This window comes from Pipistrellus kuhlii, unplaced genomic scaffold (genome assembly GCF_014108245.1).
Source record: "Pipistrellus kuhlii isolate mPipKuh1 unplaced genomic scaffold, mPipKuh1.p scaffold_m20_p_16, whole genome shotgun sequence".
Lineage (NCBI taxonomy): Eukaryota > Metazoa > Chordata > Mammalia > Chiroptera > Vespertilionidae > Pipistrellus > Pipistrellus kuhlii.
The window spans coordinates 20,814,469-20,958,647 of NW_023425471.1; the positions used below are offsets into that span (position 1 = coordinate 20,814,469).

Consider the following 144,179-nt stretch of genomic DNA (forward strand, 5'->3'; position numbering starts at 1 on the left):
CAGCAGACCAGGATTAAAGCCATTACCATGAGTTTCTGCTCTATATTTGGACAGCACAGTTCAGCAACTGGCTATATTAGTTTATGTTACCAGATGTAGCCTATTGCATGGGGTCCACTTGGCCATGGGACATATCCCTTCTAGGACCACATGGCTATGGAGGGAACATGGATGAGTGCAAGGTAGCAGAGGCAAAGCCAAAGGAACAAGAGAGAGATAATTTCTTTGGGGATTTTAATGTTCCAGGATTTGCATGCTTGTAGTGGCTCTACCCCTTTTAGGCAATCTATGGGTCCCCAGGCTAGATTGACATGTTTGCATCTTCCTAATTTCACCCTGGCCTTACTGGGCATGTGCCCATTTTCCTCTTTGTCCTGTCCCTTTCCCTTCATCTGCAGGGGATGGACATGGGCAGTTGGTTCCCTGGGGAGTGTAAAATTGCAGCTTTCCAGTGAAGCTGCCCAGATGACAATGCTTAAATGCCTGGCCTTCCCTTTGCTTTTTTCCTATTACTAACTAGATAATTATAATTGTAACAGAAAATCATATACTTTACAAAGTGTTCCCTCTGATATTTCCAATACAAACATGCACTATACATAATTATTACAAGAATATTGATTATATTTCCTGTACTTTAACATCACTATGACTATTCTATAACTACCAATCTGTATCTCTCAATTCCTTTATCTTTTCATGCAGTCCTTTTTCCTCTAAGTACTGCTTAGATGCATGACTCATTTTAATACATTTTTTTATTATTATACAGCTAAAATATTTTACAATTTTTCTAATATTTTTTTCTTTGATTCATGTATTATTTATGAGCAGATTGTATATTTTTAAAAATATATATTTTATTGATATTTCACAGAGAGGAGGAATGGAGAGAGATAGAGAGCTAGAAACATCGATGAGAGAGAAACATCGACCAGCTGCCTCTTGCACACCCCCTACCGGGGATGTGCCCACAACCAGTGTACATGCCCTTGACCGGAATCGAACCTGGGACCTTTCAGTCCACAGGCCGAGGCTCTACCACTGAGCCAAACCGGCTTCTGCCAGATTGTATATTTTTAAAAAATATTTGAATATTTTATGGATATTATTCTTATTGATTTCTTATTTAATTCCATTGTTTCACTTTGACTTCTATTTGTGTTTTTCTCCTAATTTCTCCTGTTCCTTTATTTTCAATTATTTATTTTCAAAAATAAATAATTTTTCTTTTTTAAAAATTGTTTAAAATAAATTTTTCTCTTTTTAAAATTGTTTAAAGTATTACATGTTTCCTTTCCCCCCATCAACCCCTCCCCAACCACTCCCACCCCTCAGAAAAAGCCTCTACCACCCAAGTATTCATGTCAATTTGTTATGCTAATATGCATTCATACAAGTCCTTTGGTTGCTCTCTTACACACCCCCATAATCTCTGCCCTCTCTTGCCTTCCTTCAGAGGTTTGACAGACCTTTTGGTGTTTCTCTGTCTCTGGATCTATTTTTGTTCATCAGTTTATATTGTTCATTATATTCCACAAATGAGTGAGATTATGTGATATTTATCTTTCTCTGAATGGCTTATTTCACTTACCATAATTCTCTCCAGGTACATCCAGGCTGTTGCAAATGGTAAAAGTCCCTTTTTTGTTTTGTTTTGTTTTTTTACAGCAGAGTAGTATTCCATTGTACTGTAGATGCACCAGTTTTTTAATTTGCTCATATGCTGATGGGCACTTAAGCTGTTTCCAAATCTTAGCTATTATAAATAGTGCTGCTATGAACATAGGGGTGCATATGTCCTTTCTGACTGGTATTCCTGATTTCTTGGGATATATTCCTAGAAGTGGGATTCTTGAGTCAAATGGAAGTTCCATTTTTAACTTTTTGAGGAAACTCCATACTGTTTTCCACAGTGGTTGCAGCAGTCTGCATTCCCACCAGCAGTGTAGGAGAGTTCCTTTTTCTTTACATCCTCACCAGCACTTGTCTTTGTTGATGATAGTCATTCTGACAGGTGTGAGATGGTACTTCATTGTTGTTTTGATTTCAATCTCTCAGATGAATAGTGACTTTGAACATAGTTTCATATGTCTTTCAGCCTTCTATATGTCCTCTTTTGAAAAGTATTTATTTAGGTCCTTTGTCCATTTTCTGAATGGATTGTTTATTTTCCTTGTGTTAAATTGTATGAGTTCCCTGTAAATTTTGGCTGGTGGGTGTAGCAGAGTGGTGGTTAATTTGCATATTACTCTTTTATTAGATAGGATGCTTTAAGGACCATGGCTGCTATGTATGCCTGAAGCAACTGAAATGCAAATTTGGAGAAACTGCTATCTCAATGCTTGACTGAATTAAGCATTTAATTAGAATGGTTTGACAATGGGTTAGAGTAAGCAGTTGGTACTTTGTTCTGGGAAGTCATATGGCTCATTTCAAAGTATCCTAAAGAAACTCAATATTAATTTATATCTGACTTAGTCCAAGAGTTCAGTTTCAGATTATCAGCCCTGTAACAGAATGGAGCCCCAGTAACCCAGGAGAAACTATAATAACATATTTTGATTTTGTTGGATTGTTGGATGGGTAGCCAAAGAAGGATGAACTCAATAAAACGAAGGACAGAGGTCAGGTCAATGCAACCCCTTTAGGATGACCTTTCTTTCTTTGAGAAGCTCCCAAGCAGGGAGTTTTCCTTATCAAACCTATCTCTAGGAGAGCCTCAACTGAAGACACCACTGGCATATAAGGAAGCACTACAGAAAATAAGTGCTCTTGAAAACAAACTTGTTGCTCTCAGAGCTCTCAGATTGCCAAAATATTGACCCTGCAAGAATAGACAAAATCTCGCTGTGGTAGATATATCTTTAATTTTTTAAATTAAATTTATTGGGGTGACATTGGTTAATCAGATCATAGGTTTCATCCTAGCTGGGTACTCATTTGGAGCATGGTCCCCATACACCAAGTTTTTTGGTTTAATCTGGGATCAGAACACATACAAGAATCAACCAATAAATGCATTCCTTTAAACATTAAACATTAAATTAACATTTATTTCTCTTTCTGTCTCTCTAAAATCAATAAATACATGAAAAAAACTGATAGATTTTAAGTTCAATGCAGTTGATTTAGATTCTACCACATGTCTTACTATAGTGCCACCCTGTCTTGCAATCTCCATTTCCACAGCATTCTACCAAAGTATATCAGCCATTGATCTGATCAGAGAGCCAAGAGAGAAAAACTGGGCTGGAAAGGCTATTTATTTATTTTTTATTTATTGAAAACTAGAGGCCTGGTGCACAAAATTCCTGTATGGGGGTGGAGGGGTGTCCCTCAGCCCAGCCTGCACCCTCTCTAATCTGGGACCCCTTGAGGGCAATCCCTCTCACAATCCAGGATTGCTGGCTCCCAACTGCTTGCCTGCCTGCCTTCCTGATTGCCCCTAAACTAAGGTGACCAGATCATCCAGGTTTTGGTAGGACAGTGCTGATTTCTAAAAATTTTTCCCCACATCATGCAGCATTTTTAAAAAGTCCTGATTTTTGGAAAAATTAAAATGCCTGTCAGCCTGAACACCCCCTAACCACTCCCATGGCAGCCTGATTGATGTCTAACTGCTCCCCTGCCAGCCCGTTTGCCCCCAACTTTCCTCTTCTGCTGGCCTGGTCACACCTAACTGCCCTCCCCTGCAGGGTTGATGACTCCCAACTGCCCTTCCTTTCAGGCCTGGCTCCTCTCAACTGCTCTCCCTTACAAGCATGGTGCCTCCCAACTGCCCTCCTCTACTTGCCTAATCACCCACATCTGCCCTCCCTTGAAGGCCTGGTACCTCTCAACTGCCTTCCCCTGCTGGCCATCTTGTGGTGGCCATCTTGTGTCCACATAGGGGCAGGATCTTTGACCACAAGGGGGCAGCCATATTATATGTTGGAGTGATGGATAATCTGCATATTACTCTTTTATTAGATAGGATAGAGGCCTGCTGCACAGGTGGGGGGGCCAGCTGGTTTTCCCTGAAGGTTGTCCCAGATGAGGGTGGGAGTTCCCTTGGGGCATGGGGAGGCCTGAGCGAGGGGCCTGTGGTGGTTTGTAGGATGGCCATGCCCCCCTGGCGACCCAAATGGAAGCCCTGGTATCTGGAATTTGTTTACCTCTACAATTGAAACTTTGTAGCCTGGAGCGGAGCCAAGCCTTCTTCTTACTCTGTGGCAGCAGCCATTTCTGTTTGGTTTTGTTTACCTTCTATAATTGAAACTTTGTAGCCTTGAGTGGTGGCTTAGGCCTGCTTGGGCAGGCAGAAAGCTTGGCTTCTTCTGTTGCCAGCAAAACTCAAACCTCCCTCCTGTTCTCTGTGGCTGCAGCCATCTTGGTTGGGGTTAATTTGCATACTTGCTCTGATTGGCTGGTGGGTGTGGCTTGTGGAGGGGAGTGATGGTTAATTTGCATATTACCCTTTTATTAGGTAGGATTTTTCTTATGTCCCTTACAGGGGTGGGGAATATCATTTGGTCTGGCCCTGCCAAATCATTACAGGTGAGTTAATTAAATGACCAAATATAGCAGGCTAATTTTTAAGTTGATAATTTTGTATGGCCTGCAAATCATATTATGAGTATTCAAATGGTTGTTGGCAGAAAAAGGTTCATCAGCCCTGGTTTAAAAGACCATAAATATTTAATATTTCATTTTATTTTTGTTATTGGTTAAATTTATTTTTATTGTTAAAAGTATTACAGATGCCCTTTTTTCTCCCTATTGACCCCCTCAACCCTGCACACCTCCCATCCCAAGCATTTATATTACTATTGTCTATGTCCATTGGTTGTGCATGTATTCATATTAGAATAGCCCAAAGAAACCATATGTTAAATATGCTAGAGATCCTTAAAGGTATGGACAATGTAAAACTTCAGTCAGTAAAAAAATCAGAACATTCACTGGCCAGTTGCTCAATGGTTAGAGCGTAGATCCAAGAACTGAAGGGTCACGGGTTCACTCCCTGGCTGGGTAGGGTGCTTATAAGAGGAAACCAATCCATGTGTGTGTGTCTCTCTCTGCTCCCCTCTTTCTTCCATTATCTCTCTCTCTAAAAAATGTTTAAACAATATATAAAGCCCAAGCCTGTGGACGCTGCTGGCACTACTGCTATCATAGAAGAGGCTCTGAAAAATAAATTTGCTTACAAGTGTTGAAGTGATAACCAAGGTGAGGCTGAAAAAGAATTCCAAAGTCTGCATCAGAGGTCACTTCAGAAACTGTTGTTTGGGCTACACATGCTGAAGTCCACGGGGAAAAATAAAACTTTAATTGAAAATGTTTCAAATTCCTAATATACAAGAAGCTGAGAAAAACTATCCTGGTTCAGTTGTTGGTTTGTTAGGAATGTTTGACTAGTAGAAATCACACTATTTATCAAATACTTGAATTTAGTATTCATTAGTATCCTTTTAATTCTCTTTAGTGGATTAAGCAATAGCAAAAGCTCTCTAAGTTTGTGTTTGCATTTTTGAGAAGGTCAATTCTGAAGTTTTCCAGAACTCACATGTATTCTGACATACCATGTTTATTTAAAAACAAACATATCTTTATTGATTTCAGAGAAAAAGGGAGAGATAAAAATATCAATGATGAAAGAGAATCATTGATTGGCCACCTCCTGCACATCCCCTACTAGGGATTAAGTCTGCAACCCTGACAAGTGTCCTAACAGGGAATCAAACTGCATTCAATCTCCTGGTTCATAGGTTGATGCTCCAACACTGAGCTAGGATGACATACCATGTTTTTTAATGTGTAGTCAGGATGTTTAGGTTTCCCGTCTTGAAAATAATTATATACATTTCAGAATGAGGAAAGGACATTTGTAGAATTTTTGCTAACACTAATTCATCTGTATAAATGTTCTCTGCAATATATTTAGATATAAAGCAGCCTATGTAAATTACATAATGAGGTACTGTTATCATTTGTTTTCACTCCTCATTTACTAGTCAATGATGGAAGAGATGGCATAACAGTTTTTTTTGGAGTGAATTGAGATTGGAGTCTTCACACCTTGAATAGAACTTTTAGATTGTCTCTCACATTTTCTTTGAGATGGGGTTTGAGAAGGAACTGAAAAATGCTCACTGCTAAGACTCCATAATCCTTTCCTTTTAAAAGGACAGTCAATGATCATGAAAGCTGCTTTCACCTCAGAGCCATCTAGTACTGAGGAAGAAAATGTAGTTTGCAAACAGAGAGGACTCAAATGATAGATTAAAATCTATTTTAAGTGAAAACCAGAATGTACAATGTAGGTTTCCTTTCAATTTAATAAATGGCATTATAAAAATGACATGTTGATAAGTTAATATTTCTAGAAATTGTTGGCATAATGAAGTTTAATTTTTTTAATACTGGACAAATTACTAGCTTTACAATGGAACACTGAGTAGGCAAAATAACTTGTAAGTTGTTCATCATTGGTCAGAATGCTGTTCTATTGAATTACATCATACAGCATAAACCTTAGGTGTTCTTAGAAAGTGGAGAACTGCTCTTCTCATCTAGGGATTATAATGAATTGCTATAAGTGATCATTTTTAAATATGTAAGAAATCTTCATGATTTTTAAAATTTCTGGTAAACATAGTTACAGTTAGTTCCAAATTTCCTACTATGAGTAAATAGTTATATTTATTATTTAAATTGGTTTTAAAAAGTTGATGGGGTAAGAGATCAAAAGAGTTAATAATCAATTTTAAGGTATCAAAATATATGCAATGTTCTAGATGTTAGAAAGTAGTGTTGGCTTATTTCACTCAGCATGATGTTCTCCAATTCCATCCAGGTTGCTGCAAATGATGAGAATTCCTTCTTTTTTATGGCAGCATAATAAGCCAATCAATGAAAGAGAAATACCACATGACCTCACTCATTTGTGGATAATAAAGAGCATTATAAACTGATGAACCAAAAGATAGATATAGAGACAGTATATCAACAAGTAGACTGTCAAATTACAGCGGGGAGGGGAGGAAGATCTGGGGGAGATAATAGATCAACCGAAGGACTTTTATACATGCATATAAGTACAACCAATGGACACAAAACTCTGGGGAGGGAGGGGATGTGTGGGAGGGAGGGAGGGAGGGGGGCAAAAAAAATCAATAAAATATATTTAAAAAAATAAAAAATAAATAAAATAAATAAATAAATAAATAAATAAATAAATAAATAAATAAAAGAAAGTAGTGTTGGGGTAATTTTATATGGTTTGGTTATTCAGCTTAATTCTGAACTTTGGTTTATTTTACATATACTGTTGGTGTATATTTTTTCTAATTGTTTTATATGGTTTAAGCATTCTGCCTGGTTATTCCTGGATTATTAACACTTCAATTTAGATACATAATCATAATTTAAAATATGTAGATCTACAAACCACCTGATAACTGGAAAATAATTGTACTTACTCATATTCAGTTCCCATTTCCTTTCTGGATAAACATGAAGACTATTCTCCCTTACCACTTTCTCATTAATGGGTGAAACATGACTGGTTGTATTCAATGAAATGTGAGTGTATGTTTCTTCTTGGCTAAGGAATTTGAAAGCCACTATGCTGCTCCCCACTCTCTCTTCTCCTGTCTAAGTGGTCTTGGAGGTCACATTTTAGGATATTGGTGACACAGGATGTAGAGAACTCAAATCTCTAAGTCACAATATGAAGGAAAGTCCATTTCTATCTTTAACCCATGCTAACACCCCTCTTCCCCCCACACACAACCTGAATCAGACTTTACATGAGTGATAAACATTTGCTCTGCTAAGTCAGTAAAATTTTGAGGTCTCTTTATTGGCACAGCCTTGTTTCAGCCTATTTTGATGACTGCAAATATTGTTACAACTTCATCCTCCAGTGGCTGATGAACCAGATTCTGCAAATTCCTTGGGCATACTATCAATACCTTTCTTTGTCCAGAACATTTTTATGTTGCTGGGTAATAAATTAAAAGCCTCCAGAGGAAATAATAATATGTGAATCATGAGCTTTGCTAATTAATGCTTGTGTCTCATTCTCTATTTTTCCACAGTCACATCAAGATAATGAATCTCTTTCAGGAAGGGGATTATGATATTCATGTATCATGTTAATGTGCTTTGGATTCATAATAGCTGTGTGGTTTAAGACAAGTCACTTCACCTTATTTTTCCAGTTGTCTCATTGTTGGTTTCACATACTACAATACAAAACCTGTTTAAAAGAATATATTGTAGAAATTCTAAAATTGTACATTTACTTGAAAAGTTGCTTTCATCAAGAAGTTTTTTCAACATTTTATCTTAAATATTTTTTATAATGGGATAAGTACAAATAAAAATTTAAAAGTAAAAGTACAACCCAAACCATTTTTTTTTTAAATTTAAAAATGTTTATTGTAGTATGTATATCCTTAACATTTTCTACAGGATTAATATAAGATTAACAGAAAAGCATGTATTGCTACCTAAAAGGTAAATACAGAATTTGCTATGGATATCAAACATTTTTGTGTTTCCATGTGTTAATATTGTAGAACATTTTCTCAGTTTTATTGTACTTCAAAATTGTTTTTTTAAAAACTTGTTAAAATTAATGGTAGGTGTTGGCAGAGTTCACAGAAATGTTTGAGGGGAATATTATTTTCTATACAAGTGAGACTCTGACATTTTACAGTAGAGGTCACAGGTAATGTCCATATGATAAATATTCACTATTTTATTGTATAGCTTTTGTATATGAAATTACTGTAATATTTCACTGGTAATAAGTCCAAGATGTTAACTAATACCAAATTTAAATGTATGTTCTGGAAGATGGTACTGTAAAAGAGTAAGTTTGTGAAATTTTTAATATATTGTGATCACCATAACAAATTATGCCAATGAGTTTTTCATGTATTTTTTTTTTACCTTGTCAACACAATAAAAGCTTCCCATTAATATATGTAAAGTATTATTTATTTATTTGGGGGTATTGTTTGAATAAGAGAATGATGTTTTACTGAAAATCAGACTATATTTTAAGCTTTAGAAGTTCTCTTTATATTAGTTGTGGTCCAGATAATAGAGTACCTTTATTTGAAATAGAAAACATTTTTTAATTTCTCAGCCTCTTAACTTAAAAATTAATAATGCTTTTAAAGCCTTTCATATTTTGCCTATTTCCTTTAAACATCTTAAAGTAATGAGGCTAAATCTAGATGAGCAGATTTCCAAGTATATTACCAGCTATAACACCACACAATCTTAACACCTACTTGTAATTCATGTTTAAAAGTTGATTTGGTTTCGAAAATGAGAGCAATCATAACTACATATTAAAACGATGCAAGAATTTTTATGTTTGATTACTAATTGAAGGAAAGAATATGTTTCTTCCTCCTGTCTTATTTTTACTTCATTTCTTAAAATTATCCAGTTTTTATCCATTTGATGAGATAGCTTTATGGTAGCTTCACCACCACAACGCATGCACCAGCTCTTCCAATGTTAACAGGAACTTCCTAACACAGGAAACAAAAGCAGGAAAAGAACTGATGTTTAAGTGAATTCTGTATTTAGCATAGTATAGCATATTAGAGTTGATAAAGTCCTTAGCCATTCTGGTCTCACCTTCACCTTGCATAAAGGCAAAGGAAAATGTAGCCCAGATAACAATTCAGTGTGGGAGAAAAAAAAATAGTGTTTAAAAAGATGTACATATGAGATTGAGGAGCAGGAGATATTGAGTAAATTTCACCTCTCTGGTAATTTTCTCACTTAAAAAATTACAGCAAATAATGCTTATCCTTCAAGGTTTTTGCTAGAGTTAAGTGAGATAATGAATGAAAATAATTTGTCATATAGAAGTTATAACTCCACTATTTGTTCTCTTTCATTCTTTCTGACATCACACAATGAAAGAGTGAAAATCCAGGAACAGAATCTAAGCATCTTAGGTTCTGACATACAATTTTCAGAAAAGTAAATTCCATCACTTTAGACCCATGGTCAGCAAACTGTGCCGCGCAAGCCAAATAGGGCTCTTTGACCACTTGAGTGTGGCTCTTCCACAAAATACCATGGCCTGGGTGAGTCTATTTTGAGGAAGTGGTGCTAGAGTAAGTTTAAGTTTATTTATTTTTATTTTTTAAAAAATATATATTTTATTGATTTTTTACAGAGAGGAAGGGAGAGAGATAGAGAGTTAGAAACATCGATGAGAGAGAGTCATCGATCAGCTGCCTCTTGCACACCCCCTACTGGGGATATGCCTGCAACCAAGGTACATGCCCTTAACCGGAATCGAACCCGGGACCTTTCAGTCCCCAAGCCGACGCTCTATCCATTGAGCCAAACCGGTTTCGGCAGAATAAGTTTAAGTTTAAAAAAAATTGGCTCTCAAAAGAAATTTCAATCGTATTGTTGATATTTGGCTCTGTTGACTAATGAGTTTGCTGACCACTGCCTTAGACAATAATTTTGATTATTGTATTTGACCTAACTTGTTTGCTAAAATGTTTTTTTTTCCCATTTCTAGTTTATCTTAAGCATTGATACAAATAACATGGAATGATTTGAATATTTTCAAGGGTCTTAATGAATCAAGTTGTTGAAGGAGCGAGATAGAGACCCATTATCACATATCATTACATTAACATATATTTAGAACAGTAACCAACACACTATATAGAGTACAGAGCAGTAGGAAATCAGTATAAAGAAAGGTGAAGTTAGATACCAAATACAAGGTTTGTATGTTTGTGGCAATAGTGAAGAGTTAATCATATTTCATTTTTATTAACCAGTTATTTAATTAACAAACCATTATATATTTTGGAATAAATCTAGAACCATCCCTAGAAAAACTGTCACAAGCATCATGTTTTCCTTGAGCATCCTCGAGATGCTCAATTTCAGTGCCCCAGCTTATATACTGTCCTCATAATTTCTTTTGTTAGATGCCCAGAACTTCTGAGAGGATTTAATTCCAGTCTTTTACTATGCACTAAATTTATTGAATGACTGATTAAAAGTTACGACTATTACAGTTTATAAATTTCTATAAAAAGGGGATTTAAATATTTTCCTTCTGGGGCACCAGTGATAAGAAGAGGAAGATATTAATGGATTATGATGTTGCTCTTTGGTTCTCAAGTCATAATATACATAGGAATTTGGCCAAAGAGTAAAACTTTTGAATTCTGTATTTAGCATAATATAGCATATTAGAGTTGATAAAATCCTTAGCTATTCTGGTCTAACCTTCACCTTGCATAAAGACAAAGGAAAATGTAGCCTAGGTAACAGTCCAGTCTGTTTCACTATAATGTGAAATAAATGATTACATAATATCAAGTGACTGACTTCCACATAAATACTGATGGATCCTGCTAATGATCAATTAGATCATCTAGTTGTTTCCTATAGCTTAGATAAAGCATGTTTTACAAATTTTATGAAATGAATCTGGTAAAACCCTAAAGATGAAGAGAATGAAACTAATTTCAACATGTTTAAAAATACATTTTATTAAAGCCTGAAATATACCAATTTGAATACTTTTAATAAAAGTACCTGTTTCCATTCATCTTTCTGTGTATCATATGACTCAACGGTATTCAAATAAGAATGTCCATCATATCCTCCAACCACAAAGACTCTGTCTCCGAGAGTACACACAGCGACAGCATCTCGAGGAACACTCAGAGGCGCCACAGTTGACCATGAATCATGTTTTGGATCATACCTTAAGAAGTTTAGGAATACATTAGAGAAGGAAAATCCAATATAGTATTAAAATAAAAAACAATAGGCTTTAATAAAACATATACTTATCTAATATAAAAAATTAACATACCTTATAAATATCAAGTGTGGTCTAACTAGTAAATGTGAAAGATAAGTACATGACAAAACTCACTTCAGCCACCAGAGGACACTCAAAGCATATAAAAATGTATTTTCTTTCCAAAAAGATCATGCATTTTTTTGGTTTGGTACTTAGGTTTTCTATGAGGAAATTTCACTTATTCGTGCCTTAACATGTGAAAAATGTTCCCTCTCTCATTTATCATGCTGGTCTCATTTTTTCTTCTTATTCTTTGTATATCAAATTTACAAATGAAATGCCTGATCCTGCTTATATGGGAGTTCACATTTTAAGTAAATCTGAATATAATTGTTTATTTAATTTAAATATATTTTATTGATTTTATAAAGGAGAGGGAGAGATAAAAACATCAATGATGATAATCATTGGTTGGCAGCCTCCTAAATGCCCCCTACTGGGGATCAAACCAGCATCCCCGGGCATGTGCCCTGACCTGGAATCAAACTCATGACCTACTGGTTCATAGGTTGATGCTCAACCACTGCGTCACACTGGAAGGACTGAAGATAATTGTTTTTTAGTTTCATAGAATGCTGTACCATGATTTTAATTCTATTTTTGGCTAGAGTGGTCATAGCTTTATTCTATATTTTTCCTCTTTGAGAATTCCTGTTTATCTTTTCAGGAGCCTAGAATTATTTCCATTTTAATTTAAAGTTCACTTTTTATCCCAAACCTTCCTCTAAGCAAAATAAAAGATAATTTAGTAAGTAATATCAATTAAAATCTTCTAAATTCCCTTCTAAAACTTGAAGTTTTTATTTAAAAAATACATAATGCAAAAATGTAAAAGAAGTGAACAGTGAAAGAAAACTTCTATAATTGTACATAAAAATATCTTTTGATTTTATATTGGCTTATTCATAAAATTTAATGATAAAGATGTCTTTTACAAAGAGACATTACTTAATTAGCCACTACTAATTTCCTTATATTTCTACTACCCCTCTTATTTATTTTTTTAATCTATTTAATCATATTCTAAATCATCTTATTCCATCTTTTATTTGATCTGACCTTATGCCCAATAATATTTTTAATACTTAAGATCACCTCAATGTCCAGAGCATAATTTTTTTTTGGTATCATGTAGCATATCACCTTAAATTCTGATGTTATAAACCCAGAACCAAATAATCCATAGCTGTGCACTTCAGCTAAGCTGCATCCTCTACACAATTGCTGTTGTTATACTCTGAAGCTGCAGTCAGCATAAGAGTACACATATCTATGAATGGTGAACCAGGGTCATAAAAAGATTTCCTTAGAGATTTGTAACCAAAACCCAAGAGTGTCATGCATATGAATGATAATTAATACTAAAATTATGGCTAATGTTAATATTATCTGGATACTTCTTGATTAAATAGACAAATTTGGGAATGTTGAACCTTTTGAAGAAAAAAAATTGTAATATGGTTACTATCTGTAAAGACACACAGGAGATATTATTAAACACTAGAGGCAGGGTGCATGAAATTCATGTACTTGGGGGGGAGGTATCTCTCAGCCCAGCCTTCACCCTCTTGCAGTCTAGGAGCCCTCGGGGGCTCTGACTGACGACTTAGGCCTGCTCCCCACATCCTTAGTGCTGCCAAGGAAGCAGGAGAAGCTCCTGCCACCACCGCTGCACTCATCAGCCATGAGCCAGGATTCTGTTTGAGTGATGCTCCCCCTATAGGAGTGTACTGACCACCAGGAGGCAGTACCTGCATTGGTGTCTGCCCCCTGGTGGTCAGTGTGCATCATAGAAACCGGTCCTTTTGCCATTTGGTAGATTTTCATATTAGCCTTTTATTATATAGGATAAAGTTAGTCACTACATTTCTTTCAAATTAAAATAGCATAATGTCTTTCCCTTTGCTTTTCCTTCTCTCCTTATAGTGAAACTAAAATGGATTCTGAAGTGAAGAGAAATAGTTGTAAACTTATTCCTGCACTAAGAGAGATGATGTTGGGAAGGTGGACAGATACATGCAAAAAATGAAACTAGACCATGAACTTATACCATATACAAGCATAAGCTCAAATTTTATAAAAGAGTTAAATGTAAGATGTGAAACCATAAAAATTTTAGAAGAAACTACAGGCAGCAAAATCTCAGACATCTCTCATAGCAATATGTTTGGGAGTATATCTAGGGCAAAGAAAATGAAGGAGAAAATAAACAAATAGGATTATATCAAAGTAAAAAAGCTTTTGCACAGCAAAATAAAACTTCAACAAAACAACAAGAAAGCACACTGCATGGGAGAACATATTTTCCAATGATATATCTGCTAAGGGGTTAATTTCCAAAATACATAAGAAACCCATACAACTTAACAAAAGGAAGACAAATAATCCAATTTAAAAATAGGCTAAGAACCTAAAAAGACACTTCTCCAAAGTGGACATACAGATGGCCAAGAGGAATATGAAAAAATTGTTCAAAGTCACTAATTATCAGAGAGATGCAAATTAAAACAACACCTCACACCTGTCAGAATGGCTATATCAATACATCAACAAATGACATGTGCTGGTGAGTATGTAGAGCAGTGGTTCTCAACCTTTCTAATGCTGCAACCCTTTAATACAGTTCCTCATGTTGTGGTGACCCCCAACCATAAAATTATTTTTGTTGCTACTTCATAACTGTAATTTTGCTTCTGTTATGAATCATAATGTAAATATCTGTGTTTTCCAGTGGGGAGGGACTGTAGGAGGTTGGCTGGATGCCAGTGGGAGAGACCAGAGGAGGCTAGCTGGTCATCGGGAGGGACTGCAGGAGGTTGACTGTGAGAGTGCACTGACCACCAGGGGGCAGCTCCTGTGTTGAGCATCTGCTCCCTGGTGGTCAGTGCGCATCATAGGGACTGGTTGACGGGTCACTCCGGTTGTTTGGTCATTTAGGCTTTTGTATATATAGATAGGCTTTAAAATGAAAACTGTTACAAGAGAAAAGAAACACATATAATGATAAAAAGGCCAATTGATAAAGAATTATAACAATTACAGACATAAGAACACAAAGCAGTACATCTCCTAAATATATGAAGCAAACACTGACAGAATTGGAGGGAGAATGTGCTATAGTAACAATGAAAGTGCTTGATTCTCCACCTTTAATAATGGATAGAATAAGCAGACATATCAATAAGTACATGGGAGACTTATAATAACATTATAGACCAATTGAACCTAAAATATAGATATTAAATATTCTACTCTCAAAAAACATAATACACATTTTTTCTCAAGTGAACAAGGAAAATTATCCAGGAGAGATTACATGCTGGGCCACAAAACAAGTATTAATAAATTTAAGAGTTTGAAAACATGCAACGTGAATTTAAACTAAAATCAACAGCACAGGAACAGAGAATATATGTAAAGGATATAACACATATTTAAACAGCCAATAGTTTTGGTTGTATTTTTCCCTATACTTGCAATCCCATCCATTCTTTTGTATGCTTACAAACTATAAATTCTAATTACTTCGTGAATTGCTTTTGAGGATGCCATCCCATACTGATCTCTCTCTTGTGAATTATGATAATTTTAGTGACTAAATTTTTCATTTGGTCTTATGTTAATACTAGAGGCCCAATGCATGAAATTTGTGCAAGGGTAGGCCTTCCATCCCTCTGCTGCCGGCACTGGCTTCCCTCTGGCTCCTGGGACATGGGCTTCCCTCACAATTCTGGCTTCCTCTGGAAGGTTGTCCTGAAGGACATTCCATCTAATTAGCATATTAAGCTCTTATTATTATACATTATTTTACAATACTATGTTTGCATATACATATTCTGTCTTTAGGGGGAATGTAAATGATATAACTATAGTTATGTGACTGATTTTAACAAACATATATTTTATTCATTTAAATAAATGTCTCCCAAAGAAGTTACCTTTGGGAAGCTAAATACTTAAATACTCATTGTTCAGAACATTATTAACAACTCCATTAAGAAATTCTGTATGCTATATGGTGTTAAGTCTTTCTCTTTTGATGATTGATTTTTTAAACAGTAAAGTTATTTTGATTTGAGCTGGTGAATAGTTTGAGTGATATAGCTTGGTGTAAAATTAATTTATTATTACATCCCCTTTGTCTCACTATTTTATAGGGTGACTATCAAACAATAAAGCAGCATATTATCTTTATATATTTGTTGATGGGTCTAAAACACATAATAAGGAGGATTTCTTCAAAATATTTTAAGCCTAAGAGTATGTATGCAATTTTAAAATGGACTGATCCTCTGAAATGATTAACACTTATTTGGAAAACTATATTCTCAAATAAATACATATATAAATAAATATAAATATTTTACCGTTCCACACAGTCAGAAAGCCTAGAGCAATGGTTAGAAGCAGGAGCATCATGACCCCCAACAGCATATAAGAATCCATTGTATGTTGTAACTCCCACACCTCCACGTCTTTTGGACATTGGAGCACACGGACTCCACTTGTTAGTGTGTGGGTCAAAGTATTCCACTGATCTCAGGCAGGAACTTCCATCACGTCCACCAATAGCATACAGCCTAGAAAGAAAAGAAAAAAAAAACACAGAAATGTTTGTTTTTCCAATTTATGCATAGAATGAAAGTGAAAGAACCTTGCACAAAACATATTAAGTTTCTGCCTATACAGGGTAGGTAAAGGTAGGTGTACAGTTGTTCATATGGAAAATTACAATAATAAATAACAATACAAGTATAAACTCTGTTTTGCATACTCACAACTGTAAACCTACTTTTTCCTCATTTTGTGTATTCTGCTATCCCAAGATTTTCTAGCAGACAGTCTGAGTTTTTGAATGGAAGTCTACCACTCTAAACTTTGTGGAAGTTACTTTGAAATAATAGATCTACCCTACTCCAAACTTGTGAAAGTTGCTTAGATATATTAAAAGATCCCATGGGATAATTACATACAGAGAAAGATGGGAGATAGCGAAAACATTCTTAATATTTGTCAATTATACCTCATTAAAAACAACCTTACAATTTTACCTAGGTTCAATTGCCTAGCATTAGAATCCCTATTGTTTTTATTAACTGCTTTATATAATAAAATAAATATAATTGTCACTAGGAATATGTTAGCTTGATAAATGACTAAGTGAATAGAATAGAACCAAAAAAAACCTTTTTATCCCCATAAAGATATAGTGGCTATAACATTTCTGCCATAAACTTTACTAAGCAGTAAGTCTATAACTGCCATTATGATGTGTGGTAATAGGTAGGAGATTGTTACTGAGTCATCTGATAATCATTCAGGTCAGGCCAGCCAGGATAAACAGATTTCAGAGTATTTTAAGCTCTAAGACACCCTGGCTAGGTCTCCCCTTAACTATAGACATTCCACACCTTTTCTTGCATAAGGTGCTAAAATCCATCTACTGAGCCCATTTATGGGAGGTACTGGCTTGATGCAAAGTCAGTACAAACATACAAGTTGTCTCCTGCCACTTGTTCCATCCTGATGTCTAAATTTCTCTTCAGTCACGTCCCTCATATATGCTGGTCATTCTCTCCAAAGGTCCCTTGTCAGAAAGCACATATGGTTAATTGAAATAAATAATAAACTCAAGCTCTTAGCAACCTGTAGCATCATTGGGTTTTAATAATATATTAGCTTGTTCTTATAGGCAAGTAATCAAGAAGTAGGAAATACTTAGAAAGATGGAACCAGATGTAATTCTAGAGTTGGGAACTCTAAATACTCAAGACGGTATATGGTAAAGAACAAAATATAAAACTTGCCCTATTCCAAAGACAGCCAAAGTCTTGATAAGTCAAGAGTAAGTTATTATGTAATAAATGGAGGCCTCTTGAAGGTAAAGCTGGGATTTGTTTGAATTTAGAAGTGCTTCTCAAATTTAATGACCACACAGAGTCACTTGATGATCTTGTTAAAATGCCTATTATGATTTGAAAGGTCCAGAGTGGGATTAGGATTCAGCATTTCTAAATCGATCTTAGGTGATGCTGACATGCCTAGTTCCAGGACCACATTTGAGTAGCAAGGGATTACAGAATATTTAATTAAATTTTTGTTTTTGACAAGTATTTCCATCATAATGAAGGCAGAATTCCAACAAAGGCCTGTTATTATTCTTTTTCTCTTTGTTGTTGAAAGTATTACAGATGTCCTGTTAGTTTATTTGTTTGTTTTTCCCATTGATCCACCCCACACCCGCCCCTCCCAGGCCTTCACTACTCTATTGTCTGTGTCCATATATGCATATAAGTTCCCTGATTAATCACTCCTGACCCATCTCCTACCCTCACTTTCCCTCTGAAATCCATCAGTCTGTTCAATTCTTCTATGCCTGTGGATCTATTTTGTTAATCAGCTCATTAGATTCCACATAAGAGTGAGATTATGTGATGCTTGTCTTTCTCTGATGGGCTTATTTCATTTAGCATAATACTCTTCTGGTCCAACCAAGCTGTTGCCAATGGTAAAAATTATATATATTTTTTATAGCTTCAGAGTATTCTATTGTGTAAATATACCATAGATTTATCCACTTATCTACTGATGGGCACTTGGGCTATTTCAAAATATTAGCTATTGTAAATTGTGCTGCTATGGACATAGGGGTGCATTTATCCTTTCTGATTGGAGTTTCTAGTTTCTTAGGATATATTCCTAGAAGTGGGATTACTGGGTCAAATGGGAGTTCCACTTTTTATTTTTTTTGAGAAAACTCCATACAGTTTTCCACAGTGGCTGCACCAGTCTGCCTTCCCATCAGCAGTGTACCAGAGTTCTCTTTTCTCCATATCTTTGCCAGTACTTGTCATTTGTTGTTTATTGATTGTAGCCATTCTGACAGGTGTGAGGTGATACCTCATTGCCACCTCACCTGAGGATATTTTTTCCATTGATTTTTAGAGAGTGGAAGGGAGAGGGAAAGACAGAGAGAAACACTGATATAAGAGAGACACCTCAATTAGTTGCCTTCTGTATGCCCCAACTAAGGCCAGGAGCCTACAACCGAGATACATGCCCTCAACCAGAATCGAACCTAGTACCCTTCAGTCTATAGGCTGATGCTCTATCCACTGAGCCAAACCATCTAGGGCCTGGGAATGTTTTTGATTGATGTATCACATCTATGAAGTGCTGTAGCACATGACCTAGGAGCAAAAACCATGCACGTTTTGGGTTACTCACTTGTTGTTTAATGCAGCGACAGCAACTGTGCTTCTAGGAATTGACATACTAGCTACGTAATTCCACTGACGTCCCTCAGGATCCCATCTTTCTACAGTGTTTAGATAACTCCATCCATCATGACCACCAACAGCATACATTGGTCCTTCAAGTGTGGCTACTCCTAAGTAATAAAAACAGCATGAGGGCTCACCTATAATGGCTATTATAGACAAGCAACAAACTGCTTAAAATTTTGTTTTTGTTTCTTAAATGTTTTTGTGTACACATGAATAATTTACTGATCTTGATATGAAACTAAACATGGTATTTTAACCCAAGAAAATTTTCAGGCATAGTTACCATTATCATGGAAACGTATTGTTGTTGTCATACTGAAGCCAAAGGAGGTAGTGGGAACACATCCTTTCTGAGGATGTGACAGATAAGGGAAATCGATTTTCCTGGCATAATTTCAATGCCACTTTTAAAGTAAGAGATAGATGAGATATGACTGAATCTTAGATAAATCTTAGAAATGTAGGCCAACTGATGTCTTTCTTATGCCTGTTCTTGATTATAGGGATAAAAAAAGGTTCTCATCAGATAACTAAATAGGGTTTTTTTTATGTGTTATATTAGATACTATAAATACCCCCTTTCTAACTGCTCTTCAACTGTTCTGGGAATACACGAGTTCCTCCACCCCCACCTTCTTTACCATCTCAATGAACTCTCAGGTATAGCCGCATCACCTATCCTATCTCTTTAGTAACATCAATGTATTTTAAAACTTGCTCTGATTTCTCTATAACATATATTTTCTAAGCTATGTTTTTGAATCACTAACACAACTAAGCTGAATATAATTAATATAATCGAACATTTGAAATAGACTATCAGATAATTTTGGGGCATATGATACCAGACCTGGACCTGCCACTTTTTAGCTGTGTAAAACTAGATCAGGAACACACGTGTCAAACACAAGGCCCGCGGGCCAAATCCCTCCCGCCAGGCCTTGCAATGTGGCCCGCACAGCGCTGTCATCACTGCACTCCGCTGCGTTTCCATCACAATGACAGTTTATGACTGTTCAGTAAACCATTCGGCCCGCAATTTAGGCTGGATTTTAGATTTTGGCCCCTTCTCTGATTGAGTTCGACACCCCTAATCTGGAAGGTAGGGGAGGATGGGAGTAAGGGGGAGAGATCTATCAAAGGACTTGTATGCATGTATATAAGCATAACCAATGGACATGGACACCAGGGGGAGATAGCATGAGCTGGGGGAGGGGGGAAGGAGGGTAAGGACACATATGTAATATCATAATCAATAAAAAAGTAACAAGGAAATTATTATGTCTATTTTTTTCAAAAGACTTTATGATATTGAAAATGTATGAAAACTAGTATGAACAAAGATGTATCCTAACAGCTATTTAGGAGAATCAAAGTTCTCCACTGTTCTAGATGTTTCCACTGCATCTTTCCTAAATTTTTTTATAAACTCTGAATTACATATAAATTAGAGCTGCTCTCAACTGAAGTGGATTTTTCCTGCCTTGGATCTGCATCATTGGCTTTTTGCTGAAATGTAGATTTGTCGATTATAGAAAGGATCACGATTCATCTAACTAGAAACACATCTCTCCATTATTAAGTGCTCTTTCCTCTAAATTGAGTCTGGAATAAAACTCTATTGTAGGTTTGTTTTACTCAATAATGTAATCCTTCTCAAAGTTTTTATCCATTGTAATAAGTATGACACCTGAAATAAGAAAAAATTTTTAAAGGTTTTGACTATTTGCTTAAGCTTTTCAGCATTTTTAGACATTTTGACTAAGGGATTTGTTATCCAATAATATGCAGCTGAAATTAATTTTTAAATAGTTCTGTGAACTATACATTTTTTATAAATCATATAACATTAAATTCTTACCTAAGCCATGCCTATGTGTTGACATGGGAGGCATCACACTCCAGACTTTGCCAACTGGATTAAAACATTCCACAGTATTCAAAGTCTTTAAACCATCTCTTCCTCCCACAATATAGAGCTTATTATCAATAACTGAAACTCCAAACTGAAGCCTACGGCCATTCATGGTGCCAATATGTAACCAGGTATTGGTCCTGAGGTCATATCTTTCTATTGTAGTGGTACCTGTTAGAGGGATATTGAACAATGGTTAAAACCAATTATATAGACACTTATCCTCTTCAAATTACTCCAAAAAATTCAAGAACAGGGAAGAAGCTCTTTTTACAAGACCAAATTTATCCTAATACCAAAACAAGATAAAGAAAGAGCTATACACCAGTATTCCTGATGGACATAGATGCTAAAACTCTCAACAAAATATTAGCAAATCAAATCCAGCAATACATTTTAAAAAATCAAATACCATGATCAAGTAGAATTTATTCTGAGGTTCAAGTTTGGCACAGTATTTGCAAATCAATAGATGTGATATATTACATAAATGAAATGAAAGATAAAAATCACATGACCATATCAATAAATGCAGAAAAATCATTCAATAAAATGCAGCACCAATTTATGAGAAAAATCTCAACAAAGTGGGAATAAAAGGATCATACCTCAACATAATAAAGGCCATATGTGAAAAACAGCCTACATTATACTCAGTGGGCAAAAATTAAAATGTTGCCTTAAGATCAGGAAAGGGTGTCTGCTTTCACAACTCTTATTCATTCAACATAGTACTGGAAGTTCTAGTCTTAGTGATCAGGCAAGAAGAAAAAGTACAATAAAAGTCATCCAAATCAGAAAGGAGGAAGTAAAACTGGCATTATTTGCACATGACATGATATTGTATATAGAAAACTACTAGATCTAATAAATGAATTCCACAAAGATACAGGATACAAAATCAACATTCAAATATTGATGGCATTTTTATACACTGATAATGGATTATCAGAAAGATAAACTAAAAAATCAACCAAATTTACTATTGCAATAAAAAATAGGGTACCTAGAAATAAATTTATCCAAGGAAGTAAAAGACCTATACTGTGAAAATTATATGACATTGAAGAAATACATTTAGGAATATTATGCTGAGTGAAGTAAGCCAGTCAGAGAAAGACGAATATCACATGATCTCAATTAAATTGGAATCCAATAAACATAATAAACTAAGAAACAAAATAGGTCCAGAGGCATGGAAGTTTGGAACAGATTGACATATCTCAGAGGGGAGAGAGACAGATGGGAAGTGCTTAACCAAAGAACTTATATACAGATATGAATAACCAATGGACATAGACAATAGTGTCTTAAAGGCCTGGAGTAGGATGGGGGCTAGGAGGGGGGGATTAAAGTGGGCAAGGAAATTGGGGAATATCTATAATACTGTCAACAACAATCGATAATAATAATAAAATATATAGACATGCATTATTCACAATGAAAAAAATTAAGAAATATACAAATAAGTGGAAGGATATCCAAGTTCATGGAGTGGAAGAAATAACATCATTCCCAGAGTCATAAAAGCATGAACAGACTGTTGAACCTCAGAGGGAAGTCAGGGGAGAGTGGATGGGAAGAGATCAACCACTTAACCTGTATGTATATATGCATAATCCGACAGATAATAGGGTAGTAAGGGCCTGGGTTGAGGAGGCACAAGATGGAAGTGGGCTGGAAGGGGTTAATGGAAGGAAAAGGAAGACCCATGTATTATTTTCAACAATAAATATTTTAAAAAAGGAAAAAAATGGATTAATCTCATTAAAATGTCCATACTACCCAAAGCAATCCATAGATTCAAAGCAATTCCTATTAAAATACCAAGGACATATTTCACAGATAAAGAAAAATATTCCAAAAATTTATATGGAACCAAAATAGACCCAAATAGTCTGTGCATTCTTGAGAGAGAAGAACAAAGTTAGAGGTATTACAATGCCAAATATCAAACTCTACAAGGCCATTGTAATGAAAATAGCCTAGTTCTTACATAAGAACAAGAATATAAACAGTGAAACACAAGAGAGAGCCCAGAAATCAACCCATATCTTTACAGTCAATAAATTCCAACAAAGGAGGAAATAGCATACATTGGAGTAAAAGCAGTCTCTTCAATAAATGGTGCTGTGAAAATTGAACAGATATATGCAAAAAGATACACACACACACACACACAAAAAAAAACAAACAAACACACAAACTGACATCATACACAAGAATAAAACGAAAATGGATAAAATATTTAAGTGTAAGTTGTGAAGCCACAAAAATTCTAAAAGAAAATATAACAGCAAAATCTCAGACATCTCTGGCAGCAATATTTTTGCTGAAATATCTCAGAGGGCAAGGGAAACTCAGGAAAAGATAAATAATTGGACGTACATAAAGATAAAAAGCTTCTGACCAGCAAAGGAAACCATTAACAAATGAAAAGAGAATGAACTATATGGGAGAACATATTCATCAATGATACATCTGGAAGGGGTTAATTTCCAAAATATATAAAGAAGTTACACAACTCAATACCAGGAAGACAAACAATCCAATTTAAAAATCAGCAAAGGACCTGAATAGATACTTCTCCAAAGAGGACATACAGATACCCAATAGACAAATGAAAAATTTATCAAGGTCACCGATCATTATAGAGATGCAAATAATTAAAAGAACAATGATGTATCACCTCACACCTGTCAGAATTGCTATCCAACAAATCAACAAATGATAAGTGCTGGCTGGCAAAGATGTGGAGAAAAAGGAACCCTCTTGCACTACTGGTAGGAATGCAAGCTGGTGCAGTCACTGTGAAATACAGTATGGAGTTTCCATGCAAAAAAATTAAAAATGGAATTCCCATTAAACTTAATGATTCCACTTATAAAAATATATCATAAGAAACCCAAAACTGCAATTACAAAGCACATATGCAGCTCTGTGTTCATAGCAGCACAATTTACAATAGCTAATATTTGGAAACAGTGCAAATGTCTATGAGCAGATGAGTGGATAAGAAATATGTGGTGCACTTGCATAATGGAATATTACACAGCTGTAAAAAAGAAGGAACTCTTACCATTGGCAACAGCATGGATGGACCTGGAATGTATTATGCTAAGTGAAATAAGCCAGTCAGAGAAAGACAGGTATCAGATGACCTCACTCATATGTAGAATCTAATGAACAAAATAAACCCATAGACATAGAAGCATGGGATACACTGAAGAATTTCAGAAAGAAGGTGAAGGTGGGTGGGTGAAGAGAGATTAACCAGGGAACTTACATGCATATATGCATAGCCCATGGATACAGGTAATAGTGTGGTGAAGATGTGGAAGGGATAGTTGCTGAGTGGAACAGTTCAATGGGAAAATAAAATCAAAGGGGATATCTATAATTCTTTCAATAATAAAGGTAAATTAAAAAATAAACAAGATGCCTGCATCTTCTGGAGGTGCTTGCAGCCTTGTAGGAGAGGAGACCTACTTATATCAGTTAGTAAGCAGTAGAATCTTTTCATCTACTGAGATAATTAAGAGAAGGGAAGTTTTACATGTAGATGGAGAAATCCAAGGACTTCAGAGAAATTGCATTAAAAAAATATATATTTTATTGATTTTTTTACAGAGAGGAAGGGAGAGAGCTAGAGAGCTAGAAACATTGATGAGAGAGAAACATCGATCAGCTGCCTCCTGCACACCCCCCACTGGGGATGTGCCTGCAACCAACGTATGTGCCCTTGACCAGAATCGAATCCGGGAATCTTCAGTCCACAGGCTGACACTCTACCCACTGAGCCAAACTGGTTTCAGCAGAAGTTAAATTTTGAACAATGCTTTGAAGAATACTTTATCCTGGTCTGCTGTTGAGTGTCAACCTAATGAACCAGTAGGTCATGGCACAATTTCTGGTCAGGGCACATACCCAGGTTGCAGGTGTGATCTCTGGTGTGGGGTGTGCAGGAGGCAGCCCAACAATGATTCTTTCTGATCATTGATGTTTCTATCTCTCTGAAATCAATAAAAATATATTAAAAAATAATACTTTAGACTTAAAAAAATGGACTAGTTGTAAATTTAGAGTGAGGACAGTGAGGACATTACAGTAAGAGAAAATGGCAGTCATGGTAATTAGTAATTATATTTTCATATCAATGAGGTTATGGTAATTAACATTTAATTTATTAATACATATCTAAGCAACATGGTATACTTGCCAAATTTAATATAAATTTTATTTTTCTCTTATCTCCTGGTCCATGACATTTCAGAATAAAATTTTATGTTAAAAAATTAACTTAGTCTATTATTGATGGTCTACACATCCATTATGATTTTAATTATCTATGGTCATTCAGTATATTAATTTATGCCCTTTTATTCAGTTTGGTGTGTATGTTTCTGTATGCTGATTCAAAGTAGAAATGCCTAAAAAAACAAGAAGAAAAAATTCTTTTAAATGTTTTTTTGTTGTTCATTCACACAATTTTCATGGTGTTATTAATAACACAAAGGATTTTAAGGATATTACTATTACTATTATTATTTATTATAATTAAATATAATTCTGATGTACTATGTCCTTAATGCATAAATATATGTACTATCTCCTTAATAAATTCATTTTCTACTCAATTATTGGAATATCAAAATTACTACCTTAGTATACAGTTACTACTATGATAATCAACTGTCACTATATTATAATAAAGTGTCATTTTTGTGAGCAATGTTTTTTACCAGTCATTCACAATAGCTGCTGCTGTTTTTTTAGTAAAAGTTGATGTTACACAACAGGGAAGTTTTTGACTAAAAACCAAGATGCTAAATAAAATAATTATTATTTAGATATGTGGTATACCTGTTATAAGACAGCTTATAACAGGCTTTGGAGATTTCATACCAGTTTTACAGAGTCAACCATAAAAGTAAATACAAAAACAAACACATTCAGTTTTGTTCTTCTAATGAGAGATTTGTGGAGAAAATAAAATGAATTAGTTACACTGAAATTATAGTTAGCAAATGAAGCATTCAGTGGCCAATTTTAAATCAACTAGAGGGCCAATGCATGAATTCGTGCATAGGTGCAGTCCCTTGGCCTGGCTGGCAATTGGGGCTGATCATGGCTGGCTTGCTGTGGGGAGGGAACATGAGAGGTTGGCCAGCCTCAGGAGGATGGCTCCTACATTGAGCATCTTCCCCATGGTGGTCAGTGTGCATCATAGCAACTGGTCAACCTATCATTCTGCCATTTGGTCGCTTAGGCTATTATATATATAGATGGTATGAGTTCATATCATGTCAAAATGTAAGCAGAGTTTTTCTGTGTATATTGCATTCCTGGAAACAGTATTTGTTTGTTTTCTCTAATTTTAAATATTTTCTGGTGAATAGTACATGGTAAGCATTTCTATCTGAAGAGTATATATATATATATATATATATATATATATATATATATATATATATAATTTCAGAGAGGAAGGAAGAGGGAGAGGGAGATAGAAACATCAATAAGGAGAGAGGGTCATTGATAGGCTGCCTCCTGCATGCCCCTTACTGGGGATCAAGCCTGCAACCTGGGCATGTGCCCCTGACTGAAATCAAACCTGGGACACTTCAGTCTACAGGCTGATGTTCTATCCACTGAGCCAAACCAGCCTGAGCTATTTAAAGAATTTTAATTTTTATAATAAAAGCTTATGAATATATGGGTACTGATTTACTCTTTCACTTTAATCCCCACATCTTTTACTGAAAATAGACTATTTGGCCAAATGTTGATTTACAAATCAGAAATTGCTCTACTGACTATACAGAATGCTGAGAACTCAAATAACATCACCTAGCAGACTATCATTTTATGCTAAATATCACTGGATTATACTGTTAACATGGGAATATCTACAAACTCACAACTACTTTCACTCTATCAACTAATTTTCTCTGAATATTTTTATCTTTCCACTTCCTCATTCCAATTTTCCTAAATCTGTCTTCCTATCCTCTTCTTCCTATTTGAGCTTTTTATTTTAAACTTCATCATTGGAATTTACTAAAGAGCCAATTAAAATTATAAAATGAAGGCCAGGCTGCACTAATTGTTAATATTACATATACTAGAGGCTCAGTGCATGACATTCATGCAGGGAAGGGAGTTTCCTCAGCCCAGCCTGCACCCTTTCCAATTGGGGGATGTTCCCTCTGCTCAGCCTGCACCCTCTCCTATTGGGGGATCAGGCCTAAACCTGCAGTTGGACATCCCTCTCAAAATCTGGGACCACTGCCTAATAACTGCTCATCTGCCTGCCTGCCTGATTGCCTGTAACTGCCTCTGTCTACCAGCCTGATCACCCCTAACAGCCCTCTGCTCCTGGCCTGGTTGCCCCCAACTGCCCTCCTCTGCTGACCTGATTTCGCCCCCCAATGGCCCTCCTATACCAGCCTGATCTTACTGCAACTGCCCTCCTCTGCTGACCAATGTGGTTCTGATTGATTAGTTTCTATGCCAGTCAGTATCAAAAGCTCCTCCTGCTTGATAGCCATTGGATCCCCACAGCACCCAGATTTGGTTCTGATTGGTCAGTATCTATGCCAGTCGGCATCAGAAGCTCTACCTCTTAGGCAGCCATTGGTTCTTCACATCACCCAGATTTTGTTCTGATTGGTCGGTTCCTATGCCAGTCAGCATCTCTGAGCCTATCAATGGGGCCTGATCAGAGCAGCAGGGCTTATCAGCAGCCCTGGTGGAGGCCTGGAGAGAAATGAAGGCATGGCTGCTGGCTAGACTGGGAGAAAAAAACAGAGGCAAGTGCTGATCAAAAGCTGTCACAGAGGCAATGGATCAGTCCCTGCTTCTCTCCTCAGGCCTCTCTCTGATCCTGATACTTAGCCCCTTCAGCAGTCAGTGCAACCCAGAGCTGACTGCAGGACTGACTTACGAGCCTCGGTTGTTACTGGTCATTACAACCCAGGGTTTTTATATATTAGGATGGTAATAATAGTGAAGTAATTAGTCAGGACATTGCACAAGCTACATTAATCAGCTATATATAGAATATTTAAATTGAAAGGTATAGAAAAATCTGCTTTATGCCATGGTAATCTTTTTGGCATTATATTAAACATAGCAGATATATTTATCCCACATCTCTTATTTGCATTTGCAAACATATGTGACTATTAATTCTGTATTTTGAATTCTGAAGATTCTTCAGCCTATTTCCCCACCTCCACGATTCCTCCAACTAATCAAAATATAAGTCCTCTAGCTAGTTTAGTATGGCAGGTCTATATTTAATGGAAACACTAAGATTTTTTTTACTGATCTCTCTCTTAAGGAAGCACTTCATAATTTTTCTGTGTAAATTAAGCTTCTATCCTAAAACATTACAAGTTTTATTTCTCAATTCATTTCTAAGCTCCTAGTCAACCCTCATTATGATTCATTCAAGAGGGAACAAACCAATCAAAAATTGTAGTATTGTTGGGAACTGGATAGTTCCTGTAGTTGTGAATATATCCCATTTAGTAATTTCCTCCATCTATTTTTAAAACAATCTAAAAATGAATACAGTAGACTTTAATGTGTGCCCTGTTATACTCTGAGAATTCATTGTTTTAATAAACAAAGTATTACTGAATACCTTGTATGTACAAAAGCCCAAAGTTTACCGTTTGACAATTTTTAAATATATATTCTCTTATTATACAACTTCCTGATGATTCTTTTGATATACAAGGTAGGAGTTATAGTTAACCTGAGCCACTTGTGTAATATTTATTTTTAACAACTAATTTCAAGTCAATTGTAGGAATCAGAGGGGAAATTAAAGACTGAGGAAGTACTGTATTTCCTAAACATCAAAAGGTGAAAGTTCAAAGAGCTGCTTTAAAAAAAATAAATGAAGCAAGACATTGTAAGGGAGAAAAAACATAATATAAAATTTATTTTTATAGTTATATAAAATAATGTGAGCAGGTACATTTTCTAGATGTAATGCTGATTTACATAAATAAATGTTACCTCTTAATGTTTTTGCTATACTTAGTTTTTTTTTCTTCTTTTCTTTAATTTTCCCCCTTAAGTGCTCACCCCGGTTTTCCAATAGATTCTAAGACCTTCAAAGAGAGGGGTCAATTTTGTTGTCATTCCTCTTTCTTCTAAAATAGTGGCAGTATGGCAAATAGGGACATACTAATAAAACTTGAGTAAAATTCCATTTCCAATATACCTAAATTCTTGTCCTTGAGTTGTCTGTTTAACCTTAAAGAGCCTTAGTTTGATCATCTGCAAAACTGGGATAATAAAATCTATCTTGTAGCATTGTTGTGAGGATTACAAATGATGTTTACAAAATCTTAATCAAGAATCAGGTACTCAAAATAATAGTTTTTACTATAATTATGGTTGTCTGCTACTTACCATACATAAAGCCTATTCATATACTATTGATAGATACTTAGAGAATCTCAAAATGATGATCTTACTTCCTTCCATGTGAAAACATGTTAATGGAGTCATGGGATTATAGACATACATTTTACTCATTTAATTTTTTTATTTTTTTAGTTTATTGATTTGAGAGAGAAATCTCTATTTGTTGTTCCACTTATTTATGCATTCATTGGTTGATTCTTGTATGTGCCCTGATTGAACTAATGGGACTCTTAACCAACTGAATTGCCCAGCCAGGGCCTCTCCATAATTCTTATAAAAACAGTTTTATTGAGATAGAATTCATACACCATACAATTCACCTATTTAAAATGTGAATGTCAATGGTGTTTAATACATTTACAGATAAGAGCAACAATTACTAACGTCAATTTAGAACACTTCATTGCTTTGGAAAAATCCCCTGTATCTTTTAGCTATCACTCCCTATGAACTCCCACCCCATCAGAGCTAAGAAACCACTAATCTATTTTCTGTCTCAATGTACTACCCTGTTTTGGACATTTAATATGTGGCCTTTTGGACTGACATTTTAAATTTTATTTTAGAGAGAAAGAGAAAGAGAGAGATAGAAACATTTATTTGCTGTACCACTTATTTATGCAATTATTGATTGATTATATTATGTGCTCTGATCGAGAATGGAACCTGAAAACTTGGTGTATTGGAAGGATGCTCTAAACAACTGAGCTACCTGGTCAGGGCCAATTTCACTCATTTTTAAGAACTAAGAAGAATTTAGAGATATTACTATTTATTTTTTAAATTTTAGTATAGTTTGTATATAATATTATATTGGTTATATTAGTTTCAGGTGCACAATATAATGATTTGATATTTTTATACCTTAAAGTGTGAGCATCCACTAATTCTAGTTATCTGTCACCCTGTAAATTTATCACAATATTATTGACTATTTCGCCCTTCACCTTCTTTACCTATCACCCCACTCCCTCCTTTCTATTTTTGTTTTGTTTTGTTTGCTAATTTTAGATTCCACATGTAGGTGAAACCATGTATTATTTGTCATTCTCTGTCTGATTTATTATCATTTTTTATAACACATTCACTTATGAAATGTTAAACAGAAGCCTAAAGGAGTAAATAAAATAGAAAGTAAACAAATAAATAAACCCCAAATTTTCCATTTCTCACTTTGTAGTTTTTGTTTTTTTAACCAGAAACTAAGGACAATTATGCTTGTATTTTATATTTAGTACCCTTTTAATTTAAACATGAAACAAGACACATTTTAATTCTATTCAACAAAATGCAATAAAATATCAAGTTGTCAGACTTGAAATTAAATATAGGATCTCATTGTATTTGTATTCTTTTCGGAAGAACATTCTTTCTGTAAAGTTATTGTACTACTTTAAAAATAATTGCAAGCTCTTGTTTTATAATTAACTGTTATATTTCCTATAGAGCCTTCCAATTTCCAGTTGTGAGCATGATTATATATATATATATATGATCTGTTTCAGTAACATAAAACTTTGATTCTTGCATCATTTCCTATAGGCATCAAAAATATATGTGTGTGATTTGGCAAGTTTTAAGTGGATTGGTTTTATTTTCCACACAATCATCTTTTAATTACAAAAGCCTTGCCTCATTGTTTTGGTAACACGGGGCTACTACAGACTGAAAAATCAAGTGCAAAAAGTTAGGACTATAGAAAAATTGGTTCTAAGAAGGGTTTATGATGGATATGTTGGTTTCAGAAACTGTTCCGTATTCTATTTGATAAAATTCTGACATAAAACCATTCCTTTAGTCCAGGTTTGAATTTCTGATCTTGCTATCATTACATAAAGGTTCTTTAACTTATCTTTGAGTATATAACAAGAAATTGACAGCAAAGAGTTAGGGACCAATCTATTTCTTTCAGAAAACAAATTTGGAGTAACTCAACCCTTTTATAATACACTTTAAACAAGTTTTCCCTGACAATGTCTTATATTGCAAAGTGAGTACTTAAATTAAAGAAATTTCTGCCGCCCTAACTGGTTTGGCTCAGTAGATAGAGTGTTGGCCTGTGGACTGAAGGGTCCCGGGTTCGATTCCAGTCAAGGGTGGTGGGAGGTGTGCAGGAGGCAGCTGATCGATGTTTCTATCCCATTGATGTTTCTAACTCTATGTCCCTCTCCCTTTCTCTCTGTAAAAGATCAATAAAATATATTTAAAACAATTTCTGCCGTCAAAGTTTCTATTAAGAATTTAGCCAACACTAATTACAGGGTTTTATCCCATAACGTAAGAAAATATAGTTATAAAATTACATAAAGTACTCTAATTATGAAAATTAGCTTTAGATGCATACATTTAAATATGACTTTAATACTACCCTCATAATTTGGAGGGTGTTGCAAATATATCTGTGTGTTTTTTTAATGATACTTCCTAAATTAATTAATTTATTTCTGTTACCTTTCATAGCATCCATGCCTCCCACAGCATAAAGTGCCCCCACAGTTGATTTTCTAGGCTTTGTCCGAGGGCTTTGCATCATAGGTCTTCTTTCAGGTAAGAGATGATACTTCATAGCTTCTATCAGAAGTTTCTGACATTCAAGGTCACCATTAAGTATGGAACTATTTTCAAGATCTGCCAGTAACTGAAAAGTAATGATACATGGTATATGAGGTGAAGAGGCCACCATTAGAAAGGACATATTTTTGTTTATATAACTTTGGAGAAAACTGAAGCTAAATCAAATGTTATTATTATTTAACATTTTAACTTATTTTGTACCATATTTTATGTTCACTTATTTAAAGTGATTTAAAGCCTCATGGTATTAGCTAATAATCAATGAAGATTTATTTGACATATTCATCTTTTAAGTATATATGCATATAATCTCAAGGAGTGAAAGAGCACTCATAAAATATGTTATTGAAAAGCAATCAAAGAGTAAGGGTTTGTATGCACAAAGCAAGCATCTCTCAGTCTATGGCATGTAGCTAGAGAAGCAGTCATGTTTTTGGTGGATTTAGGAGAGGTGGTACAGACATGCTCAGTTAAAATAAAATAATATTATCCATAGGAGGTTGCATCTTTATCATTAAATCACTTTTGTAAAGTATTCTGAAAGTAGGTCTTTTAAAAATTATTTACATGTATATGTATAACATCAATAAGGTACTTGTATTAGTAATGTCAACAGCTAATACATTAGCACTATTAAGTGAGTAATACTTCTAAACAATACTCCCTGGCAGTCAATAGAACACTTATTGAATGGGATAAGAGCTAAGTAAATTATTTTTCTTGAAATGAGTTGAGAAATTAAGCTTTGTTTCAGAATTTTGCCAAGGGTTATTTAGATTAATTTCTTTGCGTTTTGGGACCACAGTGTCATAGGGAGGAATAACAAGCAGATTGTTGGAGTGGAAGTGTTAACCTCAATCCATAAAACTTCACAGAAGTTTCCTGTTCTGTACTGGTTAACCCTAGCTCTGTTCTTGCTCCACCTGTCATCTCTGATGGATCTCTGTTTTGACTTAGCGAGTGAGATCCCAGGCATTTCCTCAATTCATACACTTCTGAAAATAGGTTTGCAAACTGGGCTATATAGTTGTTGATTTTTTCAAAAATATTCTTTGGAGATTTATGAACATTTATAAGTATATTTAATTTTTAGGGTACTTGTTTAAGGACACTTTTAAACTTGCTTTGGAAGTTATATTCTGTATGCTATTGCCCACCACTACCACCATCAAAAAATGTTTTCAACGTCCACATTTTAGGCATAAGGCCCACTCTGGGGCGGGAGGCCAAGGCACCGCTGGTTTTGTGTTTGGGCTGGAAATTTTCCCACTCCCATAAAGTAAGGAAAGTTCAAACTAAGAATCTTTCTGAAAGAATATCATATAGGCTTACAGCATTGTACAGTTAAAGGGTTCTGGTCCTTTATACCACTGCATCTTAAATTTTTGCATGTTTTAAAATCATATGGAGAACATATTAACAGATTCCTTGGAATCACCCCCCAGAAATTATTTTGGTAGGCCTGTTGTAGTGGACCTGAGCTACTGAGTTTCTGACAAGCTCCCGGACAAGGCTATGTTTCTGGTTCAGGGACATTTTGAGCAGTACTGCTTTAAAGAATATCATAAGTCAAATAGACCATATCATGAGAATAACACACACACAAGTTATATACATTCACAAGAACACATAATTTCTATAGTTTCTGAACGTTGGGTCTAACATGACATATATATTTTAATGTTTCTCTTTTTGATGTTACTATTGCCTTGCCCTTTGGATAATGTTGCTATACTCAGGAGGGTAGTCAATGTTCTTTCATTAAATATAGACAGATTCTGAAGAATAAATATGTAGTTCCATGGTATTTAATTAACAACTATAAGTTAACAAGCTAGAGAAACCATAAGTTCAATATTGACATTTAATTAGTAATTTTTTGAAAATAAATTACTTTTAATGTTTATGAACCTACTGCCTCACTTAGTACAGATAAGGTCCCTCCTTTCAAAGTGGATGATATTTGAAAACTTTAGTCACAGTCTATACAGTATATGAAGTATATATATGTGTCACATATTAATGAATATATAGTATGTAAATGATACATACTATTGGCCAATTTGCTACACAGAAATAATTGTGGTTATCAGTAATGGTGGAATTATATAGAGAGAACTGCACTCTAACATCATTAGATTTCACATACTAAAATTCAGTATGAGGTGGGTCAATCCTGAATCTTATTCAAGGGTGTTTGTTTTTAGAATAATTTCTACTATAATTTCTACATCTCCACATGAGCTTTCAGCATGCATGTGGAGATGTCATTATTATAATATTATTTTAGTGCATCTGATACTACTATATAGTACTCTTTCGATCCTTGTAGCTAATTATCCATGTTAGTAGAATATAATTCCTTTCTACAGTCCTCTCTGGTATGATCTTGTACTGATTATTATCACCTTGCCTGGAAGGTAAGCATGGAAAGAAAAAGTTAGCCTAGTCATTTTTCCTGCTTGTTTTAAGTTCTGTTTGGTGAGAGGAAATTGAAACTGACGAGGATGCTCATTAGATAATGTGGATTATCTATAGTTTTTAAAAATCTTTGTTTCCTCTCTCTTCAACATTAATATTACTGATTGAAGACTGGGCATGTCCTTCTGCCAAACAAATCCTGTGCTTTCCAATTAACCAAATTCCTCTGAATATAATACAAGGGACAAATCAGGAATGGATTAATGCCAAGTGGTAGTTTAAAGTATAATTATATTACTGGTAAATGTTCATACATGTGGTGGAAGTAATGGCAGTCTGATGTAATAAAGGAGCCTGGACAGTTCTTGTTGCCTACTCTGCACATCATGCCCCACCCAGTCCATCAGAGCATGGAAAATGGTTTCTTCATCAGGCACGTTAATATCATCACTGCACAGAAGTTTGGAGATTTCATTAGCTGGAAGCAGGAGGAATTCTTGGTTCTTTATCACATCGATGAAGTGTTCCTAGAAAAGAGAGGTCATCTACTGAAACTTTGTTCTTTAGAAACTTTTAAAAATATATATATATATTTAAAAATTATTGATTTCAGAAAGGAAGACAGAGGGAGAGACAGAAACATCAATGATGAGAAAGAATCATTGGTCAGTTGTGTCCTGCATGCCCTCTACTGGGGATTGAGCCTGCAACTTGGGCATGTGCCCTTGGCTGGAATAGAACCTGGGATCCTTTGGTTTGCAGGACAATGCTCTATCCATTAGCAAAACCAGCTAGGGCTCTTTAGAAACTTAACAAAATAAGCATATCAAAGAATTTCACTTTGAGAAACTTCACAAAAAGAATGGGTACTGAGAGAGGGAGAGGGAGAGGGAAGCAAATGCTTCTTCTTGAAATTATTTAAGTACCCAGGAATGGCCCTAAGCACTTCAGAGCTCATATGGATAGTGTCCAAGTGGATAAGAGTGCCTTTATCTTTCAGCTTTTGTAGGTCACAACAGCTTATAACTCCAGAAATGACTGGCCTGTTGGTCTTTAGCTGGAAGAATTTGTTTTAATAAGTTCTCCATATGATTTTAAAAAACATTAAGAGAAAGGCTGAAAATTTTCAAGCTGGAGGCATTTTTGGGTGCTTGGGAGAAGTAAGTCTGGCTGTCAACACAGAAAACAACACACTGAATTTCTTTGAGAAGAAACAAAATATTGATGAAAAAACATTTTCTACTATGGAAAAACATTGTCATATATTTACCAAGGCAAAGGTATCTTTTAGAATGAATAACAATCTGCAGTTCCCAAAAAATATAAAAGGGTCTCCCATGTTTGTTTGTTTTTGAGGGGGTGGGTTATCTTTCAATTTTTATATATTATACCTTAATGTTCTCTTCTGTCAGTGTGTTGTCTTGTATTTTGTCAAGCATCAAATTTTAGGCAGCTGTGTTTCAATTTTCTTTTATTGAAACACCACTATATATTTTTGATGATTCATAATGTTATATGTTTTTATTTGACAACATAAAGATTGTTTCCAACATTTTATAGTAAAGATCTCAATTTTTAAATGCAATGAAAAATGCTTCTGAAATGAAGATAAACATGTCTAGTTGGTAATTTACATTTTACAATAAATAGATACTATTCTGGAAGCAGTTTAAGAGAGCTTATGAGTAGCTGGGGGAACTGGATAAATCATATCACTTCCTCAGCTCCACTCTGAGTTTAATCATTGTGGAACTGAGTTAGTCTAATAGCAAACTTATCCATACAACAACCATCACGTTTGACAGACCCATCAAGAAGCTCTGATACCATAAATGCGAGTTAACTCCCTATTTAGACAAACTTCCCTCTTGTGACTAAGGCAAACAATTCAGAGACTGGGGTCCTTATATGTAGCTGATGACCCTGTCTGAAAAGTCTTTAACCTGTAGCAAAATAATGGAGCTATTACACATGTATAACACTTCAAACTTAATGGATTTCTTTAAAAAATATGGTCATTACCAATGTGGTCTTGTGGGAAGTGGAATTATTTATATAGAAAACAGGCTGTGTGAATTGTTTGGTCTCCTGTGCAATAAATGTCAAAGTATAGGCATATCTTGGAGATATTGCAGGTTCAATTACAGACCAGAAAGAACTTAATATCACAATAAAGTGAGTTATAAAAACCTTTTGGTTTCCCAGTGCATATAAAAGTTATATTAAACCACACTGTAGTCTATTAAGCATGCAATAGCATTATGTCTATAAAAACAATGTATATACCTTAATTAAAAATACTTCATTGCTAAAAGATGCTAACCATCATCTGGGCCTTCCTTGAGAAATAATATGTTTGCTGGTACAGGGTCTTGCCTTGATGTTGAAGGCTTCTGACTGATCAGGCTGGTAACTGCTAAAGGCTAAGTGGTTACCAAAATTCCTTAAAATAAGAAAACACTGAAGTTTAATGCATTAATTGACTTCTTTTTACAAATGGTTTTTCTGTAGCCGTGCAATACTATTTGATAGCAGTTTACCCACAGACCTTCCTTCAAAATTACAATCATTTCTCTCAATCCCTGCTGCTGCTTCATCCACTAAGTTTATGTACTATTCTAAATCATTTGTTGTCACTTTAACATTCTTCAGTCTTCACAGAATCTTCACCAGGAGTAGATTCCATCTCACAAAACCACTTTATTTTTCCTCACTCATAAGAAGCGATTCCTCATTCGTTAAAGTCTTGTCATAAGACTGCAGCAATGCAGTCACATCTTCAGGCTCCACTTCTAATTCTAGTTCTCTTGCTTTTTCACCACTTCCCCAGCTACTTCCTCCAATGAGGTCTTGAACCCCTCAAAGTTATTCCATGAGGGTTGGAATCAACTTCTTCCAAACACTTAATTTGATAATTTGACTTCTTCCCATGAATTTGCTCATTGTGTAAAACCCACTCAATGGTTAATGGGGTCATATTCAGTCAATAAACTTGAATTATGCCTCTGAGAAAGTTAAGAAATCATTAAAATGGTTTATATGATGGTCATATTTAAATATATCTGGAAATTAGATTTTTTGTTAGAATTTGTTATGGCTTCAGAGTGGCTGCCTGATGTGATTACTGAAAATAGCCTAGTGATATAGGTAATTAGTGTAAATAAAAATAAATTTACTGGTTTGAATTACCTAGATGTAGCATTGGAATATACAGTACTATAGAGAACATATAGTTAAGCTTACATATTAATTTTATATTTTTTTATTCTGGAATTATTTGCTCCTAATTTCAAGGTAAAACTTTTCTTCCATGCTCATTCTTAAGAATATTTTTGTACCTTTGGTTTGATATTCATTTTTTAAATCTACATTTACATTGTAAAACTTATTAAATAAATTTAGCATACTTGCTTAATGTTTCATTAATGTAGATTACTGTTTATATGATTATAGTGGTTATGCATCAACTTGACTGAACCAGGGAATGTCTAGACTTTTGGCTAAACATTCTGGATGTGTCTATGATGGTGTTTCTGAGTTGGGCCCATACACATTAGGGAGATTAATCTGTTTTATGTAGTCTGTGATCAAACAATTGTAATCAAATTGTTAAAATAATTTGTGTTTTTATACTCTTAATACAGCATTATAAAAACATTATTATAACAAGAGCTTTACCTATTTTACTCCACTAATAATATATACTAAAATAGCTAAAGAAGAGGAATTAAAGAAGACAACAATATTGTTTTTATGCACATCCTGCTTTAAAAATCACATAATAGGAAAAGGAAGAGAAGGTGGTTTTGAGCAACAAAAATAATTCAAGCTGTTTATCGGCATGTGTTTTGTCTGCAAAAGTAAGATACCAGCCAGGAAGCTGCTAATACTTAATTCAAGAATTTAAGTAATTTAACAGGAAGTTTTCCATGTTTGGTTTTTAAGGTAGGATTAACCTTTAAACTACATAATTGCTGTTCTTATAAATTATATTGTATCTATATCTGGGATATAGTAATATAAATATCATAACTAAATGACATATGTTAAAACACCAATCCATTATAATATAATTATCCACATAATGCTTCAGGAATATGTTTGAAACTTCATATTTTCAAAATTGACCAGAGATGGAAAGATGAGGGGAAAATTTTTACAATAATTTTTAGAGAATTAAAATATTAGAACTTTGGACATTTTAAAACTATAGAAAATAATTTTTATTTATATACATCTTAATCCTCTCAATCCTAAATTTTAATATTAATGTTATTTTTTTTCTTATTCTTAGGAATAATTTTCTCTACTGTTCACTTTTATGTATGTCTTTTAATATTGAATCTTTGAGTGTGTGTTTTTTTTTACTGTAGCAATTTTCTTAGCCTGAAATATTTATCTTTTGATTGTCACAGAAAGATCTCTTCTGTTGTTTCCTGCTTCAGAGGTTAAAAAGTTCATTTTCTTCTTTACATTAGGCAATTTGTATCCTGATAATGGTAAAAGTATGTTTACCATATGTCTACTGTTCTTTTGCCTCTCTAACAGATGAATCTTTCATGTCATGGTCACTTGTCTGAGTAAACATAGTCTTATGCCATGCAGCTTTCAAAGAATTAGCATATAAGAATGTGTTTACTCAATTTATTATGATTAGTAATAGAATTGAGAGGTGGTTTAAATTAATTAAGTTAAGGGATTGGACCACAAATTGCTTTTAACCAAAATATGTTTTCATTAAGACAAAAAATCCATACAATAGAATTGTCTGAGTTACTATTGAATAATTTTCTAGTTCTTAAGCATTTTAATCTGTATTAATCTATCAATTTTTATTTATTGAATATTTTCATTATAAATCATAATTTGCACAAAGTTAAAAATTAAAGTTCTAAGAGTGCAAAATATTTGGAAAATTATGTTTTCTTAATAATGTGGATTTGAATTGAAATATGCTTGTAGAATTTAATTTGGGGCAATATTTTCATTTCTTCAGGCTTTGATATTCCAATAAACCTTTTTTAGTTTCAAGAATGAGAAACTTGATTGAGTACAACTCAACCAGACACATATTTTAATCTAATGTCTATTATTTGAAAGTCAGGGTTAGCGAGGGACAGCCAAAGGACTGAACAAACAGGCTGTGTGGGGCAACCAGACCAGCAAGGGGGCCAGTTGGGGACAGCTGGCCAGCAAAGGGGAGCAGTTAGGGGCGACCAGCCAGACAGGCAGGTGAGTGATTAGGAGCCAGTGGTCCTGGATTAGAAAGGGTGCAGGTTGGGCTGAGGGGGACCCACCCACACACACACCATGCACAGATTTTGTGCACTTAGCCTCTAGTGTATATATATTTATGTACACATATACATAAACATATCAGCAAAAACAATCAGTAACTTAGATACTGTGTTAATACATTACTATAAATTAATTTGAATCAGTTGATTTTACCATTGTGTATTTATGTGCCACAGTCAGGAGCTCTGTACAACCCTGGGCATCTCCAAATGACCGAATCCCTAAGCAGTTTGAAGGATGGAGTTGCTTTATGAGAAAATTGGAGCAGACGTCAATAACTTGAGTCAGTTGCAGGAGACAAGCTGCAGCCAGCAAACTTTCGATAGTATCTTCTTTCAGTTGCAGGACACCTAGATGGTTTGAAAAAGTAAAGAATGATTACTTGTCTCATAAAGTAGGACACAAATAAGCTAGTTAGTTGAAATTTTCACTTTCTCTCATTAGTGAGATTATATTTTCAAGAGTACAGTAACCACCATCTCAAGCCAACATATACTATAATAGTACAAGAGAATTTGTATAAATGCTAATAAAATGACTGACGGAGGCCGAACTACAATAAATTATCCAAAAACACTGTAGCAAATGAACATTGAATACTATCATTGCAAAGAAGAGCAACTTATTTCTTTATCTTAGTCCTGCAACTAAATCTTATATATAAAAAAACGCTTCATATTATGACTTAAGTAACATAATGCAATCTTGTATAAGGGTAATACAATTGGCCAAACAGATATCAGTCATTTGTGTGGAAAAAATCGTGGTACATAAGAACATTGAGCTTCTGTGCCAGTTTTTTAATCTGTATTTATTAGCTAAGAAGGATATCTTGGCCCAAATATTAATTCTGGAATTGATACTTGATACTGTCTTAAAAAAAGAAAAAAAAGAAAATGTTGCCAACAGTCCTTGAAATAAGAATTGCTTATATTATATTATAAATTAAACTGTTTTATTTATATTGGTATATCTATTATTTTGAAGCAAATATTATATGAATTATTATAAATGTTATGTTATTTTGATAAGTTAAATTGCCAATTTTTTTGTTTAAACCAAGCTATTGGTAAGTTATAAATAATGATATTTCATATGAATTTTATATAAACTGGCCTTGTAAAATACCTTAATATTGTTTCTATATGTTGCAAAACTATAAAGAATAATACATACTATGAGATGCTTTATATTTGGTTTACCCTCTAAAATATGTTATAAAGGGGTCCAGTCCAACAGTAGACTTTCTCGTGTTGTTTCTTGTCCTGGATTTTGAAGGAAGAGCCCTGCCTATATTTCATGAGACCCAGAGAAGTATTAACTATTCTCAGTTTCAGACCTAAAGATTCACCTGCTATAGACATTGAAATCTGGCCTGGATATCAGGATATTGATTTCTAAATAAGTGAAACTCTTAGGAGAAAGCATAACAAAAAAGCTCCTTGACAGTGGTTTTGACAATAATTTATTAGATAAGACACCAAAGCATAAGCAAGAAAAGCTAAAATAAACAAGAGGAACTACATAGCAAAGAAAACAAAAAATAAACTGAAAAAGCAACTGATAGAATGAGGTAAACTATTTGCAAAACATATACATGAGAAGGGGTTAATGTACAAAATATGTAAAGGATTTATACATTTCTATAACACAAAATCAATCTAATTAAAAACGGGCAAAAGGAATGAATTGACATTTTTTTTAAAGAAGATATACACCTTGCCAATAGGAACATGAAAAAGTGCTGGACATCACTAGTCATCAGGAAAATGCATATCAAAACTACAATGAGATTTCACCTCATACCTGTTAGGATGGTTAATAGTAAAAACAGAAGGGATACCAACATTAATGAGGCTTTGGATAAAAGGAAACTGCTGTGTATTGTTTCTGGGAATTTCAATTGATATACCCATTATTGCAAACAGTAAGAAGGTTTCTAAAATATTTTAAAAAATAGAACTATGTATGATCCAGAAACCTCATTCTGGGGTAAATACCTAAAGGAAAGGTATTTATGTATCTACACTCTGATGTTCATTGCAACATTATTAACAGGAGCCAAGATATGAAAACAACCCATCTTTTGACAGATGAGTTGATAAAGAAAATGTGTATTTATATAGATAGGTATATATATATATATATATATATATATATATATATATATATATATATATATATATATAAAATTGAATATTACTTACCTATGAGAAAGATGGAAATATTGCCATTTGTGACAACATGGATGAACTGGAGGACATTATGTTAAGTGAAGTTAGCCAGACACAAAAAGTATAGTATCACTTGTATGTGGAATAAAAAAAAAATGATTTCATAGAAAAAGTAAATAAATTGGTTGGTGCCAAGGGGTGAGAGTTGCACAAGGTAAATGTAGGTTAAATGATACACTTTCTGTTATAAAAGTTCTGGGGATCTAGTGCACAGTATGGTGACTGTAGTTTATACTGAGAGTGAATCTTAGGTGTCCTTATCACATACAAAAAGAGTTAACTATTTGAGATGATATATGCATTAAATATCTTGATCTTCATAATCATATATACCACAAATCATCACACTGTAAATTGACAAATTTAAATACGTACAATTTGTCAATTATTCTTCAATAAATTTAGAATTAATGAATGAATGACTACATACTTAGATGAACACACATACATACTATTTGGTCCCAAAACACATTCTGTTATATCTGTTTATTTTAAAATTTGAATATACATAACTACATATTTCAAATAAAGAGACTGTACAAATTTCAAATGTAGAGTTAAAATATCTGGCTTGTAGTCTCATTTTTATAAATGACAGTATACCCATATTATGAAAGAGAAGAGGGAGAGAGAAGAGAGAAGAGAGAAGAGAGGAGAGAGGAGGGAGGGAGGGAGAGAGAGAGAGAGAGAGAGAGAGAGAGGAAGGTCTATTCTCTTATGGTCATATTTTTTAAATATCATAGTTCTTACTTCTTGCCTTCTTGTTCTTTTACAGTATACTAATGGTGTGGTGCATGAAATCTGTGCACTTGTGTGTGTGGGGGGGGGGGGGGGGTGCGGGGGAAATCTCCCAGCCTGGCTTGTACCCTCTCATAGTGTGGAAGCCCTGTTTTCCATCTGGGGCTAGAGCCGGGGAAAACCTACAGACCCCAGGTTGGGCCATGACAGAGGCCTGTGGACCCTCAGAGGCATGTCTGCAGTGGAGGCCTCCCTCTGCGCATGCCTGCCTAACTCCTGGCACAGGTGTGTGGAGACAGAGGCTTCCTTCTGCGTGTGCCTGCCTAAGTCCCAGTGTAGACACATGGAGATGGAGGCCTCTGCCACTTCCTGGCCACTGGGTCAGGCTTGCGGCAGAGGCCTCCTTCTATGCATGTCCAACTCACCCCTGCGGCAGCCCTGCCTTGTCCCCAGATGCTACAAGGCCCCACCCATCCATGCCTGCTGTGAATGCCACCTGCTGAGTGGTTATGACATTATGGTGTCCCAGACAATTTGCATATTCTTTTATCATTATTATATAGAATTGAATTTAAATCCTGATTCTGCACCTTATTACTTTTTAAAAAGTTACTTAACTAGTCTATTCTTAATTTTTAACTTGTTGAATAGGAATAATAATAATGAGGGTTATATAATATAGTATTATTGTAAGGATTAATTGAGTTAGTATACGCCAAGCACTTACCTGTGTAAGCATACTGCACCAAGGAATTAAGAGCAATAGGATCAATTCCTTCCATCTTGACCTCTTGTTGTTTGGCTTCAAGCAAATCATTAGTAAACATTGCAGCAAAATAATCAGACATGGCACTGAGAACCAACCTGGAAATAAGAAGTTTTCATAGTAAAACTAGTGAAATTAGAAAGGCAAATAGTAACTTGATATTCTTTTAAAGGATTTGTGATGTATTTCTTAATCATTTTTTCAAGTTTGTATCTTCTAAATATACCATAGGAAATTGAATAATATACAGTAAAGCTTTTGGAAAAAAATGTTTCTTTATTGTAAAAGCATTGTATATGTACCCCTTTGCCCAATTGAGCCCCTTCACCTAGCACCTGCATCCCAGGCCTTCAATACACTATTGTCTGTATCTATGATCTATGCATAAATGCATATTAAGTTCCCCAGTTAATCTCTCCCTACCCACACCCACCTGTACCTTCCCTCTGAAATTCATCAATCTGTTCCATGTTCTGTCTTTGGATCTATATTTTTCATCAGTTAGGTTTGTGCATTAGATTCTGCATATGAGTGAGATCATGTGACACTTGTCTTTCTCTGGCTGGTTTATTTCACTTAGCATAATATTCTCCAGATCCCTTCATGCTGTCTCAAAGAGTAAGGGATCCTTGTTTGGACAGCTGCATGCTATTCCATGATATACATGTACCACAGAATTTTTATCCACTCATATACTGATGGGCACTTGGGCTGTTTCCAAATCTTAGCTATTGTAAATTGTGCTGTTATGAACATAGGGGTGCATATATTATTTCTCATTGGTGTTTTGTGTTTCTTAGGATATATTCCTAGAAGTGGGATCACTAGGTCAAATATTAGTTTCTTTTTTAACTTTAAAAAAAAATATTTCAGAGAGGATGGGAGAGGGAGATAGAAACATCAATGATGAGAGAGAATCATTGATCAGCTGTCTCCTGCATGCCCCCTATTGGGGATCAAGCCTATAACGGGGGCATGTGCCCTTGACTGGAATCAATCCTGGGACACTTCACTTTACTCTATCCACTGAGCCAAATCAGCTAGGGCCCTTTTTTTTTTTTTTTTTTTTTTTAAACTTTTTGATGAAACTCCATACTGTTTTCCATAATTGCTACACCAGTCTTCAATCCCAAAAGCAACCCTTTCATTCAATATAGTACTGGAAGTCTTAGTCATAGTGATCAGACAAGAAGAAAAACTAAAAAGCATCCAAATTTGAAAGGTGGAAGTAAAGCTGTCATTATTGGCAGATGAGATGATATTGTACATTGAAAGTCCTAAAGAGTCCACCAAAAAACTACTAAGTTTAATAAATGAGTTTGGCAATGTAGGCAGATACGATGCAAAATTAGCAGAATACAATATTAATACCCATAAATTTGTCATTTTTATTCACCAATAATGAACTCTCAGAAAGAGAAACTACAAAAAGCAACCCCATTTACCATTGCAACAAAAAAAATTAAGACATTTAGGAATAAAATTAACCAAGGAGATAAAAGACCCGCACTTGGAAATCTATAGGGCAGTACAAAAAGACAGAAAGGAAAATATAAACCAGTGGTCATGGATTGCTAGAATCAACATCATCAAAAACTTCATACTACACAAGCAATCTATAGGTTCAGTGCAATCCCCATTAAAATACCAATGTCATATTTTACACATCTAGAACATACACTCCAAAAATCTATATGGAACCCAAAAAGATGCTAAATAGTCTCAGCAATCCTGAGAAAGAACATAGTTGGAGGGATGACAATACCAGATATCAATTTATACTACAGTGCCACTGCAATCAAAACAGCCTGATATTGGCACAGGAACAGGCATGTAGATCAATGGAATAGAACAAAGACCCCATAAATCAACCCAAACCATTATGCTCAATTAATATTTGACAAAGGAGGCAAGGACATACAATGGAGTAAAGATAGTCTATTCAATAAATTGTGTTGAAGAAATTGGAGAGATACATGGAAAAAATCAAACTAAGCCACCAATTTACACAATACATATGAATAAATTCAAAATTGATAAAATGACTTAAATGTAATTCATGAAACCAAAAAATCTTAGAAGAAACCATAGGCAGCAAAATTTCAAACATCTCTTATAGTAATATGTTTGCTGATACATCTCTTAGGGCAAGAGAAACTAAGGAGAAAATAAACAAATGGGAATAAATCAAAATAAAAAGCTTCTGCACAGTAAAGGAACAACCAACAAAATAAAAAGTGAGTCCCCTGTATGGGACAACATGTTTTTCAACAATATATCTGATAAGGGGTTAATTTCCAAAACACTGAAGCAACTCAAGTGTTCCAATTTATAATCAATGGACTGATTATTTTTCATTCATGCTTGTTCATTCATACTCTAATCACCAAACATTCTGTCTGCATAAGGATACTTACCTATGAGCTGGGATTCGGAGGTGTCCAACAATGAGGAACACATCACAGAGTTGTTTCTCTTTCAGGTAGTTCTGCATTTTATGGAGAGTTTTCTCTGCATGATTTACAGCATGGAACTCCTCCTCAGGTATACTGAGATTCATTTCTTCAGGATGTTCAGTATGTAATCTGAAAGGGGGATAAGAGTAAGAATATGGTTTATTCTCCTAGTGAATGTGCTAATATACAGTGGAAATTTAGGCACATCAACTTTTAAAAGAAATGTTTTGGAGTACAGATTAGTTGCCTAATCTTCCATTAAAGTAAAGTGTGATGATTAGTGTTTATATCAGGAACTGAACCATACTATGTATGGTGCAGCTGCAGGGCTAGTATTAATTGTCATATACACAAACATGAACTTCAAAATGCTATCATATATCTTTAATTTTTCTTGGTATTACAATAATGACATTAGGCATGATATTGTAGGCAGGATTCACAATTATGTTTCAGATTTGTTTATGGCTTGAAGCTTCTTCATGGTGTACTCATTAAACATTATAAGTATTTATTGAATAATCTTAAGTTTTAGAGTTGCATAACATTTTTTATAATATATCAAACCTATCAAGAAAATATACATATTTCCATCTTTCATATTTGTTTACCAGCTTTACTGATATATAATTAATATAAAAAGTGTGCAAGTTTATTTTACTTTTTGTATACCCTTTTTTAATATTCATGTGAGGACATGCTTAGAGAGAGGCAGGGAGAGAAGAAAGAGAGAGAGAGAGAAAGAGATGGAGAGAGAAAGAGAGGTGAGGAGAGAGAGAGAGACAGAAACAGACAGAGACAGAGACTGATGTGATAAAAATATTGATTGGTTGTCTTCTATAGATGCCCCAACTGGGAATCAAATCCAAAAGTCAGGTATGTGCCCTGACCAGAAATCATCTAACCAGCAACCTTTTGGTGCACAAGATTCCAGTCAGCCAACTCAGCCACTCTGTCTGGGCAACATTGTGTAAGTTTAAGGTATACAATATGGCGATTTCATATGCCTAGATAGTGTGAAATGATTACCACAATGAGATTAAAATATCCACAATCTTGCATAGTTACCATATTGTGCACACATGGTAAGAACATTTAAATTTCACTCTTATAGCAATTTTCAAGTATATAATACAGTACTGTTAACTAGTTACAATTCTGTACATTGGATTCCCCCAAGTTAAGTTATTCATCTTGTAACTGGAACTTTGTGCCCTTTGACTCTTTAGAACAATATGACAACTATTGATTTTATAACACTGAACTATGTCGATGTGTCTTTTCAACATCACAAAATGGCAGATTTAAATACTAATGCAAGCACATAGAAATTTACAATCAGTGGAATCTGAAAAATTTGATGGTTGGGTGAGCATGCTTACATACTTTGCTTGTCACCTTTTCTGCTTCTATGCATCACTTTCCAACCACCAGATAGGATTAGTTTTACGTTCCTTCTACCAACAACTTGGACTTTGTTGTTAGTTGTTTTTTGTTGTTGTTGTTTTTTGTTTTGTTTTATGTTTGTTTGTTTTTTAAGACAATTGGTCCAGGGTGGTATTATCCTTTTTGTCTTTTTAATTCAAATAAAATATTCAGCATTGAATCTTTTTAACCTTTAAAGAATCTGAGATATTCAGCCAAAATATTGTTTGGCTAATAAGGATAGGATGATATATGTTTATTTTATATGCCTCTCTTTTTGTGCTATCTATCCCTTATTGTTCTCCAAATGCCCTATGGCTTCACATTGCTCCATGGTGACCCAAGATTCCCTACTTTGACCTTCTTCATCAAATAAGAAGGGACCTGGACTTCCCTATGAACTAAAATTTGTCCTGCTCTGTCTCCTTCTCATCATAATACTCAGCCATCAAATGGTTCCATGGATCTGGAAGTACACTGGAGAGGCTAAGAACTTACAACAGCATGAATTAGTTACCTCTTCCAAGAAGTTCAGTATGTTATCAAATAATAACTAAATCCAAAAGTTTGTCCTCTAATGGTGGTAGATTTGTCAGGCACACCAGAAAGCTAGGAGTATGATTTTCCCTTTTATAGCTAAATAACTTAAATCAACAAAGGAGAAGTGTTGGTGAGGATGTGGAGAAAAAGGAACCCTCGTGCACTGGTGGTGGGAATGCAGACTGGTGCAACCACTGTGGAGAACAGTATGGAGTTTCCTCAAAACACTAAAAATGAAACTGTCATTTGACCTAGTAATCCCACTTCTAGGAATATATCCCAAGAAACTAGAAACACCAATCAGAAAGGATATATGCATCCCTATGTTCATAGCAGCACAATTTACAATAGCTAATATTTGGAAGCAACCTAAGTATCCATCAGCAGATGAGTGGATTAGAAAACTGGTACATCTACAATATGAAATACTACACTGCAGTACAAATTCTTACCATCTGCAACATCATAAATGGACATAGAGAGCATTATGCTAAGTGAAATAAGCCAGTCAGAGAAAGAGAAATATCACATGTTCTCACTCATTTGTGGAATATAATGAACAACATAAACTGATGAACAAAAACAGATCCAGAGACAGAGAAGCATTGATCAGTCTGTCAAATCTCAGAGGGAAGGTAGGGAAGGGTGGAGGTAAGGGGGAGAGATCAACCAAAAGAATTGAATGCATGCATATAAGCCTAACCAATGGGCACAGACACCAGAGAGGTGAGGGCATGAGTGGGGAGTAGGGGGCAATGGGAAGATAAAGACACATAAACAATACCTTAATCAGTAAAGAAGAAAAAATAAAAGTCCAAAAGACTGCAAAAAATATATATAAAACATAAAAAAATATGAAGCAAAATAACAAAATAAAAATGAGTCCCATTGAAGGCTCTGCTGCTAGTTGACTATGTGATTTTGTACAAGTCATTTATTTTCTATGAGCATAGGTTTTCCTTTCTTAAAACCTAACTGGATTCTAGAACTTACAGACCAAGTGCTCATCAGTAGATGAGTGTATAAAAAGCTGTGGTACATTTATACAATGGAATACTATGCAGCTGTTCAAAAGAAGGATCTCTTACCCTTTGAGACAGTATGGAGAGACCTGAAGAGCATTATGCTAAGTGAAATAAGCCAGTCAAGGAAAGATAAGTATCACATGATTTCACTCATATGTGAAATCTAATGAACAAAACAAACTGCTGAACAAAATAGATCTAGAGACATAGTGGTAGAAGCATGGAAAAGACTGATGAATCTCAAAAAGAAGGGGGAAGTGGGTGGGAAGAGATTAAGCAAAGAACTTGTATTTATGCATATATGCATAGCCTATACACACAAACAATAGTGCAGTTCTCCGAAGGCTTATGGGGGGTGCAGGTGTGGGCTGGAGAGGGTCAATGGGGGAAAAAGAAGACACCTGCAATATTTCAACAATAAAGATGAATTTTAAAAAAAGAATAAAAACAAAGTGGATTACATTCTTAAATGTAAGACCCAAAACCATATATACATAGAAGAAATCATAGGCAGTAAACTCTCTGACATAACTTTTAGTAATTTTTTTGACAAATATCCTTGAGCAAGGGAAACGAAAGAATAAATAAATAAATGGGACATCAAACTAAAAATTTCTTGCACAGCAAAGGAAAACATCAAGAAAATGTAAAGAGCATACTTAATAGGAGAACGTATTTGCTAATGAAATATCTGATAATGGGTGAATATCCAAAATTTATAAAGAGCTCATACAACTCAATACCAAACAAACAAACAAACAAACCCTAAAATCCAACTTAAAAATTGAGTAGACGCTTTCCCAAAGAGGACATACAGATGGCTAAAAGACATATAGAAAATGCTCAATGTCAATAATCATCAGAGAAGTGCAAACTAAAACCACAATTAAATATCACTTCACACCTGTCAGAATGGCTACTATCAATAAATCAACAAACATCATGTTACAGAGGATGTGGAGAAAAGTAAGCCCACCTGCACTGTTGGTAGGATTACAAATTGGTCCAGCTACTATGGAAAACAGTATGGAGGTTATGAGAAAAATTAATTATAGAACCACCTTATGACCCAGCAATTCCACTCTGGGTATATATCCAAATAAATCCAAAAAGAGTATGAGGTTTTATTTTTTTATTTTGTTTGTTTTTTGGTTTTCCCCTTGGAGGGAGTCATTTTTTTTAAAATTTTATTTTATTGTTTAAAGTATTACAAATAGTAGGACACATGTCTCCTTTTCTTTTCCCCATTGACTTTCCCCGGCCTCTCCTACCCCCTGGCACATGCCCTCCCCACCCCAGTGTCTTGGGTCCATTGGTTATGCTTATATACATGCATACAAGTCCTTCATTGATCTCTTACCCTCTCCTCCAACCCGCCCCAGCCTTCCCACTGTAGTTTGACGCTGCTCTGCCTCTGTACCAATTTTTATTCATCAGTTTATGTTGTTCATTATATTCCATAAATGAGTGAGATCATGTGCTATTTTTCTTTCACTGGCTGGCTTATTTCACTTAGCATAATGTTCTCCAGTTACATCCATGCTGTTGCAAATGGTAAGAATTCCTTCTTTTTTATAGCAGTGTAGTATTCTATTGTGTACATGTACCACAGTTTTCTAATCCACTCATCTGCTGATGGGCACTTAGGCTGTTTCCAAATCATAGCTATTGTAAATTGTGCTGCTGTGAACAGAGGAATGCAAATATCTGTTCTAATTGGGCAAAGGACCCCTAAATAGACACTTTTCAAAAGAGGATATTCAGAAAGCCAAAAGATATATGAAAACATGCTGAAAGTCACTAATCATCTGAGAGATGCAAATCAAAACAACAATGAGGTACTATCTCACACCTGTCAGAATGGTTATCATCAACAAATAACAATGTTGGTGAGGATGCGGAGAAAAAGGAACCCTCCTGCACTGATGGTGGGAATGTAGACTGGTGCAGCCACTGTGGAGAACAGTATGGTGTTTCCTCAAAAAAAAATTTAAAAATGGAATTGCCATTTGACCCAGTAATATCACTTCTTGGAATATATCCCAAGAAAACAGAAGTATGAGTATTATATTAAAAAATAGGTTCAAGCCATAGCTCTATTAGCACTAGATGTCCAACCATTAGGAAGTTAATTGAATCTTTAATCCCTTATCTATTAAACTGAAAATAATAGCAATTACTTTGCAGTTGTTATGAATGCTAAATGTGTTTATATAAAAGTGTATGGCAATGAAAAATATTTTTTACTCTATTTTTTCCATGTGTTGCCCTGAGCCTGGTTCAGGCTCCTATTTCTTTCCATAGTTTCTAACTGATATTCATGATTCTGAATTCCAATTCTCTAAACCAATCTATAATAAAATTTTAGATTAGTGTTAGTGAAAGTCAGTTCCAAGTATATCATACATCTTCTCAAAATTATTCAATGTGTCCCCAATGTATATCAAGTTAAGTTCAAACTTTTCATCTTGACATTGCAATATGTCCAGTTTCTGGATATTTATATTGTTTCTTTTGAAAGAGTGATATTTCCATGTTTCTTTGTATGCTTTGTAATTTTTGTTAAAATTGGGCAGTTGGGAAGACAGCCACCTTTCCTATTTTTTGAATAATGGCTCTGTATGGGAAAAGTCTTTGAAAAAAAGCTCAGCATAAAGATTTGAGGTATTCTCAGGCCTTTTCTGGATATGGATCTTCTGTGCTTTACCCTCCTATCTCTTATATACATGGCTGGAGACTATATATATATATATATATATATATATATATATATATATATATATATATCTTAATTTATTTAAATCTCACTTCTATTTCTTCTGTGGACCCTAGATATTCTACTGTATTCCTTTACCCATACTATCTTGTCTCCAGTTGTTCACAAGTCTGTATTCCCATTGCAATTTTCATGTGTTTGGTGCCTGCCATTGGATTCTGTGACTTACAATCTGAGATACAAGCTATATTATTGTTCTCATCTGAGCTCTAAGTTAGGTAAATCAACTGTGCCCCTCCCTTATATCAGGGGATATATTCCAACATCCCCAGTGGATGCCAGAAACTGGATAGTAGCAAAATCTATGCATACTATTTTTCCTATACGTACATATCTATGATAAATTTAATTTTTAAACTAGCACAGTAAGAGATAAACAACAAAAATTAATAGTAAATTATAACAAACTTTAATAAAAGTTATATGAATATGGATTTTGTGTCCCAAAATATCTTATTGTACTGCACTCATACTTCTTGTGCTGATATGAGATGGCAAAATGCCAAACTTATTCATGAATCCACATAACCTTTCCTTACAGTAAATGGCTTGATATCTTTTGTTTTAAGGGATCCCCTGCTGAATTCTTTGCATAGGATCAATGCTTCCTGCCATCATAGGTTGCTGTCAGTCACAGCACATTTTCTGTTCATGACTTCCATACACACATTTAACTTTTGTAGTTTGAAGTATAATAGCAAACTAGCATATCCTTATTTTTCTTTTTTAACAATTTCATTGATAGAAGATTTGTTCTTATCATAGATCTTAGTAACCTCATTATACCATTTGTCCTTTCCTCAGTAAGTTGAGAATTTTCACTTAAAGAAAAGGTCAACCAAAGGACTTGTTGCATGCATATAAGCATAACCAATGGATGCAAGACACTGGGAAGGGGGGTGAGGGCAGGTACAGGGTGGGTAGGGGAGGCTGGGGGAAGGTCAATGGGGGAAAAGGGAGATATATGTACTACTATTTGTAACACTTAAAACAATAAAATTAAATTAAACAAACAAAAAAATACTATGTGGCTTCTCTTTAGCACATCTAAACTACCAGCATCATTACTCTTACTCTTTGTGGCCATTATTAAGTAAAATAAGAGTACCTTGATCACAAGCACTGCAATACCACAACAGTCAATTTGATATCTGAACAGGCTACTAAGTCACTAATGGGTAGGCAGTGTATACAGTGTGGATTCATTAGACAAAGGAACAATTCAAGTTCTGGAGTGGAATGACATGAGATTACAAAACACTACTCAGAATAGCATGCAATTTAAAACTACTTAACTGTTTATCTTGGAAATTTCCCCATTTAGTATTTTTGGACTGTAGTTGACTATGGGTAACTGAAACCACAGAAAGCAAACCTATGGATAAGGAAGGCTACTGTACTGAAATCAGTTTCTTGACTAACCCATAGTGAGACCAGAAAATGTTTTAAACAAGCTCCACTCTTTTCCTTGTATCCTGAAGAGAAACTAAAAAGTAAGCTGCCTTCCACCAAATATCCCATGCCACCCTTGGAAGGGGATGATATAAGAGCAAGGGTAAATGCTATGAAATTTCCTCCCAATTTGAATGTGGCTTTTTCTTGGTTGGTCATTTGCTTGGTTGTTGTATATGTTTTCAGAATTCTCAGAAAATTAATCAGTCTGTAGTTGTTTACTTGTGTTCCCATGGAGGAATGAGGGTCTGGAGCTTCTTAATCTGCTCTTGTGCTGACATACAGAAGCTACTGTTGTCTGGATTTATTTAATTTTAAATAAAATATTTGAGGTTCCTGTGTTTTTCTGAGTAGTAGTTTTGTGGCAAAACTATTTTGTAACAATTTTACTTTGAGAAAGAATATAGTGCATTATATTAATAAATTGGTGAAATTGTTAATTTAATAGCCTCTTTGGAAGGCTATTTGGCAATATAAGTTAAAATATGCATACTCTGGGTTATGCATACATGCGCATGAATTCTTTAGTTAATTTCTCCCCCTTCCCTCTGAGATTCCTCAGTTTGTTGCATGCTTCCATGCCTCTAGGAGTGGGAAGGAGGAAGTCAATGGGGAAAAATAAAAGGAGTATATCTGGAATACTTTCAACAAAAACATAAAAAAAACAAAATAAATAAATAAATTTTACAATAAAAATATATACATACTCTATATTCGTGGAGATCCTCAGAAATGCTTTCAAGTTTGAAGTTGAAAATCTGAAAACAGTTATATTAGAGAGCATGCCTTTGAACAAAGTTCAAATGTAAAGGCCTAGAGCAGATGTTGATAATATAGAGTGCATAAATTTATATATTTTTGGCACTTATGTTTTCAAGTATCGATAGCTTCATTATATTTTTCTGGTTTTCTGTGTCAGCCATTTGTTCCATCTTTCAAGTGATCCATGAAAGATGAAATAGAAACTAAAACTTATTTTAATGGTGTTGTCTAAGTTTCCAAAACTCATTATAGCAAAGATTACATTCTTATTGAGGGAATGTAAAGCTACACCCTAAAATTAATTTCTATATTTTTTGCTTGACTATATAAATATTGCTTTCTGAAATCTAGGGGAGAACTTTATTGCTTAAATACAATTTTTATACTTGACTCTCTTTTGGAGGATTGTTTAAGATTAATTTATATACTTTTCCTGACAAAGAGAAGGCTCAGTAAATGTCCGATATGAATGTATTAGTTTATATAAATGTCCAATGTGAATGTATTCTTTTATGCACATAATTTAATACTATTTCAGTTTAAGCTTTACTACATTTGGAGTCATGGAAACGGATGACTTAAATCTCAAAAACAGATCACAAACTTAAAGTTTTCTCTCTATGATAGCTATATGTATTACATATTGAAAAATTTGATTTCATGTAGATAATATTTTTATTCTGAGTGACATAATTTAAGACATTTTTCTAAACCTTTCTAAACTTACAATAAATAGATAATTTTCTACAAAGAAATGATGCATCCCTTTCTGTTAAATAAGTATTATAATATATCAGATGTGATTCTATTTTAAGATGCGATTTTAAAATATTTAAATTGTTATTTGAAAGTAAATATACTGGTATAAAAATAGTATGAAGTACGATCATACAATGTTTTCATTGAATTCAAAGCATATGGGCATCCATACAATTATATCTGTTATTAATATTTAGAATAATATGCTTTAAGTGCCATGAGAGAGAGGAGTGCCAGTGTGAGAGATCCTCTTGTTCTCTCCCCTTGAAGTTTCAACAGTTTGAACAGCTATCATTTAACAAATTATTTCCTGTTCAGCACACAAACACATCTGAGAGACTCACATTGTAAAATATCTAAACCTGGGCAAGTGGGAGTGAACCGGGAGGTGAGAAGGGAGAAGAGTTCAAAGAAGCCATGGATTTGGCCCAGAAGCCCATAGCTCTCTGCAGAGCTCAGCCCTAAGAGGGGAGAAATCAGGTTATGAATGGCAATACCTTCAGACAGGAGAAGCAAAGAGATTTAGTGAACATTCATGCAGGAATGAGCAGTATGAGCTACAGCTGAGTCCAGTGACCTGGCCAGGGATGAAGAACAGAGGTGCGGCCATGGTTCTGGCAATCAGTATTCCAGACAGAGAAATGAATCCACAGAGCCTGACTGCCTCCCTTAATCTACCAGAACTAGCCTCCCCCCATCCTTATTGTCAGTTTGCAAAGCACATTATCTGCAAACTTGAGAACTAGTATTATAGAAACACTTTTTCTCTGTATGGAATGTACACTCTGAGAGTCTCCAAGAGTCTGATGGAGACTCAGGGGGGATGCAATGGCATCTGCTGGTTACCATTGTTATCAGGGAAAAGCAACATAAGAGATGGCCAGGTATTCCCACCTCACATTTAGGCTGAACTGGTGGCATCTGGCTGCAAAGGACAGCACTGGGATTTCATGAATTTGGAACCCTGAACAGTTGGTCTTCTAGGACTCGGATGACCAGGTCACAGGGGAGATACCCACCTTCTAAGGGGACAGAGGCCATTTTCTACCACCATGCAAAGATGTGCAAAATTTATTTGAAAACGTGTGATTCAACACCTCCTACTGGAAACAATATAAAGACTTCTTATCAATCTACTAGAGAAATGGAACTCATACACAAATGCCTAGACAGAGAAGAAATCCATAAAATACTATGAATAACCAAGGTAATGAGGCAGCTTAAAAAGAAAATGAATAATATCTACAAAATAAATTTAGAAACATGTAAATATATGATTTAAATGATGGAGAATTCAAGATTGAAATTCTGAAAAAATCAACAAGATGCAAGAAAACTCAGATAGGCAGTTCAATGAATTCAGAAACAAAATCAATGAACAGCCCAAACCGGTTTGGCTTAGTGGACAGAATGTTGGCCTGTGGACTGAAGGGTCCCAGGTTTGATTACGGTCAAGGGCATGTAGGTTGTGGGCACATCCCCAGTAAGGGGTGTGCAGGAGGCAGCTCAATGTTTCTCTTTCATCGAGGTTTTTAACTCTCTATCCCTCTCTCTTCCTCTCTGTAAAATATCAATAAAATATATTTTAAAAAATAATAAACAAGTATTTTATCAAAGAGACTGAAACTGAAAAAAACACACACACAGATTTAAATTGTGGAGATGAATTAACTCATTAGAAGAGATCAAGAATGATCCCTGTCTGGATAGCTCAATTGATTGGAATAGTGACCCGATGTGCCAAGGTTTCAGTTTGATCCCTGGTCAAGGCAGATGCAGAAATCAACCTATGAATGCATAGGTGTGTGGAACAGTAGGTTGATGTTTCTCTCTCGTACTTCCCCTTTCTGTAAAAAATAATAAAAAGAATGACTAACAAGCATAGAAAATAGAGATGACAAGGTGTGGGATAGAATTAGTGATATCAAATCTGGAAATGCTGCAGAAGGAAGAAGAGTGAGACTTCAGCATAAAAAAATAAAGAATTCTACAAGAACTATATTATTCAATCATAAAAAGTGATATATGTTGACAAGAAGTTCCCAAACCTATAAGAAGAGCTACATCCTTGAATATAAGAAGCAAACAGAACACATAATTACCTCAATTCAAAAGGTCTTCACGAAGGCACATTATATTAAAACTGTCAAAAAACAATGACAAAAAAAAAAAGAATCCATAAGGCAGCCAGAGAAAAGAAGAAAATAACCTATCTAGGAAAGTCAATTAGGCTATCATTGGACTTTCAGAAGAAATTCTAAAAGCTAGAAGAGAGGGGTGCCAAATAGTCAAACTACTGAGGGAGAAATTACTAGCCAAGAATAATGAATTCAAAAAGTTATGCTATAGGTATAGGGGAGAAATAAAGACTTTTCCAGACATATAGTAGCTAAAGGAATTTATCACCAGAAGAACCATTGCAGGAAACACTCAAGGGGGTTATTCTACCTCAAACAAAGAACAAAGGGTCACAAAACTGTAAGACCACCAACAAACTTACAGCATAAACAGGGATACTTTGTAACAAGAAAAACATAAATGGGGAACGGGTAAAGGTCTAAATTTGCAAAGGAGGGTTGAGATTAGATGCATTCAAAAGAAAAAGGACTACTGTATATATGAAACTTTCTTTTTCATAAACCTAATGGCAATCACACATAAAAAAAACAAAAACAAAAACTGAGACACACAACTTTAAAAAAAGGAAAGAGAGAAGTATGAAATGCCACCAAACAAAACCAACAGACAGAAAAACAAGGAAAATAACAAATGAAGATTCAGTGTTCCCAGAAAACAAAAAAATAAAATTAAAATTACTATAGAAAGTCCTCATATATTAATAAATATCATAAATTTAAATAAACTAAATTAAGCAATAAAAAGGCACAGAGTAGCAGATTGGATCAAAAAATCCAAACATATGCTGCCTTCAAGAGATGCATCTGACCTGCAGAGAAAAAGATAGATTCTAAGAGAAAGTATGGAAAATGATTATCCAGGCAAATAGCATCCACAGAAAAACAGGCGTATCCATACTTATATCTGACAAAATAGATTTTAAGATAACAAAGTTAAAGAGACAAAGATGGACATTTTATATTGATAAAGGGAACACTACATCAAGAAGACATAACACTTCTCAATATGCATATACCCAATTGGGGAGCACCGAAATATATAAAACAACCACTAACAAAAATAATGGAAGAAACTGACAAAAACACACTCATAATAAGGGAGCTAAATACTCAATTGACAGCTGTAGATAATCAATAAAGAAATATAGGCCTTAAATGACATATTTGAAAAAATGGACATAATTAACACTTACAGAGCATTTTATGACAGGATGTCAGGTTATACATTCTTCCATAATTTACATGGAACATTCTTAAGCATAGACCATATTTTGTGTCACAAAACTAGCCTCCACGAGTTTAATAAGATTGACATTATACCAAGCAAATTCTTTGACCACAATGCTTTGAAATTAGAAATTTGCTGCAAAAAGGAAGTAAACAACCCCACAAACATGTGGATATTAAATAATATACTACTAAGAGTGACTGAGTCAAAGAAGAAATAAAATAGAGACAAATGAATAGAATAAATTACAATAGGACATATCAACACTTCTGATGCCCAGCCTGTGTGGCTCAGTGGTTGAGTATTGACCTATAAACCAGGAGGTCACGGTTCAATTCCTGGTTAGGGCATATGCCAGGTTATAGGCTCAGACTTTCACTGCATTATTGTCTGTGCCCATGGGTTACGCATATACCATATGTATATAAGTTATTTGGTTAAGCTCTTCCCACTCCTGTCCCTTCCCCCTGGGATTTGTCAATATGCTCCATGCATCTATGTCTTTTGATATATTCTGTTTGTCAATTTATTTTGTTCATTAGATTCCACATATAAATGAGGTAATCCGATACTTGTCTTTTTTACAGCTGAATAGTATTCCATTGTGCAAATATACCACAGCTTTTTTATCCAATGATGGGCATTTGGGCTTTTTCCATATCTTAGCTATCTTCTATCTTATATAATCCTATATAATAAAGAGGTTGTTACAGAGAGAGTCCCCAAGAGATGGACCACTAAAGCCAATTTAATTAAGCCAGCAAGAATTTATTACAGATTCGAATCCGGGCTCAAAACATGGTTGACGCAGCAGCCGGCAAACACCCAGGTAAGAGCCCAGATGGAGGGGCAGTCCCTCCTCTTATACCTCTTTTTCCCATTCCATCCCACTGTTGGTCTGTCACTCCCTGATTGGCCCCTCAGAACAAAGCCGTCCTTAGCTGTTCCTAGGCTGTTTGTACAAACTTGTCTGTTCTGTCTCAAGCAGGATGTCTGTTCTGTCCCAAACAGGAGTGTAGGATGTTGCGGGTTTGCTGATGCCAATCTCCTAGCTAGATCTAGAGGGAGGTTTGCATGTTTCACTGTAGAGGAATTCCAGGCACCGAGTTTCAACTGATCTTATCTTTTTAAAATTTTCTACTCTGGTCTGGTTTGTCTCCAGAGTCCTTATCTCTTGGGCCGGCTAGGCCGACTGTCACAGAGGTAATATGCAAATTGACCATCACTCCAACACACAAGATGGCTGCCTCCATGTGGACAAAAGATGGCTGCCACTAGATTGCCTGTGGAGGAGGAAAGTTGTGCACAATCAGGCCAGCAGATAAGGGCAGTTGGGGGGTCCCAGGCCTGCAGAGGAGGGTAGTTGGGGAGGACCAGGCCTGCAAGGGGAAGGCAGCTGGGGAGGCCCAGACCTAGAGGGGAGGTCAGTTGGGGGCAATCAGGCCTGCAGAGGAAGGCAATTAGTGGTGACCAGGCCTGCAGAAGAGGGCAGTTGGGGGCAACCAGGCCAGCATGGGAGGATAGTTGGGGAAGACCCAGGCCTGCAGGAGAGGGCAGTTTGGGGAAAATGGGTCTGAAGGTTCTTGGGTCAAGGAGGAGGAGGTCAATGGTGGGGGTAGTGAGGGGATATCTGTAATACTTTCAATAATAAAGATAACATTTAAAAATGGTGCTTGAAAGCCCTAGCCGATTTCCTCAGTGGTTAGAGTATTAGTCTGCCGACTAAAGGGTCTCTCAGCTTGGCTGGTGATCGGGGATGATTGGTATTGGCCAGACAGGGGGAGGGACTGTGGGAGGTTAGGAGGTTGGCCAGCCAGGGGGAGGGGCTGCGGGAAGTTGGCTGTGGGAGTGCACTGACCACCAGGGGGGAGCTCCTGAGTTTAGCATATGGTCAGTGTGTATCATAGCTACTGGTCAACTTGTCCTTCCAGTTATTCTGGTCATAAAGGTCACTTGAGCTTTTATATATATATATATAGATGACTATAATACATTTAGTAAACACTTCTATCACCTGACATTATTATCATTTATTTCTTATAATGAGAATATTATCTCTCTTAGATACTTTCAAGTATGTGATACAGTAGTATTAATTATAGCCACCATGGTGTATATTAGATCTCCAGAACTTAAGTATCTTATTATTAGAAATTGTACCCTTTGACCAATATCTTCTTATTGTCTCCACCCTGCATCACCAGCAATCATCAATCCACCAATCAACTATCTGAATCTATGAGTTGGCTTTTTTAGATTCCACACTTAAGTGAGGTCATATAGTAGTTGGCTTTGTCTGACTTATTTCACTTAGCATAATGCCCTCAGGTTCATCGATGTTTACACATGGTAGGTTTCCTTCTTTAACTATTCACCTATAAATGGACACTTAGGTTGTTTCCATGCCTCGGCTAATGTGAATAATACTGCATTGAACATGTGAGTGTAGTATTTCTTTGAGATACTGGTTTAATTTTCTTATTATATATATATATATATAAAGATTGAATTGCAGGATGATATGGTAGTTGCATGGGTTTGACCAAAAACCAAATTGGTCTTACTTTGATGATGTGCTATAAAAACTTATTTTATAATAATCCTACAAAAATATTGATATGTATATTCATATCTGTGTAGTTTGGTTGTCCATTAATTACAACTAAATAAATTTGATAACACATTGTAGTAATTTAAGCTGTTTGATTGACTATGATAAATTTTGGAATCTATTCTGATACATCCTAGCCTTACTGCATTATGATAAAATTAATATAATGTATAAAAAATAGAATAAGAGGCCTGCAAATAAACATCATCCTAACTGAAACCAATAGCCTAGAAGCTAAGCCTACTTACAATTTAACAGGGGGCAATGAAGTAATTTCCAAAAATAAATGTGAAAATTAGTTAAATAGATAAGGGTGGAATATTTGGGCCATGACTTGTTCTATTAGTATTCCTCAAGTAATACTTTTTTATTTTTTTAACTTTAGGGCTGAAACTGGCTCTTTGACATCTCCTATGAGATGCCTAAAAGCAATATTGTCACTGGGCTTTAAAACCAGATGCTGCTTGACAACACTCCCTTTAGGTATCTGAACTTCACCTTAACATAAAAATTGCCTTGGTATAGGGAAACAGCTAGCTGTCTATGAAACTAAAAGGCACATAATTATCAAGAATATATATATATATATATATATATATATATATATATATATATATATATCGGGTCTAGTAATAATCAATGTCGTTTTTAAACATTCGTTTAAAATCTTGCTTGGCGTTGACTTGTATTGACATAACCTTCAAACACGTGGTAGCTACAGAACGTGTGAAGTGCAATTAACAAGTTTTGCTTGAAAAAGTTTGTGTTTGGTTTGGTTTTTGTTGCAAAACTAGGGCTAAGAAGATGGCGGATGAAGAGCATATTCGGCACTGCATGCTTTACGAGTTCCAATTAGGAAGAAAAGCAAGTGAGGCTGCAAAAAACATCTGTAGTGCTCTTCGTCAAGATGCAGTTAGCGCCAGAAAATGCCAGCGTTGGTTTGAGAAATTTCGGAGGGAAATTTTTCGTTAGATGACAAGAGTGGTCGAGGCCCTGTGTCCAATTTTGATCAAGAAGCTCTTCAAGCTCTTTTGGTGCAAAATCCTCAAATTACCCAACAAGAGCTTGCGACAACTTTAAATTGTTCACAAAAAACAATTTCCAATCAATTGCGTGCACTTGGCAAAGTCCAAAAGTTTGGAAAATGGGTTCCTCATGAGTTGACCGACAACAACCGTAATCAAAGAGTCACAGTTTGCAGTTCGCTCCCCTTTCGTCAAAACCGTTTGCTGTTTTTAGAGCAAATTGTTACCGGAGATGAAGAATGGGTGCTGTATGTTAATTTGAAAAGGCGGCCTCAATGGTTGGACAAAAATGAGGCTCCGCAGCCCACGCCAAAACCTGACTTGCATGCGAAAAAAGTGATGTTGTGTGTTTGGTGGAATTTTAAAGGAATTCTTCATTATGAACTTTTACCATCTACCCAAACCATTACAAGTGCAGTGTATAGTGCCCAATTGGAAAGGTTAGCCCAAGCTTTAAGAGAAAAAGAACCCGCGCTGATTAATCCGAAGGGCGTAATTCTTCACCACGATAATGCACGAGCGCATACTGCAAGAATCACAGCTGAAAAACTGCACCAGTTGGAATGGGAAGTTCTCCCTCAACCTGCATATTCTCCTGATATTGCCCCTTCTGATTACCATTTGTTTCGTTCTTTGCAAAACTTTCTTCTTGGAAAAAAATTTAATAATGAAGAATGCCTCAAAAATGTCGTTTTCTAATACTTTTTAAAATCAAATTTATTTAAACAATACAACAAAATTTAATCAACAATATAGTTGCCGTTGTTTTCTACTACTTGTGCCCAACGCTCAGGAAGCATTTTAATCCCTCTGTTGTAAAATTCTTGTGATTTTGATGCGAAAAATTCGGTCAATGCATTTTTGAGGCATTCTTCATTATTAAATTTTTTTCCAAGAAGAAAGTTTTGCAAAGAACGAAACAAATGGTAATCGGAAGGGGCAATATCAGGAGAATATGCAGGTTGAGGGAGAACTTCCCATTCCAACTGGCGCAGTTTTTCAGCAGTGATTCTTGCAGTATGCAGTCGTGCGTTATCGTGGTGAAGAATTACGCCCTTCCGATTAATCAGCGCGGGTTCTTTTTCTCTTAAAGCTTGGGCTAACCTTTCCAATTGGGCACTATACACTGCACTTGTAATGGTTTGGGTAGATGGTAAAAGTTCATAATGAAGAATTCCTTTAAAATTCCACCAAACACACAACATCACTTTTTTCGCATGCAAGTCAGGTTTTGGTGTGGGCTGCGGAGCCTCATTTTTGTCCAACCATTGAGGCCGCCTTTTCAAATTAACATACAGCACCCATTCTTCATCTCCGGTAACAATTTGCTCTAAAAACAGCAAACGGTTTTGACGAGAGGGGAGCGAACTGCAAATTGTGACTCTGATTACGGTTGTTGTCGGTCAACTCATGAGGAACCCATTTTCCAAACTTTTGGACTTTGCCAAGTGCACGCAATTGATTGGAAATTGTTTTTTGTGAACAATTTAAAGTTGTCGCAAGCTCTTGTTGGGTAATTTGAGGATTTTGCACCAAAAGAGCTTGAAGAGCTTCTTGATCAAAATTGGACACAGGGCCTCGACCACTCTTGTCATCTAACGAAAAATTTCCCTCCGAAATTTCTCAAACCAACGCTGGCATTTTCTGGCGCTAACTGCATCTTGACGAAGAGCACTACAGATGTTTTTTGCAGCCTCACTTGCTTTTCTTCCTAATTGGAACTCGTAAAGCATGCAGTGCCGAATATGCTCTTCATCCGCCATCTTCTTAGCCCTAGTTTTGCAACAAAAACCAAACCAAACACAAACTTTTTCAAGCAAAACTTGTTAATTGCACTTCACACGTTCTGTAGCTACCACGTGTTTGAAGGTTATGTCAATACAAGTCAACGCCAAGCAAGATTTTAAACGAATGTTTAAAAACGACATTGATTATTACTAGACCCGATATATATATATATATATATATATATATATATATATATATATATATATATATATATTAGTAGATATACTGGGATTAAGGGTATAGTTTTTATAAGCAATTTTTCTTCTAATTCACTAAATACTAAAAACTTCTATGGCCTATTTGATATACTACTATTGCACTACTTATTTCATTCCATCTTACATTGAAGTTATTCATATATATATTTTACTCCCATATCAACTGGAAAGCAGTTGTTTTATACATCATCTATAATAATAAAATCATAATATGCTAATTAGACCAGACAGCCAAAAGACCTTCTGGACATCATTCTGGACATTCTTCTGGATCTTCTGGATGAAGCCATGGTGGCGGAGGTGAGGCAAAGGCAGCCACCATGGCAGGCAGGGGCCAAGGCAGAGGCAGTTAGGGTTGATCAGGCAGGCAAACAAGCAGTTAGAAGCCAGTGGTCCCAGATTGTGAGAGGGTGCAGGCCAGGCGAGGGACTCCCCCCACCCCATGCATGAATTTTGTGCTCCAGGCATCTAGTTCTCTCTATAAAGTTACTTTGGATATATTATGCATTCTAAATATTTGAATGTCTGAATAAAATAGTTTTAGGGGATTTTTACTTTTCTGTGATTTTTTTTTCCAGACATGGGAGTAATCTACAGTATACATTTTCTTGACTTTCATTTACTGTTTTGTATCAGATAAAAAACATTCAGTCAGAATTATTTTAGTTTTTTTTAACAGTAGTGAGAACATTTTGACATGTCAAATTGATTTTAAATAGAGTGTCAAATTAAAGCACCTCTGAAAAATGAGCAAGACTCAGCCAGTGGGAAGGTCTAGAGTTCAAAGTATCTCAGCTAAGGCTATCAACATCACAGAATTTTTCTGGTTATCTGTTGGAGAAAATATTCCCTTTATGCCTCACAAAGTGCTTCTAGGACAAAGTTTGACAAATTTTGGCCCATGGGCTAAATCCAGCCAGCCATCTGTTTTGTATGGTTAGTGAGCTAAAAATGGACTTTACATTTTTAAATGGCTAACAAAATCAAAAGGAGAGAGTAAAATTACCTGAAATTCCAAAAAAATCAATATCCTATACATATGGTCTTATTGGACTACTGTAAGATTCATTCATTTACATATCATCTATAGCTATTTTTGCACTGAAGTCAGAGTTGAGTAGTTGCTATAGAAATTGGATGGCCTGAAAAGCCTGAAATATTTACTCTGTTCCTCTAAAGAAAAAATAAACCTACCCCTGTTTTAAAATATTCATTGTATTCATGTCCTACAATGTGTTTGTAGACCATCTAACAAGGATTTAGAAGTTTTTATTATCTTAGATGCTATATTTTATTAGTTTGATTTCACCACAATCCAAATAACATAATGATGTATTAAAATGGGTACTTAAATTCCTCACATTCAATTTTCTGCTTGAATTACTAGAAAATGTCGCCTACTAAACATTACCATTTTAGATATCCACTTTAATGAATAGAGAAATGATTTTTATAATATACCAGATTACGAAGATATGTGAAAATCTCCTCAAATGATAAATTAAATAAATGCTATGGTAAAATAGCAATGACTTATACCTATCCTATATAATGAAAGCCTACTATGCTTAATGTTTGACCATTTGACCATTCAACCAGTTGCTATGACACACACTGACCACCAGGGGGCAGACACTCCAAGCAGTAGGTTAGCTTGATGCTGGAGTCCAACAGATCGGGACTGGTCAAGATGGGCTGGACACACCCTCTTGTGGCTCCTCCCTGGCCCCCATCAAGCACTGGTGGGGTCCCTCTGGCAATCTGGGACCCCTCGGGGGATGTCAAAGAGCCAGTTTCAGTCCAATCCCTACAGGCCAGGCACAGGAACCCGACCAGTGCATGAATCCATGCACCAGACCTCTAGTTATAAAATAATAAACTTGAAAGCAATTTTTACCACTGACCTACAAGAAACTCTAATATTCTTATTCCATATGATGAATGAGTTGTGACAACAATTATTTATAAATATTAACATTTATTGAACACTTACATGTTACATATTGTCCAAGTGACTTTATATTTAGTTTCATTTATTGTTCCACACAGCCATATGAGATAGATGCATATACTTTCCTCCTTTTCAAAACTAGAGTAAAATATTAATGACTAACATGGTGGAGACAGATGGCACTTTGGTATCTTCCTGTACATCTACAACTAGTTGGACATCTATAACCCAACAAAGATTCCTTAGCTCAACACCCTCGGATGCCTGAGAGATCCACACATCAGTACAAATGGAGGTGAGATTATTAAAATATACCGAGGAGGCAGAATGGGATGAATAACAAAGACAGTGTCCCAGACATAGTTCTCCAGACACTGTGGCTGAGCCTGCAATCCCCAAAAATGTGTTAGGAATGAAGGAGTTGAAATGCAGCCCTTATACCATGGCAGGTGAAGGCTATGAGGGACAGAAGCAGCAATGGCACCCCAGAATCTGGCTTTCTTCTCCAATTGCTGTGAAACACAGTAGCAGCAACAAAGACATATCTATGGCCTCCCAGGGCAGCCATAGAAAATCAGGCAACAATGCTGCATGCTGTCAAACACTTCTCTCCCCAAACTGTCACAATCCCTCACCATGGTGGCTCTGACCCAGCCCATCTGACAAAGATGGAGCAACTTGAACAACTACAGTGATGCCCACAACACCCTCCCATGACATAACCCTGGAGACACAAGTAGTGCATGTAAGGGAAAATAAAACAATATACCACAAAACAAAGAAAGACCCCTATTTATCAACCTGCTGAAATATTAAAATAAAAAAGATACCAAAATAAAAAGAATTTTCACTACTTCCAATCTCTACTACAAAAAATAAAGCTGGAAAAAAATCACAAAGATGTAGAGATACAGAAACAATTTGTATCCATCAGTTGATGAATGATGAAGATGTGGTATGTATACTTATGCATACACATACAGTGGAATACTACTAGTCCATGTAAAATATGAAATACTGCCATTTGCAGCAACATGGGTGCATCTTAAGGAAATAATCCTAGGTGAAATAAGTCAGATGGAAAAGGATAAGAATTGTATGATTTTACTCATTTTGAATATAAAACAAACAAAGCAAAAACCAACTCAGATGCCGACGACAACAAATTGGTGGTTACCAAAGGGGAAGGGCTATGAGGAGGAAAGTGAAATGGGTAAAGGGAGTCAAATATATATAACACATGGAAACTAGACTTTTTATGGGAGACTACAAGAGTATGCTGATATTGAATTATCATGTTATACACCTGAAATTTATAAAATGTTATTAGCCAATGTCATTTCAATCAAAAGTGACATTGATTTTTTTTTATTAAAAAGAAAGAAAGTGAGGCACAGAGAGGTTAAATAGCTCACCTGAGGTCATAAAACAAATAAGTAGTATAATTGGCCTTTAATTCTGATAATCTGACTCCAGAGTGCATTCTCTTGTGCCTTTTATATAGGACGAGTGCCCCCATCGCACAAAATCGCGTGAAACCTGGAACCCAGGCCAGCAGCCTGCAGGAAGGCCCTGGCCAGCCCTGATCACCAGCCAGGCCTAGGGACCCCACCCATGCATGAATTTCATGCCCCAGGCCTCTAGTTTATTAATAAAATAGTATTTTAATTTAGTATAATATTTTAAAAGTAGACAAAATGTTTAAATTCTAACTTTTACAAACACATGTATATTATTTTTTTAAACTCACAGACACAGACAACAGTAATGGTGGTTACCACAGCTAAGTGGGTAAGGGGATAGTAAAGATGTAAAGGGAGCCAAATATACAGTAATTAAAGATCATTTGACTTTGGGCACACAATGCAATATACAGATCATGTATCATAGAAATGTACACTTGAAATTGATATAATCTTATTAACCAATGTCACCCCAATACATTTAATTAAAAGAGAATAAAAGACTTTCATCTTAAATATTAAAGAACTAAAGATAAATATATAAAGTCTGTGATGACCAAGCTATTTAAGAATGCAATAATCAACTATCAATACAATAGTGTGCGCGCGTGTGTGTGTGTGTGTGTGTGTGTGTGTGTGTGTATGTGTGTGTTTTTCCGAGTAACTTCATTGAAGCAAAATACAGCAGATATCTTCTCCCCCGGTCCCAGATCTATCCTTCTCCTGTTTATCTTTCTTAGCAAAGAAATACCCCACTCCCATCTTCCCTCTGATATTCATCATCTAGGAGATCTGGACTGAGTTGGCCCCCTGTAGTTGCTCTTAAAATTTTTATTGGAGGTTATTTTCCATGTCAACAAAATTATGAGCTTCTTAAGGATAGGATCTGTGTTTTTATTCCCTTGTTATACTTTCACACATGGGGAGGGAGTATAAGGCTAAATTACTACTGACAAGGTTTTTATTAATTTTCCTTGTCAACATTTGAGAATTTAATTTAAATAACAGATTAAAGTATATTTTCAACTCTTCATATAAAATATAATTGGTTATTATATTTTATTATCAATTATTATTTATATACAGCCTTGATATTTTATTAATTGCATTCTTATCTTTTTCAAATATTGGAATCCTGTAGGAATCCTGACAAATTGGGCTTGAGGAAGCTGATCAACTGTTCTTTTAAACTTTGGTTCAGAAGTTTGTTAAAAATTCACATTTATAAATCCCACCTCAAAACTAATGAATTAAATTCTCTAGTGGTGAGTACTGTATTACTACATTTTTAATAAGTTTTCCGGATGGTTCTTGGGCACACTGAAGTCCAAGATCCTGTTTATCACTATCAGAAAGGAGAAGTGCCCCAAGTGCCTCATTCAACTAGCATATCTGAAAATGATCAGCTTTGCTCACTCCATAACAAGCTTTATAACCTTAGTGACTTAACAGGGATATTTTTCCTCTTATTCCTGTTAAATTTCTAATCTTGGCTTCACATTCTTATGTTTGTGTCACCTTTATTTCAGACCCAGACCTCCACTGACAATAGCTCCTAATTGAAACTCCTTTATTTAATGACCTTTGACTATATGCAGATTTTAGTTAATTCATTGTGACTCATGAGAAGTTCTTGAGTTACTTTCAGTCATAAAAGCTTTTGCTGATACATTTTGGAGGTGAAAATAATGAGGATTTATCACTAGTAATAGGAAAATTAATTCTATTTTAAGTTCTCAGTTGCATTTATTTTCTTTTATATTTTATTGATTTTTTACAGAGAGAAAGGGAGAGAGAGAGAGTTAGAAACATTGATGAGAGAAACATTGATCAGCTGCTTCCTGCACACCCCCCACTGTGGATGTGCCCGCAACCAAGGTACATGCTCTTGACCAGAATCAAACCTGGGACCCTCCAGTTGGCAGGCTGATGCTCTGTCCACTGAGCCAAACTGGCTAGGGCCTAAGTTGCATTTTTAAGGAGATCGGTATTATCACACTGGGCTGGCACTTGTGATAATTATTTACTTATATAATACTTGGTGAAATTTTTCATGTAGTATCCTGGTTGCCTAATGAACCTAGACTAGAAAGTGTTTCAGGATTATGGTATTTAAATTATATTGATGTCGGGTGAACTTGGCAGGCTCCTCCTGCCTGGACGCTGAAGCATTGTAGATCCAGGGATTTTCTGATGAAGAACAATCAAAAGTGTATGTTCCAGGAACTTCTACAGAAGGAAATATCAGAGCTAGACACAGGTTGATGAGACTAAAAGCTAATGTTAAACTTAAGACTTACAGGGTGACTGTTGCTTCAATCTCCATGGAGTGTTTATAAGGTATAGAAGATTATGTAAATGAACAGAATTTCTGCAAGGGAAACTAAAGAATGCATCATTGAAGGATACAGGTCTTGTAGACAAAAGATGCATTGCAACTTTCTTTAAAGAAGTGGCCAGATAAGTGAGGAAAAGGAAGTGACAGAAAGACTCAAAGCTGAGCAGGAATCACTTGAAATCAGGTAGGAAGAACAGAATGAACTGATCATCAAAGAAAGGGAAGATATCTTTTTTGAAAGTCCTCTTTCAACCTGCAGGAACTTTGACTCTTTTGTGGAGAAAATTTAAATTCTAGAGAAATAATTGTCCTAATTTATAACAGGGAATAAATCTGCATAGGCTTACATTTCTAAGCAATCAAAAGGACACTTAACAGCGTGTGCTGTTGCTTCCCTTTGTGCTTGGTTTGGCCATCTAGCTGTTCTGCTGCTATTATAAGGTAGAGCGCATATTTGTCAACCAAAAAAAGACTATAAAAATTTAAGCATTTAAATGTAGTGTTGGAACTTTATTACATACTGTTCCATTACTGCAATTGAGCCTGAAATCTCTTTGCATTTGGTATTTTTTTTCTAGCTAAACGTTTGCCAGTGTTAACTGATTCTACTCTGAAATCATATTTTTTAAAAAGATATATGCTTTTATTGATTTGAAAGAGAGAGGAAGGGAGAGAGGAAAACATCCATATGAGAGAGAGAGAGAGAGAGAGAGATGCATCTGCTGCCCCCTACTGGGGATCAAGCATGTGCCCTGACCAGGAATTGTACCAGTAACTTCTCAGTGCACTGGACAATACTCAACCAACTTAGCCACACCGGCCAGGGCTGAAATCATTAAAAAAATTAACCTGTTGTAATTTATACATATTTAACTGATAAGTGTTTTACACTGCAGCATAATGGCACCAAACTATTTTCATGGAGGAGAAAACTGTTGGGGTTAGAAATAAGGAAGTGTGTGTGTATGCTTATATAGTTATGTGCCACATAACATTTTGGTCAATGATATACTGAATATACAAACATATCCCCAAAATTTTATAATGGGCTTGAAAAATTCCTGTCATCTAGTGATGTCACATCAATCTTAATGCCATAGTGCAATGCATTATTCATGTGTTTGTGGTGATGCTGGTATAAACAAGCCTGCGCTGCTAGTTGTTTAAGAGTATAGCACATACAATTATGGACTGTAAATAATACTTGAAAATGATAATAAACAAGTGTGTTATAAGTTTTAAAATAAATTATATTGACCTATAGCTTTTATAGCTGGACTTTTACTTCCCCAAGGAAAATGAACAAACACATATATTATCTTACAAATTTGTTTTGCAATTTTATATTATTGATTTTATTTTTCTTCAAATACCAAATTTGGTAAGCTTGAAACAGTGTGGTTTTATGTCTCTGAGTGTTTTATAAAATTGTCAACTATATATACCTTTTTTATATAATAACTAGATGCCCGGTGCACTTAAAAAACTCAAGATTGAAGGTAACTCCTAAGGAAATACAGCAAGATTTCAACACACTACATATAGAAGGAATTTACCTTGACATAATAAAGCCCATATGTGAAAATCTCACATCTAACTTCAGACTTAACAGTGAAAAATATGAATGTGAATATTTTTCCTCAAAGATGGGGGGCAAGGCAAGAATGCCCACTCTCATCACATCTACTCACATAATACTAAAAATCCTATCCATAAAAATTAGCATAAAAAGAAATACAAGTCATCTAAATCAAAAAGGAAGAAAAATTATCTAGGTTTGCAGATAGCATGATCTTAATATGTAGAAAAAACCCTAACTATGTCTCAAAAAAAAGACAAAGCCAGGTAGAGTTGCTCAATAAACTCGGTTAAGTTGCAGTATACAAAATCAACATGAAAAAATCAGTTATGTTTCTATACAGTAACAACAACATATTTGAACAGAAAATTAAGAAAACAACACCATTTATAAAATTTTCAAAAATAATAAAACACTTAGGAACAATCTTAACAAGAATGTGAGACATGTTCAATGATAATTATAAAGCATTAATAAAAGAAATTAAAGATAACACAAATAAATGGAAATACATAGCATATTTGTGGACTGAAAAAAAATCAATATTGTTAAAATTCTCAGAATATCCAAAAATATCTGCAGACTCAGTGAAATCTCTCAAAAACTCAGTGATATTTTTAAAGAAATGAAAAAATTCTAAAATTTATATATAATTACAAAAAAATTGCAAAAGCAATCTTGAGAAACAAGAAAGTTGGAGGCATCTCACTTCCTAATTTCAAAAAATATATTATAGCCGAGACTGGTTTGGCTCAGTGGATAGAGCATCGGCCTGCGGACTGAAAGGTCCCACATTCGATTCCAGTCAAGGACATGTGGCCACATCCCCAGTAGGAGGTGTGCAAGAGGCAGCTGATCAATGTCTCTCATCAATGTTTCTAACTCTCTATCCCTCTCCTTTCTTCTCTGTAAAAAAATCAATAAAATATATTAAAAATATATTATAAAGCTACAATACTTAAAACAGTATAGTGCTGGCACAAACAGACTAATGGAAAAAAATTGAGAGCCCAAGGGTGGGTGGGGGGAATACACACGTAAATGGTTAAACTATCTTTGACTAGGATGACAAGTATAAACAATGGGAGAAGGATTCCCTCTTTAAAAATGATGTTGGAAATTCTGAATATCTACATGAAAAAGAATGTGTTAGACTTTATCTTATCCCATACACAAAAATCAACTCACAGCAGAATGAAGATTTAAATGTAATACCAGAAATTCCAACACCTCTAGCAGAAAACATAGGGGCTTTAAGACATTGGTATTGGCAATGATTTCCCAACAAAAGCATGATCACTGAAAGCAAAAATGATCAGTAGTAATATATCAAACTAAAAACTTCTGCACAGAAAAGGAACTAAAGAGTGAAAAGGCATCCTATGAAATGAGAGAACATATCTGCAAACTATCTATGGACAAAGGGGTAATATACAAACTATGCAAGAAACTCATACAACTCAACAGTAAAGGAACAAATAACCTGATTAAAAATGAGTTAAGTTCTTGAATAGACACTTTTCCAAAGAAATAAAAATGGTGAACAGGTATATGAAAAGCTGTTCAACATCACTAATCATCAAGGAAATACAAATTAAACCACATGATATATCACCTCACACATCAATAATAATAAAAGCATAATGTGCTAATTAGACCAGACAGCCAAACAAACTTCTGGATATCATTCCAGATGTCCTTCTTGATGACCTTCTGGATGAAGCCTGCAGCAGGGGCCAAGGCAGAGGCTGTTATGGGTGATCAGGCAGTCATGTAGAGTGGTTAAGGGCGATGAGGCAGGCAGAGAAGTTAGAGGTGATCAGGCAGGCAGGCAAGGGAGCGGTTAGGAGCCAGTGGTCCAGCAGGGTTTGGGCCTAAACCAGCAGTCAGACATCTCCCGAGGGATCCCAGATTGTGAGATGGTGCAGGCCGGGTTGAGGGGAAACCCCCCCCTCCCCGCCGCCATGCACGAATTTCGTGCACTTGGGCCTCTAGTTTTATTTTAAAAAGGTAAGTGTTGGTGCGAATGTGGAAAAATTAAACACTTGAACAATGTTGGTGGGCATGCAGATTGGTACAGCACCAAATTAAAAATAGAACTTCCATATGATCCAGAAATCCCATTTCTGAGATTGAAATTTAAATGAACTGAAATCAGTATCATGAAAGATATCTACACTCCCATGTTCATTGCATTACTATTCACAATAACTAAGACATAAAAATACCCTGTGTCTATCAACATATTAATATGCAAAGACAATATGACATATACAGAAAATATAATTATTATTCAGTTTTTAAAAAGAGGGAAATGTTGCCATATGCAGGAACACTGATAAGACCTGGAGGACATCATGCTAAGTGAAATAAGCCAGTTACCAAAGGACAAATTCATGATTTCACTTATGTGAGCTACATGAAATAATAAAACTCATAAAAATAAGAGTAGAAGGGTAGTTTCCAGGGGTTATAAGTAGTGGGAAATGGGAAGTTTCTGTTTAACTGGCATGTAATTACATAAGATGAATAAGTTCTGAAGACTTGCTATTTTGTGCACTTAATATTTTTTGATTTGTTAGATGTCATGTTAATTCTTACCACAATAAAAATATAATGAAAGCTTAAATATTTTAAATTAAATATTATTAATTTAAGTAGTCCAGGTTCTTGGAATCCAATTAACCCATATCTTGATGAAAATATCATATTTTTATTTTATTTAAAAAGTCTTTATTGTTAAAAGTATTATATATGTCCCCCTTTGATCCCGCTACCTGCCCCAGGCCATCAGCACACTATTGTCTGTGTTCATGGGTTATGCATATAAGTTCTTTGGTTGATCTCTTCCTACCCACCTACTCACCCTCACTTTCCCTTTGAGATTTAATAATCTGTTCCATGCTTCTATATCTCTGGGTCTAATTTGTTCACCAGTTTATTTCTTCATTTGATACCACACATGAGTGAGATAATGAAATATTTGTCTTCCTCAGATTAGCTTTGTTGTTGTTGTTGTTGTTGTTATTGTTGCTTAATAATACTGTCCAGGTTCCTCAATGCTGTCTCAAAAGGTAAGAGACCTTTTTTACTTCATGATAGTATTCCATGCTAAAAATATACCACAACTTTTTTAATCCATTAATCTACTGATGAGCATTTGGACTGTTTCCAGATCTTAGCTATTGCAAAATTGTACTGCTATGAACATAGGGGTGCATATATCCTTTCTGATTGGTGTTTCTAGCTCCTTGGAATATATTCCTAGAAGTGGTATTACTGGATCAAATGGAAATTCCATTTTTAAAATTTTGAGGAAACTCCATACTGTTTTCTACAGTAGCTGCACCAGTCTGCATTCCCACTAGCAGTGTATGTGGATTCCTTTTTCTCCACATCCTTGCCAGTAGCCATTCTGATAGGTGTGAGGTGATACCTCGTTGTCATTTTAATTTGCATCTCTTGAATGACTGGTGACTTTAGTATTTTTTTCATTATGTCTCTTGGCCGTATGTATGTTCCCTTTGGAGAAGTGTCTGTATTTAGGTCCTTTGCCCAGTTTTTAATTTTTTTTTGTCTTCCTTTCCTTAAGTTACATGAGTTCATTATATATTTTGTATATTAATCCTTTATCAAATGTATCATTGGCAAATATATTCTCCTATACAGTGGGCTTCCTTTTCATTTTATTGATGGTTTATTTTTTCTGTGCAGAGCCTTTTATTTTGATGCAGTCCCGTTTGTTTATTTTCTCTTTTATCTTGCCCTAGGAGAGATATATCTTCAGACATACCACTACCAGAGATGTTTGAGATTTTGCTGCTTATGGTTTTTGCTAAGATTTTTATGGTTTCATGATTTACATTTAAGTATTTTATCCATTTTGAGTTTATTCTTGTGGATGGTGTAAATGTGTACTGTAATTTCATATTTTGTATGTATTTGTCAAATTTTCCCAACACCATTTATTGAAGAGACTATCTTGATTCCATTGTATACTCATGAGTCCTCTGTCAAATATTAATTGAGCATATCGTCTTGGGTTGATTTCTGGGGTCTCTGTTCTGTTCCATTGATCTATATTACTGTTCTTGTGCCAGTACTAGGCTGTTAGGAGTACAGTGACTTTGTAAGTATAACTTGAGATCTGGTATTGTGATTCTTCCAACTTCGTTCTTTTTTCCTGAATATTGTTATAGCTATTTGGGGTCTATTTTGGTCCCATATAAATTGTTGGAGTATTTGTTCTATATTTGTGGAATATGCCATTGGCATATTAAAAAGGATTGCATTGAACCTATGGATTGCTTTGGGAAGTACAAACCTTTGGATGATTTTGACTCTAGCAATCCATAACCACTGGTTTATATTTTCCTTTCTTTTTCAAAGCCCTATAGATTTCCAAACACAGGTCTTTTACCACTTTGGTTAATTTTATTCCTAAGTGTCTTAATTTTTTGTTGCAGTGCTAAATGGGAATTTTTTAGTTTCTCTTTCTGAGAGTTCTTTATCAGTGTATAAAAATGCCATCAATTTCTGGGTGTTAATCATTTAGCCTGCTACATTACCTAATTCATTTACTAAATCTAGTAGTTTTTGATGGAGACTTTAGATTTTCTATGTACAATATCATGTCATCAGTAAATAATGACAATTTTTGAGAATCTTAGCTAGTCAAGTGGAACTTCTCCCTAAAATTATCTACTGACACAAAAAATATTTCAGCAAATTCTTGGGGATTATTAAGACTTGACTTGTAAGATAAAGTCTAACCAGTCTTTATCTTGTATTTTTAAACCATCCTTAACTTATGACTAATGATTTTTTTCTTGCTTAATTTTGTACTATTCTCCATGTATATTATTCAGTACAACCAAATTTAAATCTGCCATCTGAATAGACCTTAAACTTCCATGCTTCAGTGCATTATTTTTTCCCCTGTAAGTACAGTTGGAATGTAGTATTTTGTTAATTTCAGGTGTGTAATGAAGTGATTCAAATTTATATACCTTACAGTGTGACCACACTATACTAGTAAGTCTAGGAATCATCAGTCACCATGCAAGCTTATCACAATATTATTGACTATGCATATTCCTCTTTGCCTTTTTCACCTATTTCATTTATTTCTTCCCCTCTGGCAATAATCAATTTGATCTGTTTCTATGAGTCTGTATTTTTGTGTTTCATTTTTTTAATTTGTATGTTTAGAGCCTACCTATAAGTGAAACCATATAGTACATGTATTTCTGACTTATTTAACTTAGTATAATATGCTCTAGATCCATCCATGTTGTTTCAAATAGCAAGATTTCATTCTATTTATTGATGAGTGATATTGATGAGTTATGTATCTACTTTATCCATCCATCAGTGCATTTTTAAAAGCACTCTGTGCTTTTCCTCTTATCTAGAATTCATTCTTCCCCATAGTTATATCAAGGTATAGAAATTAGCTAAAGAGCTTGTATGCATAGCCCATGAACACAGACAATAATGTGGTGATAGCCAGAGGGAAGGGGCCTAAGGGCTGGGTTGAGGTGGTCAAAGGGAGAGAAAATTGGGACATATGTAATAGTGTCAACAATAGTGTCAACTACATATTTTTATGTAGTCCCACTTGTTTATTTTCTCTTTTATCTTGCCCTAGGAGAGATATATCTTCAGACATACCACTACCAGAGATATCTGAGATTTTGCTGCTTATGGTTTTTGCTAAGATATCAAAGAAAAATAAAGATATCAAAGTGTTATGCAATACTTAAGATTCATCTCAAAGCATATTTCCTCCATGAAACATTCTAAGGTTGCTCTGTTCAGAATTATGTCTTATCTTTGAATGCCTGTAGGGCATCATGACCAAGCAATTTAACCTGTTCTTGCAATGTACTGATTTTTATTGCCATGAAATCTTTCAAGAGATTGCACTTTACCTCCCCAATAATATTGTAAACCTCCAGTGGGCATCAGCATGTATTATTTATCTTTTCATCCTTAGAATGCCTAAGAAAACATGATGCACACAGTAGGAGTTCAATAAACACTTAGTGAAAGGTGAAAACCAACACTAATACCAACTTCTGAATTAAGCAACTGGCTTGTTGGATGTTACAACAGACTTTGGACTGTTGTGACAGTATGTTACACATATAATTGCTTATTGTTGTAATAGCTACTGTAATCAACGTTAGCCAGAAAAGGACAACTAAATGCTGACAGCAGAATAGTTTTACAGGAAAACGGTGGTTAAAAGATTTAACAGACGGCTATTATTGAGTGAGCTAGCAGCAGAATGATTAAAAAGCAATCATTTACACTGAGTGGCCAGGTTATTATGATCTCTGAACACATAATAATCTGGCCACTCAGTGTACATCCTATATCATAAAGGGCTAATATGCAAATTGCCCCCCCCCCCCCCAGGAGTTGGACCAGCAGGCAGGCAGGCCGGCCAACCGCCCATGTCTCCTTCCCTTGACCAGGTTGGCCAGACCCCACCCATGCATGAATTCATGCATCAGGCCTCTAATATATATACAGAGTGGCCAGATTATTATGCATTAAGAGATCATAATAATCTGGCCACTCAGTGTATATTAAAGGCCTGTTGAAAAAAATTGCAAGGTGTATAGTACATTTACTGAAGAAGCAGCAGCAATAGATAAGGTGTGAAGATGTTGAGAAGTCCCCATTATATACAGTAACTTCTAATGCATACAAGAGACAAGTCACAAAATTAACAGGCTAAGAAAAGCTAGCCAGTAGTAACAAAGAATTCACTTCTGGTAGTTTAAGTAAACAAAATCATTGGCATTGCTTTCTTCCAGGGCAAGCAAATGCTAGTATGGATGTGGGAAATCCATACCTCAGAGAAAAACTTATGTAGTGATTTTTATTTAAATTTTCAGTAATATTGGTCCCATCCTAAAACATCATATAACTGGGAACTATTTTATTTCAATTTTCTCACTTTTAGTTATCTTTTTTTAGCTGGTCTTTTTATTTTATTTTAAAAAATATATTTATATTGATTTCATAGAGGAAGGAAGAGGGAGAGATAGAAACATCAATGTGACAGAGAATCATTGATTGGCCTGCCTCCTGCATGCCCCACACTAGGGATTGAGCCCACAATCCAGGCATATGTCCTGACCAGGAATGGAACAATGACTTCCTGATTCAGAGGTCCACACTCAATCACTGAGCCTTGCTTCTGGGCTAGCTATTTATATTTAAATCTATTCACAAAATATTATTTGTCAATCCCTAGGGCTGCACAGGTTTCATTCTCTTTAGTGAAATTATAATCTGAATAGACTAAGGTCACCAATAATAAAATATACTCAATGACTATATTTTTCATTTTAGCATGGAAAGATAAATATTTTTTATAAGAAATCTTGATTTATATATGTCATTACTTTCCTCCTGAAAAGTAAACCATAATTTGCAATATAAATACATAGAAAGAAGTGTCAGGCCATGCTTTCATTTGAAAACACCCATAAATATATGCCACTTCAACAGTATCCAAAGTGTTCTCAGTGATTAAATAAAATGATTTTTTATTATATTCATTTATGATCTTATTAGTTGCTATGCCCTTATAAATGGGTTCACACTAAATGACAACCCCAATCAATATCAGTGTGACAGGACTTGAAATTGCATGTAGTTTTTAGATGTTGTTTGACTTTTAGCTAACTTCCTTATGAATTGCCTGTGGGATATTATCTTGTTGCCAATATGTAAGATTTTGCATGGAGGATGTAATAGCTCAATGATTTTGATTTAGTACTCTTTTAAGCAATTGCCAAAGAACATATATAAAAAATAAATAAAAACAACAAGTTGTCAGTTTTTTAAACGGAATGGTCTTGCCCAGCTGATGTGGTTCAGTGGTCCTGATTAGATTCCCAGTCAGGGCGCATGCCTGGAATTTGGGCTCAGTCCCCAGCAGGGGTGCAGGAGGCAGCTGATTGATGATTCTCTGTCATCATTGATGTTTCTATCTCTCTCTCCCCCTCCCTGTTCTCTCTCTGAAATCAATAAGAACATATTAAACACACACACACACACACACACACACACACACACACACACACATACAACTGAATGGTCTTTAAGTATAGACTTATGAAACCTATTTACTGGGTTATCACTTGCTAAAAACATTGCACTTTTTTACAGAAAAAAATATGATAGTATAGCAACAGAATAGAAAGTCCCCATAAAACCCACACCCAGTTTCACCTATTATTAGTATCTTATATTATCACAGCACGTTTATTACAATCAGTTAACCAATAGTGATACATTATTGATAACCACAGTCCATTATGTTTATTCATATTTCTTCAGTTTTTACCTAAGGTCCTTTTTCTGTTCCATAGCTCATTTACTTATTGTGTCTTCAAGAAAGAAGACATACAAGTTTAAGAAATAGTCTTAAAGTACTAAGTAACTGAACACTTACACAATGTGTAATAAGCCAATATAATTAACATGTTGCTCTTGAAATCACATATTAAATCACATGTGTCAAACACAAGGCCCGCGGGCCAAATCCCTCCCGCCAGGCCTTGCAATGTGGCCCTCACCGCGCTGTCATCACTGCACTCTGCTGCGTTTCCATCACAATGACAGTTTATGACTGTTCAGTAAACCATTCGGCTCGTGATTTAGGCTGGATTTTAGATTTTGGCCCCTTCTCTGATTGAGTTCGACACCCCTATATTAAATAGTACTATTCATTTTAAGTCCTTTATTTCTATTTCTAAATGCAGAAATAAAATACTTGTCTTTCAAATATTGGAAATGGCAATTATAGATGTTTAATCATAACATTTAAAAGAATATGACACTAACATATTACCAGATTACTAGATAAAAAGGAGTTACAGATTTAAAAAATGTTAAATATATTTTAATTAGTATTAACTTAAATATATAGGCAATATCACACTAATTATGTGTTCAAATGCTCTAAACTTAGTAAAGAAGTTAAATGACCTGTGTATTTTTGTATGGTATATTTGAGAAATGATAAATGAGGCCTACGCTACCTCACTCTCAGTACTGAGGCTCTATCAAGGGTTTCAAACAAACCAATATAAGTTTCATCTTTAGCAATTCAACTTCTGGGAACATATTTGAAAAAAACAAAAACCCTGAAACAATTGGAAAGAATATATGCATCCTTGTTATTATTTACAATAGTCAAGATCTGGAAGGAGCCCAAATTCCCATCAGTAGATGAGTGGATAAAAAAGCTGTGGAACATTGACACAATGTAATACTATGCAGCTGTAAAAAAAGAAGGAAATCTGCCCTGGCTGAATGGCTCAGCTGCTTGGAGAGTCATTCTGTACATCAAAAGGTTATGGGTGCAATCCCTAGTAGGGGCATGTATAAGAGGCAACTGTTTCATCTTTCTCTCTCACATTTCTGTCTGTCTCTCCCTGAATTCTCTCTCTCTCTCTCTCTCTCTCTCTCTCTCTCTCTCTCTCTCTCTCTCTCTCTCTCTTTCTCTCTCTCTCTCTCTTTCTCTCTCATCTCATATCTAAAAAATAATGAATACATATTTAAATGAGGAATACAAAAAAGGAAATCTTACCTTTTGGGACATCATGGAAGGACCTGGAGAGTATTATGTTAAGTGAAATAATCCAGTCAGAGAAAGATAAGTAGCATGTGATTTCACTTATATGTGGAATCTAATGAACAAAATAGGCTAGCAAACAAAATAAAAACAGACTCATAAATTCAGAGAACATACTGACAGCTATCACAGGGAAGGGGAGTTGGGGGACTGGATGAAAAAGGTGAAGGGCTTAAACAAAATAAAATAAAAACTTGTAAACACAGACAAAAATAGGATGGTAATTACCAGAGGAAAAGGGGGGTTGGAGGAGGTAGAAGAGAGTAAAAGAGGGACAAATTACTTGGGATGGTGAACACACATTACAATATAAAAATCTACTATAGAATTGTACACCTGTAACCTATATAATTTTATTAATCAATAGCATCCCAATAAATTCAATAAAAATGTAATATTAAAAAAGGAATAATATTATTAAGATTAAATTATTTGTTCAAATGCTCTAAACTTAGTAAAGTAGTTGAATAACCTATGTATTTTTGTATGGTATAGTTTAAAGTTTAGGCAAAGGAATTTAACCTTAAACTTCTATAAACAACAATATAATTGTAGATTCTTTTTTATTCTTTCCTTTAAACTAAGTTTCTACTGAATAGTGCGGTGTAAAATTAAATAAAGCTGGTCTAGCAATAAACGTGAGAAAAGCATATTATTTTTGCCCTGAATGAAGATAAGCGACAACAGAAACCCTATAAATTAATACCCAGAGAAATATCATTTATAGATGTGAACACTACATTCACATTCAAATATTTTTCTTGCAAATATGAGAAAACATATGTAAGTTTCAAAATTTCATCTGGAATAAAACAGACCCTGAATAGCTGCAGCAATCTTCAGAAAGAAGGACAAAGTTGGAGGGATCACAGTACCAGATATCAAGCTGTATTACAAAGCCAATGTTCTCAAAACTGCCTGGTACTGACACAAGAACAAACATATAGACCAATGGAATAGAACAGAGAACCCAGAGTTTAACCCAAAGCATTATGCTTCATTAATATTTGACAAATGGGCAAGAGCATACAATGGAGTCAAGACAGTTTCTTCAATAAATGGTGTTGGGAAAATTGAACAGATACATGCAAAAAAATGAAACTAGACCACCAACTTACACTATACACAAAAATTAACTAAAAATGGATAAAAGACTTAAATGAAACCATAAAATTCTTAGAAGAAACCATTGGCAGCAAAATCTCAGACATCTCTTGTAACAATATATTTATAGATACATTTCCTAGGACAATGGAAATTAAGGAGAAAATAAATAAATGGGATTACATCAAAGTAAAGAGCTTCTGCACAGCAAAAGCAACCATCAATAAAATAACAAGCAAGCCCACTCCATGGGAGAACATATTTACCAATGACACAGGATTAACCTCCAAAATCTACAAGGAACACATACAACTTAACAAAAGAAAGATAAACAATCCAATTTTAAAATGGGCAAAGAACCTAAATAGACACTTCTCCAAAATGGACATACAGAAGGCCGAAAGGCATATGAAAAAATGCTCAAAGTCACTGATCATCTGGGAGATGCAAATCAAAAGGACAGTGAGGTACCACCTCACATCTGTTAGAATGGCTATCATTAACAAATCCACAAACAAGTGCTGGCGAGGTTGTAGAGAAAAGAGAACCCTGGTACACTTCTGGTGGGAATGCAAACTAGTGCAGCTTCTGTGAAAAACAGTTTAGAGATCCCTCAAAATATTAAAAATGGCACTACCATTTGACCCAGTGATCTCACTTCTAGGAATATATTCACTGTTGTATTACTCTTCCCATTGAGAACTCTACTTCAGCTGCATTGGTTCTGTATTTGTAAATATCAAACACCCTCCCGTTTCAGAACTCTTGAAATTGTTGTTGTGTCCTTCTGGAAAACTCTCCTTGTAAATACCCACTAAACTTACTTCCTATTCTCTGAGAAAGAATGCTTACAATAAGTTTCACTGTTTAAAATCTAGGATTTCCCTTATGCATAAATATTTCTCAATCATATTCCATATCATAGATAGATTTGTGTGGAGGATAAAGAAGCACAATACATTTGGCCCTGTCTAAATAGTTTTGTTAAGAAAGTAAATACACCATCATGTGTCTGTTTTCAGGAAAGGCGCAGGCGTCTGTACCTGAGGTATATGGTCTCCTTGATGAGTAGCCAGATCCTCAAAGGACAAAATGGCACCATAGTTACTGAATGGCCATGGGACTTGCATGTGATCTTAAAATCACTCTAATGGCATATTTTTACTTCACCAGTTAAGGATGTTTTAGACATTAATAAATGGACTGTGTGGGGGCATGCAGCATTGATTTGCAAAGAAAAAATGGATGGTCATGGGCTCCTTTTTGGCATAGCATTATTAACTTCTCACTTGCTTAGAATTCTTGAGTCAATCATCCTATGTCTTTCCCCTTCATTTAGATCTGTGCTCAAATGTTATCTCATCAGAAAAACCTTGCCGATCTGAAAGAGTATCCTTTCTTAACTCTCTTCCTTGTGTTTTTTTTTTTTTTCTTCCTACTACTATCTACTTAACTGTAATATTTTGGATTTTTAAAATTTTCTTTTTCTTAGTCCTCAACCAAAGAAATGTTCATTGATTTTTAGACATAAAATAAAGGGAGGAAGGGAGGGAGGGAGGGAGGGAGGGAGGGAGGGAGGGAGGGAGAGAGAGAGAGAGAGAGAGAGAGAGAGAGAGAGAGAGAGAGAGAGAGAGAAATACATTAATGTGAGAGAAACATGGACCAGTTGCCTCCCATATGTACCACAATGGGGGATCAAACCCACAACCTAGGTATGTACCCTGACCTGACCTGGGATAGAACCTGCAACCAAAGTCACCAACATATTTTTCTTTAATCTGAGCTAGTTGAGAGAGAGGAATGAAGAAGGGGACACACACACACACACACACACACACACACACACACACTCACACGAGAGAGTGAGAGAGAGAGAGAGAGAGAGAGAGAGAGAGAGAGAGAGAGAGAGAGCGCTATCTGAAAGTGAAACATAGATAGCTGCCTCCTGCATGCCTCCCACTGGGGATTAAGCCTGCAACCTGGCATGGCCATGTGCCCTGGCTGGGAATCGAACTGGCACCCTTTTAATGCACAGGAGGACACCCATTCAATTTAGACACTTTTTTATATAAAAAACTAAATAAAAAGACACCATTTGTAATAGCAACAAATCTACAAAATCACTAAAAATTAGCAAAAGAAAGAACATATAAGAATTTTACAGAATAATTCTAAAAACTATTAAAAATTAAAAAAGTATTTTAATAACTGGATTTTATGAAAGGAGTTATTATAAAAGCACATCTCTTTATTTTTTATTTTTTTTAATATATTTTATTGATTTTTTAAAGAGAGGAAGGGAGAGAGAAGAGAGAGAGAGAGAGTTAGAAACATGGATGAGAAGCATTGATCAGCTACCTCCTGCACGCCCCTCACTGGGGATGTGCCCACAACCAAGGTATGTGCCCTCTACCGAAACTGAACCCTGAACCATCCTCAGGCTGACGCTCTAGCCACTGAGGCAAACCAGTTTTGGCAAGCTCATCTCTTTAAATTATTCTATAACTCCTATATATTTCTAATGAAATTCAGGTGGATTTTTGGAGAAAATTAGTAAACTTAAAAAAATATTACATAAATTTTTACATATATCTAAAGTATTTTTAAAAGAGAGCAAAGGTTTATTCACAAGGGAATAAAGTTCTGAATACAAAAGTTAATACTAAAAGTTAGTAGCATATAATATAGCAAGATACCTTTATGACCTTTATTTCTTAAACTAAATTCCCATATTAAAAGCTCTAGAATCTTATTTAGAAATGCACTATGTTGGGTTGGTGCCCCATTCCCCATGCACAAGGCTTAATTCCTTTTTTTTATGTGTCACTGTGGCTAGAGTTTATTTATTTTTACTTTTTAAAAATTTTATATATATATAAGAGCACAGGAAGTGCTTTTACTGATGTGCCAGGGATATTTTAAGCAGAAGAGAAGTATCTTATTAACTGACATATAATGGCTTATTAATTTGTCATTGGCCATTCTGAATTATGTCTTGGTTAAGGAGGGTTTGAAAAGGAGCTTTCTTATGTCCAACTTTCCTAATGGAAATGGGCTCCTTTTGTGTGTATGTGTGTGTATATATATATATATATATATATATATATATGACTTGATTTCTAAGGTCTTGGCCCAACCCAAGGGCCTATCACTAAGTCAGGTCCTTCCAGACAGGAGGACCTGTTTTTTTTCCCACCCTTTGGAGGACAGAAATGGGCATATCCAGATTATGGGCAAGCAGCAGAAACTGTTCTACTGTTTTGCATATTGTTCCTTCTGTCACAAACTATAAAATTGATGTATTTTTTTTTTCAAAAACAAAAAAATAAAACCCAATAATAAAATTAAAAGTGAAAATTGTTGAATTTTATGTTATAAAACTAAGGCTTTCTCTTTTATAAAAAATGAATGGTTGTAAAATTTAGGGAAGGTTTTGGAATGCTAAAAATAAAATGTATACGTACACACACACACAGAGTAATACGGAATGGTCTTTAAAGAGTGCTGAGTAAAACACATTAATACATAAAGGACACTAAGGTAGTTAGGAGGAAGCAAAAATGCAGTTGGTAGATGAGAAAGACCCAAAGAAAATGACAATTGAGTCCAGGTCTCTATTGCCAGGGATACTGGTATATTCATACTCACAGCGTGGGGTCATGATAGAAGAACTTGTATATTAATATAACTGTAATAACTTGGCTTTAATATCTATTTTAGGAATAACTGCAGATTATCCTGTTATATTACATGTTAGAAATTTAGTCCATTCTCTATTTATTTTATGCAATATTTGTAGAAAGCAGGATGGCTTAAAGATCATACTTTGCCTTGACTGTCAGAGCCCATATTACAATATACCAGTGTGGTAATTCACACTAACTGCCATTTTTGTCAGTTCGTTTGTTTGTTTTTAACTACTACAAGAGTTGTATTTTGGGGATGGAAGGCTGTTGCCAACTAAACAGGATCCTTTCCTCCTGCACCGTATCTTGTTGAAGACAGGCATTAGGAAAGTTGGACATAAGAAAGCTCCTTTTTAAACCCTCCTTAACCAAGACATAATTCAGAATGGCCAATGACAAATTAATAAGCCATTATATGTCAGTTAATAAGATACTTCTCTTCTGCTTAAAATATCCCTGGCACATCAGTAAAAGCACTTCCTGTTTATTTTAAGAAAATACTAACTTCCACTTTAACCATAGGATAATTAACAGACATTTACTGAGAACAGGGAAACTACAGAAATAAAATAAGAGAAATGTTTTTTTTTAATATTATTTGGTAACACTTTATATTTGACATTTTATCCAGCATTTAATTTTAGCAAGTAATTTATTATAAATATATTTTCATGCTGGAAAATGAAATCAGGGATCCTCAAAAATTTTTGTTAGGCCAGAGTGGATAATTTAAAATTTTCTACAAGAGAATCAAATGTATTAAATATTAACCTCCAAATTCTGCAGTTTTTAAAGTGGATATTCATGGTGAGGAGGGATGATTTAAAGATCTTCTGAATCTAAAAATGTGGATTATGTATTGCTTTGAAAGTCCAATCAGTTGTATTAAATACAACCTGCAATCCCAACAAGTATATAGCATTTTGGGGGGTAATCACAAAAATATTTAGGACAATTCGTTAATACACACTTTGTCACTTCACACTTTGTCATTTGCATGTTTACATTTCAATAAGAAGACTGAGCTCCTATAAAAGCATCATTTCACTCACTTGATTTGTCCCTTGTCATAAGTTGTAATGTTGCTTTTTCTATTGATATTATATTTTCAATTTATAAAAGAAAGAAATTGTCAGGCAGATATATTGGAAAAATTATATCTAGAAGCAAATATGCCAGTTCTTCTCTTCTATACTTATGTAGAGACAAAGTTATCAAATATCCAGATTTCCAAATAAATATAGTTTCATGCCAAACTGTTATAAATTTTAAAACATACCCCAAATACTTATTTTTCCAAAGGTCTTTTACAATTTCATAATGTTGCCAAGATTATCAATTGGGTCTATAGCATGCTAGGGAAATAAAATCTTAAAATAAAATTTTTTTAAAAATAAAAATATACTAGGTTAAGCTATATTGGGCAATATTAGAGGAGAGAACAATTTTCTCCCACTCAAACAATAAAGGTAATGTTAAATGTTTTGTAAACTATCTTATCCTGAAATTATACTTTTTAAAATAATTTCCTGTTCCATTCAATGTTCTGAAATAATTGACATTATTACATTTCCTACTTTAACATCTCTCTGCTATGAGCAACAATTTATTACATGCTTTATGTAAAATTTGTTTTATTATTACAAACTAGCTATGAAACTAATACAACTTGAGATAAATCTCAAATGCCAAAGGAAGCTGTCCCGTGTTCTCACATAGATAACATTTATAAATCGTCAATATAGCAACTATGTACTACGAAGCCGATAAGAATGTGCTGAGCAGTATGAGGTTTTATTTCGTCAGAGCTGGTTTAACTCACAAAGTAAAAAAAAGAGTTCTATGCAATTCATCACACTTTTTTGCAAATAATCACAACTATTTGAACATCCAAGATACGAAGGATATTTTCAAAAAATTAATACTTTTAGTAAACATCTCTTAGAACTGAAACAGAATTCTTAATGACATCAGAATGATACAGGAGAAGCAAAATCATAACCCTAAAATATATCCCCTATAAATTATGAAAATGTGTTATTCCTGTTTTCTTCATAGTTTTAGAAGGGGGGGTGTTTCTTGGAGATTCTGATTGACTGTATATAAATCAGAGATTATTATAGCCCTATTATTGAAACACTGAATGAGAGTTTTAGAGGCTAAGATAACCTAGGCTAGGACTTTCGATTATGCCAATGAAAACTCCTACCTGGCAGTAGGCTCTCCTGTACTTTCATCAGCCATCATCTCCAGATCTTGTGAATGTTTCTCACAGGCTCTTTTGAACAAATTCTCCTCTGGAACTGCTTTAGGAGTATCTTCATTTGCTCGAAGATGTTCTATCAGGTTCTGCGGGTGCCAAGTCTGAAGCACTCTTTGATGGGCAGGGGCCAGTCCTGGCACTGGTGGCAATATGTTGTGGTGGACGGGACTATTGCTTTTCTTCAGTCCGTTTCTGTCCCGAGAGTGGTTCTTCAACCTGCCCTGAACCTGGGTCCCTCTATGCTCATATCCTTCCTGCTGAAGGCAGTTTCCAGGGTTGGAAGAACCTTGAGAAGGATGACTAAACCACCTCCAGCGTAGCCGTAGGATCTGTTTCACATCAAACTCTTTCTTGCCAGACATTGACATTGTTGCAGGAGGAAAGACAAAAGCCTTCTCTCACAGAAAGGAAACGGAGCCTTTGTTATCTCTGGTTTCTCTGCCTCTTCTGTTGAACTAACAAAAGCACAAGTGCCTAGAGCAGCCTTTTCTTGTTCCCCCCTCCCCCGCTGCCTGCTGCCTGTGCTATACAGAGAATACTTCTAGCTTTCTAGCTGCGAAGCTGCAGCTAACAGTGTAGGTGGGAACCCATACTGACAGGATGATGAGGTCAGACCTTAAACAAGTAAATCAGCTTAGCACAGGAAAGCAGCTACCACAACACACTCCAGCTGCTAATGTGCATGCTCACTCACAGTCTTCGCTCCTGGACTTGCAAATATTGAACCCAGCTTCTTCCTTTCCGAGTTGCAGTAGCTGAGGCTTAAAACCAAGCATGTGAGCAAAAGCAAAGTGTTTAAACTCACTTCCTTCTAGATTCCCTTCACTCACCCCACCCCCTGCCAGATTCTTTTCCCAGTAGCTCACTTCTAAAACTGTGCCACTTTGTCCTGGGAGAATTTGTAACAGTGAATTCATTATGATCTATTTTGGGGATCTTACAGAAATTTTGAAGGTGGTTTATTAAGGGAAAGCATCTTGCCACCAGTCCCCTAATTCAGGTTTGCCATTATTTTTATAATACATCTGAAAATGTGAATGTCTTTACATAAATATTTGTTTGAAAACCCGTTTTAAAAATATACAAAAGTGTTTTTCTAATCTCCTTAGCTTAGAAGAAATGTCTTCTCTCAGTGACCAAAGCCTGCAAATAAATAGTCCATTCTGATCCCATGCCTGTATAAGCATCTCTCTATCATGGTTTTCATTTTCATATAAGTGGTGTTAAAGTCTATTTTTTGAAAGTTCTTTTGAGAGGATGCAAACCATGTTTTGAATTAACTCCAATTGACACATAACTCAGTAATAGCTGTACACAAAGTACTTTGAGATCTGAATCAGAATTCCTAGTAGCACAGAGGTAGATGTTTTACCACATAAAATGCATATACCAATCCCATCTTGGAATTTAATTTGAATTGTATCCAGATTTCATGTCTTGCATGCAGGTGATAAGGGGGCAATTACATCAGTGTATCCTTAGAAAGAATATTGAAACTATAAGGTTTAATTCTGGCTTTAGGGTTAATGCAATGTATAATCTTGGCCAAGTCACTTATTTCATTGCATCACAGTTACTTCATGAATAATATAAAGAGCATGAATACATTTCTAAAGTTTTAACTCACAACGGATTTTTAAAAGTTGGAAACAGAATGAAATGAGTATCTTTTTTTCTGTTTTGGTGGGTATTTTACCTGCAGATTTCTATAAATGCAATTAAACCTTTCTCTTATATCCCCACTTGTTTTTGTAGGTGTAATGGAAAATTAATATATCAACCAACATGACTGGGCTACGGGGTGCTCAGATATTTGGTGAAACATTGTTTTGGTTGTTTCTGTGTGAGTGTTTTGTGGATGTGTTTAAGATTTTAATAAATAGACTGAGTAAAGTAGTTAGTCCTTCCTACTGTGGGTGGGCTTTAGCCAAGCAACTGAAGGCCTGAATAAACAGAAGGCTGACCCTTCTCTAAATAAGAAGGAATTCTTCCAGCCTGCCTACCTTCCATCTGAGACATCATCTCTTTTTGTCCTGACTTCAGACTCAAATTGAAATATTGGTTCTTCCTGGGTTTCAAGCCTCCTGGCTTTGGGAGTTGAATTATACCATCAACTCTTCTGGGTCTTCAACTTGCTGATGACAGATCTAAAGACTTGTCTGCCTCCATAATTATGTGATCCAATTCATTATAATAAAACAATCTCTCTCTTTCCTCTCTCTCTGTACTACACACACATCCTATTGTTTCTATTTCTCTGGAGGACCTTCACTGATACAGTAGGTTTTTTTCTAGTACTAAAAATTAATAAACATTGATAAATATATAGTTGATTTTTATACCACTTGCAAACAATTTATTGCTACCTCCAACTTACCAACCTATTACCAACATGTTTCTTCTTTAAAAAAAATATTTTTATTGATTTTAGAGAGGAAGGGAGAGGGATAGAGAAAAAGAAACATCAATGATGAGAATCATTGATAAACTGCCTCTTGCATGCCCCCTTCTGGGGATCAAGCCCACAATCCAGGCATGTGCCCTTGGCCAGAATTGAACCTGGGACCGACCCTTCAGTCATCAGGCCAACCCTCTATCCACTGAGCCAAACCAGCTAGGGCACCAATATGTTTCTTAAGCCTCAGTGTTAGCATCTATTACCATCACTTCTTGGTGAGTGTGATTTCCCTTCCTGGCATTTAGCATGTAAATAATTGGAAAGAATCTCAAATAGTTCTTCCGATGAGCCCCAGGCATATCAATAAGTCTTGGTAACAAAATATCAATTGCCTGTCTATTATCTGGGGAGGGAACATTCCAAGTAAACTCCCTGAAGATAAAATCTGTATTTTAGACCTTTGTGTTCCGCACTGTGCCCAAAACACAATGTTGGGCATTGAGTAAGCAAACTGTAGAAAACAGTCAGAATAAATACAATGTTATAATAGATTTGAAAATAATGTGTCCTAGGCACAAGTACAATAACTAAATTGGCCATCTAAGCAGTTCAAAATAATATCTTCTGGGCCCACAAAGGGTCTGCATTATTTTTCTATTACATTTCCTTGAGATTATTATGATTAAGATGAAATTGCATATTTCCCTGTGTACCTTTGACAGTAAGATGAATGGTAACTGACACTTGTCAAAATCTAAACATCGATAGAACAATACTCTATATGATTTTATCTAGAATGTGCTTTTTAAGGGTATTCAGACTATGGCCCAGCCAGCGTGGCTCAGTGGTTGAGCATTGAGCTATGAACCAGAAGATCAGGGTTGTGGGCTCAGTCCCCAGTAGGGGGCATGCAAGAGGCAGCCAAGCAATGATTCTCTCATCATTGATGTTTCTACCTCTATTTCCCTCTCCCTTTCTCTTTGAAACCAATAAAAATATTTTAAAAATACAAAACAAAAACATATGCAGATTATGGACATTTTTCTGGATCTTGGACACAGAATTATAGAATGGCTAAAAAAGCATATAGATCTAGAAAATTATTGAAGAGAAATAATATTTTATGAAGCGTGCGGATTTCTCTTAAATTTCTGTCTATAAAAGAAAGATTCAAACAAAAATAAAGACAATGTGAGCATAGAACAATATCTTATTTATCTTTTCTTTTCCTTTGCCTTATTATCTACTTGAAATCAAATAACTAATATATGTAGAATTAATGAATAACAAATTCTCAAGGAATTTATTGTCATATAGATTTACTGTCTCAATATGTGTTAATTTTTTTTTACATTTTTAAAATTATAATGGACATTAAATTATATTAGTTTCAGGTGTACAACATAATGATTTGACATTTGTATAACTTACTATAATATAACCACAATAAGTCTAGTAACCAACCATATGTCACCATACAGAGTTATTATGATATTACTGACTTTTTTCCTATGCTGTACATTACATCCTTATAATTTATTTTATAACTGAAAGTGTGTACCTCTTATTCCCCTTTACCATTTTCACCCATGCTCCCACTACCCTATTATTCCATAGCCATTAGTTTGTTCTCTGTATCTATGTGTCTGTTTCTATTTTTAAAATGAAACTGCAAAGTTGTTATGGGCTAAAATGCCCCTCTAGATAATTAATGATTATACAATTGGGAAACAAACCTATAAACCAGTATAAAAATCCTGGCAACTTAGCATCCATGTGCTCTCTTGATGTATTCTGAGTAAAATGTTGACCAGAAAATTAAATTAGTCACTACTAGGCCACCTCAAAATTTAACATTATTCAAATGTATGTAGGGATATTTTTCCCTATAAATTATCTGATTACATGACTTAAAGACATCTATGTATTAGAAGCTGCACATCAATAACTTATAGTCCGGAGATGGAACTAGTCACTTGGCACAAGCCACACTGGGCAGCACTAAAGTTATTTTTCTTTAAAAAAGCAGTACAGGCATACCTCAGAGATATTGTGGATTTTGTTCTTCTCAATAACTTGCTGCAGCTTCTATATCAGCACTTGGGGCCTCACGTTGCACTTTTATTCTTTTCTGAAGATGACTTCTTTCCTAAAACCTCAAAAATCAACCTCTGCTAGCTTTAAGCTTTTCTTTTGCAGCTTCCTTCCCCTTCTGAGCCTTCAAAGAATTGAAGAGATTTAGGGATCTGGCTCTGGATTGGACATTGGTTTATGGTAATATTGTGGCGAATTTGATGTTTTATCCAAGTCACTAAAACTTTTTTCCACATCAGCAATGTCTGTTTCATTTTCTTATCATTTGTGTGTTCACTGGAGTAGCACTTTTCATGTCCTTCAAGGACTTTCTTTTGCAGGCACAAAGTGGCTAAATGACACAAGAAGCCTAGCTTTAGGCCTATCTCAGCTTTTGACATGCCTTCCGCACTAAATCAATTATAGCTTTTGATTTAAATTCAGAGACGTGCAACCTTTCCTTTCAACTGAATATTTAGAAGTCATTATAGGGTCTCATTTTAATATTGTTTTATCTCAGGGAATAGTGAAGTCCAAGGAGAGTGAGAGAGATGGGAATATGGGCCCTCAGTGGAGCAGTCAGAAAACACATAATATATATTGATTAAATATGCTGTCATATGAGCATCGTTGTTGGCAACCAGAAATAGTTACATAATAACATCAGAGATCACTGATCACAGATCACCATGACAAGTATAATAATAATGAAAATGTTTGAAAATTGTGAGAATTTCCAAAAATGTGACATAGATTCACAAAGTGCGAAAAAGCTGCTGGAAAAGTGCCACAGATAGACTTGCTCAGGGCAGAGTTTCCACAAACCTTCAATTTGTGAAATCCACAATATCTGTAAAGCACAATAAAGCAAAGCAAAATAAAATGAGGTATGGCTGTATCTTATTTAGAGATTTTTGGCTACTAAACAGATGACTTTAAACCAACCCTTGTCTTTAGTAACTACACCCCAAATCACTACCAAATGAAGGAGGTTAAAAAAACATTGATTTATAGCCTCAGTAAGTTTCTTTCTTTCTTCTTCTTTCTTTCTTTCTTTCTTTCTTTCTTTCTTTCTTTCTTTCTTTCTTTCTTTCTTTCTTTCTTTCTTTCTTTCTTCTTCTTTCTTTCTTTCTTCTTTCCTTCCTTCCTTCCTTCCTTCCTTCTTCCTTCCTTCCTTCCTTCCTTCCTTCCTTCCTTCCTTCCTTCCTTCCTTTCTTTCTCTCTCTCTCTCTCTCTCTCTCTCTCTCTCTCTCTCTCTCTCTCTTTCTTTCTTTCTTTCTTTCTTTCTTTCTTTCTTTCTTTCTTCCTCTCAATCCCTCTACCCACCCAACAGCACTGCCCACTCCCATCTCCCCCACTCCCTGCCAGAGGTATCTACCAGCTCTCTATCTATGAGTCTGTCCCTATTTTGCTTGGTAAGTTTTCTGACTCCTGCCAAAGAAGATAAAATAATTGAATGACAGTGTTATAACCAAACCCCTTCCATTTGTATCCATTTGTTTAAGTGAACAGATTTTTTCATTGCTCACATATGCAAAAACAAGTGGACAAGAATAAATGATGCTGACTCCTATCTCATTCTAGCGAAAAGTAATATTCATTGTAGATACATGAACTTAATATAAAAACAGTCCATATGACTCTACTAATAACAATTCTCAATAACATGTTAATATTTGTTTAACATATTTTACAAATAAAAATGTGACTGTCATTTTGTTTAATTACTATACTAATAATTATAATGACCCCTCATTGAAAAAAATCACAAAAATATTTAAAACACAAAATTAAATTTAGGTATTTTTACAGAAATTATTACCAAACAATATAATATTTTAAGCAAAAATATATTTAATAAGGAAACTGAAATGAAAATGTAGTTTATTTTTTCAATAAATGGAAAAAAGTTCATTCTATTAAGTAAAAATACTTATTACATTAAATATTTTTAATTGAATTCATTGGGGTGACATTAGTTAATAAAAGTATATAGGTTTCCAGGTGGACAATTATATAACACATCATCATCTGTATATTATTGAATATATTGTGAGTTCACCAGCCCAAGTCAAGTCTCCTTTCATCATCATTTATCCACCTTTAACCTTCTTCTAAACTCTTTCTCTCCTGTAATCATCATGCTATTGTCTGTGTCTATGAGTTGTTTTTGTTTTGTTTTGTTTTTAATATATTGTTATTGATTTCAGAGAGGACAGAAGAGGGAGAGAGATACAAACGTACATGATGAGAGAGAATCATTGATTGGCTGCCTCCTGCACACCCCACACTGGGGATTGAGCCCATAACTTGGGCACATGCCCTGAATGGAAATTGAATCATGACCTTCTGGCTCATAGGTTAACGCTCAACCACTGAGCCACAAAATGGCCAGCAGGGGAGGGCAGTTGTGGACAATCAGGTCAGCAGGAAAGGGCAGTTGGGGGTGACCAGTCCTGCAGGAGAAGCCTGTTAGGGGCAACTGGGCTGGCAAGGGAGGGCAGTTAGGGGTGACTGCCCAGCAGTGAAGGCCAGTTGAGGGAGATTGGGCTTGCAAGAGAAGGCAGTTAGGAGGGACAAGGCCTGCAGGGGAGGGAGTTGGGGGGACCAGACTGGCAAGGGAGGGCAGTTACAGGTGACCAGACCAGCAGGGGAGGGCAGTTAGGGGCAATTGGGCCAGCAGGGGAGCAATTAGGCATCGATCAGGCTGGCAGGGGAGTGGTTATGGGGTGATCAGGCTGGCAGGCAGAAGCTGTTAGTAGCAATCAGGCACGCAGGCAGGCAAATGGTTAGAAGCCAGCAGTCCTGGATTGTGAGACGTATGTCTGACTGCACGTCTAGGCATGACTGGGCCTAAACAGGCAGTCAGACATCCCTCAAAAGGTCCCATATTGGAGAGGGTACAGGCTTGGCTGAGGGAAATCCCTCCTCATGCACGAATTTTGTGCACCAGGCCTCTAATAAAGAAATAAAAATGTCACCAACTTCATAGAGTTATTTTTCATTGGAATATTTAGTACATTTACTCTAAAGTAATTATTTAAATTATTATTTTTTAAAAATAAATCTTTATTGTTCAGATTATTGCATATGTTCCTCTTCCCCCCCCCCCCATAGCTCCCCTCCACCTGTTTCCCCATCCCACTCCATGCCCTTACCCCCAGCCATTGTCTTCATCCATAGGTATACGATTTTTGTCCAATCTCTTCCTGCACCCCTCACATCCCTTTCCCCCCGAGAATTGTCAGTCCACTCCCTTTTTATGCCCCTGATTCTATTGTATTCATCAGTTTGTTCTGTTCATCTAATTTTTTATTCTCTTGAGTTTTAGATTCACTTGGTAGGTATGTAATTGTTGTCATTTTGTTGTTCATAATTTTTGTCTTTACCTTTTTCTTCTTCTTCCTCTTCTTAAAGAATACCCTTCAGCATTTCATGTAATCCTGGTTTGGTGGTGCTGAACTCTTTTAGCTTTTTCTTGTCTGTGAAGCTCTTTATCTGACCTTCAATTTTAATAATAGCTCTGCTGGGTAGAGTAATCTTGGTTGTAGGTTCATGCTGTTCATCTCTTTGAATATTTCTTGGCACTCCCTTCTGGCCTGTATGATTTCTGTTGAGAAATCAGCTGACAGTTGTATGGGTATTCCCTTGTAGGTAGCTAACTGTTTTTCTCTTGCTGCTTTCAAGATTCACTCTTTGTCTTTTGCCTTTGGAATTTTAAGTATGATGTGTCTTGGTGTGGTTCTCACAGCTGCTACTCTTTGGATGGGGTCAAGCTTTTCACAAGATTGCTGCTCCTTGGACAGGGGTGGACTCCTCATGTAGCTGCTGCTCCTGAGAAGGGGGTAGACTGCTTGCAGTCCTTCTCTTCCTCATAAGGGGATGGGCCTGTTGCTGGGCTGCTGCTCCTCAGATGGGGTCAGGTTGCTCATAGGGCTGCTGATTTTCAAATGGGGGTGGGCTTCTGTCATGGCTGCTGCTCCTCCAACAGAGGCAGGCCGTGTGAGGCTCCTTCTCTTTGGACTGGGGCATGATGCTCACGGATCTGCTGCTCCTCAGATAGGGGCAGGGTGATCACATAGCTGCTGCTCAGGTCACTGCTTTGCCCTGGGGTAAAACTCTGTGCTGGCTAGAGGGAAGTGTGCTTCAGAACTCATAGGAGCCCTTGCCAGAGGTGGCTAGAGTTTTGGTGATCATGGGACCATAACCAAGGTAGCAGGTCCCTAGTGGTGGTGGTTGTAGAGAACCAGGTGTTATCTGAGGGCACCCTGGGTGGAGGTAAGGCTGGGCTTCTAGTTACAGCTGCTCTCCCCTTCAAAAAGATGCAGCCTCTGTGGAAGAGCTGGATTCCCTGGTATTGTTTGCAATGGTAGCAGAGGCTGCCTGGTTAGGTGATGTTTTTTCTGCATTGATTGATATGATTATGTGATTTATGTCTTTCAATTTGTTTATGTAGTGTATCACATTTATTGACTTATAGATATTGTACCATCCTTGCATCCCCAGAATAAATCTCACTTAGTCATTGTGTATGATCTTTCTAATGTAATGCTGGATCCTATTTGTTATAATTTTGTTGAGGATTTTAGCATGTCAATAGGGATATTAGCTTGTAGTTCTCTTTTTTTTTTTTGAGTCTTTGTATGGTTTTGGAATTAGGGTAATGCTGGGTTCATAGAAAGAGCTTGGAAGTATGCCTATTTCTTGACTTTTCTGAAATTGTCTGAGGAGGATATGTGTTAGTTCTTCTGTGAATGTTTGGTAAAACTCCCTGGGAAGCCATCCCACCAGGGATTTAGTTTGTTGGAAGATTTTTAATTCTGCTTTCATTTCATTGGTAGTTATTGACCTATTCGGGTTTTTTTTATTCTTCCTGATTGAATTTTGGAAGCTTGTATTTTTCTAAGACTATGTCAATTTTGTCTCTTATACAACTTAACAAAAGGAAGGTAAACAATCCAATTAGAAAATGGACAAAGAACCTAAATAAACACTTTTCAAAATTGGACATATACAAGGCCAAGAGACATGAAAATATACTTAAAGTCATGCAAATCAAAACAACAATGAGGTATCATTTCATCCCTGTCAGAATGGCTATCATCAACAATTCAGCAAATGACAAATGCGGGAAAGGATGTGGAGAAAAAGGGACCCTCATGCACTGTTGATGGAAATGCAGACTGGTGCAGCCAATGTGGAAGAGAGTTTGGATATTCTTCAAAAAAACTAAAAATGAAACTCCCATTTGACCCAGCAATCCCACTTCTAGGAATATATCCCTAGAAACCAGAAACACCAATCAGAAAAGATACATGCACCCTTATGTTTAAAACAGCATAATTTATGATAGCTAAGATTTGGAAACAGCCTAAGTGCCCATCAGTAGATGAGTGGATTAAAAACCTGTGGTACATCTACACAATGGAATACTACTATGCTGCTATAAAAAGGAAGGAACTTTTACCATTTGCAACATCATGGATGACCTGGAGAGCATTATGCTAAGAGAAATAAGCCAGTTGGAGAAATATAAATATCACATGATCTCACTTATACATGGGATATAATGAACAGCAGATTCAGAGACAAAGAAACACTGAATAGACCGTCCAACCTCAGAGAGAAGGCAGGGAAGTAAAGGGGACTGGGGGAGGTTGCCTAGAGATTGATTGAAGGACTTGCATGCATGCATATTAGCATATCCAATGGACATGGACATCGGGGCGGTGGTGGCTTGTCCTGGGAGCCCAGAGTGGCAGGAGTAGGGGTCAATTGGTGAAAAAGGAGACATATATTATACTTTAAACAATAAAATAAACTGTTACAAAGGTAAGTCTCATGTTAAATGTTCTTACCACAATAAAACATGAAAAAAATAATCACAAACATTTTTATAGATTTTTTAGACAGAAAAGAAAGAAGAGAGAAACATCAATGAGAGAGAGAGAGAAACATCAATTGGTTGCCTCCCATATGCATGCCAATGGGGGGAACAAACTCAGAACCTAGGCATATGCCTTGACTGGGAACTGAACTGGTGACCTTTCTGTGCATGGAATGACACTAAACCAACTGAGCCACACAGGCCAGGGCCAGAGGGTATTTTTTTTTAATGTTTGTCTAGAGTCACTGTTATTATCTACAGGATAGTTGCTCCAAGAAGACATATTCTACTAATATTAGAAAAGGAACTACTCCATAGATTATAAGATAAAATTTTTAGATAATGTTTAGAAAAGAACCTTGCACAGAATTAGGTATCAATAAATACACATATTAATATTTTTAAAATATATTTTATTGATTTTTTACAGAGAGGAATGGAGAAGGATAGAAAGTTAGAAACATAGATGAGAGAGGAACATTGATCAGCTGCTTCCTGAACACCCCACACTGGGGATGTGCCTACAACCGAGGTATACGTCCTTGACCAGAATCAAACTCAGGACCCTTGAGTTCGCAGGCCGACACTCTATCTATTAAGCCAAACCGGTTTCGGCAATGTTTTTAAATTTAAAATCAATCTTGGTCCTGCCCTAATCCTCTAATAATTATTCTGTCTGACTAGTTATTAAATCCAGGCCATTCATCTAACATGTGAGGTGATAGTCAAGTAACAAAGAACTAAACTATATACTTGGTCCAAAATGTTTCTTATTAAATGAACATTTATAAATAGTTTCTTTTTTAAGTTTCTTTATTTTTTATTATTGTTGACATTATTGTAGATTAGTAACATTGAGAATTCTCTTCAAATTTCTATTGATCATCTGTATGCCCTCTTTGGAGAAGTGTATATTTGGTCTTTTGCCCATATTTTAATTGGATTATTTGTCTTCCTTTAAAAAACATAATTTTATTGATTTCAGAGAGGAAGGGAGAGGTAGAGAGAGATAGAAACATCAATTATGAGAGATAACCATTGATCAGCTACCTCCTGAAAGCCCCCACTGGGGATGGATCCTGCAATCCGGGCATGTGCCCTGACGGAGAATGGAACCATGACTTCCTGGTTCATGGGTCGATGTTCAATCTCTGAACCAGGCCAGCCAGATTTGTCTTCCTTTTTAAAAAAAGTTGTATGAGTTCTTTATATTTTTTGTAAATTAGCCCCTTATCAGATGTATCATTGTTAAATATGTTTTCCTGTTCAGTGGATTCCCTTTTTCATTTTGGCAATGGTTTATTTTGCTCTGTAGAAGCTTTTTCATTTGATATAAGTTTATCATACTTATGCCAATGTAGTACAACAATTCAGCAATATATTTATTTCAGTTTAATAGTTTGATACTTTGTAAAAGAGATGTTTACTGCCATGCTTAATTAATTGCATGTATTGCCTTTTCTAAATTTTATTTAATTTTATTTTATCCTAACAAAAATTCACCCTTTTAATAAATTTTGACTCTATAATACATTATTGTTGATTATAGGCTCAATGTTGTACAGAAGATATCTATAGTTTATTCTTCTTGCTTGCCTGAAACTTCATGCCAATTGGTTAGTCATTCCCCATTTACCCATTCTTCAGCCTCAAAAAAACATTATAGTATTCTTTGAATCTATGAATTGATTATTGAGTTGTATATTCTAAGTGATTTCCTTATTCAAGTATAACTTCCTAGTTGTTTTGTATTATAGTGATATTTTTGAATTAATTTCATAAATTAAATTATTTATTTTGTAGATTCAGATGCTGTTATTATAAATGATACATATATTCTGTATGTCCTATGCTAAATCTACCCCTAGGGTACTATCTTGCAAAACTAAAGTATAGTATTAAAACCAGAATGTTGTTATAAAGGCAAGGACAATTAAAAAAAACAGTTATATATTAATAACTACATGGGAACCTTGTGATGCCCTTTTATTGCCCAACCCACCCCACTTCTGACCCTAACCACTGGTGCAAACTAATCTTTTCATTTATATAATTTTTTCCTATCAATAAAGTTATATAAATAAAATGATGCATTATGTAACCTTTTGGGGGTGGCTTTTTACACTCACCATAATTCCCTTGAGATTCAACCAAGTTATGTGTATCAATAGTTCAGTACCTTTGTTGCTGAGTAGAATTTCACAGTATGGTTACTTCACAGTATGTTTAACCATTCACCTGTTAAAATATATCTGGGTTATTTTCAGTTATTTAAGTTTATTCATTATAAATAAATCTTTCATAAATATGTGTGTACAGTTTTATGTGAAAATACGTTTTATTTTCTCTAAGAAAATGACCATTAGTGCAATTGGTGCCTAATATGATAATCACATATTTTGTTTTACAAGAAACTGTCAAATTGTTTTCCAGAATAGACATAAAGCTATATATGAGTGATCTGCTTTCTTGGAGTTGTTACTATTTCTTATTTTAGTAATTTTGATAGGTGTGTAGTCAAGTCTCTTAAATTTGAATTTTCCCAGTGGCTAATGATGTTGAACATCTTTTTAATTATTTTATTTGACATATTTGTATCCATTTTATTGGAATTTATGCTAATATTTTCAGTCCATTTTTAATTGCTTTTTTGTTTTTATATGGTCAGTTGTATAGGTTCTAATCCTTTGTCAGATATGTGGTTTTAAATATTTTCTCTGTGGCATGTGTCAACTCTAAAAGTCTTTATCTAACACTAGATCTCAAAATTTCTTCTGTATTTTTTCCCCTAAAACTTCGATAGTTTTACATTATATATTTAAGCTCGTGATTTATTTTTAGTTATTTTGTGTATTGGGCGTGAGATTTAAGAATTAGGTCAAGGTTTTTGTGTGTGTGTTGTTTTCTTTTAAACTATCAATGTCTAGTTGCTCTCACACTATTTGTTGAAAGAATTATTCTTTCCTCATTTAATTGCTTGTGCAACTTTGTCAATAATCAGTTGGGCATGGTTTTGTGCCTCTACTTTTATGTGATGTTTTTTGCCTCACTGATTTATGTATAGCTCTCTTTCTCTGCCAATACCACAAAATCTTGATTGCTATAGTTATATAGAAGGCTTAACTATTTGGTATTAGGTAGTGTGATTCTTCTTCAAGATTATTTTAGTAACTTGTTAATCTCTGTAAACTGATATAATGAAATTTATACTGCAAAATTAGTGGTTTAAACAACAGACATTTATTTCTCAAAGTTCAGGAATCCAGGAAGTCTAAGATTAGGTTGCCAGCAAGGTCAGATTTTGGTGACAGCACTCTTCCTGACATACAGAAAATATTTTCGCTGTGTCCTCACATTGTGGAAATGGAGAGTGCACTGGTTCCTCTTCCTCTTCTAGGTACAAATTCCTCATAACCAGACATAAACTTAATTACTTTCCAAAGGCCTCACCTCCAAATATAATCACATGAGGGGAGGCTAGGGATTCAACACTTGATTCTGGGGAGACATATTAGTAAATATTCAGTCCATTATAGCTATTACAGGAGATGTGACTTTCCTTGCAATTTTTAAAAGAATATTTTATTGAATTTTTTACAGAGAGGAAGGGAGAGAGATAGAGAGTTAGAAACACTGATGAGAGAGAAACATCCATCAGCTGCCTCCTGCACACCTCCTACTGGGGATCCAAGGTATATGCCCTTGAGCGGAATTGAACCTGGGACCCTTCAGTCCACAGGCCAAAGCTCTACCTACTGAGCCAAATTGGTTAGGGCTCCTTGCAAATCTTATAAGAAAAACTAGAGGCCCGGTACATAAAAATTCACACACTGGAGTGGGGAGGGGGTGTCCCTCAGCCCAGCCTGCCCCTCTCACTGTCTGGAAGCCATAGGGGCAGGAAGCGACCCAGTGATCAGGGCAAGGCAATGCCCTATCACATCTCTGCTGCTGCCACTGCTGGCAGCCCAAGCCTCAGGCGGCCCTGGTTACCTGAGCCTTGGGTGGCCCTGGGTAGCTGGGAAGCCACCATATGAGGCTTTCCTGTGCCACAGGCTGGCCCTGGGGGGGCTGAACAACCAACATTTGAGGCTTACCTGTGACTCAGGTGTTAGCTAGGCAGCTGCCATCTGAGGTTTGCTTGCACCTGGGGCCAGCCCTTGGTGGCTGGGGGTATCAAGGGGCTGGGTGACTCCAGAAGCAGGCATGCAGAGTGGCTGGGCCTTGCTGCACACCTGCTGCCCCAGCGGGGCTGAGGGGACTGGGCACTGCCATCTTGTGATTGTGGGTGCCGCCATCTTTGAGGGTGTAGCAGTCAATTAGCATATTCCCTCCTTATTGGCTATGGGTGCTGCAATGTTTGTGATAGTGTGAGGGTCAATTAGCATATTCCCTTTTCATTATATAGGACTAGAGGCCCAGCAAACAGAATAATGTGCGGGTAGAGTCCCAAGGCCTAGCCTGCAATGAGGGCCATGTTCTCCTTGCTTGCCAGTTCCCAGTCCTGCCCTGCTACCACCCTCTGTTCTCTGTGGTTCTCTGTTTGCCATGCTGTAATCAGAGCCTGCTGGCCAAGGGAGGGACTTAAAGGTCAGCCATTCCACCCGCTTGCCAGTCCCCAGTCCTGCCTTCTGCCTTCCAATCCAGTTTATCGTAGTTCCCCATTTGCCATGCTGCAATCAGAGATTGCAGACTGGAGGGGAGGGACCGAGAGGTAGTCAATGCACCTCTTAGTGACTGGTTGAGTGGTCATTCAGGTTGTTACTACATATATAATAAAAGGTAACTGGCCTTTTATTATATAGGTTGTTTATGTTTACAAAAATATTTGCTAGAGTTGATCACCATTTCATTAAACCTTTGTTTGTGTGTGTGTTTATGAGACACACAAATTAATTGAAATGCCAAGAGCAAAAGACAAAGAGAGAATATTAAAAGCAGCAAGAGAAAAACAATTAGTTACCTACAAAGGAGCACCCATATGACTATCAGCTGATTTCTCAACAGAAATTATGCACACCAGAAGGGAATGGCAAAAAATATTCAAAGTGATGAATAGCAAGAACCTACAACCAAGATTACTCTACCCAGCAAAGCTATCACTCAGAATTGAAGGTTAGATAAAGAGCTTCACAGATAAGAAAAAGCTAAAGGAGTTCATTACCGCCAAACCAGTATTATATGAAATGCTAAAAGGTATTCTTGAAGAAAAGGAAGAAGAAGAAAAAAGTAAAGATAAAAATTATGAACAACAAATACATATCTATCAACAACTAATCTAAACATCAAGTGAATAAAAAAATCTGATGAACAGAATAAACTGGTGAATATAATAGAATCAGGGGAATAGAAAGGGAGTGGACTGAAAATTCTCAGTGGGGAAGGGGTGTTGGGTGCAGGGAAGAGACTGGACAAAAATCATAAACCTATGGATGAGGATACTGGGGGAGGGGTAAGGGGAAAAGCTGGGGTTGAAACGGGGTAGCGGGGGCTCTGGGGGAAAAAAGAGCAACATTTATAATAATCTGAACAATAAAGATTTATTAAATTAAAAAGAAATAAAAACAAGACTAATATAACAAAAGCTATACATTTCCTTTTTTCACTTCTCAGATTTTTCCAAAGATGTACATTAGATAATGTAAAAATTATAAGCACATATTGTTGGGTTTAGAACTTTTTTAGATAGTATATGCATGACAATAGTACCAGAAATGTGAAAAAATACAACTATGTAGGAAAAATGTTTCTACAGCTTATTAGAATAAAGTTAGTATAAATATGAGACTAATTCTGACAAATGTTTCTACAGCTTATTAGAATAAAGTTAGTATAAAAATAAGACTAATTCTGACAAGTTTAGATGTACATGGTAATCCTTAGACTAAACATTTAAAAAATTGGTAAAAACATGATTAAAAATCATCAAAGAAATGTAAGTGCTATAGTAGAAATTATTCATCTAATGCAAAAAAAAAATAGAAATAGAGAAATTTACATGAGAAAAATGGGAAATACAATGTGTAATGGCAGAAAATAAATCTAAATATATAAATAAAACATTACATGTGAATGGATTAAGTAATAAAATAAAAATGTAGAGATTATCAAAAAGGTTAAGAAAGCAAGATCCAACTATATACTGTTGGAACATTTTAAATAGAAAGTAAAAGAATGAAAATATCTATTATGCAAACAAGAACTGTAATAAATCTGGTATGGTTATTTCAATATAGGATAAAAGAGACTATAAAATAAAAATGTTACTAGAGATATAGACACACATTTTATAATGATAAAGAAAGATATAGCAAATATAAACATATATACACATGATAATAGAGCACCAAATACAGAAAGTGAAAAATGACATGAAGGGAGAAACTACAATTTGATACTAATAATTAGATATTTCAATACCTATTTATTTTTTGTCTACAGCCATACCACTGTGAATGTACTTGATCACATCAATACCTACTTTTTTATTGTCTTAAATTTTACATGTCTCCTTTTTCCTCAATTTACTCCCCCACCCACCATTCCCACCCAGGGAAATCCCCCACCACCCCAGTGTCTTTGTCCATTGGTCATGCTAACATGCATGCATAAAAGTTCTTTGGTTTCTCTCTAACACCCTCCTCCCCCGCCATTTGTCCCTTGATTGATCTATTCTTGTTCATCAAATTATGTTGGTTATTATATCCCATATATGAGTGAGATCATGTGATATTTATCTTTCTCTGACTGGCTTATTTAGCTTAGCATAATGTTCTCCAGTTTCATCCATGCTGTTACAAATGATAAGAGAGTGTTCTTTTTTATAGTGGCATAGTATTCCATTGTGTAGATGTACCACAGGTTATAATTTACTCATCTGCTGATGGGCAATACCTACTTTTAATATTAAATAGCACATCTATGCAGAAAATCAATGGGAATTAGAAAGATTAAAAAACACTGAAAACAAACTAGCCCTAACATAAATCTGAGGAAACTTCTACTCAAAAACCAATTTATATTCTTCTCAAGAACACGTGGAATATAATCTAGCTAAAACATATATTAGGTCATAAAAACATCAGTAAGCTTAAAACATAAAAACATAGCAAGAACTAAACAAACAAGACAAACAAACAAAAGCTCACAGGTATGGACAATAGTACAGTGGTTACCTGGAGGGTTGGAGGTTAGTGAAGGGCATCAAAAATATGGTGATGGAGGAAGATCTGACTTTGGATGGTGGGCACACAATGCACTATACAAGTGATGTATCATAAAAATGTACATTTGAAACCTATATGATCTTATAAACCAATGTCACTCTAATAAATTTAATTAAAGATAATCATTAAAATAAAATAATTTAAATTATATTAAATGTTTTTTCAAAGACAAAGACATGTGGGATCTTATCAAAAGCTTGAAAAGCTAAAACTGCGGAAACCACCGAACATCTGCGAGCCCCAGAACACCGGACCCAATGGCACAAACAAGCCAAATCAGAAGATCTTTACACTTCACCACGGAAAGGTCAGATTTCATCTGGGATAAGGAGAGAGAGAACTACATAACCAGACATCAATAGAAGAGAGACCATGGGGAGAAAGAGAAATAGCCTGCATATGAAAGAAAAGCAAGCATCACCAGAAAAGGAAGTAAACAAAATAGAGGCAAGCAACATGTCAGAGAAATGTTCATAAGGTGGCTGAAAAGAATGGAAGACAAATATGACAATATGAGTAAGAACCAAGAGGAAATGAAGAAAAAACAAGAAAAAAAAATGACATGGCTGCTGTAAAGAACATCATTAGAAAGCATCAAGAGTTTACCAGAAGAAGCAGAGTACCACAACAGAGACTGAGGCTTGTGCTGCCAGCAGTGGCAGCAGCAGAGGTACGATGGGGCATCACCTTCCCCTGATCACAGGGTCTTCTTCTGCCCCTCAGGGCTCCTGGACTGTGAGAGGAGGCATCTTGAGCTGAGGAACAACCCCTCCAGTGCATGAATTTTCATGCACAGGGCTCCTAGTTAGATATAAACAGAAAAAAAGAAAAATTTGGGGAACTCACAAATATGTGGAAATAATACATGAGTAATTAATCAAGAGAAATTACAAAAGGAATTAAAAAATACACTGAGATAAATGAAAAAAAAAAGACACAGCATACCAAAACATGAAATGCAGTTAAAGCAATGCATAAATGGCAATTTATAGCTATAAATATTTATATTCAGAGGACAAATTTCAAACAATAACCCAAACTTCTACCTAAAGACTGGAAAAATAAAAATAAAAAAAGCACTACCAATCAAAACAGAGATAGGCTCACAGATAAGAGAACAGGCAGACATCTATAAATGAGGGGTGTTGTTGTGTGTGTGTAGGTATTGAACACAAAAGAAAAAAAAAGGAGAGAGCTAATGGGCATGGACAATAGTGTAGTGATTGGGAGAAGAAAGGCGGAATGGGGAGGAGAGGTGAAAGGGGAAAGAGGTGGAAGAGGCATACATGGTGATGAATGAATAAGTAAAGTTTTATATATATATATATATATATATATATATATATATATATATATATATATATTACTAGAAGAGGCAAAATTATGTATCTATATAAAAGCTTAAGCAACCATCGCAACCAAACAGATGACCAAACAGGCTGTGTGGGGTGTCCAGGCCAGCAGGGGAGTTAGTGAGGGGTGACTAAATGACTGAGCAGCAGGGTATGTGGGGAAACCAGGTCAGCAGGGAAGGGGGGCAGTTGAGAGTGACCAGGCCCCAGGTTGGTGGGGGGCCGGCAGTGAGGAGTGATCAGGCCAGCAAGCAGAGGCAGTTAGGGGTGATCAGCCTGGAAGGGGAGCAGTTAGGGGCCATCAGGCAGGCAGGTGAATGGTTAGGAGCCAGTAGGACATCTCCTGAGGGGTCCTGGATTGGAGAGGGTGCAGGCTGGGTTGAGGGGTCCCTCCCATCCATGCAAAAATTTCATGCACTGGGCCTCTAATTGAGACAATAAAAAGATCAGTGGTTGCCAGGAACTATGCTGGAGGGAGGAATAAATAGTTGAAATTCAATTGATTTTTAGGGTAGTAAAATTACATGTCATTATACATTTATCCAAAGCCATAAAATGTGCAATACCCAGAGTGATCCCTAATGTCCTAATGTACACTATGGACTTTGGTTGATTTCTATGTGTCAATGTAGGTTCATCCATTGTAACAAATGTTTCACTCTGGCTGGAGATATGATGAAGGGAAGGCTACAACTCTATGGGAGCAGAAAGTATATGAGAAATTTCTGTACCTTTTGTTAAATTTTGCGGTGAACCTAAAACTTCTGTGAAAAATAAAATCTAAAGGAGTGAAAAAGTAAAAAAAAAAAATGTCAAGAGAAGGATAAAATAACAAATTAGAGCAAATTTAATTAAACAGAAATAGAAAACTAACAAAATCAATAAAACCACAAAGTAGACTTTGCAATTATCAACACATTTAAAAATCCTTTAGCTAATCTAACAAAGAAAAAAAAAGGGGGGGGGGGGGCTCAAATTGCTAGAATAAGAAATGAAATACAGGAGATTACTACTGACCTTACATAAATTACAAATATACATAAAGGAATACTATGAATAACTGTAAGCCAATCAATTATAGTAGATGTAATGGACAAACTCCTAGAAAGACAGTAACTACTGAAACTGACAGAAAAAACAGATAAAGTGAATATACCTATTACATGTATGGAGACTAAATTGTTAATAATAATGATAATAATAATAAACTACTAACAAAGAAAATCCCAGAATAAGATGGCTTCAGTACTGCAATACCAAATTCTACAAAATATTCAAAGGAAAATTAATACCAACTCTTCAAATCTCTTACAAAAATTAAAACACTTTCCAAACCATTCTAAAAAGTCAGTATTCCCAAATATGACAGATCAAATCATCTCAAGGAAAGAAAATTACTGACAAATATTTCCTACTAGAGGCCCAGTGCACGAAATTCATACACTGGGGGAAGGGGCATTCCTCAGCCTGGCCTGCACCCTCTTTCAGTCTGTGAATCCATGAGGGATGCTGGCAGTCAGGCATCTCTTTTGCAATCCAGGATCCATCACTCCTTACTGCCCACCTGCTTGCTCCTTACTGCTCAGCTCACTGCTCCTTAGCACTACTGCAGAGGCGGGAGAGGCTCTTACCACCACCATTGCACTCAACAGTGTGATCCTAGCTTCTGGCTGAGCAGCCACTCTACCTGTGGGTGTGCACTGATCACCAGGGAGCAGCTTCTTCATTGAGCATCTGTCCATAGTGCTCAGTGCACATCACAGTGACTGGTCATTCCTGTCGTTCCACCATATGGGTCATTTAGGCTTTTATTACAATATATAGATAATATGAATAAATATCCTGAACCAAATAGTAGCAAATCTAATCCAGCACATTTAAAAGGTGTTATGGCCAGGCCAGTGTGGGTCAGTGGTTGATATTCAAATTACCTACCATGCACTTGGTAAAGTGGAAAAACTTCCCTCTTCTCTTACCCTTTTCTCTCTCTTCAACCTGTGAGTTATGTGGGGTTGGAGAAGAGAACTATGAACTATACCTGGTAACCTACATATAATTGTAAACACCAATACTTTCTTTGAGAGCGCCTCTACACTAAAAAGTAGGACAAGGCAAAGTGTTTGGAAATTTTAAACATGATTTTATGGTTTTGATACCATTAGATAATCAGTTTCAGTTCACCTTTATGCCTGTACACATAATATGTAGACTACTGCTTTGATTCATTCATAAAACCAATAATAGAATAATTTCTTATCAAGCATTGTTTTACCCCTACAGAAATCAATGGACACACAGAACTGTGTGGATCATTATAACTCCTCAGTGAAGATGAGCTATCTATTAATCATTACCATTTTTTTTAAAGTTCTGGTCTCTGTTGCCTAATGCATGCATAACCTACATACAATTGTAAACTGAGGTTTCTGCTTATTTGTTACATGTATTTTATTTTTGTGAAACTGACATGGGAGAGACATAATTAATAATTTTCATACAGACCCTAGGAAGCTAGAAGACATGTTGCAAGAAGAACCACAGGGCTGTAAATATAAGGCATCCTTGAAGCCTGGACTGGTCCATTACTCAGAAAAGAAGATACATTTTAAGTGCATAACAAGGACAGAACTTATCTGAAAGGAGACAGCGTTCCAGAGCTAATCCTTGCAACATCCTGAGGCTAATATTTGCAAGGACAACAACATAAAGAAGACCCTAAGAATTCACTAGCTTTAGATTTTTTCCAAAGCTCTAACCGTATATAAGGGTTGACTTGAAAGGAAATGTCAGAGCAGTCAGAGAGAGAGGAAAAATAGCATCCAATAGACAGACCTTTTGTGCACCTTCTCTAAGGGCCAGACTGAATTGAATAAATTTTCACCTGTAATTACCAACTGAGGTCCAGCTGAGGAGGAGACATATCCATAAAGGACAGAAAAACACCTCAGATTTGTAGAAAGGGCGAGATCATGAGAGGAGCTGACTGAGCTCCAGGGCTGGCAAGCCTGCAGGCTGAGAGCGAGGTGGGAGCTCTGGGCTAAGGGAGAGTCTTCTTCTCCTTCAGAAGATAGAAGCCTTAACCCAGGCTAGGCTCCATAGCCCTGAGCATCAGAGCTCAGACCCACTAACATCCAGCCGAGAAAGCAGCAGAACTGCTGGCTGTGGCAGAATCTGGAGCCAAGAGACCAGAGCTGGTTGAAAAGAAATCTGCAGTTTCTTTTACTATTGTTGTTGTTGTTGTTGCATTTGGTGGTGGTGGTGGTGGTGGTGGTGTGTGTGTGTGTGTGTATGTGTGTTTCCTTTCTAAACCCAGAGCACAGGAGTTTTCATTTGAGGCTTTGGTGCAGGGAGGTAGGGGCGGGATTGAGGTGTCTAAGGAGAGTGGAGCGGGAAGCATAGCAGGGAGACTTGGAAAATCAGCAGCCAGGAGCATTTGGTCATAGGTGCCCAAACTGAAAAGGCCATTTTTCCTGAGAGGAGCTAGTGGCTCCCAGTAGCCACAGTATAGGTAAAGAAAAACAAATCCCTGCCCTAGGGGGTACAGCCCACCCCACCCTCAGGAGCACTGCCTGCCACGCCATGCATTTTGACCTTTCCAGAGGAAACAAAATCAGAGGCCAAGCCTGTGGGTTTGAATAGTCACAGGAGCCCTCAGTGACTGGATTAGGGCAGGGATGGCCTGCCCCACTATCCCATGAACGTGACTGGGACAGTCCCAGCAAAGTAGAGCTAATAGAAACTCCAGGTTTCCAGCTGATCCCACTGGATTCCATACAGGATCTCTGCCCAGCTGAGGGCAGAGTAATATTTTGGGTCACTTGCAGAGGAGTAGCTTTGTGACAGGGAAACACACTCACCACATTCCCTGAAATCTGAACAGCACCTCCACCTAAAGGAAACAAACTTCTGAGTGATTAAGATTGACAGCTGGCTAACAGGCAAAGGCAGGCAGAGGCGGAGCCCTGAGAACCAGGGGAAGTTGGCTGGCCCAGCCCTGGGCCCCAGTCTACTAACAAACCTACTTTAGAGGGCAGATTGGCCCCAGCTGCTGGCAGCCAAGTCCTGTGGAGACAGACACAAACTGTGGATCAGTTGGAGTTCCAAGCAGGTTTCTGATAGTGGTTAGCACCTAAATATCTCATGGAAAGCCCAGAATTGGTAAACAGAGAGTCAGCCACAGTTATCAGAAGAATAGGATCCAAAGGGAGTTTCCATGGGGCATTAAACTCAGCAGAAAAGAACACAACTTCTCTTTTTTCTTTGTTATTTTTAACTCTTCCTTATTTTTGTTTTTTAGAATTTATCTTATTTATCTATCTGATTTATGGCTTTGTTATAATTCTAATCTCTACTGTTTTGTTCATGTATTTATTTTTCCTCTTCCCTTTTCCTACACAATCTTTTCCCCCCCTTTATCTTTTTCTCTTTTTCTTGACCCTGCTATCTCAGCATTTTTATTTTTATTTTTTTAATTTTTTTTATTTTGGGTCTCTATGCTTTCTCCTCTATTTTCCTTTTCTTTTTTTTTTTTTTTTTTTTTTTTTTTGCTTTTTTTCTTCCTCCTTTATTTTAAACTGTATTTCTTCCCCTATCCCCCCAATTCTTTATTTTAATTTCTTTTTTTTCAGCTCTCCACCTACATATTCCATTTTGTACATACCCTTTTTTTTTTTTTGTTTGTTGACTTTTTATTTTATTTTTGTTTTGTGTGGGTTCCTTTTGTTTGTTTGTTGTTTTGTTATTTTCATCTCATATTTATTTCTTTTCTTCTATCATTCTTGCTCTCTTTTCTCTTTCCTAATTGTCCCTTCTCTTGTTGTTACTTTTGTTGTTGCTGAAGGGGTCCTTTGTATATTTTAGTTTTGATTCTTTTGTGTTGCATTTTGTTGCATTGTGTTTTGTTCTGTTCTGTCAGCACCTCCACAAGAGCTCACCTGACATAGTTGAGGGTGAGCCATGTAGTCAGCCAGCAGAGGAGGAGATTCCATCAACAAACTGGACAATAATATTCAAGACCCAACTATAACAGGAGAACACAAATAATTCAAGAAAAGAACTTCCTAGAGCACCCAGCTCAGGAGATTTAAGAGACTGCAACACTGGGTCCCACAAAACTCCTACTACATAAGACCACCCAAAAAATCTGGGAGGCAAAACAGTTTGATTTAATACACAGAAATAAATATAAAGGGACATTAAAAATGGGGAGACAAAGAAACAACTCCCAAATGAAACAAAAGGAGAATTCACACAAAAAGGAAATAAATGAAATGGAGAAAAGCAATTTATCAAATAAAGAATTCAGAATAATGGTAATAAGGGTGCTCAGACAATTCAGTGAGAACTACAAACAACTTAATGGGAATTAGAAGGAACTTATGAAGAATTATAAAGGGACTTAATGAGACATACAACAACTTGCAAAACACAGGTTGAGAAAATAAATAAGAATCAATTTGAAATGAGGAATAACATAGCTGAAATAAAGAACACCATGGAAGGATTCAGCAATTGACCAGAAGAAGCCGAGGACCAAATCAGCAAAATAGAAGACAAAGTAGAAAAAAAGACACCCATCCACGGAAACAAATGGGAAATAAATAAAAAGCAGGAGAAGAATTTAAAGGAGCTTTGGAAAAGCATGGTACATAACATTTGCATCATATGGATGCCAGAATGAGAAGAATCCAAGCAACAAAAAGAGAACCAGATTGAAGAAATAATGGCAGAAAATTTACTTAACCTGGTAAAGAAAAAGATCGCTCAAGTTCAGGAAACAGAGAGTTCAAATTAAGATGAACCCCAAAGTTCCCACACCTAGGCAGATAATAATTAAAATGGCAAACATTAAAGGCAAAGAAAAAAAATCTTACATGATGCCAGAGAGACAAAAAATTACCTACAAGGGAGCTCCCATTAGACTCATAGCTGATTTTTCAATAGACACACTTCAGCCAGAAGGAAGTGCTATGAAGTATACAAAGTAATGAAAAACAAGGGTCTGAACCCAAGATTATTCAATCCAGCATGGCTATCATTAAAATTCAAAGGTGAAATAAAGATCTTCACAAACCAAAGAAGTCTAATAAAATTTTTTACCACCAAACCAGCAGTGCAAGAAATGCTAAAGGGACTGGAACAATAAGAAGAAATAGAAAGAGAAAAGCATAGGCATAAAATGGCAACACATAAGTACCTAATACTAATAACATTAAATGTAAATGGCTTTATAGCTCCAAACAAAAGACATAGAGAAGCTGAATGGATAAGAAAACATGATCTATATAAAGGCTGTCTTTAAGAGATCCACCTCAGGCCGGGACCTGTTTGGCTCAGTGGATAGAGGGTCGACCTGCAGACTGAAGGGTCCTGGGTTCGATTCCGGTTAAGGGCATGTACTTTGGTTGCGGGCACATCCTCAGTGGGAGGTGTGCAGAAGGCAGCTGGTCAATGTTTCTCTCTCATTGAGGTTTCTGGCTCTCTGTCCCTCTCCCTTCCTCTCTGTAAGAAATCAATAAAATATATTTAAAAAAAAAGAAGAGATCCACCTCAGAACAAAGGACTCACATAAAATGAAAGTGAAGGGATGGGAAAAGTTTTTCCAGGTAAATGGGAATTAAAAAAAGATGGCACAGCAATACTCATATCTGACAAAGTAGACTTCAAAATGAAAACCATCACAAGAAATAAGAAATGCTATGTAATAATAATAAAGGTATAAATACAACATGAGAATATAACTCTAATAAATATATATGCACACAATACAGGAGCATCCAAATATGTATATTAAAAAAAAACTTCTGAATAATTTTAAGGGAGAGATAGACAGCAATAAAATAATAGTAGGGAATGTTAACACCCCACTGATATCAATGGATAGATTTTCTAGAGAAAAAATAAAAAAGCAAATAGAGATCCTAAATGATACACTCGATCAAATGATTCCATTTGATCATTTCAGAACACTTCAGCCCAAAGCTACAGAATATACATTCTTCTCAAATGCTCATGGGACATTTTCAATGATAAACCATATGTTAGTTTACAAACTAAGTCTCTACAATTTCAAGAAGATTGAAATTATATCAAGCATATATTCAGATCACAATGGCCTGAAATTAGAAATCAACTACAATAAAACACTCAGAAACATTCAAACACATGGAAGCTAAATAGCATGTTATTAAACAAAGAAATAAGAAAAAAAATCCTAAAAAACAAATGAAAATGAATGTACAACAACCCAAAAACAATGGGCCACAGAGAAAGCATCCTTGGAGGAAAGTTCATAGCACTATAGGCCTACTTCAAAAAACAAGAAAAACTTCTAAGAAACTCTGTAACCCTATAACTTAAAGAATTAGGAAAAGAGCAACAAGAAAAGCCCAGAGTAAGCAGAAGGAAGGAAATAATAAAGATCAAAGCTGAAAGAAACGGCACACACACACAAAAAATAAAATAATAAAAATAAAATAAAATAAAATAAAATAAATAAATAAATAAAAAAGATCAATGAAACCAAGATCTGCTTCTTTGAAAAGTTAAACAAGATTGATGAACCTCTAGTAAGATTTGGCAAGAAAAAAAGAGAGAGGACCCTAATAAATAAAATCAGAAATGAAAGAGGTGAAGTAACAGCTGACCCCATAGAAATATAAAAGACTGTAAAAAAATACTATGAACAATTATATTTCAAAAAGATGGACAACATGGTTGAAATGGACATATTACTAGAAAAACACAGTCTTCTAGCCGGGACCAGTTTGGCTCAGTGGATGGAGCGTTGGCCTGCGGACTGAAGGGTCCCGGGTTCGGTTCCGGTCAGGGGCATGTGCCTTGGTTGCAGGCACATCCCCAGTGGGGGTTGTGCAGGAGGCGGCTGGTCAGTGTTTCTCTCTCAATGACGTTTCTAACTCTCTATCCCTCTCAATTCCTCTCTGTGTAAAATAAATAAAATATATTTAAAAAAAAGAAAAAAGAAAAAAAAAGAAAAACACAGTCTTCTAAAACTCAATCTGGAAGAATCAGAAAACCTGAATAGGCCTCTAGTTACTGATGTAATTGAAGCAGTAATGAGGAAAACTTCCAGCAAACAAAAGGCCTTGTATGGATGGCTTCACAGGGGAGTTTTACCATACATTCAAAGAACTATAATATCTAGCCTCCTCAAACTTCCAAAAAATCCAAGAGGAAGGATCACTTTCAAGCTATTTTTACAAAACCAACAGTAGCCTAATTCCAAAATTAGATAGTGACATTACAAAAAAAAAAAAAAAAAAAAAAAAAAAAAAAAAGAATTACAGGACAATGTCCCTGATAAAAAGAAATATATTTTACTGATAGAATAAAAATCTATGTCTTTGATGGAAAAAAAGAGCTATTGTTAAGTCTACACTACAACATAGGTAGTTTGTTGATTTGTTAATGATAGCCATTCTGACAGGTGTAAGATGATACTGCATTGTCATTTTAATTTGCATCTCTAGGATGATTAGTAACTTTGAGCATTTCTTATATGTCTATTAGCCATATGAATGTCTATTCAGATCATTTGCCCATTTTTAAATTGAATTTTTTCCTGTTGATGTTGAGTTGTATAAGTTCTTTGTATATTTTGGATATTAATCCCTTATCAGATGTATCATTGGAAAATATGATCTCCTAATCACTGGGTTATCTTTTAATATTTTGATGGACTCATTTACTGTGCAGGAGCCTTTTAGCTTGATGTAGTCCCATTTGTTTATTTTTTTCCATTGTTTCCTTTGCCCAGAGATATATTTGCAAAATATTACTGAGAGTAGTATCTGAGATTTTACCTCCTATGTTTTCTTTTAGGATTTCTATGGTTTCACAACTTACATTTAAGTTTGTATCCATTTTTAGTTTGTTCTTAAGTATGGTGTAAGAAGGCGGTCTACTTTCATTATTTTGCACGTATCTGTCCAATTGTCCAATACCATTTTTTGAAGAGACTGTCACTACCCCATAATATTAATTGACCATAAAGAGGTTGGTTTATTTCTTGGCTCTCTATTCTGTTTCATTGATCTATATATTTGTTCTTATGCCAATACCAAGGTTTTGACTTCTAGGGCCTTTTAATATAGTTTGAAAACAGGTAGTGAGATCACTCCAGCATCGTTCTTTTTTTCCTCAAGATTTCTGTGGCTATTTGGGTTCTTTGTGGTTCCATATAAATTTTTGGAATATTTGTTCTACATCTGTGACATATGCCATTGTTATCTTGATAGGAATTGTATGGAATCTATAGATTGTGTTGGTTAATATGGACATTTGATTATGTTAATTAAATGACATTTAATGATGTTAATTCTTCCCATTCGTGAATATGGTATATGTACTTCTGTGCTGAAAAAGAAGACCTTTCTTTTTCTTACTGTAACCTTCCATAAGCTATAAGAAGCACCTGGTAATTAAACATGAAGATTTTTAACTTTCCTAATTCAAACTGCCTCTCTATTAAGACAGCAAGACAGATAGGGGCTGAGAGAGCAGGTTACACTTCTCCTCTTCTGTGGTTTTAATGACTGGAGAAATTCAGTGTGAGAAATTTTCTAGTTTCAAATGCAAACTGTGCCCCTTTTGAACTCTTTGTAACTTGTGAAGATGCTGATAAAGACACTCCCTAGGACATCTGTAGTTGAAGGACAAGCAAGCCTAGTTCCTCAGGACAGCCTCCAGATCTGGAAAACTTCAAGGCAAATTTCCGGATTCCCCCTCCGCTCTTTATGGTTTTGTCACAGCTCCCTTTTACTCCTTAAACTGTAATGAAAGAACAATTGTAATGAAAGAACACTTTATCATGAGTGTCTTGTGCCATCAAACTGGCCATTTCCTCCCTTTGGAAAGTAAAATAAACTCCCTCTCTCTGCATCTATCTCTTCACTCAGTTGTGAATTCTTTCACAGCCTCCTTCACTGATCAAAACCCCAATAGTATATGCTTCCCCTCATTTGTGTCTTTCTCAGTTTTTATTTTCTTCAGTATCCTGTAGTTTTCTGCATATGTCTTTTACATCCTTGGGTTAATTAATTCCTAGTTATTTTTTTTTTTGTTATTGTTTTTGCAATAGCAAATGGAATTTTTTTCTTAATTTCTCTCTACTAATAGCTCAACATTGGTTTATAGAAATGCCATTGATTTCTTAATATTAATTTTGTATTTGCTACTTTACAGAACACATCAGTTCTAGTAATTTTTTGGCCGGAGTCTTTTCATTAGGGTTATCCTGCCTTTTGCAAATAATGACAGTTTTACTTTCCAATTGGTTGCCTTTTATTTCTTCTTGTCTGATTGCTATGGGTAGGACTTCCAATATCATATTGAATAAGAGTAAAAAAAAAAAAAAAAAAAAAGAGGACATCCCTGTCTAGTTTTCAATATTAAGGGCAAAGCTTGTAGTTTTTGTTCTTTTAGTATGATTTTATACAGCCATTATTACATTGAAATATATTTCCTCCATTCCCACAATGCTGAGAGTTTTTATTACAAATGGGTGGTAGATTTTATCTAAAACCTTTTCTGCATCTATTGATATGATCATGTTATTTTTATCCCTCATTTTGTTTATGTGATGTTTCACGTTATTGATTTGCAAATATTGTACCAACCTTGCACCTGCAGAATAAAGCTCAGTTCTTCATGATGTCTGATTTTTAAATGTATTCTTTGTTCCAGTTTGCTAATATTTTATTGACATTTCCCCATCTATTTCATCAGGAATATTGGTCTATAATTTTTTTCTTTGTCATGTCTTTCTCTGGTTGGAATTGGGATAATGCTCACCTTATAAAATGAGCTTGGGAGTCTTCACGCATCTTAAATATTTTTGAATAGTTGGAGAAGGATAGGTATTCCTTCTGCATTACATGTTTGGTGAAATTCACCTGGGAGTTTTTGTTTGTTTGTTTGTTTTGTTGTGTGTTTCTTGTTGTTGTTAACTCTTGGATTTCTATTTTCTGATTCTTCCTGTTTCAGTTTTAGAAGATTGTATGTTTCTAGAAATGTATCCTTTTAGCCCAGGTTATCTAATTTAGTGGCATCTGGTTGTTCATAATAATTTCTTATTTTGTACTTCTGTGCTGACAGTTGTTACATCTCCTCTTTCATTTCTTATTTTATTTACTTGTGTCCTCTCTCTCATTAAAAAATATATATTTTATTGATTTTACACAGAGAGGAATTGAGAGGGATAGAGAGTTAGAAACGTTGATGAAAGAGAGAAACATCGACCAGCTGCCTTTTGCATGCCCCCATTGGGGATGTGCCCACAACCAAGGTACGTGCCCTTGACCGGAATCGAACCCGGGACCTTTCAGTCCGCAGGCTGATGCTCTATCCACTGAGCCAAACCGGTTTCGGCCTCTCTCTCATTTTTGATGAGTCTGGAAAGTCTTTTCAATATTGTTTATCTTAACAAACACCCAGCTTTTGTTTTTATTCATCTTTTGTATCTTTTGTTTTAGTCTCTATGTCATTTATTTCTGCTCTAATCTTTATTATTTCCCGCCTTCAACTTTCTCTGGGTCTGTTCGTTGCCCTTTTTGAAGTTCTTTTAAGAATAGTGTTAAATTGTTTATTTGATTTTTTTTTTCTTGAAACTTGATTTAGGCCTGCAATGCTGTGAATTTCTTTCTTAGGACTGCTTTTCCTATTTCCCATCAATTTTGGATTGTTGTTTATTCTTTCTTGTTTGTTTGATTTCTTCCTTGATCTTATTGCTAACCCATTCATTATATAATAATACTAGAGGCCCAGCACATGATTAAATCAATCATGCACATGTAGGGTTCCCTAGGCCTAGCCTGCCATCAGGGCCATGCCCACTGCCCTGTGATGCCTCATACACTCCACAGAAGCTTCTGGTGCCCCACAAAGCTCTGTAGACACTGCCAGTGCCTTGAGATACTCTGGGGATGCTGCTGGTGCCCCATGATGCTCCAGGGATGCTGCCAATCCTACTGGTGCCCTAAATGCACCAGGGACATTGCCAACGTTGCAGGCACACCGTGACACTCTGCCAATGCTGCTGGCAACCCAGGGGGGGGGATGGAGATGGGGTGCGGTCTGGGGAGATGGCCTGATAGGTGCTCCATGCACTTCCTGGTAACTGTTGTTTGGTCATTATTGCATTACAGTGTTATGGCCACAGGCATTTTATAATATAGACTAGAGGCCTGGTGCATGAAATTTGTGCACAGGGGTGTGTGTCCCTCAGCCCAGCCTGCACCCTCTCCAATCTAGGACTGCTGGCTCCCAACTGCTCACCTGCTGCTTTCCTGATTGCCCCTAACTGCTTCTGCCTGCCATCCTGATCACCTCCTAACCACCCCCCCTGCCAGCCTGATTGATGCCTAACTCCTCCCCTGCCAGCCCATTTACCCACAACAGTTTTCCCCTGCAGGCCTGGTCCCCCGCAAATGTTCTCCCCTGCGGACCTAATCACCCCTACCTGCCCTCCCCTCCCAGCCTCATCACCCCTAACTGCTCTCCCCTACTGGTCTGGTCCCTCCCAACTGCCCTCCCCTTCTGGCCACCTTGTGGTGGCCATCTTGTGTCCACATGGGGTCAATCATTTTTGACCACATGGTTGCAGCCATCTTGAGTGTTTCTTATATATTTTGGAAATTAACCACTTATAGGATGTATCATGGCAACTATGTTCTTCCTTGCAGTGGGCTTTCTTTTCATTTTATTGATGGTTTCTTTTGCTGTGCAGAAGCTTTTTATGTTGATGTAGTTTCATTTGTTTATTTTCTCCTTAGTTTATTTTGCCCTATGAGATGTATCCACAAACATACTGTTATGAGAGGTATCTGAGATTTTGCTGCCTATGGTTTCTTCTAGGATTTTTATGGTGTCACATATTACATTTAAGTTTTTTATCCATTTTGAGTTTATTTTTGTGCATAAAGTAAGTTTTGTGCTCTAGTTTCTTTTTCTTTTTCTTTTTTGCCTGTATTTGTACAATTTTCCCAACATCATTTATTGAAGAGACTGTCTTTACTTCATTGTATGTGCCTGTCTACTTTGTCAAATACTAATGGAGTATAATGGCTCAGGTCAATTTCAGAGTTCTCTGTTCTGTTCCATTGATCTATATGCCTGTTTTTGTTCCAGTATTAAGCTCCTTTGAGTACAGTGTCTCTATAATATAACTTGATATCTGATATTGTGATTCCTACAACTTTGTTTTTATTTTTAAAGATGATTGTGGTTATTTGGCATCATTTTTGGTTCCATATAAACTTTTGAAATATTTGTTCTAGATCTGTGAAATATGCTGTTGGTATTTTAATAGGGATTGCATGGAATCTATAGATTTCTTTAGGTAGTATGGACATTTTAATGATGTTAATTCTACCAATCTATGAACACAGTGCATTCTTCTACTTGTTTATATTTTCCTCTATCTCTTTTTAAAATATCCTGTAGATTTCTGAGTACAAGAATTTTACCTCATTGGTTAATTTTATTCATAGATATCTTGATTTTTTGTTGCAATGATAAATGGATTGTTTAGTTTCTCTTTCTGGGAATTAATTATTGGTGTATAAATATGCCATCAATTTCTGGGTGTTAATTTTGTATCCTGCTACAATGCCAAATTCCATTACTAAATCTAATAGGTTTGGTTGTGAAGTCCTTAGCATTTTCTATGTACAATATCATGTCACCCACAAATAATGACAATTTTACTTCTTTCTAATTTGGATGCCTTTTATGTTATTTTCTTTTCTTATTGTCACAGCTAGCACTTCTAGCACTATGTTGAATAAGAGTGGTGAGAGTGGACATCCTGTCTTGTTCCAGTTCTGGTAGAAATATTTTAATTTTTGAACACTGAGTATGCTGTTGGCTGTAGGATTGTCATCTATGGCTTTTATTACATTGAAGTGTCTTCCCTCTATTCCCACTTTGCTGAGAGTTTTTACGAAAATGGGTATTGGATTTTGTCATATGATTTCTCTGTGTCATAGTTGCTATGATACATCCTAAAAGGGATAAATTTCCAAAATATTAATATATAAAGAGTCCATACAACTTAACAAAAGGAATACAAAAACCCAATTTAAAAATGGGTAAAGGACCTAAATAGACAATTCTCCAGTATGGACATACAGATGGCCAAGAGACATATGAAAAAGAGCTTCTGTGATTTTTATCAAAATGGATGTTGGATTTTGTCATATGCTTTCTGATGCAATACATTCTATCCATGAGCATGGGAAATGCTTCCATATATTTGTATCTTTTTCAATTTCTTTCTTCAGTGTCTTACAATTTTCTGAGTATGGGTCTTTTACATCCCTCGTTAAATTTTCATCCTGGGTTTTTTGTTTTGTTTTGTTTTGTTTTTATGGAATTTAAATGGGATTGTTCTCTTAGTTTCCCTTTCTGATAGTTTATTGCTGGTGTATAAAAATACACCAATGATACCAATATCTGTGTATACACACACTAGAGGCCTGGTGCATGGATTCATGCACTGGTGGTGGGCATGGCTGGTCAGCCAAGTGGCTGTAGACCCTCCTGCTGAGTGGCTGCTCCTGCTGTGGGAGCAACCACTTGTCCCAGTCAGCTGAGTGAGAGCGCACTGACCACAATGGGAGCACACTGACCACCAGGGGACAGCTCCTGTATTGATGGTCTGCCCCCTTGTGGTCAATGTGTATCATAGCGACTGGTCGACCAGTCATTCTGGTCATTCTGCCATTCAGTCACTGGGCTGGGTGGGGGACCTCAGGAAACACCCCACCCCTACTCTGGGCCAGGGGACCTTAGGTTATGCCCCTTTCTCCAGCACTGTGCCAGGGGACCTCAGGTCGTTTTCCCTCACCTTTTGGCAGGGCTTTAAAGGGGGACCTCAAACTGCATCCCCCACCTGGTGGGACTTGACAGGGACCCTTGCCCCTGCACTTGGCCAGGGGACCTGACGGTGCTCTGGGAGACCTATGCCAGGCTGGGACATCTGAGACTGTGCCTCCTGTCTGTTGATGGGCCAGGGGACCTGAGGTTGGGACCCCCTCCCAGTGGGGCTTGACGAGGGTGGGGCCAGTCGGGTCTGAATCTCACCCAGTGGTGGTGGGGCCAGCCAGGTCTGGGTCTCATGCGATTTCAAGGCACATATGGGTGGTTGGTGACTTGACTGTGTACTGCAGTGCACCCCAGACTCTGACAGAAGAAATATTTTCATATACATTTTACTAATTTGCTTTCATCTCTGACACTTCTATTATAAAGGGCAAATAGCAATATTGAAATATTTCCTCTAGCCGAAGCCGGTTTGGCTCAGTGGTAGAGCGTCGGTCTGTGGACTGAAAGGTCCCAGGTTGGTTCGATTCTGGTCAAGGGCATGTACATTGGTTGTGGACACATCCCCAGTTAGGGGGTGTGCAAGAGGCAGCTGGTCGATGTTTCTCTCTCATCGATGTTTCTAGCTCTCTATCTCTCTCCCTTTCTCTCTGTAAAAAATCAATAAAAACATATTTTAAAAAAAGAGAAATATTTCCTCTAATTAATTCCCTTTTAATGTCCATGAATTTTGTGCACTGGGTCACTAGTATTGAATAAGAATGGTTGACATATTCATTCCTGTTCTGTTCCTGATCTTGAGGGAAATGCTTTAATTTTTCCCCATTGAGTATGACATTGGCTGTGGATTTGTCATATATGGCTTTTATTATGTTGAGGTATGTTGCCTCTATTTCCACTTAGAATTAAGAAATACTTTAAAAAGGTCATACATCATGCCGAAACCAGTTTGGCTCAATGGATAGAGCTTTGGCTTGGGGACTGAAAGGTCCCGGGTTTGATTCTGGTCAAGGGCATGTACCTTGGTTGCGGGCATATCCCAAGTAGGGAGTGTGCAAGAGGCAGCTGATCGATGACTCTCTCTCATCGATGCTTCTAACTCTCTATCTCTCTCCCTTCCTCTCTGTACAAAATCAATAAAATATATTTTTTTAAAAAAGATCATATATCATGATCAAGTAGGGTTTATTTTTGGAATGCAAGGTTGGTTTGATATTCACAAATCAGTAAACATGATACACCACATAAACAAAATAAAAAATAAAAAGTATCCAATGATATTAACAGAGAAAAGGCATTTGACAAAATCCAGCACCCAATTATACAATAATACAAACTGTAAGCAAAATGAGAACAGAGGTAATATAGCTCACTATCATACTCAGCAGGAAGGATGTGGAGTAAAGGGAACCCTTGTATACTGTTGTTGGGAATACATATTGGTGTACCCACTATTGAAAACAGTATGAAAGTTTTTAAAAACAATAAAAATAGAACTGCCTTTTGACCCAGCAATTCCACTTCTGTGTATATATTTAAAAACCCAAAACTCTAATTAAAAATTAAATAATTCAAAATTAAATATATTTATTGCAACCTTATTTACAATCACCAAGTTATGGAAGTTCACATCAAAAGACAAGTGGGAAAAAAGCTATGGTAGATATATACATTGGAATATTATGTGGCCATAAAAAATGAAATGTTACCATTTACAACAGTATGCAAGGACCTAGTGTGTATTATGCTGATTGAAATAAGCTAGATATGCTCAGGTTCTTCCTACTTAAATATGAATCTAAAAAACAAAACAAATGAAGACACAAAACATAAATGGACTCATAGATACAGAAAACAAACTGTTAGCAAAACAATGGCCAAAAAGGGAATTGGAAGTTGTTGCAGAATGTGTTTTAACCAACATTATTATTTTTTTTATTAAATTATTATCTGTGTATATATTTTAACATTGTCCCCCCCCCCCCCATACATACCCTCCCTCCCCAGATTTTTGTGTCCATGGGTTGTACTTATATGCATGTATACAAGTCCTTGGGTTGATCTCTTATCTCCCCCAGATCTCCCTATCCTCCGTGCTGTAATTTGACAGTCTGCTTGTTGCTTTACTGTCTCTATATCTATCTTTTGGTTCAGAATTCAGCCTCTGAAACTTAAAATTATTTCATAACACACCTCATCATCATTAGGCCCATTTGTTCAGGCTATACTAATTCACTTTAAGTTGATTTCTGAAGCACAGTAGCTCTGGCACTACGCCATAGCCCCAGAGTTGGTTGTAATTTTTAGAGCTATTTGAAAAAACATTTGACTCCAAATTATTTAAACATGTAAAAATTGAATTGGCAACAAAGTATTTTGTATTAGCTGGATTCCTATTTTTCTAACTAAACCAAAAATGAATTTGATTACTGACAGGATATAGAAAACAGTAATTGCCTTGTAGTCTCTTTTTATCTTGGTTTTGAATGTTTTTTTTTTGTTGTTGTTGTTTTGTTTGTTTGTTTGTTTGTTTAATATATTTTATTGATTTTTTACAGAGAGGAAGAGAGAGGGATAGAGAGTTAGAAACATCGATGAGAGAGAATCATCGATCAGCTGCCTCTTGCACACCCCCTACTGGGAATGTGCCCACAACCAAGGTACATGCCCTTGCCCAGAATCGAACACAGGACCTTTCTGTCCGCAGGCCGACGCTCTATCCACTGAGCCAAACCGGTCCCGGCTGTTTTTGTTTTTAACAAAGGCCATTAAACTTCTGAAATAATTTTCCAATGTTATGACTAGTACCCAGCATGGATGATATGTTCATTTAGGCTTTCATTTGGATTTTCTTTAATTTGAATAATAGTTTTATATGTTGTTAATGTTAATGCAAAAATATTAATCTACTAATCCTTTTTTTTCATTTTCCTTTTTGCATTTAATGTCAAGTTGCAGGGAGTGGTATTGAATGTTATTATTGGGCATCTATGATACACTAAAATTTCAGTTAGGGATTCTTTAGAGGAGAAGGATGTCCTCAAGTAGTTATAATCTAATAAGTGGAGAAAGTGAGTTGAGGATTAAGATCTACTCCCAAAAATTGCCAAAGGATGTTACCGTAACTGCTGATACAAAATCCCTGAAAATATCTTGTACTTAGACCTTAGTGAATCATATATCTTACATAATTCATGCAATTCTAAGTTAAAGTTGGTCATTTTAGCCTCCAAAGTATTTTGTTACTTTTGGACGATTTGTATTCTCCCACAAGGATACTGGAGATGAATTGGATAAATTAAAAGACTTGATTTTAAATGCAATAAGACATTTAGTCAAGAGATAATTGTTAGTTGTTTATCTGCCAAATTTGTACTAATCATTAGCAAATAATTCAGGCATAGTCCCTGTCCTCATGAGCTTAAGTTTTATCAAAGAAGTTGTGTAGTAAATAACTACTTTAAAATAAAAGTAGTTTTTAGTAAATGTTGTAAATGAAGCAAACAGGATGCTATTATAGAAAATAATGGCTAGGGTTACTTTCTATAAGTTGGTTTTGAGAGGCCTCACTTTTGTGAAATATAAGCTAAGACCCCAAAAAGCAGGGGTCAGATATACTATGTGAAACACTTGCAGAAAGAGAAAAAGGAATCAGTAATATTAAACATACTAAGCAGGAATGAGTCTGATGTGTTCAAGGAAATGAAGGCTAGAACATTGGGAGCAAAAGGTGGAGTAATATGAAAAGAAACAGGATCCACACCAAGCAAACCTTTGTAGGCCACAGACAGGAACATGGTTTTTATTTTAATTACAATAGAAAAAACAAATGTAGGGAGGGAAGTTGCTGGGTCTTATTTACATTAAAATAATAAAAACTGTTATTTGAAGAATGTATCAGAGAAGGTCAGGAGTAGAAGTATATAAACAAGGAGACCATATAAGGGACTAGTAGATGTCCAGGCTAAAGATGACAGTTGGTGGTAATAAAGATAAAAACTAGTGGACAGAGTAAGATACATATTTTAGAGGCAAAACCCACAAAAATTGATAGTTGTATTAGTTATAATCAGCAGAGTGAAGGAACCAAAGGAATCAAGGAAGCCTTCTAGGTTTCTGTCTCAATCAACACTGTGGATTGTATTACCATTAACTGCAATGAAAAAAAAGGGCAGGTATAGGAAAAAATAAAGTACCTTTCTGGACAAATTTGAAATGCCTATGAGTCATTTAACTAGAAAGGCTAAGCAGGTAATCGGACCTACAAATTATGTTCTGTTAAGTTAGGACTGGATCAACAGATTTAGAGCATATAGATATTTCAAATTTAGGGAATAGATGAGATCCCCACAGAGAGGAGTCAGCCATGAACTTGAGTTGGATTCTTAACAGTCAAAACCATTGATTGATTTTGTCAAGTAAGAAAAGAGTATTAATAAAAATGAAAAAAAATAGAAACAAAAGAAGACTGAAGGTTCACTTAACAAGTTTCATCAATTCAACGCAAATAATCAGTTCCCTTTGTTTAAAAATTTTACAAATTAACATGTTTTATTATGCTGAATCAATCAGTGGTTTTGATATCACACAGTCACATGAACATATAGTGTTTGCTACTTTTTGAGCATAGACCTACTTTAGAACCTAGGCTTCAGTAGATGGGTAGATCAAGTATGAGCTAAAAAGGGAGTTTACTTTCTCTTTAACTTAACTTACTATCTCTGCAACTATGATTGTAATCAATGAATTCTCACATGATTTAAACCTGGATACTTATGGGGCCTCATGATAGCTAAGATATGCTCATGTCCTTCCTACAAAAGTTCCCAGATTTACACTGCCAAAAATGGAAGTCACGTGTTTCCAGGGGAAGGTCAACATCTTTGGCATTTCCTGCCTGCTATGGTTTGACAGATATTCACTTTTGTTTTTTGTTTTAAAAAACGTTTTTAAAAAAGATGTCTTGAAATAGCTGGCTTACCTCAGTAAGGTGGCAAGATAAGTTTTGAATACTGCTTTATTTTTATTTATTCATTCTTTTAATCACTACATTTCTTTCTCATGCTGTAGGTGTTTATAACTCATATTACTTGGTCTATCACAATGAGCTTTCACTGAAGTTATGTCAGCATAGTATAATGGGAAAAGCAGTGGGTTCGGGCACAGCAGACCTGGTCCCCTATGCCATACTAATATCTCCATTATACAGATGAGGAAACTGAAGGACAAAGAAGTAATGTTTTCTAGTTACATTTTTGTATAAGTTGAAGAGGCTGTATTTTAAGAAAGGCAGTTTGACTTTGGAGTCCACAGTATTTATAGCTATGCTCTACTGCCTCCAATTGGATGCTATGATTATTTCTGTTAGACCCTGAAATAGGTAATTCTCGCCCAAGATTACATAACATCTCAGAAGACAAAATAATGCTTTAATCCTATACTCAGAGAATTTATGATCCCTGGTCTCATTTCACCATATGAATTTGCTTCTCATGGACATGGAAACACATATATGTAAACTATGATTTTTAAACTTTTAGAATAAAAAAAGGTTACGTTAAATAATATAACCCGTAGGATGTAACAAAAGACACTTGGATCCTTATAACTGAACAATCTGGCCTATTTAATTGCTCTAGTAAAATTGCCTGAGACTAAAACCATCAGATTTAATTGCTAAATCAACAGCACTAATGAAGGTCAGGTTGCCATAATGAGGCCAGAAACATAGATATCAAAGTGATAATGGAATGTGGTGGAGAGGCAAACAGGAAATAAGATCTGTATATAAACTTCCAGCTGGGAATAGAACTCTTCAACGTTTCAGATATCTGAGTTTATCTGAGTCCTCCATCACCTCTCCTTCAGAACAAAGCAAGAAAGACAACTGAAAAACTATCCTCATCTTTATCTCAACACCTTTTACACAGACACATATTCACACACTGAAAATTTGCTTTGAAAAATATTACAACCACTTAAACAAAACTTTCTAAGAATCTCAGTGGTTATTTTCAAACTTGTGATCTGAGTAGTTTTAAAGCCTTTGAGACATTTCCTAATTAATCTAAACATTTTCATACCTTGCTTTATTCATCATGTTAAAATGTTAGCTTCTGATAAAGTCTACTCAGGAAAGTAAATGCTATACAGGCCAAAAGAAAGACATTGAACAAAAAAAAAAAGCAATAAAATAAAATTTAAAAAAAATTTCCATAAGACTCATATGATTTGGTGCTCATAGGTTAGTAATGACTGACTAAATTTTTAAATTCTTTATCCAGCTGCTAACTAACTTATGTAATAGGAAAACATTTTATAATCTAAAAATATTGTCCTCTGCCTTAGCCATGGCGATATCACCATTTATTTTTGAAGTTCATTGTGCTATTCTTTCTTTTTGTTCATTATAAACTGAATCATAATGCTAATATTGACACCAGACACAATGAGTCTGAAGTCACCTGTCACTACTTGAGTCAAATTAAGCAGAGAGAGGGTTCAATCATATATAAGCATTTATTCCAACAATGCCAGCACTATGGGGAGAGCAATCAGTCACCCTGGAAATTCTGCTCTGACACCCCTCACCTATTGGCTGATTATATAGACATTAAGAAGAAGATAGCTATGTGCAGCTGTGAGATGCAAATGTATCATGAAAAGGGGAGGGAGGGTCTGTAGTCTGGCCTTCTGGAGCTCAAAGTCGTATGAAAGGTGGCTAATCTTCTATGATGTTACAAATAGCTCAATCCCTTCCTGTGACCAGATAATGGTCAGCTTTCCTGAGGAAAACTCCCAGAGGGAGTCAAGGTTTAGCATAGCACCAAATCAAAGCATGTCTTGCCCTTGGTCTGTTCTCAAAGTGTGTTTCTTTTCTGAGTACTGGACACATCAAGGCATCTTAACTTTTTACCACCTTGTTGTATCCTCTAGCTTCCCAGGGTATGTAATAAAACTTTTAATTTAAAACTAGTAGCCCAGTGAAAGAAATCGTGCACATTGAAGGGAAAGTAATTAGAAGAAATATTTTAATATTGTTATTTGCCCTTTCTCTATAATAGAAGTGTCAACCCAATTCACAATTGACAATGACAGATCAAAACACATGCATATGATTGGCGCCAGCTAGAGCTTTAGATATATAGAAAAAACTTGTTTAATTAGACCTGTTTTCTGATTTAAGTAAACTTTTTCCAACCCTTGAAGCATCCCAATTTCTCTTTCAGGTAATTGTCAGCAACACAGCAGTAAATATCAACACAAAGCAGATTATTTTTGTAGATCATGCAGGAAGAACGAAAGGGTAAAATATTTAACTGCAGCAGTGTTAAAACTGCTATATTCTGCGCAGTGAGAAAAACCTGATGTAATTTTCAAGATCCTCCATTTCTTACTTCTTTTCAGTTGGGTCAAGTTTCTAAGCTTTCTAAATGTCCATTATCTGGCTAATGAAAAAAAATAGGATTCTACCGAGTCTCTTATCTACCCACTCCAGGATTTTTGTGAGGATCAAATGAGATGAGGCACAGGAAAACACTGCACAGACATTTGGTTAAAGTGTAAAATGTTTCCATCTGGCTTTATAGCAAGTTGTGTTCCTGTGTTAAAGAAACTCCAAGGAGGGTAGTTGTTAGGAAGAGAAAGCAAGATGTTGCTATGTGATGTCATTACCCAGTGCCCACAGCCACTGTTTCTGGGCTGAGCTGGGCTGTGGGCCACATTTTGCACCATGGTGTCCTAGCAGCATTGGCTGCAATTTGGTGGGGTGATGGCAGGGCCTGTGTCCCACTTGGTATTGCTGTGTGGGTACGAGGTCCACAGTGCCATTTCTCTGTAAATGGTTAGTGTATGTCATGACAGCTCCTGCAATGAACACCTGACCCCTGGTGGTCAGTGTGTGTCATAGCGACCAGTCAGATAGACACTTAGCACATTAGCATTACATATATATATATATATATATATATATATATATATATATATATATTTGTAAGATGAATAATTATTAAACAACTGTGGCTCTATTCTTATTACATGCCCTTCCCCACTATCAATATTATTTAAAAAACACTAAACCCTAACCTTATAGTAAAATATAATTTTCCCAAATCCCCTCTCTCTACACCTATGAGTGGGTGTGTATTTTCAGTACCTAAATAGTGGTTTCCATTTTTAATGCCAACTTTTAATTATCTACAAATATTTATGAAAATAAATTGCTTCTCTATGTTGTGGAGAGTTATTGTCCTGGAAAAAAAATAGTTTTGCTTACGAATAGGATTTTTGAAGCAGTGAAAGTTGGTGCCCAAATTCTATCTATACTATTTAGGTATTGCTATACTGTCAGGAAATAAAGAAAATAACTTCTTTCCTGGCCAGCATGGCTCAGTGGTTGAGTACTGACCTATGAACCAGGAGGTCAGGATTTGATTCCTGGTCAGGGCACAGGTCTGGGTTGTCCAGGTTGTGGGCTTGATCCCTGCTAAAGGGCATGCATGAAGCAGCCAATCAAACGTCTCATCATTGATATTTCTATCTCTCCCTCTTCTTTCTTCTCTGAAATCATAAAGTATATATATATATATATATATATATATATATATATATATATATATATATATATATATAAGAAAATGAGCTTTCAGACTTCCATTTGTCTGAAACAGGAAAAGTAAACTTTGATAATAAGGATAAAAACTAACCTACCCAAAATAAAACATTGAAGATATATGCAATCCCAGTGTATAGAGACTATGCTTCTTTTCTGTTTTCTTTAAGAATGTGTGCAAATGGAGCTGTCTGGTGTGTCATTGTGACTTGGTGAATGCCTACAGCCCAAATACATAACAGAGAGTACATATTTCACAGAATTATGTATATAATATAGAAAAAACCAGTTTCTTTATGAATTCCATTAATTGTGATTGCACTGTGTTAAACTACAAGTGATTCCAGATTGGAGAGGGTGCAAGCTGGGCTGAGGGACACTTCCCACCCCATACATGAATTTCATGCACCAAGGCCTCTAGTTTAAAAAACAAAACAAAAAACTCTCAGAAAAATGGAAATAGTGTGACCATGCCTCAGCACAATAAAGGCCATATGTGACAAACCCCAGCCAATATCATCCTCAATGGGCATAAACTAAAACCATTCTCCCTAAGAACATAAATAAGAGAGGGATGTCTGCTTTCACCATCCTTATTCAACATAAGGATGGAAGTCGTAGCCACAGCTATCAGACAAGAAAAAATAAAAGGTATCTAAATTGGAAAGAAGGAAGTAAAACTGTCATTATTTGTGGGTGAGATGATATTGTACATAGAAAACCCTAAAGACTCCACCAAAAAACTACTAGACTTAATAAATGAATCCAGCAACATAGAAGGATACAATATTAATACCCAGAAGTCTATGGCACTTTCATACAACAATAATGAATTCTCAGAAATAGCAGCTAAAACAAACAAAACAAAACACAACAAAACATAAAACAATCCCACTTAACACTGCAACAAAAAACTTAGGAAACCTAGGAATAAACTTAACTAAGGAGGTAAAAGACCTGTATTCAGAAAACTACAGGATTTTTACAAAATAGATAAAGGAAGACATAACCAATGAAAAAACATACTATATTCATGGATTGGTGGGATCAACATCATTAAAATGTCCATACTACCTTAAGCAATCTATAGTTTCAATGAAATCCCATTAAAATACCAATGGCATATTTCACAGTCCTAGAACAAATTCTCCAAAAATTTATATGGAATAAAAAAAGACATTGAATAGCCTCAGCAATCCTGAGAAAGAAGAACAAAGTTGGAGGGATCACAATACCAGATTTCAAGCTGTATTACAAAGCCACTGTTCTTCAAATTGCCTTGCACTGGCACAGTAACAGACATATAGACCAATGGAAGAGAACAAAGAGGCCAGAAATTGACATTTCAGTCATTTTAAAATAGATATCACCACTAAAATGACACAACCAGCAATTCTATTGATACTCTTTATGAAAAAAACAATCAGGTCAGGTCACAGTATCCTATACAGAATAGTGTCTAAATTAGACATATATTACTCAGTATGTTTTATGTACCTGTTAAAGCATTATTTTCAGAAATTTTAAATTATAAGTAACATGCAAACATAAAATAAGCATGGGTCAAAAATTTTATTTAACACTTTAGTTAGTGAGAGAACTAGTAATGTATTATGACTGTTTCAAAGGAGAACATAAAGAAAAGACAAAGATTCAGTAGAAATACTGAAATGAATTTGCTAACATACACAAAATGAGTTATATCTTATAAAACAATAAATGGTAATGTATGGAATTTTTTCTTCCAAATGGTAATCAAATGTATTTTACTGAATGTAAACCTTTTGAAAAGCTTAGAAAAAAACTTTTCATATTTCCATCAACCCTTATCCTTATAAAATAGGAAATAACTTAGTTAATGAAAAATCAAAGTTAAAACTTCTATTAAATTAAATAATCCCCAGAGGATTTGCTATGCCTAGGACATCCAGAAATTTCTTCTTTTCCAATTATAACTATAAGGGAAATTTTAAGCAGTACAATTTCTCAAATTGTATTAGATTATAATAATTCATTATAAATGGATCATTTTCTTCATATCTTCTTTTTATTTTTATTTTTAAATATATTTTTATTGCTTACAGAGAAAAGGAAAGAAAGAGATATATTGAAACAATCAATGATGAAAGAGAATCACCAATCAGCTGCATCTTGCATGCCCTCTACAAGGGATAAAGCCTGCAAACTGGGCATGTGCCCTGTCCAGAAATCGAACCATGACCTCCTGGTTCATTGTTATGCTCAACCCCTGGGCCATGCTGGCTGGGCTCATATATTCCTTAATGCATTGATAATATTAATACGTGCTGTGGACTGTATGTTTATGTCCCCTTAAAAACTTCTAATCCCCAATGTAATGGTATATGGAGGTGGGCCTTTGGAAGGTAATTAGGTTTAGATTAGTTCATGAATATGGAATCTCTGTGATGAAATTAGTGACCTTATTTAAGAAGAGGAAGAGACCAGAACTCACTCTCTCTCCATGATTAAAGGTACAGCAAGAAGGCTGTCTACAAACCAGGAATAGTTCTCACCAGGCAATAAAGTGGCTGGCACCTTGATCTCCAACATTCCAGCCTACAAGAATTATGAGAAATAAATGTTTGTCCTATAAGCTACCCAGTCTATGCAATTTGTTATTTCATCTCCAGTTGAATAAGAAAATAATTCAGTTAAAAGTCAGTACAATATAAACTTTACTACTTAAATATATTCATAGTATGTAAATATTTTATTTTATCTTACTGTGGGTGGGAATATGCTTTGAAAAATAAGTCATTTGTTTTTAAAATAATATTCCACAAAAATAGCAATAAACTAAAAGGAAATTTAAAAATATATATATTTAAAAAAATTATATTTTATTTTTACACAAAGGAAGGGAAAGAGATAGTTAGAAACATTGATGAGAGAGAAACATGGATCAGCTGCCTCCTGCACACCCCCCACTGGGGATGTGCCGGCAACCAAGGTACATGCCCTTGACCAGAATCGAATCCAGGGCCCTTCAGTCCTCAGGCCAAGCCTCTATCCACTGAGCCAAACCGGTTTAGACTAAAAGGAAATTAATACATATTCAGTTAGTCTGGTGCACAAAAAGCTAACAATAGCCTTGTCATATAATCAATATTGTTGGTAATCTTATCAAAATGGCTTTTCCCTGTGGTTCACTTTGTTTAAGATCTTAGTTTTGTGCTTAGCTGCAGACTATGATCAGACATCATCTGGCTATCCTAAGGCATATACATAGCCATCCTGTTATACTTTGAGGGAAAATTTCCAAGCTGGATATTTTTCAAATGAACTTGTGGGTATTGGTCCATCAGTTTCCATGAGTCTCCATAAAATACTGTATAAAAAATTCCCTGTCTTAAAGAAATACATAAAAATGGAGCTATAGTTATAGAAATATGCTATTAATATAATATATCCTTTTTAATTTTATTTTATAAGGCACATTATTACCTTCATCATAGAGGACTTACAGAATAAGTACATTAGCAACAATTAGTTGAGGCTTTCAAATACAAACCATTAAGTGACGTTAAACATGATATATCCATTATAGATAGCCCCAGGGCTGGCACTAGTTGAGGCCTCAGTTTGCAGCTTACCCTCTCCTGGGCACCTTCAAGCCTAGAAAAAGTAGAAGCTATCTGATGGTTGCTTTGTAGCTCATGCCAGGTGGCTCAAGCAGGGGATAGGCTGCAGTTGATCTTGGCCTGAACCTCCTGGGAGGTCACAGAGTCAGAGCAATAGGAGGCCAAGCCCTTGCCCAGCAGCTCCTCCATTGTGGTTGCAGCCAGTACTCTAAGCCAATTATCCTGTGGTAAATCCTTCCCATTGACTGCCAAAGGCAATCGAGTCTCAAGTAAAACAGGAAGGTCTACATAGGGACTTATCTGGAGCTCCCAGATTGGGTGGCTTGGTAGGCTGTGCCACTGGACCTTATAGGACACCGACTACATAAAGCCATTCTACCAATATGAGGAGACAGGGAGATGTCGCATCTCTATTTGATTCATAGAAACCAAAACATGAAGGCAGCCAATAAGAGACGAAAAAAAAAATGTCCAAAATGAAAGAATAGAACATAACTACAGAAAGATAACTAAATTAAATAAAGATAAGCAATTTACCAGATACAGAGTTCAAAACACTGGATATTAGGATGCTCAATGATCTCAATGAGAACTTCAACAAAGAGATAGGGGAAAAATGGAGATAGGAAAAATAAGAGAACTGTCAGAAATGAAGAATACATTTCAAGGAAGCAACAGTACAACAGATGATCCAGAGGATAAAATCAGCAGTTTGGAGGAGAAGGAAGCAGAAAACATCAAGTCAGAACAGCAAATAAATTTAAAAAATAATAATAATTCAAATAAGTGAGGATAGTTTAAGTAGCTTCTGGAACAACTTCAAGAGTACCAGCATATGTATCATGTGTGTGATAAATAAGAAGAGAAAGAACAAGGAACTGAAAACCTACATGAGCCCAGCTGGTGTGGCTCAGTGGTTGAGCATCAACCTATGAACCAAGAGGTCACAGTTTGATTCCCAGGCAAGGCGCTTGTGGCTTGATCCAGGTAGGGGTAGTGCAGAAGGCAGCTGATCAATGTTTCTCTCTCATCATTCATATTTCCACCTCCTTTCCTCTCTAAAATCAATAAAAAATGTTTTAAAAATGAAAACCTACATGAAAAAATAATAATAGATAACTTCCCTAATTTGGTGAAGAAAATAGACATAAAAGTCCAGGAAATGCAGAGAGTCCCAAACAAGATGAACCGAAGAGGCCCACACCAAGACACATCATAATTGAAATGATATACCGTATTTTCTGGCGTATAAGACTACCCCCTAATTTTACAGTTAAAACATAGGTTTAGGCCTATATTCGCTGTATAAGACTACCCCCCCCCCCCCTTCAAAGAAAAGACTTACTTTGCCGTCAAGATCTGCAGGTAATTTTTGTGCAATTTTGGTCTTTTGCCCCTGGTTTTCGGTTGACTTTTTTTGGTTTCAAAAGTCGTCTTATACGTTGGAAAATACTAGGCTAAAGACAAAGAGAGAATCTTAAAAGCAGCAAGAAAAAAAGCAGTTACCTACAAGGGAGCTCCCATAAGAGTGTCAGCTGATTTCTTAACAGAAACTGCATGAAATATTCAAAGTGATACAACCAAGACTACTCCATCCAGGAAAGCTATCATTTTGAATCAAAGGACAGATAAAGAGCTTCCAAGTCAAGAAAAACCTAAAGAAGTTTGTCACCACCAAACCATTATTACAAGACATTTTAAAGGATTTTATTGAAGAAAAAAAAAAAGGAACAACATAGTTATAAAGAATAAAATAGAAAAGGTTAAAGATAAAGAATATTAAAACAGCATGAGTCAGTTACCTACAAAGGATCTCTCATAAAACTGTCAGCAGATTTCTCAATAGAAACTTTTCAGGCCAGAAGGGAGCAGCAAGAACTATTAGAGGATGCAAAGCAAAGACCTACACCCAAGATTATTCTACCTAGCAAAGCTATCATTTAGTATCAAAGAACATATAAAGAGCTCATATAATGAAAAGCTAAATGAGTTTATCACCACCAAAGCAGTATTACAAAAAAAAAAAAAAAAAAAAAAAAAGGTGAAGAACAAGAAGGGAAAAAAGATAAAAAATAAAATGGCAATAAATAGGTATCTATCAATGATTATTTTAAATAAAAATGGATTAATGCTACAATAAAAGGCATACGGTACTCTATCTAGGGGTCAGTTGCAAGCACACATAAAGTAGTGGGGGCCAGAGGAAGCAGAAAGGGCCTGGGTCAACTGTGTGTAAACTTGCAGCTGTGGAGGTCCTGGATATTGACCTTTACTACAGTGGCTGATGGTTTTGAACATGTGAATGCCTCAGTGGAGGCCGGTGTTGGGATTTGAGCCAGGATCATATAGCTAAATAGGTGGAGGTGCTAGCTTCAGGTAAGCCCAATGCTGGAGTCAGACTCACAAGGGATTGCATGGGCCCTGGCAGTTTGACTGAATGGATAAAAAAACAAGACATATGCTCCCTACAATAGACTCACTGCAGATCACAAGACACACTCTAAAACTAAATGGATGGAAAAAGACATTTCATGAAAATGGAAATGAATAAAAAAAGCAGAGGGAGCAATATTTATACCAGACAAAGAAACTTTAAAACAAAGACTAATAAGAAACAAAGAAGGACCTAGGAATTTTACTTCTAGATATTTATCTGAAGAAACACAAAACACTAAACTGAAAAGAAAACCATGTGTTCTTTGTAGCATTATTTATAATAGCTATGATATGGAACAACCTAAGTGCCCATAAATAGATAAATGGATAAAGAAGTGATATATATACATACAATGAAATATAAGTGAGCCATAAAAGAGAATGAAACATTGCCATCTGCAACAATAGGGATGGACCTAGAGAATATTATCCTAAGTGAAACAAGTCAGACAGAGAAAGACAAATGCAGATGATTTTATTTATATATGAAATCTATAAAATCAAAAGATAAACAAGCATATCAGAAACAGATTCATAGATACAGAGAATAAACTGATGGTTGCCAGAGGGGTGGGTGATTGGGATGCCAGACGAAAAAGGTGAAGGGATTAAGTAGTACAAATTAATAGATACAGAATAGTCATGGGGATCTAAAGCACACTGCAGAAAATATAGTCAATAGTATTATAATAACTATACAGGGTATCTGATGGGTTCTAGGTTTATTGCAGTGATCATTTCATAGGTTATATAAATGGCTAATAGCTATGCTATATACCTGAAACTAATATAACATTGTATGTCACCTGTAATAACATTTTAAAAAATATTAAAGGATAAAACAAAGAAATGAAAGAATTGTACACTAAAAATTATAAAATGTTGCTGAAAAAAATCATACAAGACACCAATAAATGGAAAGACATGACTCTTCATAGGTCAAAAGATGTAATATTGTTATAATGCTCATACTACCCAAAGAAATCTACAGAATCAATGCAATCCCTATCACAATTCTAAAGACATTTTATTTTTCAGCAATAGAAAAGTCATCCTGAAACTTATATGAAATCTCAGTGGACCACCAGGTAGGCAAAACAGTATTGAAAATAACAAAGTTGGAGGTCTTACTCTTTCTGATTTCTAAACTTACCATACTTCTGTGAAAAACTTTTCTTCTACTGTCTCATGATCAGTCACTATGGGCCTGTGTATTAAACTGTTAAAACAAAGTGAAACAGTAGAATATACAAAGTTCATTATATGCATACAGGTATGCACAAAAGAAGCATTTCAATAAAAAAATTGATGGTTTAAATAACTAACTTAATAGGAAAAAAGGAGGCATGAAGGGATTCTATGGGTAGATCAAATGGTTTCTTTAGGAAAGACAAATTGGTTTCTAAGGAAACAAATGGGAAATAAAAAGTTTGCGAAACTGTGTGTTTATGCAGGTGTGCACCTCCAGGTTCAGTGTCCGGGAGCAGGGCAGCCAGCAGTGACGGCTGGAGCATGTGATGTACATGCACTTGGCTGTGAGGGCCAGCTGTAAATTCCTGTGTAAGGCAGGGGTCAGTTGCAAGCACATACAGAGTAGTGGGGGCTAGAGCAAGCAGAAAGGGCCTGGGTCAACTGTGGGTGAACTTGCAGCTGTGGAGGTCCCGGATGTTAACCTTTACTACTGTGGCTGATGGTTTTGGACATGTGCGTGCCTCAGTGGAGGCCAGTGTTTGGATTTGAGCCAGGATCATGTAGCTAAATAGGTGGAGGGGCAAGCTTCAGGTAAGCCCAATGGTGCAGACCATGAACCTAAGTAAAGGCTAGAATCAGACTCACAAGGGGCTGCAGGGGCTGCATGTATTCTTGTGGCTGCAATGTCTCTCCATAGCTGAGTATAGAGTAGTGGAGACTGGTTATGGGGAACGGGACAGAGGTAGGCAGATAAATAGTTGGGAGGTATTAATTGCATGTAAAGCCATTAGTGTAAGCCAGTGATAGGCTCAAATCCAGGGCCACAAACAGTAGTGGGAGCCTTGATTACCAACATACATTTTTTTTTTTTTTGGCTGAAAGATATTGCCATAGGTGAGCACATGGGGTTTGGTGTTGGGAGTCAGCCCAATGGCATGCAAGTGCACAGCTAGATGGGGAGTTCTGAGAGTACACATGCTGTGGGAGATAACTACAAGGATCTGGGCTGGAGCTTTGCACTTGCTCAGCTGTAGAGAACTGGAATGTCTGCAGGTTCAGATCCTGGGCTTTGCTACAGGTGTGGGAAAGGAATGGGGATAGGATCAGGTAGCTTGTATCAGCAAATGTAAATACCTGTGGGGTGGGACAGAGGGAGCACGAAATCTGTAAGGCATCCACAATAGCTCTGCTGGTCATTGTTTTCTTCAATAGTGAAAGCTGCCAAGGTTGTCTGCAAAGCAAGTGACTAGGAAATGCAGTCACTCCCAGGAAGCTGCTGAAACTGATAGATCCTGCTTTTTTTTTTTTTTCCCCTCATTGTTTCTAGCCATCTCTATATGTCTCAGATTTGCCAGTTTCTGGATGGAGTGAATTCTAAGTGGGTCCTTTGTGCGGTGTCCAAAATAACTTGGGAAGTGATCACTCACCCTCCTTTCCCTCTTCCAGTGAGAGGAATACTTGCTAACTTGGGAGTTTCCTCTTGCTGCTGAGCAATGCTGGCTCGGGGGAGGCAAAATGAAACTGTTCTTCCTTCCCTTTTTGTGAGTTATTACCAATTTTTTGTTGTTGTTCCACTGTATTGTTAACGTTTCTTAAGTAGACTCCAGGGCTCTTCTAGAGTTGCTTTTGTTGATAGATAGCTGGCTAATTGTTGATCTTTGGCGGTGGATGGAGGCTGGCGTCTCTTATTGACTACGTGACATCATTTTGTTTTTCTTATGGAATTTTGTATAGCTATTTCTTTCTGAACATTTGAAATTATGATTATCTCTTTAGGGTATGTGGTGATAGTTTCACAAACTCATATTTTTGTCCTTTTCTTAAGATTTTGTTGATAAAAAAGAACAACTGTTGAAACAAAGAAATGAATAATGAGTTCTTCAATTTGAAATATAAAATCTTCTCTATAATGATGAAGAAAGCGCAGCTTATAACACTACATAAACAAGATTTGGTTTTGTAATTTATTTCCTTATGAGTTAAAAGTATAAAATTAAGCAGGCTTTATGTAAAAATTCACTGATTTTTAAAGCATATAACTATCACGTACATTGATCTAAGGTCAATCATTTCCTGATATAACTACTTTAAATCACAAGGGGCTCAGGACCAGTTTTATACTATGCATTTTTCTGAGACGTACTCAAAGGAACTCAAGAGTAACTATAATTATAAAATAAAAATATGTTGCAAATTGAATCACTTATTTCATAAGTGTTATTCCCTCAAGGTCAGGCTCTATTCACATTTATTGGTAATTAGATTCTACACAGGATTTTTGAAATATGAGGTTACTAATCCTGACCTAAAATAATGAAATACTATCCTTTAAAATTAATAAAATTGCATGGAATCTTTCTTTTAGTCACCTCATGTCACCCTGCAACAGATAAGAAATAAATCCTATTTGGTTTTATTTTTTAAAAAAATCCTATTTGGTTTTAATACACTACACTTCCTCAGTCTATAATTTTATAGTGTTTCTACATAAATGTTGTTTCAAACATTGATGCTAGTAGCTCATTGTTATGCTCCAATATTAGCTATTAACCTTATATATCAAAATCATCTGCAGTTCTTGTCTAATTTATGATGAGTTTACAGTGGTTTTGATAGCATTATTTGTTGCATCTGTAGTTTAAAATAAAATAAATAACATATCAAATAGAATTTATTACACTACTATAAGGGAAAAAATAAAAATACACTGTCTATAAAAAAGTGGCACGCTTACTAAGAAAAATATTTTTCTTCGGGTCTAGGATCAGTCTTTGAGTTGATATAATTTAAATTGCAATCAATGTTTATATGTTGTGACTTTTATTTCCACTGACAATTTTAGAAGGTTTAGAATTAATGGTCAAAGATATGCTCTATATCAATTACAATATTACACAATATATGATCTACAGTTTTACAGATTTCATACTACCTATTTCTTATGGAATAGCAAATATTTCAAACAGAAAGTAATATGCTTTTCTAGGATAAATTAAAAATATAGTAATGCATTGTTAATAATAATTTAAATATTTCCTCATTGTCCATTACTTGTTCAGTTTTCTTGATGCTATGAGAGGGAAATCAGGACTTAATTACTATAACAGAGTAAGCTATTCACTTTGGAATAGCTTTGTGATATCCACTATGAAATACAATTAATCACAAATTCATGTTTGTGTGTTTTGATGAACTGAGTTTACTGAGCCTTGACACATTTCTCTCTTTATACCGGTAAATAGAAAACTAGAAGGACATACACCTAGGGAATCAAGGCTGGGCCTCCAAAAATTAATAACATTTTATATCGTTTGCTATGGAGCTTTAGGTAAGCACTTGAAGTTTCTGTGTTTGTGTCATAATGGCCTCTGGAAAACAGCCTTTTTTCTTCAACAATCTGAACAGGAATTACCTGGAAAAGTCAAAGGTTTGCTTTAATCATTCTGATTTTAAATATTAAATCATGATTTTTCTCAAGCTTAGCTATTTCAGTGTGGCTGTCCTCCTGCTGCTTTTTGTTTTGTTTTGTTTTGTTTTTAACACCATATAAAAGAGTTCATTTTGGGGAACACCCTACAGAAGAAGCCAGACACAAGCCAGAATGGATGTAGGATGATTGAGAGACCCAGAATAAAAATGAGATCAAACACATCAGTGTCCTTTTTATTTTGCTTAAACACATGTTCATTTTCACCCACTGAAAACATTTAAGGAACTTATAATTTTTTCAGCAAGTATTTTATATATTTACATATAAAATTCAAATATTGAACTTATATTTTCAAACTACATAAATACACACAGACTCCAATATCCCAAATGAAAAAAATTTGCTCCATGGCAAAGGAAAAACAAGTTCAAGAGAATATGTAATTACAATAAAAATGGTGAGATAAAGTAAGCACATAAGAGTGTATAAAAAGGTCCATCATGTTTAAGAGGAAGACAGATCCTGTTTCAAAACAGGTAAGAAATCATGAGAAGAGCTTTCAGAGGATGTATAGAGTCTCAACAACTAGAGAAGTAAACATCACAAGTAAAGATAGTGAATCAGAGCTTTTCAAGGTGTGTTTAGGGTAGATTGAGCAAATCAATTTGACTTGAAAGCAAAGTGTCTATGGTGAGGATAATTATAGGTTGTAATGTATAAAAGTACAGTTGACCCTTGAATAACATGGTGGGGTAGGGGTGCTGATGTCCAGGCAGTAAAAAATGCACATATGACATTTGCCTCCCAAAAAACCTAGCTAAAGTTATGACATTCTAGATTAGTTTCAGAGTCCCCTGAGGATTCCAAAATTTGTGGATGCTCCAAGATACAGAAGGCTGACTGTATATTTATTGAAAAATTATCTGTGTGTAAGTGGATCATGTTGTTCAAGAATCAGCTTTACATCCAGATGTTTGATCATCTTGTATGCATGCATATGAGCATAATCAATGGACACAGACAGTAGGGGGGTGTGGGAGGTGATGGGGCGTGGGTGGTTGAGGAGAGGTCAATGGTGGGGGAGGAGACTTATGTAATACTTTAAGCAATAAATAATTTAAAAAAGAATCAACTTTACATTGGCTCATGTAGAAGGCATAAATGTTAAACTGAAGAATTTATGATAATTCAGAAGATGACAGAAAGCAATTAAGCATTTTGAGCACGAATGTTTGATAGAAGCTGGAGGTCAGTGATTTCCAATCATGGCTGCCCTTCAGAATCTTCTGGGGGAAGTTTTAAGAAATTACATATGCCAGCACCCTACCCTCTGCAATTTGATTTAACTGTACTAGGCTTAGACCTACATGTTTTCTATATTTTAAAGTTCCAGAGGTGATTATAATATGCAACCACTATAAATAATCTCAGATATTAGTGTTAAAGATCTCTCAACCTGGAGTATGCATAATTTGAACCAAGCCTGTCTTAATTACTTTGACTCTTTAAAATGTGATTAATGTTCTCAGAGTTTTTAAAAATACAGTTGCCATATATAGTGATGGAAGGAGACAAACTATGAGTGGTGAGTAAACAATGCAATATACAGATGATGTTATAAAATTGTACACCTGAAACTTATATAAAGCTATTAACCAATATTACCCTAATAAATTTAATTAAAAAGCATAGTTGCAAAACCGTAACCCTAGACATTTTGATTCATTTTGTCAGGGGTGATATAAAGTAATCTGTCAGGTTGTGTAGCTCCACTGGTAATGATAAGCAACTATTGTTGAGAATCACTGCTCACAGAGGAACAAATTATAGCACTTGGATAATACTAAATCTTACTTGAATTTTTAAATAAAGTTTAAATAAAGCAGTATAAGTCTCATTCACAACACTTTTCATTTCTAACAGTTCCTTATATGGTATTTAATTATTTTAGTGGTCTGTTTTCTGACCTTCTAAAATAGAAATAATGTCTCCCAACCTGCATGGCTCAGTGATTGAATGTCAACCTATGAACCAGGAGCTCACAATTCGATTCCTGGTGGGTTGGGGCATGTGCCCAGGTTGAGGGCTCAATCCTCAGTGGGGGACTTGCAAGAGGTAGCAGATCAACGATTCTCATCATTGATGTTTCTATATATCTCTCTCCCTCTCCCTTCCTCTCTGAAATCAATAAAAATATATGTAAAAAGGAAATAATATCTACCTCATAGTGTTGTGTTGTTGTTTTTTTTTTTTTTTGAGTGCTAAGTGGAATTGATTAAAAATGAAAATAATTAAGAATAGTTCTGGTAGGTAGTAAATTCTGTGGACACTAAGAAGCAATATATTTTCCAAGAAGGGCTCCTTTTGGTTAATTGGGTTCAAATTCATAACCACAGCACAGTAGCCATTGTTGGCAGGGGCCTTTCATTACCTACTGCATTTCAGACTGCTGCACTGTGCTTCTGCCATCTAGGTTGACCTTTATAAAGGAGTTTCTGGAATTGTTTTTCAACCAATGGTTTGAGGCCTGCCCTGAAAAATTCAAACTTCATAGCTATAGCCTAATTTACATATTTACTGACCAATCAGAGCAGCTCCTTCATGACCAATCAGAACTTGCAATTTCCAAACAATCAAGATAATGCTATTTGGACCAATCAAAATGTGCAAATGTAGAACCTAACTTTCATTGAATTGGACCATACAGGAGCAGGACATGAATTTTCTCTATAAAAGTGGTCTTTATGTCTAGAAGGAGAGCATTTTTGGTTTCTAGTTTCAGGACTGAGAAACATATGTATCTACCCAGCAAGGACCACTGAGTGATGAAGTTTCCATTTGACAACAATGTAACCAATTGCATCTTATGAATTAGTGCTATATACAGTCCCTCTTTCCTGAACTAATGCATAATGCCTTTTCTAGATTAAGTACAATAATATAAATGAAACAATGATCCTAAATAAAGTGTTCATCTCTCCAGGTCACATTAAATAAATATATTAATAAGGTAAATAATAAAACATTTTACAATTAAGACTAAAATGAGAAGTTCATATTTTTCTGTGATTATTCTTTCAATACCATTGTAATAATCTTTCAAAACTTAGGTTGAGAAAGCTTGGCAAAATAGCCTTTTAATGACATATACAGGCTTTGGCCAACTGATAATTTCTGGGAGAATATATTGTATTTAGTTCAATTCCCTGTTTACTGTTTATTAAAGTTCTCAGACTCAGTAAAGTTATATGCTTACATAGATTTTTATTCCTTAGAAATAATTTTTATATGATGAAAAAGGCTATATTATGACTTATTGGACATTAGCAAATTTTTATCTAACCTAA

At 35.7% G+C, this 144,179-nt stretch overlaps 1 protein-coding gene and 1 pseudogene across 1 annotated transcript; one reads left to right on the forward strand and one right to left on the reverse strand.

Moving 5' to 3' along the window:
* The first annotated feature begins 2,341 nt into the window (after positions 1-2,341).
* LOC118720209 lies at positions 2,342-2,839 on the forward strand (annotated as a pseudogene).
* Positions 2,840-8,867: 6,028 nt separating this feature from the next.
* Positions 8,868-88,546, reverse strand: KLHL4 (kelch like family member 4). The gene is made up of 11 exons (XM_036439946.2): positions 87,735-88,546; positions 45,958-46,125; positions 43,502-43,638; positions 39,956-40,152; positions 34,819-35,031; positions 31,961-32,147; positions 21,011-21,235; positions 19,091-19,253; positions 16,231-16,443; positions 11,590-11,761; positions 8,868-9,536 (listed from the first exon to the last, which is right to left on the reverse strand). The coding sequence occupies exons 1-11, from the start codon at positions 88,154-88,156 to the stop codon at positions 9,477-9,479; spliced, it is 2,157 nt and encodes a 718-aa protein (XP_036295839.1). The 5' UTR covers positions 88,157-88,546; the 3' UTR covers positions 8,868-9,476.
* Between the last annotated feature and the right edge of the window lie 55,633 nt (positions 88,547-144,179).

Coding starts and splice junctions, on each gene's coding strand:
- KLHL4 (XM_036439946.2), bottom strand. CDS start 88,156: ATGTCAATGTCTGGCAAGAAAGAGTTTGATGTGAAACAGATCCTACGG. Junction 43,639..45,957: donor CTCCGAATCCCAGCTCATAG/GTAAGTATCCTT, acceptor TCTTATTTCCAG/GTTGGTTCTCAGTGCCATGT. Junction 21,236..31,960: donor AGGCATGGATGCTATGAAAG/GTAACAGAAATA, acceptor TCCCTCTAACAG/GTACCACTACAATAGAAAGA.